The sequence below is a fragment of the Gadus chalcogrammus genome, chromosome 14 (assembly GCF_026213295.1).
Source record: "Gadus chalcogrammus isolate NIFS_2021 chromosome 14, NIFS_Gcha_1.0, whole genome shotgun sequence".
Taxonomy (NCBI): domain Eukaryota; kingdom Metazoa; phylum Chordata; class Actinopteri; order Gadiformes; family Gadidae; genus Gadus; species Gadus chalcogrammus.
This window is the reverse complement of record NC_079425.1, coordinates 23,834,355-23,961,854: the sequence shown is the minus strand read 5'-3', so window position 1 is coordinate 23,961,854 and position 127,500 is coordinate 23,834,355. Positions and strand designations below refer to the sequence as shown.

Genomic DNA, 127,500 nt, shown 5'->3' with positions numbered 1-127,500 from the left:
AAGCCCAGCCTGTGTGGCGCTCCAGAGTGCCCGCCGTCAGGTGTCCGTGATTGGATAACAGCGCTCTCCATGAGATGATTCCTGCTCACCACCACTGCCACAAATTCCCCCCAGCTCACCCCGGCCTGGTACAACCCCCCTGCCTACACACCACACACACACACACACACACACACACACACACACACACACACACACACACACACACACACACACACACACACACACACACACACACACACACACACACACACACACACACACACACACACACCAATCTCTGAAGAGACGGAGGAAGGGAGGGACAAACAGAGACTGGGGTTTCCAGGAAAGGACTGTACCGCACACACTGTAAGTGGGATCAAGCGCTGGGGAAGTGCCGTTGAGCAAGGCACTGAATTCCTGTCAGCTTCAGGGACCCTTTGAGTCGTTGTCAATTTATCACTCAACATATTCTAAATCATGAGTGTCTATGGAGGACCTAGGTCAATTATTACTATACATAAACACATCTCTATCCATACAAAAAAATGATGACTATTTTTTACAACCTTTAACAATAACAATAATCAATCATCCAAACTGGAGAACTTGACAAGCTGTCCATCAGTGCTTCTTGCGGTAGACTACCATCGTCTTGAGGAGGTTCTTGATCATCTGCTCCTTCAATAAACCGCTCTGAGCCCACCGACTCCGACCCAAACAACAGTCCAACTGTCTCCGGAGCCAACATCCTCTCGTCTAAGGTAGCCCGCAAAGGAGAATTCTCCCAGTTTCTTTACCTCTTAACAAGATGAAGGATTGTGATTGTGTTTCCGATGCTTTCATCTCCGATATCTCCAGCATCACCTGGGATGAGACAGCAATTCATGGCCCTATTTAATGATGACCTGTGCTATATTTAGAGCCTTGGGTCTGAGCGTGTGTATGTGTTTGTCTCGAGCAAACACTGCCATCACGGTGAGCAGTGTCAGGAGGGCCCTGACTCCGAACGCACTCTGATTTCGATCAAGGTAAACATCGTAGACGTATATATGATCCTATTCCCTTTGTGACCTCCTGCCATTGGATTGACATTCAGTGAGTTGGATGTAAGTCGTTTTAGATCGACCTGCTCAGCACTTGGAATAGAATAGCTTGACGATGGATTTCATTAATTCATCATCAATCCATTTCTGAATCAATATCGTCCCTGTTTCGAGGGTTTGTTCGTTACGTTATGAGGGTAAGACAAACGCACACACACACACACACACACATTACTTAAAGCACCGGGAAATACACTGTTTCACAAAACAATACTTATTTGTGTAACAATATCAGATTTCGTAATTGAAAAAATCCCATGTCTTAATAATACTAAATAAAATAAGATCATGATCCTCCCTGGTTTGAGGACGGTAGTGACCAAACGCCAAACTCCAAACCAAAGCCATGCGTCAAGGGTACTGAATGAGGAGCGGGGTTAAGGGTTCGACCGCAAAGTGTGACTCACCAGCTGGAGCGAGAAGAAGAGCACCAGAAGGATGGCACAGGACAGCATGGACAGGCCCAGCAGCAGCGCCAGCGGCTGGTACTGGCTGATGCAGGAGAACTTGCGGTACAGCGTCTCATGTTTGAGCTCCAGGTCATTCAACAGGTACTTCCCCTTGGCTGGCATGGCCCCCGTTGCGTCTCACACATAGCAGTCGGCCGCGGCTGGCCCAGAGTACAACAAAACCCTGTAGAGGAAATCAAAACCAGGTTGTCCCACGCAGAGATCCGTCCTCGCTGCCTGATCTGTTGACTGAAACGGGGGTCTGTTGCGGGGCGGTTCGAGGTAGAGATCCACGGTTCAAGTGGTGACGTTAGTCGTCGGCTAGCTCATGGCCTCCTGAGAAAAAACCGGCCATTCTGTTCTCTGCAGTGAGGGCTCTGTTGTATCTCCCCTCCACACCGCTCAGCTCCTATTTCTCTGTTTGATTCCAGGGGCTTTCCTCCCTCTCTCCTGTCTGCTGTCCACTGTCTGTCGCTGGCAGGCAGCGGTGGTTCCTTGTTGGCCGGCTACTGTTCCTTCTTCTCCCCTGAGTTGTATCCCTGAGAGCGGACCGCGCTGAATGGGAGGAGAGGCCCGCTTACAGAAGGGTAGGAGGGTCCGGGATGGGCTGGACTCTTGGGAGGCGTCTGGGGAGTCTCAGGAGGTGATGAGGCCCGGCGTGGATGACCCTGTGGGGTCTGCTGGTGTTTCAGCGTGGACAAAAGGAGAGGCCAACCTGGGGGAGAGACAGAGGGGGAGACAGGGAGGGAGATGTTAAGACAATGTTGTCGACGGTGATGTCATGGTAAGCTCCACACACACACACACACACACACACACACACACGCCCACACACCATCTTATTTTCGATCTAGTGATTCAAAGTATGTGATCAGGTGGTACTGGCAAGGAAGTAATGACATGCCAGACCAACAGCTGTGGCTGGTCAGAGGAAGTGACCGTGTCATCATGGGTGACTGGAGGGCATGTGTGCTTATTGGTCACGTCTTTGCTTTGGGATGCGATTCCAAACTTGGCTTACGCAAGTCCGAAATTCATTACCTTCCCGACGACTCACTGTCTCACTATGTGGGCTGAGGAGAAGAAAGAATAAATATGCACCCATTAACCTACGTGGTATTTAGATGACTAAAGACCGGGGACGGTTTTATCTATTTATTATATTTCTTTATTAAATACAAGAATCTGAGCGTCAGGGAAAGAAGATGTGTTGTCTCTGGAAGCTACGAGGTCACACATTGAGTCCCACAAGCTGTGACTGTGAAATCCATTTAGATAAAAACATAATGCTTTTGTTGGGTTTGAATGCAGTAGACGAGACGGCAGCAGCAAGAAAACAGACTTCTCATGTTGATAGTTCTATCAACAACATAAACACAAAGTCTGTAGGGCAGTCTATTGCTCCCCTGCTGGAGGCCAACAAATCGACTCAGCCTTCTGCTTTCAAGTCATACTTCTGTTGACTATTCATAAACATGGCCTTGAACCTTCGGTTTGCAAATCAATAACCCTGCAGTGCTGTGAACCGATTATAAGCCACATTAAACCAACCCGTACACAATGACCCAACAGAAAGGCACCACTGCAATGAAAACACTGCTGCAACGCGGCCAATTTCTGTTCATTGTTCAACGCAGCCTCTGATGTCTTTGGACGGGGAGCATCACAGAGGCACAGTAGGGGAAAAAACGAATGCCCAGGTGGTTTTTCCCTCCTACATACTGTACATCTTTTACACAGCAAGTCAAAAGTCCAGCGGCTATTGGCCAGACTGCGGACCGAAGAAGCCAATACTAGTAGGATTCCATGTTCAGACGTGGATATTAAATTCTGAAAGCCACTGCTGCGTTGTAGAGACCAGAGGACATACAGGGCTGAGAAAAAAAACAGCAACTTTTCTCTGCGGTCAATAGAAAGCTAATTTCCTCCAGTCGCTGATATGGTTCATCTAGAGTGTAGGAAGTGTTTGCTCGGCGAGCCCTCCCATAGCAACAGCAGCAGATGCCATATAACACTGCTCCGGTTAAGAGGTCAATGGAATAAGGGCAGGGGAAGACTTGATAGAGGTAGTACTTCCCCTGAGACAATGTAGACACACACTTACACACACACACACACACGCGCACGCGCGCACGCACGCACGCACGCACGCACACACGCACACACGCACACACGCACACACACACACACACGCGTGTTCACAGAAACCTCCAGAAATATGGCCATCACCTTCTACAGAAAAGGGTAGTAATCTCCCTGAACTGGTATCTCTCCCATCACTTAAAGCAAGAGCGATAACGAGATGGATGCAACAAAACTAGAACGAGGCAACAGGAAATCATGTTTCGATAGCTAGCTACTGAGAAAAACCCCAAAAAGACGCACACAAAACTATGATCCAAGTACACGCTAAAACAGAATCATAACAGCAGAACATGAACACAGCTAATCAGATATGAGACGATGACCCGAACTGCTCTGCCTCACTGCAGACACCGGGGGGAATCATTGACTCAGGCCCCCCCCTCGTCACACTGCAGTGCATACCACGACTGTGCCTCACCCCCCTCAGAGAATTACTGTACCTCACCCCCCTCGGAGAACGGCTCAGAGACCTCATCCCCCCCCTCCCCCCCTCAGAGAACCACTGTACCTCATCCCCCTCAGAGAACGGCTCAGAGACCTCATCCCCCCCCCCCCCCCCCCCCTCGGAGAACCACTGTACCTCGGCCCCCCCCCGCGAGAGCGAGCGAGGCTCCGGTGTATCCCGCGTACAACCGCAACACCTTCTTTACAGACACCTCCACGCTGCAAACAGCACTCGATCACTGCAGAGGAGGACGGGGGACAACAGGAGCCCCCTGCAGGGAGTCCGGAGCAGAGACCATCAAGAGCAAACAGGGGCGGTGTTATGGCGGCCGGCCCCGGGGGAATGGTTCTTATCACAGCGGTACAGCAGGTCGCATCCCCTCTCAAACCCCTCGTCTTACTCTCCACTCAGGGCCCCTGATTTAAACACAGACACCCGCTATGGGCCCAGGCTGATAGCTCTCCGCCATTAACGGTTGATGTGTGTGTCTTTGATGTTCAGGTTGCCATGGTATATATGCTCATATGAAGCTACAAGAGATGTTGAGCGTTTCCAACCCCCCGTTGTAAAATGATAAGCTTTTGAAATCATTCTGTTCATTTGAGAACGTAAACACACGTTTCCAAAATCGTTTTTCTGTCTGATCATCCACATGATCTGGTGAATGCCTCAGGGCTAGACACCCAGAGAGTGACGGCACCATTCTCAACCTCCCTCATGTCCCTCTCAAAGGAGAAGGATTCCTGGACCGTTCCAGACGGCCAGAGGACTTGTTTACCAGACACTTGTCTTTTAGAACAGTCCCCGGCCTGACAACTCTTTTTATCCTCCAGTTCTTAAGTTGCCATGGCAAACAGAGCCCCCAGCCGGTGGGTTTGTGTCCAGCGAGCGGTGGTCTCACAGCAGAGATCTGATGAATGAATGGCTAGCATCACACACAATTGTCCGGCAGGCCTTTCTCCATGGAGGGCCCGCAGCGGCCTTGCTGAGCGCCGTCACCGACCCGAGAACAGGACTGCGGTGACATCATTTGGCCAGTCGCAGGCGGTCGGTGTGGGGAAGGGTGGAGAACTGAAAGAGGACGGATCCCGGCCTTTGTCTTCCTTTTAGATTTATGGTCAAAAATCGTTAACTGATTGTTAAATAATCGCATGTTGGGATTGATTCATGGTGGATGGGATTCTTAGGGGTTGGAGGTGTTGTTGTAGATAAACGTGGTGCCAAGGACCCAGAATAATTTATTTATTTAAATATATATATTTTCTGGGCTGCCTTAAAATCAAATATCGTCGCTCTTCGTTTATTCATTATACATTTTGTAGAAAAATGTGTTTGTAATGCAGTGTTGTGTTGCACTGATTCGCATTTCAAAACTACTTCCGTTTTTTTTCTGTTTGGTTTGGTTTGCATTATGGTTCCTACATAAAAAATAAAAAAACTCTCACTGAGATGGTTGAACGAACACCACCTTGAATCACCGGGCCCGTCCTATTGTCGATGGTGTATCGGGGGACAGGATATGCGCTGGTAAGAGCCCACACCAGGTGGTTTGGACCAACACCCTCATTAAAGCCCTTTCACGGACAGTCCCCAGCCGGGTCCCACAGTAAATCCTTCTACTTTTACAGCAGTCTTTGTGCGAGCGCTGAATGCCTTTGGCCCAGCCCATGAACAATGGCTGACCTCTGGACGGAACCACAGGTCTCAGCCTCTGCTGCACGTCACGTCAGGTTAGAGGTCAAAGGTCAAGGGTTATCTCACACCACCCAGAGGCCACGGAGCACGAGGATCAGCTCTTGAATCCAGGTAGAAGTCGTGTCCACCATGGGCAAGAAATGCAGGTGTTTATATTCACGTAAATCAAAAGAGGGCAATGTTTAAGCAATAAAGTATACACTAGAAGCATGAAACCTTGTTTATGTCGGCGGGCGGCGGTGTGAAGATGTGTCATCATATCTTTGCATAAGGTTTGTGTAAGGTCCCACGTCTCAGACAATTTGAGGCGAGCAGCGTGGAATATTCAATTCAGTGTTCAGTGTTTGAAAGATGCTGCATGAAAAGGACACTTGACTGTTCCTCCACACTTAGAACCCTTAAATCCCATTTAACCTGTTTGACATTCACACATGACAAGTGGAGCAAACAAAAACCCAAATTAAAATGAAACGGAAACATTCAAATCCATATTGTAAACTACACATTAATGCCATGTTTAAACCTACATTCACAAAAAAAATTGAGACACAAACGACACATTAGGAAATTGATAAGTATCTGCCGACGACCTGCCGGAGGTTTGGCCGCGTGTCCCGTCACCAGCCGATGAAGGACGGATGTACAGCAATGCAGCGCGCCGATTGGATTAGGCCCGGGCCGTCTGCCCCTCTCCCCTCGGCAGCTTCCAGGGCTATTGAATTAGCCGCTGAAGGCTAACCACGTTAGCAGGATGCTATCTGGAGGCCGGGTGAAGTGCAGACCGCGCGTGTTGACAATACACAGGAAGTCCGGGTGGGAACGCAACATGCGTTGAGAAAACCCCCTAACACACACAAGGGAAACACTCTGTCTTGAGTGATGGAGTCGTCTAATTTCGCTGCGAAACACACTCAACCACATCCATCCCGACACTGGTTGGGTGATTCAAAACATATCAGATCCCACAGAGACACATTTCAGAAGGAGTGGAGATAGAAGAGATAGAAGGCTGGACGTTTTCCTTCCTCTTTTGGGTTGATCTGAGATGTTAAAAAATGCACTCTCACCCTGTCACACACACATCCGTCTATAAAAGGGTTACAAGCAACATTTTAACATTTTCAGTTCTCTCTATTTCACACTGAATCAGTTGCGTTTCCTTCTTTTTCCATTATGCAACAGAGACCAATAAAATGCAGGGAAAAGTACCCTCTCTACACAGAAGGGGGGAGGGAGGCATGCGGAGAGGAGAAAGAGACGCTATTCTTTCCAGTTAGCGCAAGGCAACCACATCCCCATTTAAGGTTTCATAACCCCACATTTAGCCGGCCTCAGCTGGCCGGTAGGCCCGCTCTATCCTGCCTAACTATTGGTTCTTGTGTTTGCCCAATGCTTTCTAGCTCCACCTCGGCTAACCAGAGAAAAACCATAATCATACCCTGGGAACCTCCTAGCTACTAGCACTGACCTCTACAGACACTGTACACATGCGCCACAAACAATAACAGCAGTACACGGGGAGGGTAGTGCGCCCGTTCATTCAACATATGGACGCACCGGTCGCGACTTTTCGGGCCGATCCCGAACCCCGATCTTTTTAACGTGCAATCAGCCGATCCAATACTGACCAACTATTTATTTTGAAATATATTTTGAAATATACATTAATAGGATGATTCTCATAATTATAATATGTGCTGATTATACAGGGGTATTTAGTTAGTTAGCATTATCCAAGGGTTGTTCTTAATTGGTTGAGCCGACGTAAATGCGATTGTGTTCCTTTAAGAGAAGACTCGATGGCACGTAAACTCAATGCCTGGAGCCACACGGTTCTCTGAACGGTTCTGTAAGGATAGATGCAAAGGAACGTCAAATAAATTAAACACCACTCACAAAGGAGAAGGAACCAGAGGTATTACCGTTTATTGGGATGGGTCAGGCCGACACACTTTCTCTCCCGACCTAAGGAAAGGAGCTATAGGGGATCACACCAAAGACTGTATGGATAATACAAAACCAACACCGGTTTAATCCAACATATGATCAAATGTCACCGTATCCCCTGTGATACGCTCTGCATGTGTCAATATCCGCAGGCAGTCTAAAGGAGGGCTACCGGGAAGAAGAGGCCGTTTGTATCCTACTAAGCTTTGCAAACAAAAGACAGACGGCAACATTGGCATGTAGGCTACATGAGAGATGCTTATATCCGTAGCCTACGTTTTGCTACCTGTGATGTGGCGCAAGCTTATTATCCAGATATACAACCGCGTTCGCATAGGCATTCACTTTACAGGCTGCAGGTCTCGTATGATGTATGATTTTAGGAAGTCAACCAAGTCGACGATAGCATATGGTGACAGTCTTCATTCAAGGGTATTTATTTAGAGATAATTTCAAGTAGTGGTGCATGATTAATCGAATCGCAATCGCGATATCAGCCTTTGCGATTGTATAACCGCAAAAAGCTGTGATGTAATTTAAAAAAAAGAAATGCAAAAAAAAAAAAGAAAACCTAACCAATTTCTTCACTGCAGAAATGCCTTTATTTTGAAAAATATATATTTTTATTATTTAGTTAATTTTGTAAAATATTGTTATTTTGAAAACAGTACTGTGCAAATTTTTTTGTTTTTGTATTTTTTTATGCTAGTTTCAATTTGTATGTTTGAGTTGAGAAATAAACATTTTAAAATGATCAGCAATCTGCGTGCATTTTCCTTGATAATCCAAGCAAGTAGACTCATGACACCATTTGATTATTATATCGCAATCGCAAAATTGTCCACAATAATCACAATATGAATATATGAATAATACCAAATCGTGCAGCACTTATTTCAAGTTGTTCGGCCGACCAGCGATCATGCGTTAAGGCCGTACAACGTCCGATAATGATCAATACCCGATCTATCGGTGGTCACCGACACCAATTCCAACCCACGAGTCCACACTGATCCTTTGGGGTGGATGGTTTACCGAGGCTCTGAAGAGGTGCTGCATGCCATCCAGGCAGGGGTGCTTGTTAAGTAGCGGTCGCCTTACATTCCTGGGAGTAGAGGCCTGAGCCAACAGCATTCTGGACGGAGCGGAGGGAGTCCGAGCGCCAGCTCCTAGTAAGCCCAGTGACACTCATTTTCTTTCTGCCATAAAAAGCCACTCATCTGTTGACGGGACCATCTGCTGCGTGGTTACTACGTCGTCTGCTCCCAACGCCTGTTGTTCTGAGCAAGGGCTGTGACTCATTCTCTATCTGTGCATCTCGCAGTGACTCCTCGACTGTCACTTTAATTTAAGTGCCGTATTGTAATAGAGGCGGGTAAGTGGCAACATGCTTTCACTTGCGATGCAAATGTGAAATTTTCACACGTTCACTTGTCCGGGTGATTTCCACGGGAAGAAGGCCTCTTTGACGCTGCAGAGATCTGCATTAGGCATTCACAGGTTCCTGCTGAACAGTACTCCGACGCAGTGGATCTCATTAAACACGCTTTACGCTTTCTTTGGAAACAGACAATAGAGGCAATGCTGGAAAACGGCAATGCCTGCTGGAGGTAGCATGGGGAAGGAGATCTCTGTAGAAGCTATCAATGGGGTGGCCTCCTTTGTGTGTGTGTGTGTGTGTGTGTGTGTGTGTGTGTGTGTGTGTGTGTGTGTGTGTGTGTGTGTGTGTGTGTGTGTGTGTGTGTGTGTGTGTGTGTGTGTGTGTGTGTGTGTTTCACACCCTATATTGGCCCATTAGGTCCATCCTGTGTTGGTCAAGCATGGGGGCAACATGTTACTCTGTGAGCTGCTGCACATCGCAGCGCTCTGGGACAACCTTTGAAAGGCTTAAGTGTACTGGAAGCATTGCCAGGAAATGTTTCAATTTTCAGCCAGTAACTAAAATTTTGATTGAAGGATTAGTTTCTTTCTGGATAAAATCCAACACAAAATATCTGTGTTTTAATATCACGTCTCCTTTTCAAATCCCTTGAATGGACGTGCAAGCCGAAAGGCATGCAGAAGAAATTGAATTATAAGCACAAAGAAAAATCCTTGAGAATCCTTCCTTCGTTTTATATGCAAACGCAGCGGCTAAATGAAGCTCAGATAAAACCTTCCTGATGCCCCCATTACAGTGGGACATAGCTGTTTGTACAAAGGGGCGAGGTCTTGTACTCCATCAAAAACAGATTAAAGTGAACAGGCCTTGGCAGCTCGAATTTATGTTCCCGCATTGACAGACGGGAGTGCAAATACAAATAAATCCAGGTCTAAGCGGAGGGGGGGGGGTGGTAACTTGGGGAAAGAGGCTTTTCGACAAAGCCTCTTTCCCCAAGTGATTGGATTGTGGGTGTGCTGAATAGGGGCATCCGTGAGCGCGGTGAACTTCAAAGGTCAAGATCCTCAATCAGGCACCAAGGCAATCAAGGTGACCCAGTGTTGTAATGATCCAATCCGGTAGCACGCCATCTGATGATCACACTGCACTCCTTCCTGCTTCCCTGTCTGGGAATTAGCCCCCACAGCGGGCTACATCACAGGTTTGACTCAAATCAGATAATAATTTTCTGTTGGTTGCTAGGCCATTGTCAGGACTTCTAATCTATGGATTGATTTTCTACTTCGCCAACGCCACAAAATGTATACATATGTTTCTTAACCATGGAAATTCTGATGCAATTCCCATTGAGAAAGGCATCAAGGAGGGTATTTCTAAGCAGTAGCAGTGCTTGGTGCGCTTGACTGGTACTGGTGGCAGGCCGACCACCAACCACCAGTTCCAATAAAACACCCTTTCGACAATAAAACAGCAATGATAGACTCACCAGTCGAATACTCAGCTGCTGTGATGCATTGTGCTAACACTAAGGCCGAAGGGATTACAATTCCCTGAATGTGTCCATTCAAAGTTACACTTATTCTTATATCTTCATTTCGCAGAATGTCACAACATCAGCATTTGAATGGCATTCAAAGCAGTTTCCATGCATCTCCAAAAAGAAGGAATGGAAGACAATCTGAACACGTTCTCTTCCAAAGGAGAGGTTGATTTCCTGCAGAGCGGATGCTTTTAGCCTGTGGAAATCAGGCATACATTCTGACAATTGAACAGAGGCCTTGGTCAATAACTCATTTCAAGCTTCAAGATAACCAATTTAGATGTTGCCAATAACGAGGATTGCAACAGCATGCCACAGGCATCAACTCTCTATAGATAAGGGAGTTAATAGGCAGCCCCAAATTGTATTTCTCTAAAGTAAGATATCATTTCACAGCGGGAGGACAATTCACACCAATGGCACTTTAATAATGTCCCATTTACTGCTAATTGACTCACTCCCATTCATTCTCCTCTGAAAGAATAATCCAATAATGACACTGAGACCCCGAGCAACACTTGGCTGTGTCTACGATCTAGGCTAGGTGTTGTTAGAACCAGTACATCTACAGTCTCTACACTGTTCTGTACTGCGCTGCATGCTCCCCACAGGGTATTGAATGGAAGGGATGATTGGAATTGGCTGCTGATGGTCCATCCATCACTCTGCATGTACCAGGGGACCGGTGAGGGAAAGGTGTGAACAAAGTATTAGTGAATAGGCAGGGAGGGGCCGGTGTGTCTGCAATGGCTGCCAAATAACAGCACAACCCCCCCCCACACACACACACACACAGACAAACGCACTCCCTTCCTCATCTTCTCACACACACACACACACACACACACACACACACACACACACACACACACACACACACACACACACACACACACACACACACACACACACACACACACACACGAGTCTGATGCAACCCTAACAAGCACAGTTAAAAAAAATGAAAATATGAAAAATATTTGTTATGCAATAGTTCTTTCTCAAAGTTCCAACTAAATAATTAGCTCGTTAATAACAGTTAATGACAGATTCCTATCTCAAGGGGGAGCTTCACCCTAAACACGACAACCACAAACTCTCCCACGCTTTGAAGATCGAAGTCCCGCCCCACCACGTTAAAGCAAAGTCCATGCTACACGCCACGTAGGAGGCCGTCACACTCCCCCTCCAAACACAAGGACGCAGGGGGGTGCTTTTGCAGGTTTGAGGATAATGACACATGGTCTGGCCTGGCGCTCCATGTTGTCCTTTGGGAGAACTCTCTCTTGAGTGTGTGTGGAGATGGCTGGTTTAACCTCTGCCCACCGATTACTCAACGTGCAACAGGTGTACAGCCTCCCCCAGCCCCACTGATTGGACCGAGTCCAATCAGTCTTTCTCCGGCCAGGTGAGGCTGCTTGGTACCGGCCATCATCCAAACATACTCGTGTTTTACGCAGTCGCCTCACGAAGGAAGAAAGACATGTGACTTCCGTTGGATAGGCATTTTTATCCAATTCTGGAACGATGGCACAAGCTACAACCGTATTCCTGGCCGTTGGCAGGGCTCTCTGCGAGCGCGACGAGCAGCTTGTTCAGACGGAGACAGACCAGCTGTCTCTTCATATGGGAGCGATAAGCCAGAGAACAACACTTCATTCTCCGGCAACACATCGAACGGCTGAACAACATCCCCTGAAGCTCCAAACCAGTGAACCGCAGACGGCTGGTAGCTCGTTTGTTGCCGACACCGCCTTCTCACAGCACACATCCACTTTCTGACCAGACGACCCAATCAAAAAGGATCCCAGGGTGCCCTGCCTGGGGGGGCTCTTCCACCCCCTGAAAGGACATGTTAACGGGGACAGAACAGGGGGATCGTGCCGGGCGTAAGGGGTACGTTCCACGAGCTCCAGCTTCCAGCTCTGCAGGGGCAATGCTGAGCGGCGTCGTAGGGACTGCGGCAGAACGGATCGCATTACCTCCCAGAGCTCCGAGCAGCCCGGCGTAGCTGTAGTGGTGGCGGGGGGGGGGCTTCCGTTCTAGACTCTCGCCTCGCCCTTTCCTCCCCATCGCCGTGAGGCAGGGGCAAGCCTGCCTTAACCTGCCATTGGGCCCTGGGGCTGAGAGGTTTCGTAGGCCCCCTGAGAGGGGATCTTACAATGAAGATGTGTAACTTTTTTCCGACATTTTGCCGTTGTTTCCGACATTTTGCCGTTGTTGACGGCCCAGGCAAGCCCGTGCATTAAGGCGGCCTTGGGCAGGGGACTCGTTTCTCGGGTCGTTAACGTTGGTTAGCAAGCCAGATGCCACCAAGCTTGCTTCGCTGTGATGGTTGCACATGGGTGAGACCAATGAATTAACCATCAAGGCAGTAAAGCCAGAACAGCTTGAGCCGATCCCCTTAAGTCTGAGAATGGTAATGTTTCAGGTGTGCGTGTTTGTAGCACAGAGCTGGAATAACCAATTTGAAACCTATTTGAAAGTTGAAATGCAATTAATTGCATGGTAGCTGTTGTGGATTGAATGGTGCGTTTGTCTCACAGCTCAGGCTGGTATGACGATTGACAGGACTTATTGAGCATGTAGGAAGTGACGACTTAAGTACATCAGGGAGTCAAATGCCGTGTAACACATTGAGAAGAAACAGAAAATGAAACTGGCAATAAAAAAGTTCTTGCTGAATGGTTTTTCTCCCTGCACGTGCCGGCTCCCCAGCCACACTCGCGGGGCTTCACTTCCTCGTAGTTCACATGCAGGTTCAGAGCAGCTCTTGAAAAGAGCCTTGTTCAGCACCCCTTACGCAGTTACGTCACTCATTTTCAAGTCCCACCGATTGGGTCTCATGTTAGCTGAGCACATGCACAGTACCGTATCATATGGGTATATTTTGAAGTTTACATGGTGTAAAAAAATCAAAACACCAGTGGCCGGCGGTCTTTTTAAATCGAGACAGTATAGACGACTGGGCCGTATGTTCCAGTCGTGGTCTCGCAGTGTTACTCGCAGAGAGAAACCCTTGGTATTTCGTCCAGACGTCACGGCCGTGTTTACACTTGTCTGGGCTCCTCCGGCGCTGCACCCCTCCTGGCTGAATGCAGCCCTTGTGTAACGCAGGACGCGGGACGCAAGCACCGGGCTGAGGGAACGCCGTTCGTGAAAGCTGCCCTGCCCTTGCCACCACACGACCCGTGGCGTGGAAGGTACCCAAACGGCGTCCTCGATGTTGAAACAGGATGTCTGGCACCGGGGTTTTCCCCCAAAGCAAAGCCCGAAGCAGCGGAGGCTTAGCTTTGGAGAGGGTGCGTTGACGTCGAGCTGGAAGATGCTTGACGCGACATGTTTCACACCGGCTCACTTCTCAAACGGGAGACACAGTCATGACTTACAGGTGAAATCGAGGCCTTGAACGGGGTACCACGGAAAGCAGCCCGACCACCGCTGGAAGCGAGTCAGACTTTGCGTGTGCTTAACATAGGCGGTGACTTTAAATTGCCAAAGAGCTTTTATTGAATTGTGAGTCACCTAATGAATGAACTAGTTATATTTTCAACGGGGTTGCTTGGGTTTACACACTTCACTACCGAGCCAATGGTGGATGGCAGACCACAGATTCACACACGCATCGCCCACACACACACACACATGCAAATGACACCATGGTAGCTATGAGATCAAGTTTTTACATTTAGAGGCAGTTAGGAAAAGATATATAGGAAAAGATATATTTGAAATGAATTGTAATTTTGACTCATTTAGATACTGCATGTAAGGCTCCAGCTCGATTGAAAGTCAGTCAGTCAATCAGTCCCTCTCTCGAAAATGAGTCAACTACCGCACACACGGCCTCATTTCCTTGGCAACCGGTTCTCATTTCCCTGACAACGCTGCGAAGAAGGCTTGATAAAAGGGAAGCTGCGGCGGGGTTACCGTGCCGACGAGGGCTGTTGTTGTCATGAGAGCAGCCGTTCACGTAAGGCGGCCTCAGGACACATGAGACGCGAGGGCAGTCGAGGAAACAGAGCGATCGCCATCGATGAACCGTAGTCGCATAAGAGAGACGGCGTCGTCTTCATGAAGTGGTCTCATTTGAACAGACCTTTCATCGGGCCAAATCTGCCATCATCTCATTACAATACAATTTGAATGTAGAAGGGAGAAAAAACTAATTACAATTCACACTTACTTTTACACTTTGATTAATTTCCACATCCTCAACCATATGTAGTTGAAAACAGTCAAAGCAAACTCTAGCAAAGGAGGCAATGGAAAACAATAGCTGTTTTGAGAAGTGCCTGTCCATGTTTCTGTCCGAGAATCTCTGAGTGGGTGGATGTCGCTCTGTGTGTGTGTGTGTGTGTGTGTGTGTGTGTGTGTGTGTGTGTGTGTGTGTGTGTGTGTGTGTGTGTGTGTGTGTGTGTGTGTGTGTGTGTGTGTGTGTGTGTGTGTGCACAAGCAGTACCGAACCATTTACTGAAACTTTAAAGTTGTTGTACCTGTCTCTCCCACTCAGCAGTACGCCTCCTTTGCCGTCTGGCATTTTTAACCTCCAAATGGCCTCAAATTCAAAACATTGCCACACGCAGACTTAGCACATTGGTATATGCTCAAACAGGTGCTAATGAGAATTGCAAATTGCTCAATCAAAATGAAGATTATTTCTAACCGTGATAAACCAGCAGTCACAAAACTACTATTTTTCAACACTAAAACTTTGTTTAATGCAGCTACATTTGACAAGCGGTTTTGTGTCCAACCAAACTTTCCCACTTAAAATTGTAAAAAGGTAAGCAGAGTAAAGAATGTGGCATCCATCAGGACCCTTTCCTCCTCATCTCCATCCTACGGCTCTTCTCTTCAAACTGAGGACCCATCAAAGGTGTCACTCATTAACCAGCCCCCCACAATGAGAGGTCTGTTGAAGCAGCCCGCGAGAAACCAAGCCACACACACACACACACACACTTTCAATTTCCGTTCACGTTTAATCAAACTACTAATCAAGTTTACCCACAGCCGAAATAATTCCAAATCAGTACTTGGCTCATTTCACTGTTGATCCAGCCGTTCTGATATCTCTGATTCTGTTTCCATCCAATTGGTCCGTGCGCAACGCTGCACTGTCTGCGATGGAGAGCACTCACCAGCGTTACATAAAGCACTCCAACATCCAACAGCATGGGGGATGTTCAAATTGAGGTGAGCACAGGGAGTTTGGGGGTGTGGAGAGCGAGACACCCACACACATTCATATGCCCTCAAAGAAGATGGGCCGCACATTCAGCCAGGTAACCTTTACCGACGGAAGACTTTCGCTGGGACTTGTCGCTAATGACAAATTGGGAAGGCTGGCATAAACTTGTTTCGTTTTTTAATCACAAGAATTCAGGCCAGAACCTATTGTTACGGTTATACCCTAGGTATTAAATCCATTTGTCATGTTAGTGCCCGTAAAAGGAGAATTCTTAAACTTCTAACTTTGGGTAGAGACTTCTGTTGAGAATTGTACCAACTGATGTCTTCCGGCTTTACTTGCTATGTTCTACAAGGATTCAAACAAGCAAGGCAAGGTCTACTGCTACGTTTTTAACATCGAGGAAGTAGTGCTTTAGAAAAAGGAAATGAGTCTTCTTTGTATAAGAGGAAAATAAAAGAATATGTTTGAGAACATATTTTACTAAACAGATAATGAAGACTGTGGTGATCTTGAAAGATAAAATCATGGGAAACGGATACAAATCAGATGAATGATAAATGTGTGCGTGCGTGCGTGTGCGTGTGTGTGTGTGTGTGTGTGTGTGTACACGCAGCCTCCTGACAACACATTTGATCTTTCAGCCGCTGACGGTGGATTCTAACGAGCAGCTTCACTCTGGCTCTGTGGGCACAGAAGGTGGCCAGGAAATGGAACAATTAAATACAGGATAAGGTGAAGAGCCGCTCCTCTAATGACGGATGAAGTACTCTAACACAGCCTCTCAGCAACCCCCTCCAAACGGCAGAACCGGCGCTGAATGGGGCCCTTCACTTTGTGGAGAGCCCCGCTTAGCGAGATCCATTAGCGGGCCAGGGGGGGGGGGGGGGGGGGGGCTATCAAAGAGAATTCAGCTCAATATTCTGACATTCTGCTCATACTGGTGTCCAGCGACTCCCTAGTTTGATGGCGTGCATTTCCAGAAACAAAATAAAAAAGGGAACCTTTGTGCAGATTCAGGGAGCTGGGTTATGTCCACATACCATAAAGTTATGTTCTAGTTTGGTTAGTTTGGTCTAGTTTGGTTCATTTCTGAGGAAGTAACAGCAGGATGTATCGATGTGCCGAGTTTATCGGCCGATATTGGCCTTTCAAGGATATAGTGTATCGGCCCCTAAACTCCAGTATCGGTTGGGCTATATCTGGTATGCATAAACAATGATATTTAAGTTTCAGATGCAGCATATGGTACATTTTGTCATTTTCATAAAGGATAAAGTGAATGATCACATCCTGAATAAGGCTGCTAAATGTAATTATTATTGATGGGTTCACAAAATCCATGCGCAACCCATACAGTTAGTCCTGTGTTTCAGCTGCTTATCTAAACCATCTCCGGTCCTTCTGAACTAGGGGGGTAACGATAAATGTATTCGTATTGAACCGAATCGGTACGGACGTCACGGTTCAGTGCATGGATTTACACGGAGAATATAAGGTATACAATTAAATAAAACTGGCGTGCAAATGAATTAATGTTATGCAGAACTATGTTCTGCATAGATGCTATGTTCTGCATCTATGTTAGATGCGCAAGTTCTTCAGGGACAACTAAACTGCAGCCCTGATTGGCGCCTAGGTGGTAGCCGAGCGTGTTATGGCGCATAATACATCGGGTTCTCTGACGTCTCTGGTATTTCCACAACGAGACTCGTAGTGGGGGTTTTCTCAGCCACGGTTGAGAAGGAATTGGGGGGAAGGAACTTTGGCTTCGAATCCCTGAAGTAGGCCTAGATGAACCGCGACATGGAGGAGAAAGGGATTGTTGCCCGCGATTGTCTCCCGCCGGAGCCCGCTGCCCGCTTCCGAGGCACAACCGCCTCGGCGCTGCGGGGCTCCGGCGGGAGACAATCGCTGTCAATAATCACGGGTCAGTCTACTTCAGATTGTTGTGGAAGTGGAAGGACCAGAGACATCGGAGAGCCCGACGCAGTCGTTTTAGATTCATAATATCGTCTTGAAGCGCACACATCTTTTGGCCGTGATAATGTATATTATATGATATAGATATCCATGCATAATATATTATTTAGATATAGAGCTCCAGGACTCCCGCTGGAGCCCCCGGAGTGTTCTAGAATATTTACAGAACACGGCAAAAGGTGTGTGCGCCTTGCCATTGCGGTACATCCACTGTAAACATGAGCGCATGGTACCATGGCCGCAAACTGCTCAGGGCCACATCCCCACCCTCCACCTTGATCCGCCTCCAAAAAACAGCACGTTTGTGGAAAGCTCATTGGGAGACTGGCTCGTAGTGGCTGTTATTCTGTGTACTTTGCACTTTCATAAATAAGACGTGCTGCATTTTCAGTTTTATGACCGATTGCCTTATTTTGTTTACAAGTTCCGAATGGAGTCTGGAGATGATGTGGGGTACTTATTGTTTACTGTTTACATCTTAGATTACACATTTCAGGCTGTTGCAGCTAGCTCAGGGGAGTGTATGACACTCGGTGGTGCAACCTGAGACATGCACAATAAAAAAGAATTGGCTTCTGCATTTTTGCCTGGAGATCCTGTTTTCTGTCAACAGCCACTGTATTCTCTGTTATCGTAAGCATTGAAAGTTTAAAACATTCAAAAAGTGTTAAATTCTGGGTGACATGCAGTACCAGTTAACCACACACACACACACACACACACACACACACACACACACACACACACACACACACACACACCAGTTCAGTTGTGCTGATCCAGAGCCATACCACGCCAAGGTTCAGAGAGGAGGTGTTGGCCTCGTTTCAGACCAGACCACAGGTACATCTCAAACGACAACCTGGGTGCCGACGGGGGTGCGGATGGTTGCTAGGCGACCCCCTCGTACTCTATGTACATCGCAGGTAGAGTACGATGTAAAAAGGGTTGTATACCATATGGATCGGGAACCTTTGCCCGCCAGTGAATTGTTAAACTAGGTTGAGGTGCTTAGAGTGAGGTTACCGAACGAGCGCCTTCGCCCAATAACATCGGTTGTTTACCGTTACCTAATCGACCACTAGGTACACAAAGAAGAGCCGAAATCGAGACGTCTTGCGTTGTCGTGAGACACTTATGTCACCAACAACGGTGCAGCTGTTACAGATGGCAGGTCCATTGAAGTCAGGACACAACCAAACGTCTGACCTCGTGGAACTGGATACAGCGCTGACTCAGAACATAGAGACGTACAGAAGTGAAGCTGAATGGAAAGAGGTGAGGTGGAAGGCAAGGAAGAGAGAGGGAACAGGGGAGCACATGCATCGAACGAGGTGTTTGACGGAGGTCAGGAAATCAGAGGATTAGTAAGGCTGAGGCATGGAGTCTGAGTTAATGAGCCCGATTAGCCCTCTGTGTGTGTTCTGGGATTGGCACAGGATGCTCCCTGGTCCCTCCAGTGAAACGTTCTCTTGATGAACCTGACACCACCGCAGAGAGAGCAGCTTAAACGACCGACGCGTCCGAGTACAGTTGGTGCTGCTGCATCCGAGCAAAACAAAGTAATTCATATTGAAACCTCGTATTCTGGAAAGAATGTGAAAGTCTCTATGCTTTATCCTATGAAGCAAGGGAGTTGATACTTTTGACCAGCATTTCCAAAGTAACAGAGAGTGTAAAAAGACAATGAGAAAAGCACCAGGGTGAACACAGAATACAGGGTGAGGTTAATTTCTTGGCTATTCAATGGAATGGCAATGACCAATACCTTTCAGCATTGAATATTGTGTGCAAGAGAAATCTGAAAAAACCCAGTGTCTCTGAATAATAACATCTGAATTTGAGTGGGCATCCATTTCTGGATATCTACAGTCAGTTAGGAAAGGAACCAATGATGGAGGTGGGAGGTGTCCGTGTTTTGATGTTTACTACATGAGGGCTGCACAATTGATTGCATAGTAATTGGAATTTTTAATTTGGCCCCATTTATTTGCTTACAGTGAAGGGTCACAATTATTTGACTACAACTACAAAAAAAGGAAAGAATGTGATAAAAACAACAATCTGGTACTTATGATTATTTTTCAACACTAAAGGCCACAAAAAATAAATTGAATCCATGAATGTTAATTGCAATGGACACTCAATCATAATATCAGGCAAAATAATCACTTGTCCTTTTTGTCCCAATTGTGAAGCCTTACATGAAACCTGGTGTTGAATGCAGAATCAGGAACTTGCAGCTTTATATTGCAGGCTGGTAGGCTCACTGGGGAGTTCCCCAGAGAGCTTCAGTTACCAGAATAAAAGCCACTGTGATCATTCAGCAGATGTTGTTCACGGCATTCAAAAAAAGTATTTAATTTCAGCCTAATATGTTGTTAGTTTCATTATTAAAAAAAACTCCCTTTCAATTAAAAAACGAATAATATTTGTAATTTAATTTCCCAGTGATAAGAGAATCGGCTGACAATATTGTCCAGGATTTACAGTCAATTTCCCACACCTAACGTTTATAATTTGGTATATAGTTGACGTCATAGGCCTAATCATTATTTGCATGCATCTAAAATACGTTCAAACTCATCCCAGTACATATGTCTTCATGTATGGATGACGTGATGGAAAATTAAAGCTGCACCCTGGAACCGGTTGTTAAGGGATGCAACCCAAAACACCAATGACACTTGTGAAGCACCATGGCATTACTTAAGCTCATGGAGGCTCTCTCTCTCTCTCTCTCTCTCTCTCTCTCTCTCTCTCTCTCTCTCTCTCTCTCTCTCTCTCTCTCTCTCTCTCTCTCTCTCTCTCTCTCTCTCTCTCTCTCTCTCTCTCTCTCTCTCTCTCTCTCTCTCTCTCTCTCTCTCTCTCTCTCAAATCCATAAAACAAATCAACACCTAAGCTGACACAAAGACACAACTGATGATTGCACATCAACAGACCTTTGAAGTGGCTTTAGGATTTGCCCTTTGGGAGTTATTTTGAGGGGTTTGAAGTATGAAATTTGTCAATCATACCAAATATATAATTAGCCAATGAATATAGTTTTCAATTTGTTGGGTTCAGCTGGTTGTTGAACACCGATTTCTGAACGTCGCTTGGCTACATAATACTTAAGTATTTGCTGTATAAGCAGTTCCACTTGAACTTTTGGACTTAAGTAAATTGGACAGTTAAGATGTCGATTTGGAGGAGAGTCTCAGTAAAGACAAAACATAGCATTGCTTTTGGCCCACTTATGAGTTCTCAAAGGGCTTCAGTTTTTGTTTTTTACTATTGATAAATCAGTTAGTTTTAATCATATTCAATCAACAAACAGAGAACAAAACACACTAAATTCGAAAAAAAATAGTTAGGGACTGCCCTACTGGTCAGCTACAAAAGTCTGCCAAACACAAAAACATTGCACAAATCTGCTGATCCATGACCATGGTTTGGCCCCCGATGAAAGCTGCCTCCAACCATGATTCGTTCAACTGACAGTAGGGCCAATGTATTCCAATTGATACACACACACAGATGCACACAAAAACTCGCAATACAAGACAAATCTGACGGTTTGACTCACTTTCATGTTTGCATCTCTGTCACAGTTATAATGTGCCATGACAGTTCGTGTTGACATGCTTTGACCACAGGGTCCGAGGGACGCAAAAACAAATAATTAGATTTGGGATGATTTTCACTGAGGTAGGAATGAAATGGTAAAAGTGATGTAACCAACCGAATGCTGATCACACCCACGCTCACATATGCGATCACCTGTGTAATGCGTGTGTACAGATGGCAAATTCTCAACAATTGATGGAAGCAAAAGCAAAGCTTACGACACCTCGTTGAGACACCGTTTGCAGGCTGCATTCCCTTGAGAAGCACTCACTTGCGCATGCAAATAACGCAGATTAGGGTTTATCCTGCTAAACTTGAACAGAATTACTTCAAATATATATAAAATAGTAGGCCTATAGGTCTTTCCGGCACATTTTACATTTCCCTTGAGCAATTTGCAACTGAAATGTTTGATGGCCAAGGGAATCAACAGGCAATCAGAAGGGAATGCGATGCGCATGTTATGGGATGGAGAAACGGAGCTGTTCTCTGGCATTAGTGAATAAAAACACATTTTAGCTGACAGTCGCGGACTAACGCGAAAGTCAATGTACTCAAAAGTAGGCGACAAAAAAAGCTACTTTAACCAAAAAAGGGTGGAATGGTCTCTCCAAAGCTACAGCTAGAACATGCCAAGTGTCAGTCCATGGAGTAAGGTTATAGCCTCATGCATCACAACGTGGAGCAGTCATTCTGGTCACCAGTCTGCCCGGACCATGGGCAGAAGTTGATCGACGTGAAAGAAAAGGTCTCCTGAGCATCCGGAACATATACCGAAACATGTTTTAATAAAGTGAAGTGAAGAAAGCCCCAAACTTGACACCAGTCGGCCTACCTCGCATTTGCACCGACCGACCCCAGAAACACAGTAGAAAATACACCCTAAAACCCGAACCTCGCCTCGAACGTTTCGTTACGCGGAACTTTAACGTTCCGAATTCTTTAGCCTGCATAGTTCAGCCCGTTTCAAACCCATCCAACAGATATATGATGCTACCTTAACATTTCGGATGGATGAGTTCACTTAATGGACGAAACGACACTTTATAAAAATATCCTAAGTAGAAATAAACGGCAGGGGAGAACTCACCTCATTCGTCGACGTGCATGATTAATAGATGACATTAAAGCAGGATATTCAATAGATCGCTTCCTCTGTCTCAACGCGCCGCTTCACGCGTGGCTACGGCAGTCCTCTCCAGGCGTCACTTCGTGCGCTCTAGCAGCGCGCCTCTCAAAGCGTCGCTTCGTGCGCTCTGGCGGCGCGCCTCTGCGTTACAACGCGGAAAGCGGAAAGCGTGTTAATTCTTCGCCTCGTGGTGTGCGTGAAGAAGTGCCAGCGTGTCCGCCCACCTGTGTAGAGTCGGAAGAGCTCTTTCCCAAACACCAAGAAACCGACACTTCGGACTGTTTAGTTGTACTGTGGTTTTTATTGCATGTACTGTAATAGCTGCAGAGAAATGACGTTTGGGATGAGCAGTTTAGTGAGAAGAACCTGCAGTGAGGAGGGTCGATGGACATTATTCCGATGGCACTACTGACACGTTTACATTCTGTTGTCCGCCGTTTTCAGACAAGCACTTGTATACTGCATTTGGAGAAGGCGTCTGGAAATGCGACGGCTGACATCAATGAATGGTTCAACATCAAACACGTAGATTTATTCACTTGGACAAGAGTCGTCCTATCAAAAAACGCGTAAAATGTTTGGAGTTGTGATTCAAACTGTAGCGGTTGTGTTTCTGCAAGGGCCGTGCTTTTTTAATATCATCATGGGTTGTGGCGGACGTTAAATAGTGTTGAGGGTCAAGTGACTGCAGAAATGTTATTGCTGGTAATCTGTGTGTGGTAGAGAGCTGTTGCGTTTGGTGTTGGGAAAAAAACATCCAAGCGGCTGCCGTGTGCTTATTCGATATTTCCCAATGCAAGCATGTCACTGACCGGGTGTTCTACATGTGGTTTTCAATTGATAGTGGGCTATCCCTTCAAGTCACCCATAGGTGGGGGGCCGTCCAAATGCAGTATACGAGCGCAAACTCTGTAAGGATAAGACTTGAGCGATAGCCCCATCTACAGGTTACTTGCAGAACTGCAAAACATCAGGGGGTCCCCCAAGGCGGGATTAATTTCAATAAACAAAACAAAACAAAAAAATTATAATCAAAACTCCCTTTGAACTAAACACCCCAGCCATGTAACACATTACACTTTCCGACTTGCAAAAATGGTCTCATATAATTTCTAGGTAACTTGGTCACTCAACTATTACCGAAAGAAAAAAAGGCAATGAAATGACATAACCGTGACATTTTAACTGTACCTGATAAATTGTATTTCCCCCCCCAATATCTCTTCCTAGCTAAACATAAGGACACAAAAGATACAGGCTCCAAAGTTAATACACATCTTATCCATACTATGTCCATATAATAAAAAAATAAATAAATTTAAGAAATAAAATGATTTTTGTAGAAGGTAAATCACTAAGCCAACGAATTACCTCCCACAGATTGATTGCTAACAAGAGTGGGTTTTCTTTTCTTCAAGTGTAGGATTTGATTTTTGCCATAAAAACCATCGTCACCCCCTTACTAATTTATACCTATACTCTAGGCTCTTAACTAGCACGGCTGTGCTATCGGTACACAGGATTAATCTCCATCCAGCCATCCGTAGGGACATGTATTCAGTAGATGTTCAGTAGGCTAACCGCTAGAGTCACCGTGCTCGGAGTGAGTAGACTGATGCTGATGATGTATGTTGGCAATGAGTCCCAGAACCCAGCTCCTTGGCCTCCCATAAAGAACAGCTAGGAGGGGAAAGTACACGTCTACACGTCTCAAACTGTTATATCTGGTAAAAAGAGAATAGGAAACAATTTATGATTGTTTTTTTGGTTTTGTCCGTTTTTTTTTGCAATGGCATTTTTAACCTTTTTATGTATTTTTTTTGTAAAAATCTGTATAATCTGTCGAGACATAACAAAAAACAGACCAACCACCAGCAAAAGAGAACTGTCATGCATAAGTTATTTCCTCACTCGTAATGGATTGCATTTTTTAAGGGTCACCATAAAAAAAGGAAATCAGTGTACATTTTTTTTGTTTGGGTTTCCTCCCGTTCTTCAACATTTTTTGTCTTTTCCATCAATTTGTAAATGTATCGTTCTCGCTGAGAAGCGGTGTTGCCTCCAGCCCCAGGAATTGTACTCCATGGCAGACCCTCGACACCTGCCATTTGTCCTCCCGTACACAAGGGGGCAATAAGACAGTTCCAGTGAGCGCCGCCTGCAGGGTAGAAACCCCTCCACGAGAAGCCTGACGACAGCGGCTAACACGCAAATATCCTTCATGATTCAATCCGGGTCCAAGAACCGAAGCCCCATTTCCTATAATTATTTATTTTTTTGTTCTTTTTTTTGTTCCTGCTATAAAACGCTTGCGTGTGCCCGGCAAAAAAATCTTGAGTGTAAGACAGAGATTCTACACCAAGAGCCTCCCAAGGCTGGAGTCTGGCAGCAGAAGTAGGACGAGTCCCGTCCCTGGGGTCCTTAGCAGAGGGGGGAGCACGGGCACGCCGCGGCCACCCACTATCTGCAAGGGTCCTCCTGGGTGGACTCCCTCACATTTTTCCTCTTCTTGCCGTTGCCCTGGTGGTGTGGCTTGTTGCCCTGATGGCTCTTCCCCCCTGAGGACGAGCTCTGCTGGTCGGCCTTATGGGAGCGGGACGGCCGGGTCTGAGGAGGGAACAGACAGAAGGTGCGGTTCAGAACTGGGAACACACACACCTCCCTGCTAGGGCTGCTTGATTATGGGAAAATATCCCTGAATCACAATTATTTTGGTCAATATTGAAGTCACGATTACAACATGCATTTCTTCAGCATTTCTCTCCAAAAAAAACACTTTGTAACAGAACTTGAAAAATCCCCCCTTAAAACACACAAAATGTTAAAATAGAAAATATGAAATTTCATTCAATTCCAATGTATTCAAATTTATAAAAAATAAAATACATTTGAACTTGATTATATTAGTTTGGAGATCGTTTGACCCAAAAATCGGCTCTGCGTTCTTCTACTATGGAGAAACATTGATGAATTGGAATGACATTGCCTCAACCCAACATAGAGATGATGACTGTATATATTGATTAATTGTTGATTATAGATCATATATATTCAACTGGTGCTGCAGTCATAATATAAGCCTGTTTGTGCAGCCTATGAATCTCTATAGGTCAGGATTAGCATGAAAGCTTTCCCGCAAAAGGTCAGTGGGATTACAATGGAATTACATGGAAGCAACTTCACTTTGAGCGGACTTTACTCAGACACCAACCAAGACACAATCATGTCCGTCTGAATAAGATGGACAATTTACTTTGGACTCAAGAGAATGAGCTTGACTAGGGTTTTGGACATTTTCTTTCAGCAAAACAGTATGGGAGAGCATTTTATAATGTGTTTCGTGCCAGGGGCTGCAATGCTCTCTCAAGGTGGAAGCAATGATGTGCAAATATATTCTCCTTATATTCTTGTTTCATAGATAATAAACCCATTAACAAATCCAGCATAAGGCTACTAGGCATGTTGGAGTAATAGACCAGCATTTAATTATGACCTTCAGATCATAAGCTTGCTGTTCATGACTTTTAGTATGCTAGGCCTGTAGACATAAAGGAGTTATTAAATCAGCATTGTACATGGATTAGCATTATATCGCTGGCCTCAGAAAGGGTGATTCTGACTAGCAGTTTCTCCAGGAATTGGAGCCACCAAGCCAGCTCGAGAACAGCCATAGACTTGTATTTATCCGAATTCTACATCTATCCCAATATAATTTTAGAAATAAATTTACCTTGCTTATTACCTGTTTTTTACAGTCACGTAAGAAGCTCTTTAAACCTCTCTTTAATCAATATGTATAGGGCCTCAGTTCTTCGCACATATCGACCATAAAGCCACGAATGTAGGGCTAATTCCAGGGGAAGAATAATCGATCAGGCCTCTTGATAGAGGATTTAAGGTCAATTTAAGCAAAAGGTCCTTCGTTAATCCTGCCTTTAACCTTCAACAAACGCAGCAAGCCTTCAGCAGGTTGTGTGTGTCAAGAACAAATCGAGGTCTCCAACCTCCATCTTACTCTACTCTGATAACTGCAGTCGTACAACAGTTGTTCCCAGTATGACCTCAGTAGTGGCGCCAGCAGCCATGAGAGGGTACCCCTGACCTCAGGCTCATGCCTCGTTCTCAGGCACATCCCACTCCTGGCTGACTGGCTGACCCAAGATCTTATTCATCAGCATCAGATGACCGCAGTGGCCAGTTAGCACAACCCCCAAAAAAACTAAAATGAACAATCGCTTATAACCAGACATATTTTGAGAAGGTATTGATACGGATAAAGTCCTATCTTTATAAAAATGATATACGTTATACGGTTAGATCGCCAGATCTGACCGGGGAGGAGCTCCAGGCGTGCCTACCTTGCCCCCCTTGCCGCCCCCGGTGGGAGTGCAGGCAGAGTGGCCCTGTGTCCGGCTGCTGGCCACGCTGGGCGTTGAGTCCCGGTGGGCTTTGGACCCGCGGCCGGACTGCTGCTGCTGCTGCTTGGCCGTTTTACACGGGGTGCCGTCCGAGTCCTTGAGAAGGACACAAAATAACCTTTAAGGACGTTTTTGGGCAACATGGGAACTCCCGAACTCTTTAACTTCAGTTAAAGGGGACCTATTATGCTTTTTCGACTTTTATGACCTATGAACGTTGTTATAATGATTGATAGTCATGTTTAACCATACTAAAGTGTCAAATAATGACGGACATGCATTTCGACGTATTCCCTGCTGACAGTCTGGGGTGGCTGTGCAGAGCGCTAAACACTCGGGACAACGATTGCGATTCACTTGTTCACATTTCCGGGAAATCATTTACGTAGAGTGAGCCCCCATATGCCTGGTCAAATCTGCCCGCACGCGCGCTTCAAGGAAGGTAACCAATCACACCGGAGTTGGGTTGGCAGGAGGGGGGCGAGGGGGCGGAAAAGGACGAACCCGAGCGTTGACAGAGAAGGCTGAAACCGCCCAGATGAGAGGAAGAGTTTCCCGAAAATCTATCATGGTTAAACATGACTATCAATCATTATAACAACGTTTATAGGTCCCCTTTAAGCATGTTCATGCGTGTATGTTCACGCGTGTGCTTGTATGTCCCTGTGTGTGTATGTGTGCGTGCCCCTGTGTGTGTATGTGTGCGTGTCCCTCTGTGTGCATGTGGACTGACCGCGTCGCTGGACACGGTGGACGAGGACGAGGAGATGCAGAGCGGCGAGGAGCACATGGAGGGCGCCGGGGACGAGGAGCTGGAGGAGCTCTTGCTGCCGGGCGTGTCCGGCAGCTCCACCACCTCCTCCTCCTCCTCCTCTTCCTCCTCTGTGACGTTGTTGTTGCACTCATCCAGCCGCTGGGGCTCCACCAGCAGCATGACATCGTTTCCTACGGCAACGATCACAATCACAACAAAGTCACAATCATAAACAAAGTCACCATCAGAATCACTACCACCATCAGAATCACTACCACCATCAGAATCACTACCACCATCAGAATCACTACCACCATCAGAATCACTACCACCATCAGAATCACTACCACCATCAGAATCACTATCAGCATCAGTCAGTTTACCACGTACAAGGATTTGTCTTGGTGTTTGGTGCACAACAATAATAAACCAAGTAAAGAAATGTATATATATATGTATATAAAAAAAAGGGGATTTAGGTCAACAAACAAATGTAAAACAGAAACATTTACTAATACAAAACAAAGAACTGTATGCATTTTGCAGGAATGTTCCAAATATGTCAGATGGACTGTAACCCTATGTTCCCAGTATGATCGATAACAATATGTGCAACGTCTAAGGCATCGACCAGAGCAATGTGCCAGGGAGACACCGGATGCAGTCAACAGGGACCCTGCTGTGTAATCTAAGCTCTAAACAGGCTCAACTAAACAGCAGCGATCGGTTCCTCCTACCCTCAAAAGCTTTCCCAGCAGAGGGCAGCAGAATAAAAAAGCACTTCTACATGGGCGCTCTCCTATTTTCTAGTAATGACATGAGGGTTGGTGGTTTGATTGGCAGCAGATGTGGGACCTACGGTTGTTGGCGGGTTCACTCTGGGGCGGACGGCCCCACTGTTTACTGATCCAGTCCCTGTAGTCGTCCACCTCCTGGGTCACTCGGATGATCCGTCCCAGGATGCTGGGAGGGGGGGGTCGGAGGGGAGAAGGCATTAGGGTTCAGGCTCCCTTAAACGGACATATCACAAACACAGACTTACCCCCAATATGAAAAACTTTCTATATGGTTTAATGAAGGATGTCCCCGACGACGATTTTGCATGGTGGGATCTTATTGGTCAGGCCGGGTACATTGTCGTCCGATCATCCAATTATGTATCCTATCTTTTTTTAATGTATGCAGCTCAATGTTGCAATATCTTTTTTTGACCTTTGGTTCGTTTTAACACTTGACGATAATGAGCTGATCTATCAGGGTTTCCACAGCTGTCTATAGGCAAGGCCCAGCGCCTCCGCTAAATTACCCCACAAACAAAATGTATTTTTACAACATACATCCGTTCAGATCACCATCTGCATTCAATTTGACAGAAAATATAGTCTACGATTGTCCTTGTATACGCTACTATACAGGCGAATATAATATACCACAAATAATGGAATACATCTCTGAAATCAAACAGTGTCGGGTCTATGTGGAGACAGAATTCCCATCCCATCAGGACAGAAGCCCACGGATAAAGAGAAAGTAGCAGCGTTTGACAGATGAGAAATTAAAATCCCATGTGAACATTGAGTTTCAGCACACAGAACACATGTGGCGCCATTCAATTTAGCAGAGCAGCGTACACCCACAAAGAGGATCATTCTCACCGGGCAAGTGCTGCTGTTGACAGTATGCAGGTTGTTTTTTAATCATCTTTAATGCTTTCAAAATGCTGGCAAACTCTGGACGATTTTTTCCCTGACATTGTGTGACCTTCTAGACCGGCAGCTCAGAATGTGCTCTACTGGGAAAATAAACTGATTGCATCGTGCCAATACTGGTACACAAAGGGGTTATCGAACACACAATAAAGTTATAAATTGAAGGCAAAAAATAACACAGCAAACGCCCACAAAAGAAGCATGGCGTCATTTATAGGCTTTTTCTTCTAGAACCAACCTAGGCTTTACCTCCTAGAACCAAGCTACGCTGTTCCTTCTAGAGCCAAGCAATGCTGTGTCCTCTTACTCAGCGGATTCTCTCCCGCTGTTGCACACTATTTTTGCCGACATGACGATTCAACTGTTAAAGACGACGTTGACTTAATATTGTTCTTGCAATACAGATCTGAAGTCAACCCCAGATCCTTTTCATAACACCAATAACACAGAAATTGGAAACGTAGACACAAAATGACCCTGAAGCCAAATGTATACCTTAAACTCATCTCTCTTAATAATTATTTGACAAAAGAGAAGGAAAAAAGGTTACATTAACTTATATATAACTTATATTTATATAAACCACAGAAAGGTCCAGGAGCATGGATAGCCTGAATCAGTTCACCTCACCAGCCTGGGACTCTGACAGGATTAAACCCCCCCTCCCCGCTCCACCCCACCCCCGCCCCACTGCAGAAGAGGGAGAGAATCCTCACCTTTCCGACTCGTTGTTGGGGTAGTACTTGGCGATGGGCGACATGGCGTGGCTGAGGACCACGTAGGCGTAGTCGAAGGCCTGCTTCACCTGCATGGCGCCGTACGAGCTCCGGCCCACGTCGTTGTCTACGGGACGCAGGGGACACGGTCAGGGGGGGGGGACAACAGGTTCATGTACGGTGAATTCAACCCCACGAATGAACCTCAGATCAGAGGGCTGAGAAGACTGAGGCTGCGTTCCAAATTAAATACTTTTCATTTTTACTTGTACTGAAGCTACCCTTACAATATATGTACTGTTGCACATAGTATGCATACAATTGGGATACTACAGGTGATGTCACTGATCAGCTTCCGTAGTGCCACCATCGACTTTCGCTATACTTCATATTTGCATCTCCCATACTATATATTGTTACATCATAATTATTTTTCTGGCATACTAAATACTATGGTAGCATGGGTGTTGGAACGCAGGGTCAATGAATGAACTCTCTTGACTTTTATTATTCAGTTATATGACCCACTGCAGTACTTGGCATAGCATCTCCCCTCTGTCGAAGATAACACAGTGAAGCAGGGCTGAACAGTTCCCACTCAAGCCCAGAGAGCGAGGGGGGTGTGGAGTCGTCTCCTACCTGGCTGCAGGGGGTCCTCGATGTACAGCATGGAGGGCCGGTAGCTGTCCATCATGTTCTTGTGCACCTCGTCTTTGGCCACGTAGCAGCCGCCGTCTTTGATCCGGATGCCCGTCTTCAGGTAGTTGAAGTTGCGGCCATAGAGCTCGAAGAACTCGATGAGCAGGACCCCGATGTTGGTGTTGGGACTCCGGACGTCCTCGCGGTAGTGGAGCTGGGGGTCAGAGCGACAACAGAAGCACATGTCAGCGAGTGGAGGACCACAGGGGTTAAATGGGAAATGGCGCTTTACGATACTGCCTAACAGTCACCCATTCATGCACATATTCACACACCGACGGCGGAGTCAACCACGCAAGGTGACAGCCAGCTTGTCGGGAGCAGTTAGGGTGAGGTGTAACGGTGCGGCCACACCAAACGCGTTACTCGCGTTAGGGGCGTCAAAATTCGGCATTTTTGCATAGGGAACCATTGGTATAGGCGCGTAGACGCGTTACATGCGATGAAGCGTCAAGTTAGGGGCGTTACGCACGTAATTACGCACGTAAACGCAGTAACACGCCCAACGCGCCAACGCCCGGAGTTCAGAAATCTGAACTTTCAACGCTCCAACGCGTGACGCTTGGCCGCGATAGCCAATCAGCGTTGAGCTTGACCCGACGTCACTGGCAGAGAGTAGTGAGCTTGGACAGAAGCATACGGCCGACATTTTTCTTTATTCTGGGTGGAAATAGTAACATAGTTACGCTATTAAATGCGTTTATGGAAACATTTTTAGCGAGAAATGTGCATTTTACTTTCATAATGTTCGCTCGGTGAATGTGAAGGATGTTTGGTTTGATAGTTATGACGAAGAGGGAACGCTCCGTTCACTTGCATGGACAGAGTCTCTGGATGCCAAGCAACCTCAATGTCTTGGCGGACTATTTCTCTGCTGATCAACACTACGAATGCTGGAAACACACCAGACACACCATGTGAAGTTATTTAAACCGATTATTGTTATTTATATCAGAGATTATTTAATCTAACCCGATCTAAGCTCCATCACCCAAACACGGCAGCGTTTGGGGTTCCTACCTCGGACTCCAGCGCAGCCACGGCCGACAACTATCCTTATTCTGGGTGGAAATAGTAACATAGTTACGCCATTAAATGCGTTTATGGAAACATTTTTAGCGAGAAATGTGCATTTTACTTTCATAATGTTCGCTCGGTGAATGTGAAGGCTGTTTGGTTTGATAGTTATGACGAAGAGGGAACGCTCCGTTCACTTGCATGAACATGGACTCATCTAGCTGCGTTGGCGCGTTGACGCGTTGGAAGCGTTGAACCGAGTAACCACCCCACAATGATCAAGCGTCAGGTTAGGCGCGCGTTTGGTGTGGCCGCACCGTAAGGCTGCCCGATTATGGGAAAAATCCTAATCACGATTATTTTGGGTCAATAATGAAATCACGATTATTCAAACGATTGTTTTTGAGTTTTAAAGCATGTTGTATTCATTCAGCATGTCTCTCCGATTATTATTATTCTAACTGAGGACTTTGAAATTTTGCCTTAAAAAGAGGAAAAATTTAATTTTCCAATCTTAAATAATATACTGGTATGTATCCAAGTGTTCTGCCCTTTCTATAAAACATTTAAAAATAATTAAAAAGGAAAAAACGATTGTGTTAATTTTGTGATCGTTTGACTCTAAAATCGAAATTGCGATCAAAATTTGATTAATTGCCCAGCCCTAGTGTGGTGTCTTGCTCAGGGACACCACGACGCTCGTACTATCAACCTACCTCCTGAGCCACATGCACCCCTGTGATCTTCTCAACGTGTGTGCATTGACGTTAAAATAAAGGTGCTTTCTTACCAAATTCAAACATAGACGCGTGTTTGAGTGGTCATGTGCAAGAGAAGAGAAAGAGGCCACTTATGTAGAACTCTGTTGGTTCTATTGACTCTAAATTCCCTAGCACTGTATTGGAGGTGCATGCAAAGAGACATTCAAATCAAAACTAAGCCTTAAGTACACACAGCATGGAAATAGAGAAGGTGGAGGTTGTGGAAATCATGACATCCCCGCAGAAAAAGGTAGGCCAGGAGTCAACACGCTCATTACCACTTGGCAGCGACCGATGAATTAGAAGGTAATCAAGGCCGGAAAAAACAGGAGCAGGTCAAAGAAAGCGGAATGAGTCACAGGGTAGAGTACGTGCCAGGACCTGCGATGTTTCCAGATAAGCACTGATGGTCCGAATGCAAAATGCAAGCCACCTCCCTTGATTACCCTACTGCCAAAAACGATTTTGATCTTTCATCTAGATACAAAGTTGATCTGCGGTGTGTTTGATTTGAGTGTTTGGATACTGGATGAAACCTTGACTAAACACAGTCAATATGTGGCCGCCCGGACACAATACCCTGGGAGAATTCATCCTCCCCAGTTGTGCATGGACACTACACAAACAACAGAGCATGGAAATGCAAGAATAGGATCAAGCAATTGACTGCCATTGTTAGCAGCTGACAATACTCACCGAAGCTTTGTATTGCTTCCGAAAAGGAAGAATGGTTTGAACTGTAAATAGAAAGTTAATCCTATTTCCCAAACGTCGCCGGAGACGCTCGTAAACCGGTTTATTGCAATGGGGGACGCTTTCTCCCTTGTTATCTCCCACCGTCTGAGTAGTTCAGTGATGCGTCTGCTGGTCTTTAATCCGCCAGTATTTAAACTCCCCACCTTCTTGCAATGCCTTTGCTCGGTGGAGTTAACAGCAGACCGAGGGGTGCATGTCTGACCTGCAGGAAGCTGACCGCCATGAGGAACACGCTGTAGGAGCCGATCCCGCCGGTGAAGACCTCGTTCAGATCCCTCTGCAGCAGGAACTGCTTCAGCACCAGCACCAGGTAAGGCAGGGCAGGGAACTTCTGCAGGAGCAAACACAAGACAGGCACTCGTTCAGTGTGGACAGCGACCTCCGGTGGGCAAAAGCAGGACTGCACGTTTGTGAAAAGATGGGATTCAAAGAGGTATGTTAAAAGGACCCAACCCTCCAGGTGTGAGAGTGGTTCGCAATTACGAGCCCTAGGAGATAAGTCTACCAGTTGGTACAGTGCACTGGGTATGCTGGTAGACTGGTCTGTTCCAGCCTACATCTATGTCGACACTCCCAGGTGTGATGTCACCAAGTCACAGGGAAGGGCAGGTTTTGACATGGCTGATCTGATCACACTCACAACTGCGCCCCTTTTGGAAGCAACCGGAGTGTTGCTTCATAAAAAAAGAGCATAAATCTTGATGCATACCCTTTAGTTCTGACAGCGATTCATGTCATTTTGACATGAACAACTTAATATAAAGGGCAATGCCAACATGTACCGACAAGGCAAAACTCTCCTTTTCCAGGGATCAGTCTTCTGGAGTTTAGTGAGTGACTGATTGTTTGGTTCGATTTCTTTGAGATATTACATCTTCACCAGATGTTCTAAATTCAAATAAGCACACAATAGTTGCAGTAAATGTACCTATTTAATGCATGCACACACCAGTCTCTTCTCTAGCAGAATGCGCCTAGAATACCGTTTCACACAGCCTTTCAACACTTTCAGCCCCTTCGCCGCAATTCAATTGTCCGTACATCATGTGAGGGAAATTTTGACATAAAAGAGTTTCACTCGTGTAGATAAGGTCACTTCTCCCTCGTGACCGGTTTCCAAATGTAAAAGGTGAACCACAAAGGGGAACTGGGTAACACTAGTTAACAGATGAAGTGTCTGGATAGCACAAACTGAAGAAACCAAAGCTTGAATTATTGAAGACTAAATCCCGTGGATTTTCCATCACACTTTTCCCAGAAAAGCTTTCTCACTCAGGTGAGAGTGGGGTGCAGCTTAGGCCAACACGGTATAACCCACCGACGAGGAGTTGTGACATGGCATTCCTTCATCAGGGCACAAGGGCCCCTTACATCCATTCCAAAATGATCACCCGTGCTTTGAATACAAAAAAATTGCAATATTATGTTCCTGTCACACATGCAGCTCTCTGGGCGTACCTCTTTGTATTCCTTTATGAGCTGGGCTGCTTTCACCCCACTGCGCACGTTGAAGCTGATGTCTACCTTGACCTCGGTCAAGGAGTCCGTCAGTTTAATGATGGGGACCTGGGAGGACAGGAGAGGTGGAAGATCAGAGGACACGCCAACACATTCACCGGCAAATCGAATGAGAACAAAAATACACATTCACCTCGGAGAGATTCGTAAAACAAGCTTAGTAGAAAACATACATGACCATTTCCCAGACGGAAGAACCAAAGCAAAGCAACAAAGGCCTTTTGGTTAGGGTTTAATCAGTAATTGGCTAATTGCCGTGACAAATCTTCTGAGAAGCTTCTTCTGACAAAGGGCGCCGCAGATCTACAGAACAATCTAGACTGACGTTTCACTTGCTTGTTCTGCAGGCAATTTTGTTGAGAAATCACCATCCTAATGGGGTCAAGCGGAAGTTGGATATATGTCGAACCGTGTTGTATCGCAGTTTAAGAGCAAATTACAATCTCTCCTAAAACTCCCCTTCCTATCGCGACAATAGAGAAGAACTAAATCCAAAATGGCGGCCATCAGTGCGGCACCGGGTCGGGGGATCGCGGCCAGTCGTACCGTGGCCTTGTCCAGCACTTTGATGGAGTTCTCGTCCGCTACGTTGCACCTGCGCAGGGCGTCCTCCAGGGTCCGCAGGGGCAGGGACCCCCACTTCCCGAAGACAACCAGGTCGATGTCACTGTGAGGGGGCGGAGTCAGAGGAGGCGTCAGTCAAAACGGCCCCGTCTCATGATAACAACCTTTGTTTGTGAGCACAGAATCACACACACTCCCAAAAACCCCCACCCACCCACCCACCCCCACCCCCCCCCCCCACACACACACACACACACACTTTCATGAGGCTCTAGCTTTACTAGGAATCCAGGTTCCGGATTCCTAGAAGGTGGGTTAGTGTGGGGTGTGGGGATCCACCAGCACTTTGACAGTCAGACAGCGTACCTCGTTGGCAGATAGAGACCGGTGCTGAAGCTCCCAAACACTTGGACCTGGAACAGAAGCACAAACACAATTTAGACGTCTAAATCACATTCACGGCCTTGCATTATTTAAAAGTCATTCAAACATTGCCCACTTGAAGTGCAAGAGAAGCCTGCATGCAAGCCGCACACCTAACAAACAAGTCACACGCCTTAAACTAGTGCTGCACGATTAATCGAATCGCAATCGCGATATCAGCCTCTGCGATTGTATAACCGCAAAAGGCTGCGGTTTAATTTTTTAAATATAATGTAAAAAAAAAATATATATATTTTTAAATATATTTTCTTATTTATTCCATTTATTTTATTTAGTTTCACTATTGAGAAAACTACGTTTTTTTTTATTATTCATTTAATCTGGTAAAATATTTTTTTTTATATTTTTAATAATGTACTGTACACATTTTTTAGATTTTGTATTTTTTTTAATGTTAGTTTAATTTTGTATGTTTGAGTTGAGAAATAAACATTTTAAAATGATCAGCAATCTGTGTGCATTTTCCTTGATAACCAAGCAATTAGACTCATGACACCATTTGTTTATTATATCGCAATCGCAATATTGCACTTCCACCTGGTACAAAGAATAAAGATAAGAAGAATGGAACCGAAATGGCATTGGCCCCTCTGCTCCTCGACCACCATGACTAAGACATTTCCTGGGTGAAACACTGTAATAAGTCCCCTTTAAACAAGCCGCACCCCTAACAAACAAGTGGTACCCCTTACAAACAAAGTGTACCCCTGACAAACAAGGTGTACCCCTGACAAACAAGTCGGACCCCTGACAAACAAGGTGTGCCCCTGACAAACAAGGTGTGCCCATGACAAACAAGGTGTGCCCATGACAAACAAGGTGTGCCCCTTACAAACAAGATGTGCCCCTTACAAACAAGGTGTGGCCCTTACAAACAAGTGGTACCCCTTACAAACAAGTGGTACCCCTTACAAACAAGTTGTACCCCTGACAAACAAGTTGTACCCCTGACAATCACGTCGTACCCCTTACAAACACGTGCCATTATTGTATATTTTTATAAACACGTGCATGTTTTCTGTATCTTCCTCCGTCCCCCTAATCACGATGACACATGAGGCAGTGTGCTTGTGTCAGTAAAGGAAAACAGACAATGTGACAGGCGTCTCATCAGAGTGACAGACGGCGTCACGACGCTCTGTGCAGGAAGGCCTAAGCGGCCGCTGACGGTTCGCTGTTCCCACGCAAAGCGGTTGTGCGGCACCAGCTGCTGCCATGCTTGGAACTGGTCGGTTGGCTTGCTGGCGTCTTTGGATCTTTAACAGCTTATACGATGGCCTCGCAGGCACGCACACGACATGCCTCCTGGCAGAGACTCGTCAACAGCCCCGGGAAGAATAATTATAGTAAAAGAATTTAAACAGTCCTGATTTGCTTATGTATTTGCTTATGTAGTGATTGGTAAAGTAATTCAATATCACTGTCGATGACAGCGCCCTGCCCATGTTGCATAATGGAATTGTAATTAAAACAAAAATGTATTGATTAATTTATTTTGAGTTTAAATAAATTATCATTATGAACATCATTCTATTGTCCTTTATAAATGTGATGATATTTTTTTTAATAATTCTTGCGACAACAGGGGTGTACAGTAGGGTTGCCGCGGTATACGGTATTACCGGGGTTACCGGTGTTGAGGCCAACACCGTTTACTCGGTGTTGCACAACGGCAACACAGAGTATTATTATTTTTTTTTTTTAGTAATAAAAAACAAATTCAGTAAAAATGAATAATATAATTATAATTAAGAAAATTAAAATGTGTAAAATAGGCCACAGTTCTGCTCTGTGCGGGAGAATTGTCGCGCCGAGAATTGACGTGCTTCCTTACAAGACCGGTAACCATAGCAACGCCGGTAAACAAACCCTGCGGAGCCAAATCCCTACGTGAGCTCCCCGCGCTACGGCCATCCGGAGTCGCACAGAGCTTTTGGCCGTGATATTATGATATATATTATCCTATTATATATAGAACCTTATAAGACGACGAGAATTGGCGCGCTGCCAGCCGCTGTCACCGAGTGTGAGAGGAGAGTTGACGGAGAAGATGGCGGTTGACCTATAGTTTCAAAGTTAATACCGTTTATACCGGTAATACCGGTGTTGACACGAGCATATTACTCTGTGTGAAAATGTCCACACCACGGCAACTCTAGTGTACAGACAACTGCCATTTCTATCCTCCTGAACCTGACCCATGCTGGCTCTGAGGCCAGCTAGACAAGAAGAGTCTGGCGGCCCAGGAATAGCGCCACCGTGGAAAGCCTATTGGCCTTTAAACTCCTTCTCCTGGGCCTTGCCTTAACCAGCCTTATAAACAACACTGGTCAGCCTAACCGGTCACTTGATCGGCAGCCTGCTAACGAATCAAAAAGCAGCCTGCCTCCAGCCTTCGTGCAAGGCGGACAGCTTTGACTCAGAGCTGTGGAACGCCTACTGTTCAACAGTAACAAGGTATGGTGAGGTGCTGCTGTGCTCCTGGGAACTTAGCAGGAAAACAAGGGATTCTGGGAGTTTGAGTTTTATTTCGTCTGTTGCTTACATCCTCAATGGAAAATGAATAAAAACCAACAATCTCTGTACTCACAAGAATCACCAAACAGAAGATGGATGCCTACATTCTGTGCTACCCTTCCATATAACAACAAGTAGTCAGAGCGGGCTCAACCAAAATGGTTGTATTGCGGCCAACAATATCAAAAGTAAGTGCTGTGTGGGTGAAGTCAGCGGCTTTCGGGTCCATTTTTGGTCAGAGTCTGACTGGGTAAGGACCGGGCTTTGTGTGAAGCGGGTCACACACCGGGCGAGCCAAAGAGCATCACGTGGGGTTGCGTTGCGTAGTAGGAAGGGCAACACACATAGGGGGAAGGTTGGGTTTCAGGTCTACGCGTGTTTAATATGATGGATGGTAGTGGCCGTGCTTAAAACATACTGCCAAAAAAGGTGGTTTAGGCACTGTGCAAAGTTCAGTGGAGTTGAACCAATGCTCCCGTCAAGATAAGAGCGCTCGCAGTATTCTGGATGACAGGAGAAGGGAAACAATAGCTGGAGTATATTACCAGCCTGTCATTATTTTATGTCGAGATTTGGCTTGTGAGGAAAGAGATAGAGTCACAGGCGGTTTAAAATAAAGAAAAGACGAGCTCTGCAATACAATTAATTCATTTTACAGTTTACTGCAAGTGAGTTCATATTTTTTTTTAATCGTACGATGTGCCGTACAGATGGCTGGTCCGTGACAAAAGACATGCCAATACGGCCACAGAGCAGCGAATGATGTGCTGCGACCAGATGAAGAGTTGAAGATGTTAGTCTGGAGCCCTGAAATGTCACATTGCTTATATGGACGAGCGCTCTGAGGCAAAGTATGTGGAGGATGAGGAAGGAGAAGACCCAAGGCTTCACCTACTCTGGCTGACGACAACAGAAATGTGATGACCACCTTTGTTTTGGATTCTCCCTGAAGCGAGTTATGGTGCAGAAATCAATCAATAGGGAGTTAAAGTTCATGGCACGGAAGATACACCTTAAGACAGGTCTTTTATGTTTTGTTTTTGATTATACGCAAGACTGAACTTGAGTAGTAGAAGAAAAAAGAAAGAAAAGCTGCTTTAGTATAGATTTATTTTTAAGTAGATTAAAAGCAGTGGTGATTACGACACGCTGGCCCAACCACCATTAGCACACCACCACTGCACTGGTAAATAAAATGTCTCCATTAAACAAGAAAAACATTACAGGACTCAACGCGGTGGCTGTCATTAACAATCACACCCCTATGCTGCCCAAACATTTCCTGCGTCCGTCTCGCCAAGATCGAAGAAAAACAAACAACCCTGATAAATGTGCGGAGAGAGAGCTCAATGTTCTGGGTCTGACGCATCCTGCAAGAATCCCAGGCAGCCAGCTGTGTGGGTGAGGTCCAAGCAGACCGTGCCAAGGCCTCAAGTAGCTTATCCTAGGATCGCTCCCTCCGTACAATAGGGTTCCTCGCACGGAAAGCCCGGTCTAACACGACCACTACACTTAAAAACACAGCGTCTTCCTTAACACTCGCTCCAGCGATTCATTTAAGCACATTGGTGATGAAGGCAGCCCGTGACACACGTTTTACAACCTCCAACACACTCATCTTTTAGCTGCTCTGCCCATAAAACATGAGTCACAGATTGTTAACTCCAGCTTTTCAGGAGAAAATTTCAGAATCTGAACGTTTGAGCTGAACACGATAGGACATCTCCCACAGCCTCAGCGCGTCCAGCAGACGCTAGGCAGGCTTTCATCTCGACGTCCCCGGGGTTCTTACCTCTGCACTGGGCCACAGGTCGTGGATGACGTCCTTGATGCGGTCCACCACCTCCAGCCTCATCTTCTCTTCCTCCGGTCGTGGGGAGATGTACTCGTAGAAGTCCTTGATCTCCTCGTGGAGCCTGCGGAGCACAAAGCATCCAGAGTCAATTTTACCGCAATCATAGACAAAATATCTCTCTTCATGTGGGGTTGAATGCCAAGATATTCCATAAGGGTGGAAGGACTTTAACCAGCAGGAGAAGTGGGAAGTACAGAAGTGAGGCAGAGGTCATAGAACGATCCCCTGTGCGAGACCATGAATAGAGAGCAAATCAGCATCAAAGCTCCCCTCTGAGCGTGAACTCAACCACGGGGCCTTGAGGTCAGGTTCCTACTTCCATTCCTCCCCCCGACGGCAAACGTTACACCAAGACGACAGGAACCGCAATGGACTTCCACTCAAATCTGTCCAACTGTGTGAATACAGATCAAGGCACCACAAAAAACATATAGCCTGTGTAGATTAAACGGGACTAAGGGCCAAGAGAGTTTATTCTCAAATTATGCTGCACATCCCCCAGCTTCAAAAAAATATGACTTGACCTGTGACATGACCTGTTTTGAGTTTGATTCCTCTACTGCACTCATACATTACATTCATTTAACAATGGATATATATCCCCCAAAAGGTGCAAGAATCATTTGAATACAAAATACGTATCAAATAAGCAACTGTCACAACACAGAAGCAAGAGATACAGAAATATTATATCATATTTTTGAATGATATTGACTGGAATCATTTATATAAAAAATATATAAATCAGCCAGGATTATCAGCAGTCCTACACTTGAATATAAAGGAATTCCCATTGAGGGATGAAAGCAACACTATTGCGTATTGAGTTTGGAAGCAGGTGCCAAGATGACCAGAGTTCAACTACAGAGAGCTGGCAGGGCCGCGAGCCCCGTTGCGTATGCTGGTGCATCTTAGGGTTAGGGTTTCTAGTTATAACTGCCGGATGCACTCCAGGGTAACATGGCGTCAGAGAGTTGTACTGAAATAGCCATGGCATCCCTGAAACCGACGCCACCCTTTGACCCGTGTACACATATAATATACAGCACGCATACACAAGGTGAAAGAATAAACACTTGGCTAGGCCGTATTTCCAGTCACTGGAATTTGCAGTCTGAGTGGTGTGTCAAATGGCTGGAGGATATAGATTTTATGTTAAAAGAGAAGATTGGATGCAGGCTCATTGTTCGAATTCCCCCCTCTAGCAGAAGAGAACAGCATGCTTTTCATCTCGTTTCAAATACCTGTTTCAAATGAACAGACACGTGACCAATTGTCAAGTGTCCATTTGTATTTAGTTTTGCCAGGCAGTTTAATCACCACTAATTGCCGCCATGCTGCTTAATGATGACAGACCAAGCAAGGCCCAACTCATCCTTCTGCCAGCTGTGGAACTAATCAATGAGCCCTGGTATATGCGAAGGCCCTTGGGACAGTTAAGCACGCAAGCAATCACATTTGACACACACACACACACACACACACACACACACACACACACACACACACACACACACACACACACACACACACACACACACACACACACACACACACACACACACACACACACACACACACACACACACACACACACACACACACACACCAAATATTGTTTTGAAGTATCTTGTTTCAGGTGAAACCAAGCATCTCATGACTTAAATTCAGCAGTGCCAGATCCTCCATTAGCCATTAACAGATCAGAAGTAGAATAGGTTGAATTGTTCAAAGGAAATAGTCCTCAATAAATCTCCAACCACCATCTGCTGCCCTGAAGCCAGTGCTCAAACCCAGCTCTTCCAAAGGCCGACAGTGTTGCACAATTCTGGATAGGCCGCCGTGAGATTTTAATGCACGTGTACGACTGAAAGAGAGTGTAGACGGTGCGATGTACCCACCTTGGGCAAACAAAAGAAATGGACTTGGTGGTCCGGCAGATTGAGTGAGCTGCCCATACAGTCCCATTAGCAGGGCCATTGTGTGAATTGCAGGCGAAAGCATGCCCACTGCCAGAGCCATGGGTTAGAAGTGAAACATTGGTTTTCCTGGGCCCCAATAATTCTTAGGCAATCGTATGTTTGCCCTCTCAAGGTACAGGGACATAGTTCAGCAACGGAAAACGCCCCCTCATTCACATTGCTAAATGGACGGTTGTAGCAGATAACCGTAGAAAATATCTACCAGGGGTTAAACAGAATTCAGAACGGTTGTTTATTTTAAAAGTTATAAGAATCTGAACATATCGATTGTAATAAAGGTGCCAGTCCTAACCGCTGGTTTAAACTTTTTCTAACAAAACTTCTTAATAACCTACTGGAAAAAGGAACGACCCCTAGCTGACATGTTAGCCTGGGGCCCGGTGCCGTTTAAGGGCCGGATCAACAGGGCAGCAGTTGGACTTGGAGTAGGTTGTCCTGCCCACATAGGCTGACCCCACACCAGCCAGCTCTTTGTATAAATACAGTGGGAATGGGGACGCGTTTGAGAATGTACAAATAGGCTAGTTCAAACTGGCCAGGCACACACACACACACACACAAACGAAAACAACGTGGGCTACGGTCAGTGACCGGCTGACCAGACTGCTCCAATGGGCAGGCCAGTGAGTACGTCTGTCATGGAAAACAAAAAACAGTAATATCCATGTTCTGCCCCAGATAAGCCCAGTCAGATTTCCTGCCATAGGCGGCAATATTAACTATCCCAATAGTTCGGCAATATGTCTGCACTACCGACTCAGAATCTCATTCATACACCTGCGGGATTGCTCCTGGTAAAACTTATTGTTCTGATTTTCCTCTACCCCTCAGAGGTAGTGAAGAAGCCACACACAGAAATCGCAAACACTGGTATGGATTTTTAGAATGATTCCAATGGGTGGTTTCGGCCATGGCCCGGCCAGGAGAATGCAAGCATTGGTGACAATAGGTCTTGGAATGCAGATTGAATTTGAGATTCACATGAGTGGAAGAATTCTAATGCCTAGTCATGAACAGCCAACATCAACATCAAAAATCGTAGGGGTGTGACGAGATTAATCTCAACGATATTACCCGTCGCGTTAAAAATCTGTCTTGCGAGATTTGTAAGCTATCCAAACTTCTATTTGTGGCCTGTAGGGGCAGTAATGCGCCTTTGCTACGTCTAGCCTGCCAGAACCTAACGAAGGAGAAGGAAAAGAAGAAGAGGAGGAGGAGAAGGAGGGGAAGCAGGGGAAGCAGCCATAGGCAGCCAGAATGACGTCGGAAAATACCCGCATTACTGTCGAAGATGCCCCCGCCACTTTTAAATCATTTGTTTGGCAGCATTTTGGGTACCCGGCGGAAATGATGAATGGCAGTAGAGTGACTGATAAGACACGGACAATACCAAGTTGTCAGTCACATACTTGGTCAGACTCTGTTTGCACTATTTGCACTCTGTATTGAAGGAGTAGAACTTTGATTTGGTTTTGCACATAATATTGTTTGCACTTGGAAAAAAAGAGAATTAGTTAATTTAATTTATTTTACTTCAACTTTTATAAATGTTGGTTTTAGTTTTAATTTCATGCATGTAAAGAGTTATAATAAAACATTTGAAAATGCATGTGCAACTCTGTTAAATAAAAGTCTGTTGGTCCAGTCATATATTTTGTCATTGTAGTTTTCTTAAAATCTCGTCTCGTCTCGTTCTCGGGAACCGAATATCGTGCCTCGTCTCGTGAGCCGAGTGTATCGTGACACCGAACCTCAGACAGTGTAGAGTGGACATTTCTACAATATTACTGTGCGTTCACACCAAAAGCTGTAAAGCGTTTTGAGCGATAAACGCCCATTCACTTTCTATTAGACATGAGCGATAAAGCGATTGGAGCGATAAAACGCTTGAGCGATAGCTTTAAAGCTGTAAATGAGAGTTGAAAACAGCTCAACTCTATGCAAATTAGCTAGTAGCGTTTCGGCTGTAAATGACCGCCAGCCAATCGGAATGTAGATGTCTCTCATCGGCGTGGGTGGTCCAAGTAAACATACGCGAGAAAACGCAAGAGTGATATGAGCTGTAAATATTTTGGACAGCGTTGCGTTTTGAGCTTTTTGGCGATTTTGCATCTTTTACAGCTTTTGGTGTGAACGTACAGTTATATATTTAATTAATAATAATTAATAATAATATATTTCTTTCATCAAAATGCAGAGAACGTAACCGTAAATTGCCTTCAATGACAAACATAAATCTACAAAGAAACTGGTTGAGTGTGATAAATGAATACTGGTATCTTTGGTATACGTAGAATAAATGTCTTCAGTCATGCGCCCAAAGGCAATGAAGTGAATGGCACGCCAACTAGAACGAAAATTATGTAATATATGCTGAAATTACAGCATTAAACAGTAATAATTCAGAATTATGTACCATAAACCACAAATCACTTCTGTCACACCCAGGTTGCAGCAACACCTCTAAAAAGCCGACAGCTACAAATACCTTTTTGCCCCCACGATGAAAAAAGATAACGCAATGATTGTGCACGTCATTATATATCATTAAGCCCTAAAGTCCATACAAACAGTTGTGTTGTTGCTGGTGTCTTATTCCCAGGAGAAATTCATGTACGTTTGCGTTGCTTGGCAACAGTACCAGCTTGGATCTCGACAGCTCCAATCACCAGTTGGCCCCTGGGCCGACCAACCAGGCTCCGTCTCAAGACACACGGCCCTCCTCCTCCTCCTCCTGACATCGGCAGAACCACCTGCTACGACCCGCAGAGCAGACTGGATCACAAACGTCAACCGAACGGTGTGCCAGAGTTGGCAGAGACCTGTCACTATGAACAGATATAAATGAATAATTGTATTATTATTATGTTGAGAGAACACTCATGACATTTAAACTATTCTGGGTGAGGCCGATCATTTTGGGACTTTGGGTGTTCGTTTCATGAATGGTGAAGGCCTTTCATGAATGGTCCATCTGCTGGTGGAGCCTAGGCCTGAGGGACGACCCTGGGAGAATAGCGCACATATAAACCAGGGGCCCTCTTTAGAAGGACCCATTCTCGGTAACTAGTTTTACTGGCTCCGTCAACGCTTAACCACCACTTGCACTCTATGTGCAAGTGTTGGTTAATCGTTGATGGAGCCAGTAAAACTAGTCAAACTAAAACACTTGCACTTTATGTGCAAGTGGTGGTGGGGGGGGGGGCTACTCAACAACACGGTCAATGTCCTGTGTATTGGCGCTCCATAAATAAGTTGATTATTATGATGAAAAAAAAAAAAGAGGTGCCTGACGCTTAAATAACACGGGGAACGGTGCGAGAGGCAGACACCGGATGGCAGTTACCTCAGACCGTCTCCCTAGGAATCAGACGGACGCTGTCTAGGTTTCATTTCTAAATAAATAATGGGCCTGAGTTTCGTTTATGATTCGGCGTGGGGAAGGGAGCGAGCCCGGCGGGTACTACTACTGGAGTGCATCAGCGGTGGTTTGCCACGAGGACTGAGAAGGACTGCCGATGAGAGAGAGAGGGAGAGATGGAGAAAGGAAACCATTTCCTGCTGACACTAAAACAGAAGTGCCAAAGTTTGTTATGGCAATAATAATAAAAGTAATTAACTGATACTGTGTCGCACACACTATCGTGACCACTGATTGGAAACAATGTTGTTGTGGATAAGGTTCTCTCAACAGGACTCAAGTCCAAATGTAAAACAAACTAAAAACTATCAGAGCAGATTGTCTATCACTTAGTTTAACTTCTTTCATGAAGCCTTTTATGACCCACATTAGGTTGGAAATCACAACCCAAGTACACAAAGAGGCAAGGCTAGTCTGACCGGAGGTAACACTCAAAACACAGGGAAATTCTCCCCTGCCTTGGTTTCATTTCAGAGTAAAGAGAACTGCCCAGCCCTGGTTCGTACCATGAGGCTTGACAAGCGAGCGGGGCGGAGCTTGCACCGTGTGACAAGAACAACAACAACGAGCAAGCCCCTCCCCCTGCAGGTCTCATTACAGTTCAGCGCATGCTTAGGGCTGGGAACACAGACTCTTGGAGGCTTTATCAGATAATCCACCTGGCATGCAGCATGCAATTGTTGCATAATCATATGTGACTGTGGATAAAGAGACATCATTTATGTTTATCACCCCAAGGTTAAGCACTTAAACTTCATTCCACTGATGAAAAACCCTATAAGGCCGGAGAGGGGTGTGGTGTGGGTCGATGGAGAGCGAACTGCGATTCCACCTGAAGAGCAGGACAGATGGAGGGAAAAGAGGGTTTGTCTCAGCATGAGAGGTGATAAGGAAGAGGGGCTGGTGGAGGTAGAGGAGCAGAACGGGAGCCTGGCTGGGTGTGGTTACTGCTGGAAGGGCCTTCATGTATACACGGGCCATCTGTCGCCGCTAGCTGAGAACCTACTGCTGCATGGTCATGACACACAAACGGGATCACAACATGCAACAAATGTTTGTGGTTTTCTACACTACAATTGTGCCCCAAAAAAACGTTATGCATGCTTCAGGCGCAAGTAGAACTGATTCAATTAATGTTCGTGCGGAAACACAATAACCCATTTATCACCTCGCTACACTAGCAAACTGGTACGCATAAAAATATGACATGCTGTCTGTTTAGCGTTCAGTGAATTAGGAGACAGGATGCAACAGCTCTGCAAACAGCAACACAGAATGCCATAGTTATTGTGTGCCGTCATTTGATATCAGTTGTACACAGCGCTCTAGACAATATGAAGACACACACACACACACACACACACACACACACACACACAGGTGTTGATGTCTGATTCATCAATGTTTAATGAATGATCTGATCTGTGGTTGACCCAAAGGCTCCGGTTACATGGACACTCCGGTACCGATTGCCAGCGACTAGCCTAACCTAGTTCTTCAACAACTAACCGCTGCGACCGGGCCAGAACAACGCGCCCGTCTACTTAAAAAAATACACAAAACTGATGAGGTGTGTTGACCAATGAGTAAGTAAAGTACACAACGTTCCGACAATATGCCATAAAATAGAGAGGGCCATGATCTCTTACCAGTCAGTTTGTGTTTATGGGTTCTATGGTCACTTCCGTTTCATCTACTACAGGCTGGTACGGTTTCTTTCCTTTTTTATGTCATTATGTTAAGGAAACGATAATCCATAATATGAGGATTACCTGTCAATCCCAGAGGGGAGGTTTTACTATAAGCCTTGCATGCCATCATTAAGCTCTGCCATAATTATTTTTATATCTACACTTTGGTTTGTCACTTTTGTTTGCCAATAAATATATATAGAATTAACGATCCCTCAAGAATTCCTGAAAGAGATGAAACACCTATTGTGAAAGCGCTGGGCATAATGAACATTAGCACCCTATTCAAATCAGAAAGGACCCCATTATGGTGACATGTACCGATACAGATCCCTCTTCTTGACAACCCGAGACTTGTTCTTATTAACGACATTAGATGAAGATATCGAGTCGACGATGTCCGAAACGAACTTAACAATTACAAAGCAAACGCCATCCCAGGTCACAACCGATTGGGCGGACATCTGTTCCCCCCCTGTATTATTGTGAGAGGGAAAGGGAAACCATTAAGGCTGACCTCCTGAGAAACAGCTGGGGGACCTCTCAGAGAGGTGTAGAACAAACTGAGGAAACATCTGAGTGCTGTATGATAACTGGTGTGTGAATGTAGCGTGTGGCTTGCTGACCACATCAGAAGGGAGCTCTAGAAGGATTTCCATTGGACAGGAAGAGGAGGAGGGGAGAGGGAGAGCCAACACACATTCCTAACTACACATGGGAAGGCAGATTAGGCAGCTTGCCCACAAGTGCCTTTACAAAAGGGCCCATTTTCACCTACACCACAAAGCCCCGTTCTCAACACCAGCCCTGGGTTCACCACAGAGCCATCCTGAAAAATAGACAAGAGGAACCACAATGAAATAGACCTATCTGATGAGTTAAAAGGGGGATGGGGGGGATGGTAGAAGTGTCAGGGGCATAGTGGATGACAAGAGTGGAGCGGTGGTCCCAGGCATACACCGCACTACATGCTGGGAACAGCGATCGTAACTCAGCAAGAGCTGTGTGAGCCAACGGCACTTAGCAAGAGGGCGGGTAGCCGCGCGTTTCCAGAGCCCACATGTCCCGGTGCTTCCCTGGATGAGGATTGATGCAGCCAGTGACACCGGCTTTTAATAATTCACACCAGGCAGATTGGACCAGTCATGCATACTGCTTGAGAACAGGGAGGTGGAAACGACAGGCAGACACTTGGAAGTCAAAGAGAATGTATGTCAATAAAGAATGCAACCAAACTGGGAGACAGATTTTTTGCCGTGATGGTTAGGAAAGGTCAGACAGCACATAGTTGAAATTTGCAAAGAATTTACTTTCTTGACCTTTTCCGTGAATGAGATACTAACGTCATAGCCTCAACCTTGATTTTGAAAGGAAGGGTTCTTTAATAAAAAATAAGAGAAAGTTTCTTGGATATTCTTGACACTTTCCTCAGAAAATGGCTTGGCCAGCGGATGAAACACATGGCAGTAGGAAATGCTCGGGATTCTCTCGCTCAGTCAGAATGCTGCGTTTGTTTGGCCGGCTTGGCGAAGGGTTGGGCCTAATGGGTGTACTCAGCATGTAACATGTAAACACTACGCCCTTTTCCAGAGAGGGACATCTCTAAACCCTTGCAGAATGTTCCAACACTCTCCAAAGAGTAGGCCGGCCCCATCACAAAAAACAGAGCCCACACCTCGTCAGAGACCCTCAGCATCACCGAGGCAACTTCCAAATACAGAGTTCGCTGAAAACGCGTGTCCTCTCCCACTCCCACCCCTCACTCCACTGGCTGCTATCTTCTAAAATATGTGTCACAGTGACGGTACAAGTTAACAAAACTGACACCATCGCTACGTACGAGTGTGTGGGTTAAGGTCCTCTGCCGTTACACACACACACACACACACACACACACACACACACACACACACACACACACACACACACACACACACACACACACACACACACACACACACACACACACACACACACACACACACACACACACACACACAGAGAGAGAAAAAAGACGGATACATTAGGATGCTAATCACTTTCCACTTTGGCCCAGACCCCGCTGGCTCCGAGCGAACCAAACTCTTGATTCTCCTGTACACGAGAGAGACTGGGACAAAGGAGCAAAAGAGAGGTCGGACTTTGACCGCAGCATGTATGGGGGGACGTTTAGGCATCGGACCATTACGAAACACCGGTACTTTTAAAGCCACATGTTACAGGCATGGCAAAGTTCAGTTTGAGGTTGAACAGTGGAGGAAAGAGCATAGCGAATGTTACAGGAGTAGCGACGAGACATCCAGGCCAATTGGTGTTCAGGTTCTGGAATAAGAAGGACCTAATCACTGAGGAATGTCCTTTTACAAACACTGCCTCCATATTAGTATAAATGAGGATAAGCACAGGACGCCTCAGCTCTGGGCTGGGATTCTTGCCTACACATGTCAGGCAAACACAAACTACACACACCTCAAATACCAAAATAGGTTTTTTTTAAATCCCGCCCCACCCACCTGAGGCCTCCTGCAGCACATATCGGATGCCTATTCATCAGGAAGAGTCTTAGGTCGTCTCAACTTTTGCTTGCAACTAAATCGTTCAGAAAAGGGGACATTGTTGAGATTGTCAATCATTTGCCATGGAGCTCTGCAATAACCCTCCCGAAAAAACGGTCCACTTTCATAGATTTCGTCTAGGAAAGAATTAATCTTAGGTCTATGAGCAATTAACAACATGAAAGGAACATCCTCTACAATATTAACGTTTTTGAACAGGGAATGTAGGGCAGAGTGAGTCATTCTTACAGAGTTTGCTCGATAAGAATGACACTTCACTAGAATGACTTCTCAAACTCTTCAATGTCGTGAGACATTGAAGAGTTTACTTGAGTAATATACCCGTGGCAGTACGTGTTGGAACATTATATGCCCATATTCTCGACCTTAGTATAGCGATGACCGAGGGATCGCGGTTCATTGAATGGTCATTGTGTGAAGGGTTTTCTAGTATGTCGAGTATGGCTTTCTGACTTTGACAGGGCGATGCCCTGAATCCATGGCCAGGAAGTCATGGTGCACCTGCTGCTGTCGCTCATGGTCCAGGTACGACTAAACTTCGGCCTGGCTCATCCAGACCTACATGTCTTAAACATTTAGACACTTTAATACAAAAATGTGGCTTACATGCATAACCTAATAAAGTAAATCCAACATTTTAGTGTCCTGCAAAAAGAATCGCATTAATTTCCAAGTCTCGTACGAATATGTGCCTATCGTCAGGGTAATTTCAATACAGGAACCTGAAAGCGAGGGTGGTGAACTGAAATACTGACTAATTGCCCAGACCTCGGGGTATGAAGGTCAATAAGTTGACAATGTGGTGACACTACTGCGGGACAGAAACAACCCACTACTCTCCTCCATTGACAGAAGACATGGGACGTTGCCCCCCATTATATCCTCAACTCAACAGTGGTGGTTACACGGTCCTAACCACCAGAATAACCGGCTCACACATGTCTTACCCGATGATTCCTTCAGAGTAGTTCCTGTCTTTCCAGGGAGTCCCGGTGTATGCGGTGGACACCGGGGGTGACACCTCCGGGCCGTCCGCGTGCAAAAGGCTGCTATTGAATCCATACGTGCTGGCCTTATTGTCCCTTTTCCTTTTGTTGGTGTGTCCTGCACCCAGAGCGACCCCCCCGGTGCCCGGTTGGCCCGCTCCCCCGACGACACCTGCCCTCCCCGATGCGCGATTATTCTGGTTGTTGTTGGACTCCAGCGGAATAAAGTCCCGCTGTTTCAAGATGTCCCCGTCCTTCATCGGGTGAGACATCCTCGCCTGACTCCCGACCTCCCGGCCGCTGCTGATGCTGCTGCTGGAGGTGACAGTCCCGTGTCTGCCGGTGATGAGCGCGTCGCCCGGCGTCGCCGCCGCCGCGTTAATGTTCGCCTTCAGGCTCGGCGTGGCAGGGGGAGCCGCGGTGTAGTTGCTGTTCACATGCAGGTAGCCCAGGCCTTGTGTTGTCTCCCAGATCTGCATCCACAGGTTGTTGGCGGGTCCACGTTGTTCTGGCTGCAACCAGGCGATCCGCGGATCCATCAAACGGCACTGCGGGCGCACAGCACCCCGAGCGAAGGCTCAGCTCGTGTGAAGCTAGCCAGGTAGCCGGCTAGCCTAGCCTAGCCTAGCTTCGGTCTGATAGCTGAAGGGCTGTGCAGGTCCGTTACGTTACGGAACGCGGTATAACGCGCTCCCTCGGACCTTACGCGGGTCGCCGTGAATTGAGACCGTCCACAGAGAGATGTGACTGAAGGCTGAGCTGTGTGTTTAAAAAAACGAGCTCACGCTTAAACTTCAAATTGTCAGACCGAAGATAGCGTTGCCTACCGAAGCGCTTCTGACCCTTTCCACCGATCACGGGTCCCTTCAATGGCGGAGCACGGAGCCTCAGTACGCAAGCGCGGACCTGGGGTATGAAAGGGGCGGAGACAATGATGTTACGTAAGATAGAAAAAATAAAAAGTGGGGGGGGTTACGTAAGAGCTAGTCATTTCATATTTTCAGAGGCAATCCTACAGGTTGGTAAAGGGTTGACTTCTGATGTAGAGCTTATGATTAGCATCCATTAAAATGTCAAAATGTCAAAATGCCTAACCCATCATCTTATTATGATGCTCAAACTAATCTCAAGTGTGCGATACTTCTGCACTTGCAAAATGTATAAAACAGTGAAGTTCCTGTTATATAAAAGTCACATAATTCGACTCAATGTGTATTTAATATACAGTAGTTTGCCAGCTTTAGGAAAGATAAGTTGAATGGCTTTCTTGCCTTTTGCTGTGTATTAGTGACATCACAAATGGGAGTGTCCACCTTGATGTATGCTGGATTTAATGTATCAGTCTAGCAAGATATCAAATGGACTGTAGCAAATGTTGCTTATTTATACATTATACGTCTAGGTGGATACTCCCACTTGTGATTTCCCTAAAGCACAGGAAATAAAATATAGAGATTTTCAAAGGGTTAGGTGTGTAATGGCTAATCACACCCACACCTGTTGGCATAATATGGGCTCTTTAATGTATGTAGTGTCTTAAAACAGTTTATTCAAGGACTGATTTGATTTTGAAGTGTTACTTTAAATGGTCTACAATTTAAGTGCACATAATATGATTGTAATGGGGGCGATTTTGTCTTACAGGAATTTTGGTTAATCGAATCAGCTTGACATGTCAATTAAATCGTAGGCATTTGCTTAGTGAACAGAGTTCATGTTTTTGCATTTAAATCAATATATCTTATTGCATAGCCTTAATCATATCAAAATCATGATACAAATTCGGATTAGAAGCACTTTTATGTATCTCAAGAAGACCATGTTTTTATTACCTTTGTATATTTTCAAAAACATACTCCCTTAAATGAAAAACAGTAAAACATTAAAATAAATTGTCAAATATTGGGAGAAAATGGAAGAAAATCGTTCCTACAAATATAATAAATAGATCAATTCATCTCTTTGAAATCATCTCTATCTTCTTTATAGATCACATGACTGCTCGTTGATCTCGCCCACATACAGCCAGTCATTCACATGTGCCGGGGTCCAACAGCATATGCCGGGGTCCTGGATCGCTCACTTCTTCATCACCGTCTCCAGGTAGCCGATGAAGCGCCTCAGATTGACTTTGATGTTGTCGAGAACACACAGCTGCTCAGGGCTGTACTTCCCCCGCCCCTCCTTGCGAATCTTTCGGAGGAGAAGCGCAGAGCGTCATCAGATAGCATCACGCATGAAATCAAAACGAAAGCACTTAATGTACGCACTTATTTTATGTTGTACGTCCTTGCACTTAATGTACACATTTAGTGTACGTCCTTACACTTAAATGTAGTATACATAGTTTTGTAGCGTCTTATCCTAGCTATCTTTGTTGCATACAGGGGATAGGTTAACCTAGTGATTTTTAGTGCCTGGCACTGGTTTATATGAACATCCTTACTGTACCGACAGCGATACAATGTTTTCCTTTCTTCTGATAAATATACTGTAAGTCACGTTTGGATAAAAGCATCTGCTAAATTGCCCTTAAACCTAAATGTTACACCCGGCTGAGGGACACCGCGGTGAGAGAACCACCCCACACCTTGGACTTGAAGACAGGCTGCAGAGTCTTCAGAGCCGTCAGCAGCTGGATGTTCCTGGCCGCCTTCTCCGCCTCGTCTCCGTCCGCGAACACGTCGAGGAGGGCGTCCAGGGCCTCGCCGTTCACCACTAGGTTGGCGTCCTTGGAGGCCACTTGCAGCAGGGCGTTCCCGATCATCTGCAACGCGGATCATCACAGTGCTTAAAGGTTGTATCAGCGATGTTGATGTGACGTCACTTCTGTTGGTATTTGAAGCGAGATCACAAACAAACAGAGCCAACTTGCCCCTCCCTTCCGTGTATCCAGTAAAAACTATCATGAACGCAGCGCAGAACCCCATAGTACCCACCCCTTGTCGGTGAAATTGTTTCGGCCTAGAATCGCTGACACCTCGTTTAACGGCGGAAGGGCGGGCGTTTTGACTACGTCTGTTTTTAAGAGCGAGGCGCGGCTGCAGTAGACTGGTACCTGGAGAGTGTCTGCCGTTCCCTTCTCCTTGGCCAGCGTGCTGCCCGTGATGCCCAGGATGGCCAGGGCATTGACCCGCACGCTGACCACGTCGCAGCGCGTAGCCGCCTCGCTCAGGCTCATCAGCTGCTGAGGGCTCATGCACTGGGGAGCAGGGTTGGAAAACATGTCAGCTCAGCTCAGGCAGGCGTGGCAGTGGACATGTCCATACAGGTGACAAGCAATCAGCTCATATTGCAGCTCAACAAACACTGGCTGAATTAAATATGACGGTGGTCGGAGGTTCAACGGCTGCATAATACATGAGACACTTGAGAGGGGAAGCCCCCTGCAATACCTGAGGGATGTTTTTAGATGCAATCGTCTGCAGGAGGGAGCGCATGGCGCTGGTGACAGCCTCCAGGAACTCCTCCTCCTTGGGGATCTCTGGAATAACAAAAACAGAGCAGCGATGGAATGAAGCCTGTATGGGATGCTGTTATAGTACCGGAAAATACAGACCACAATGGGCTTCCAAAATATTCAGGCAGTTGAATTATTGAGTTTTGTTGCCAACTATTTCTAGCCTGCTAAAATTCTCTGTCCATGGCTCTTTTGGGTTTTGATATAAAAATAACACCTTAACTAATAATGCCACTATACTTTGGCATTATTAAATAGTCGCAGTGATTCTGGACAGTGGCACTGCTGCTGCTGGCTTGTATGGCAGAATACTCATGACCATTCAAGACCGACTCGTTCCCCGATGTCATGCAGCGTGTCCCAGCAAGTCCAGGTCCCGAGGTTCTTATGGCCGATTGTAAAGAAGGGCTCACCTGGCGGGCTGAAGACCAGCGAGGACAGGTGCTGGGCCACGCCCTGCAGGGCCTCCGCCCCGCCCAGCGACTCCACGTCCATGGTGGAGAGGACGTTGTGGAGACAGGTCAGCGCCCGGTACTGTACCCGCTGCATCCTGCAGGGAAACACGGCCTCCGTCAGGTCCGCACACATGGGGAATGTAGCGGCTAGGCATTCCAACTTAGACTCAACGTGGGAGATTACACTTGTGATGCACGTAGTTAAAATGATTCAGTTCCACTTCTTGTATATGTCTGATCCTTAATTCTCCCTCTTCGTAAAGACGTTATAATACAAATTGGTACCAGTGACCGGATCTTTAATATCAAAAAGAATCCCTTCCAAGCTCACTCTCTCCCTCTCAGTAACTCTGTGTCAATGCCAAAAACAAACAAACAAACAGACAGGTGAATGCAATCAGACATGACCACCAATATCAGGCACAACCCCCGGTGAACAACGCCAACCACCCAAAGTTCGAGCGCCAAGAGCGGAACACAGGAGACCCACCTAGATGGCTCCCAAAGGGAGGTCATTCACATAGCGCTCCAGAAGGTGGACTGGTCAGTCGGCACACTTTTGCCAAAGCGACTGATTGTGAATTTGGAGTGGAGCTTAAAGATCCCATGGCATGCTCCTTTAATATAGGTATGTAGGGCAGCGGGCAGCGGTGGTGGTGCCTCGCGGCAGCGGGCAGCAGCTGGGGCCCCCCAGCGTTTTCTTTTTAAGGCGGAGCAGAATGCCTAGTGCTTGTTTTAGACCCAACACACTTGCTCGCTACTTGGAGAACATAGGTAGGCTAAGGGAACTCATATTAATGTTAGATAACCTCAGAAAGTGACATTTTCATGCCATGGGACCTTTAAAACAGGCCCGACCCTACCCGAGGATATGGAGAATAGAGAGCCCAGAAGTTGGTGTGTTTGGCGGTGAGCCAAACACACCAACCTCTGCACTGTCCTTGTGGCCATGACCAGCATGCACAGTGAAGTCTGAAACATACACGACTATATTACAGAGTTGCTACTTCTACAATTACTTTTTGATCAGGCATTTCCACGATGGATTCTGCTGGCACACATCCATGGCCTCTTTGCAAGGAAACTGGGTCTTCTTGAGCACCTGGAACATTGAATAAAACCCTCTATTAGAACGTAGCTTAGGCATGTAATGGCCCGTCCCATCGCAATGCCTGCACATTAGCATAACTTTTATTATTATCAATTGGGACTTGTTTATGTAGTCCATAAATCAGATTAGGACATCTTGGAGCATCTTAAACCACGCCTAAACCGTGTCTAATACGCGGTTTGTATTTCAGCGGGCTGTGGTGCAGTGATGGGCGGGTGGTGGACATGCCTTCTCGGGGATGCGGTGGTGTACGAGGGCCGCGTGGACCTCGGCCGACAGGCAGAGCGGGGACATGAGCCCCGACAGCCCGTCACAGAGGGCGTCCGGCCCCGCCTCGCTCTCGTCGCTGCTGGACGCCTCCTCCCACTCGTCGTCCGACGGGTCTGGACACGGACAACAGGGCCCCCATGGGAACACACAACATACCATCAACGCACGTACATCACAGACAACCAGGAACATACCCACAAGACAACATTGCACACACACACACACACACACACACACACACACACACACACACACACACACACACACACACACACACACACACACACACACACACACACACACACACACACACACACACACACACACACACCCCTCAGCCCCAACGCAGACAGGGCAGGGGTCACCAGCGGCGTCGGCACTCACCGTCCGAGCAGCACATGTTGACGATGATCTCCAAAGACGTCTGCTGGGCGGACAGCAGAGCCACTGCATCCCTCAGCTCTCCCTTATCCCTCTGGAGCCCGGAGACAAAAGGGGCCGCGGTTCAGAACCAGCCCGGGAACCACCACTCATCACAAACACCACCGCCCTGATCTCCAGGGGCCACGGTGCTACGTTTCAATAAACTGTTACAATAGAGAGAACCTTGACGAAAGATAAAAGCGACAAGAGGTCATGGAGAGGTTGATGAAGTGTGGGCAATTGTCTTATATTTATCTATATTAGATATATCTATCTATAGATTTATAAAGATCTATATCTACACAAATACACGTCTGTATAGCGTGAGGCAAACAGCGACAGGGTTTTTTTGAACACCACAAGTGTCATCCCTGATGACAGTGCAGTGCCTGACAGGCCTGAGAGCGACAGCTCTGTCTGGCTGAGGTCTGGTCTACTCTGGGAGGGTTGGAGCTGGGGGAGGTTCGCTGGTCTGGATCCCCATGTGAACTCCACCGCTGTGTTCACGCCAAAAGTGGCGTCTTTATTCGACTCGCGTTACTTGGGCGAGGTCGTTCGCACGAGTGATTAAGCATCAAGCGAAATTCACGGGAGAGTTCAAATATTTCCACTCCAGCCAATGACAAATTTGCATCGTTCGCACGAGTAGAATCAAGCAGAAATCGCTTTTAGTGTGAACGCACAGGCAGACCTCCAGCTAAATCAGAGCAAACCCTGCTGATGGGAGTCCGGATGTCACTAGGCGACGAGCCCCATATCACTCCCACAACAAAAGTGCTTCTTCCTGGCATGCATCAAAAGGTCAATCCCCATCCCCCCCCCCCCATCCATGACGTAAGCGCTTACTGTGGGTCAAGGTAAAAGCCCTTTGCTGTTTAAAATTAGACACAGCTTGAAGACACAGCGTGAAACGGTATTCACAGTTGATGCCACTGTGAGTGTCCCATGACTAGGCACGGGCTCGATTCCCCACAGCCTACGACGTTTTATTCCCGACAAATTGTCCTTGCGGCGGCATCTGCCCCCGCGGGCGCGGGTCGTTACCCCGGTCGGCCCCGCGGCACGGCGCCAGGTGTTGAGAGGCGACGCCCCACTCACCGGCAAGAGGTCAGAGAAGTCGGTGTCTTTCACCGCCTTCTTCCCGTTCTTCTTGGGGGGCGCCGCCTCTTCCTCTTCCTCCATCTCCTCCATCTCCAGCAATTTGGAAGCCCCTCCCGCCTGGTCGGCCGACGCCGTTTCCGCGGCGGCGCCGGCAAAGCGGGCCTCCTCCGCCGCCCTCAGCTGGGGCAGCAGCACGCCGGCGTCCAGCGCCAGGCACTGGGCCAGGGTGGCGGCCACGGCGCTGAGCGTCTGGGCCTGGCGGGCGGCCGGCAGGCTGCTCTTCAGGTTCCACATCACCCCTGTGTGGGTCGAGGGGAGAGGGACGGACGGTCACACTCCACTGACCTTCACTAAACACTAACACTAAACAGCTCGCGAGGATGATGGCGAGAAGCGTTTTTGGATTGCGGTTTAAACTTTAAAAAGGTCCAATATTATACACCCTCATGTGGTGTGATTAGTCGCTACAAGCCGTTTAGAAAATCTGCCACTTCTGACATCACAAGTGGGCGTTTCCGCCTAGATGTGTGCTGGAAAGATCAAGTCAACGTCTAGGTGGACATGCCCACTTGTGAAGTCAGAAGAGGCCGATTTTCAAAACGGCTTGTAACTGCTAATCACACTCACACCTGGTGGTATAATAGGTCACCTTTAAAGAAACGCAAGTGGCTTATTCACCTGCGGCCAGCGTCCTCAGGTGGTTGTGGGCCATGCCGGGGGAGGTTGACCCCAGCACCATCTCCAGGCTCGTCAGCACGGCTACGTTCATGCTACACAGCAGCTCCGGATTGTCCTCCGTCACGGTGTGTAAACAGTGGGCTGCGTACACCACAAACAGCGGCGTGCATTAATGCACGACCAATCGCACTGAGGGGAGTGTTTGCCATTAGCACACACATACACACATACACGTCAGTGAGACCTACCGGCAGATATGGCCAGCTCCACATTGTGCGTGTGTGTCTCCAGACACTGGATAATGACGTCCAGAAGGCCGGCCTTGTTGAACACAGACAGCGCCTGGCTGCTGCTCTCGCTGACAACACAATGAACACAGGTCACATGAAAAACACAAGGTGACGATCTCACACCAGACGACGATCTCACACATGGTGAGACTGCTGTTATTTCTCCGTACATCATGAGTGAGGATCAGGGTTACAAACGATGTCAGTTAAAACAACAGCTCAATGAACCAAGGTGCTAACGGCTGCCAATGAATCAGACAATAATTAATGCAGATACCAATGGGGTGATTTTATTGCCCATGCAAACATTTGTCTTACCATAGATTCCACAGTAGATTCACTGACTCGTAGGCCACATCTTGGACTGTGTTTTTCTGATCCGTCATGGACAGCGTGCTGGCCTCGAAACCGGCACAACACTAAAAACCAGAAACAGATCAACCAGTGGAAGCATTCACAAAACCAGTACACGTGTTCACCTGCAAAGTGGCTATATGTGAGGTGTGTTGGTACTAATTGTATCTTGGGTATACATCCAAGTACTGCATAGTCTGGGCTATCAAAAGAAAAACTAAAATCAAGGAGACACATCTTGGAGAACTAACCTTGGAAATGCATTACACAGTATTACACTTAAATTATGACTTGTTGTTTTGCAGTGTTGGTCAAGCCTCACCTCTCTGAGCAGAGATGTCAGGGGCGTCAGAATGTCCTGCTTCACCATGTCCTCGCAGACCTCATGACCGCCACATGCACTGAGATTCCTGCCCCGAGAAGAGACACACACAATGACACATTACTTGAGTAAACAAAACAGTGAGTAAGTGAGAGAGTGAGTATGTGGGTGTGTACAGCATCAGAGGCCTGTGGCTACTGCTTTCTCATTTGTCATCTGTTTTTGTTTTCTAATGCAACAGCTGTTTGATAAATAATAAAATTCTAATGTATGAAATGCCTATTACCGATTTGTCTATTTTATAACAACATTATGGTCAGAGAAAAAAAAAAACACAATGTTCCAATTGAAGAACGATTAAAAAAAAGCAGATTTTTATTTGTTACCATTCAGCTGTTGATATGATAAGAACAAATCCAATATAAGGCTTGATGAAAAAGCTTGCACATTATTGCTCAGATTGACTTGTCAAACCCTATGTTTAAAAATAAACAAACCATATTAATCATGTAATGTATAATAGAGGGCGCTAGGGCGCCACCCCTCCGTGAAATATTCACTTGAATATATCTGCCAACTATCAATCAACTATTATCAATACGAAATAAATCAACGGAAATACATAGTGTTTATCCTAGTTTAATTGTGACACATACTTGTCACTGCCAGCAACCATTTAAATGCGTCTGAACATCAATGATTTGGGGTTGGCTAGTTATTGGTCATTCGAAATGAAGCCCTCCTCCAAGTCAGGGGCGCCGGCCACGTTGAAGTCAATGCAAGCTCGCTAACTTTTTGCTGTCCATCAAGCAGAGACTTTCACGGGAGAGTTCAAAGACGCTTTTCTTTTTTGTTATCATCACATGATTGGACAATTCAGTGAATCAATCAAATAGGCTACCTCCCTCAGCAGCATTCGCGCAACACAACTACATGAAGAGAAGAGGTAGATCGCTAGCAGAGCCCTTTCCACCCTTTTCAGTGGAGGAATTGGACTCCCCAAGCAATGTTATACTTAAAAGGAGCAAGTAAGTTACATATTAATTTAGCCTTCGGCCTGTGGCATATAAACAAAATGAAGCAACTGTCCCATATTTCTAACTGCATTTGAAGTAGACATTGAGACTCACAAAAAACAGACACTATAGGACAGGAACCCCAGACCCCCTATCTATTACTGTGCCCGCCAACATTTTTGATCACCAGCCGCCACTGGGATACACTAGTTCAAGGTCCACCACGATCGAATCAGACTTCACTTCTTCTGTCTGTGTCAAGTCCAAAAAGGGCTGGAGTTTAAGTGCATCAAGCACGGATCCATTATGGTATATTACACAAACCACGGTTGACCATCAGAGGAACTTTTAAGTCCACCTTTCGCTGATTCTACAATCAAAAGGGTATGTCTACTCCGTGTCGTCTGTTATCATCTTATCGAATGAGTGTCTGCATACTGCGTGATGCATTACGACGGCGCTGACCTGAGGGCCCCGGCGGCCGTCTCCCTGACCGCCAGGCTGCAGTCCAGCAGCATGGGCCCCAGGCGCTTCACCACATCCCTCTGGAGGAAGCTGGGGATGGTCTGGCTCTGTTGCACCACCCGGGATATGCTGGCGCAGGCAAATTCACGCACATCGGCACTAGGACTCTGCAGCTTTAATGGAAGATGAAGTATTTGTAAAGAATGTTAATAAAAATGTGAAGGGGAATACTTGCCAAGAGTCAGCATACATTGTGTAGGAGAACATGTATAAAACCAGTTGTGTGAGTGAAACTAAAGTGTGTGTTTATATCTGTGTCTGTGTGTCGTCTGTCTCCGAGTGTGTGTCTGTCTCTGTCTGTGTGGTTAAGTCTGTCTGTCTTTGTGTAAAGCACACAACTGGTAGACATGATCGATAATGACTAATAAATGGTGACAATAACAGCATCCGTAGCTTTGCAACGATCAAAAGTTTGCAAAAGGTGAGCCAACATATAAGCTATGTTAGTTTATGACAACTCATGTCATAGATTTTATGAAAAACAGTGGCAAGATGTCATTGAGCAGAACTAAATCATGGCAGTATAACAGAAACAGGCCTGCATGGGGGTTTATAACGTTGATATTCCTACTTTCTCCAGCAGCTCTGCAGCCGGGCATTCGGCATCAACGTGGTCCTCCTCTTCGTGCTCTTCCTCCACATCCTTCACAGCCCCTACAGGCAGACCTGCAGAGTTGAACTGCGGACGCTTGAATTTGTTATTTTTACTTTTACCCATGTTCGATCGCTGTCAATCACCAGCAGTTCATTCGATGTGGTTCCTTACTAATGGATGTAGTGTCAAAACATCACAGAGGGGTCCGTGGCCATGTGGAAGTCCTCTGCCGGAAACGGGAGGCCGGATTTCGAAACGTCAGTGCGTCGCAAAACCGTCGTGAAAATTAAATGGTTCAGACTCAGAGCATGGTCCCACATCGCCATGGGCTCACGGTGGGTCGGGTCCATGATTTGTGTAGGATGTGTCCTCTTTGCGTAGGGAACTAATGCAAAGTTTTCGAGGCTTTGTTTTTAAGTAAATGATTCAACGTGTGCAACATGTCAGACATGTAGATCGATACCTAGTGATAATGTATTGATTGCATGTTTATAATAATTGCCTTATTTATACCAGGGCCATTTAGAGAGCCAATCTTCTAAACAGCTCCGATATACGTAACTAACAAGTTAGAAAGTAAATTCAAGTGGACTCCACACACCAAATATCAGTCCCCGGTTGGTTTTCGACCTCACAGCGACCTCTTGTGGATGGTTATCCCGATCAAACTTCTCCAGTGGTCACCTTGCACGGCAGGCGTCAAAATGCATCATCTGTGGGGGCTACTCCGCCATTTTGAGAGGACTCAATGGTTATATTATTGAACAATCTTCATCATAAATATACCATAACTAGGTAAATGAAATCGTTTTGTTTGGACTTCCATGAGGGCAGTTTCCTACATCCATTATTAATGACAACTCATTCCACATTAATAACTAAAGAATGACCAAAAAAACATGCCCATTACAGTTCATTAGGGTTAGGGTTACATAATGACAACTAAGACAATAATGACAAGAGAAATATCACTTTTTTTAGGTATTTATTTGTAAATACATTTTAAAATAATTATTTATCTAAAATACATTACATCATGAACAATCAATACATTTGAAATGAATTAATAAAATATATCAACAGGGCACATGAGCAGATACCCGACCTTTGATACCTTTATGATATCTACACACACCGAAGGCAGGTTTGTTTAAAGGCATTTCTGCTGTATAGAAACCTATGTCTCTGTTTCATTATCCTTTCCATGTAAGCCTATTTAATAGGTAGTTTAAAGAATTTGAGAAGCAGATCCACAAGCCATTCAGACGCTCATGCAAATGTCTTGCTATGTGGGTTAGGCCGTGGTTTGAGAATAAGTTTTCCTGTCTGCAAGAAAAACACAAAAACAAATTGGTTACAACAGGGAAAACAGGCTAGAGTCAGGGGAATACTTAACGTTCAGAGTACTTACATCATCACAGGACATGTTGTATTCAGCTAAAACCGTCCGACAACGAGCAGCAATACTGATGGATAGGGAGTTAAAGAAGTGAGCAGTGAACTGTATCGTATCCATGCATTACAGAGTGCATTATCTGTATTCATGTACTAGTGCATTATCAAAACCACATGTGAGTCTTGTTTTGGACCTTTTGAACTGTAACAATCAAATCTACCCATGTGAATAAAATAAACACCTACAAGAGCCGACTAATAAATAAAGAGCACAGAGATGAAAGCTAATTGCACAGAAGGATACATTGACGGTGCGACAACCCGCTTGTGTATTCCAGCGAAGAATAGCGCTATGAGTGTGATACAACTGATGGTGAAGAAAGGATGATTCCAAAGAGATGAAAAAAAGGAAACCTGTGAAGGAACAAAAAATAAAACATTACAAAATGAAGATGCACAGTTTTCATTCATTTAACAAAAGCATTATTAAAACAATGTTGCTGACCCATATTTTTACAATCTATAAACAAAAAGATCCAGAATTAAAATAAAAGCCATAAAAGCCTTACCTTCTGCGTGTCTGGGTCTATTAACCAGTTCCATGCCCCCGTAGCCGTACAAACAGAGACTACTATCAAAATCACTGGAAACAAGAACAACAATGACTATTACATCATATTTGATCATATGACATTAAGTTTACAATCTGACAGGCCATGGTTGCCCAGTGTGCCTACAGAGAGATCTACAGGATATATAAATCAGAGTTGCGAGGTAACTGAGATAACTTAACCGAGATAATTTCCATACAGCAGTAATAATACCACACATTAGGATGTTTAGATGCCATTTGAAACCATTTGGTTGGAGGAGGACTCACTTCGCCACCGGCCCGTTGCAGGCTGCAGACAGGAGACATATTCCGTCAGTCTTCTCTCAAAGGCCTTCAAGTCTGGACACAGAAAACAGACAGGAATATTAAACAGGTGAATATGGCATCTTCGTTCAGATGCTGAATTAATGTTCAGGCCTACCCCTGAGATGATTTGTTGGAACATAAATTAACAATCTGCTTCAGGAAAAAAAAAAAAAAAAGCCCAAGAGCTTGGGTCCATGCGTGGAGATTGAGCTCATGTAAATAAACCCTCGGGTCATCGATATTGACAAAGTGCATGGTTAGAAAAGGACACTCCTGCCCGCAGCTTTATTATGGAATTAGATTACAGTAAATGACAGCGTCTCAAACAATCCAAGACTATATGTCGGTAGACACAAGGACGGAAGTCGAGAGATGATATCATGTAGCGGCTAGCGAGCTAGCGTTAGCCGCACCGGTTCTAGCCGACACACAGGCAGCCATGGATTTTAAGATCCATATATTTAGAGTAGGCCTATTCCGTTTTACCCGAAGTTGTGCACTTGAAGACTACTTCATTTTAGGTTTATGTAAGATAAATAGTTCGCTTGCCATGGTTGTTACCTTCGGCCTGCTCCAAGGAGTTCATCGCTATTTCGTCCACAACCTGGTGCAGCCTTTCCCCAGGGCCAGTACAGCGCATGCGCAATATTACCAACAACGGATTGGAGATTTCACAACTTCAGTGGGCAAAGTAAAAGTGGATTAGGGAACGGAAATGCAACTGCATATATCACAAAATATCTGTATATTAGAAGGCAGTAAGTATAATAACAATTACAATTAAAAATATAGCTGCGAGCAGCAATGTGGGGGTGAAGCAGAATTGGACTCAATAAACAAATTTTGCTCGACAGACGAAATCGGTTAGGTGGCTACATGATGATATTGGCAAATGGTTATATCCAGTGGTGTAGTCTACGTGATACGCAGGTATACGCCGTATACCCACTAGGAACGCACCAGGATTTGCGTATACCCACTTAAAAATGTGCACGGATACGTATCAATCGTCTTGTGACAGATCTTTCACTTCTGTGTTTATTTTTCGGAAATATCGGTTGGGTATAACTGCAATAAAATACTTTAAGCAGGGGAAGTTATCTCCTACATTCACCATTCATAAAATTCCCGCTGCGCGCTCGCGCTCTGCCCTGTCTCTGTTACGAAGCGCGAAGCAGCCCCTGCATCTCTGCACGTTAGTTGGCGGGCCAAGCCCCTCCTTCTCGCGTGTGTGTGCGTGTGTGTGTGCGTGCGTGGGCGTGCGTGTGTGTGTGTGTGTGTGTGTGTGTGTCCAGTCCTCCCGTATGAATGTGTAAACCACATAATAAGTAGTCAACAGAAGACAATGTTTTAATCCCACTTTATATCTCCTTGTTACTTTTAGATGAGAACCCCTGGCCAGCCTTTCAGACTGGGTGTCAGGCTAGGGAATTTAAAAACAGGCATCCTTGGTTAGAGTGGAGGGGAAAAAAGTTATAGGTAAATGTCAGCCAACATACAGTTGGTATACACAATTGAAATTCATAATGTTAATCACTATGCAAATGAGAGTATAGCTAATTCATGGTCATTTTTAAGGTGCAGTAATTTCACACTTTTACACAATTCAATTACTGAATGGTATGTTAGATAACAACAGTAAGAGCTCAAATTAGAGCAATTGAAAGAGTGAAACATTAGTCTCCTGTCATCTCCTTCTCATGCACTGGTTAGCCATGGATTTAAACAGTTCATTCAATTATTTTGAGTAGATTTTGTCCTTGTTTAGCATGTGGTATTGCTACTATAGATATACAAAGGACAACTTGTAATTTTTGTGTTCTATTTTTTCATACTGTTATTAAAACTGGTTCTTTCCATGATATTTGATAATCGTTATACTCTTAAATCAGCGGGTTGTAGACCCCTGCGTTGGTGAGTGTGGTGCGACACCCCATAAAGCGCCACACACGTACACGTACACGTACCGGTCGGACGGGTTTGTACGAGGCTGGGAGGGAATCATCACAGTATACCCACTACAATAAAATAGACTACACCACTGGTTATATCATCACAATGAAAATACATTGAAGTTGCTCTCTAAGGGCCCGAATATCAACGCCCCCCTAGGCGTTGATGATGCCCAATTATTTGGGCATCATCAGGATAGTATCATAAGACTGAGCCAAGTTTGGTTTTGGATACATGAAGGCCTTGCAGATAAATGAACTCACTTCAGTTTGACGTCCCCCTGAGGTCAAAGGTCACCGAATTGTTTGGATGTCCCCGGAATGATGTTGGCTATGATATGGAGATGCTGAGAACAGGCTTACTTCCTGTTTCGCGGCTTTGCCGTCAAGTTTAATTGGATTTCCCGGCCAAACGGTTTTGAATTTGAAAAAGCTGTCTAATACATTTGTTCAGCTTGGTCTGAAGATCATATATGGCAAGTTTCATGATGATTGGACATAATCTGTGGACTGTGGATATGTACTATTGATTTTGACAACTTTCAACATGGCGGCCAAATTCTGATGTTGCCATGAGAAATAATTCATTAGCTACATGGGGAGGTCTGACAGTATCACCAGACATTGAAAGTAAATTTAAATATAATCATGTGAAGGGAGAGGAGTTAAAACACATCTTCATTAAAGGTCCCATGACATGAAAATCTCACTTTATGAGGTTTTCTAACATAAATATGAGTTCCCCTAGCCTGCTTATGGTCCCCCAGTGGCTAAAACTTGCGTTTGGTGTAAAACGAGCACTAGCTGTTCTGCTCGCCTTTGAAAAAACGGAGGCTCAAGCGCGCTGATTTGGAATGTCTTTATTTATGTCGTCATAAAGCATCTAAGCTCCTCCCCTTACTCTGCCTTTTGATGTGAAAGTGGAAGAACCAGAGACGTCGCAGAACCCGACAGTCGTTTGTGATTCATAATATCGTCTGGAGGCGCACACAGCTTTTCGCCGTGATAATCTGTATTATATGATATAGATATCTATGTATTATATGATATTATTTAGATATAGAGCTCCAGGACTGTAACGCCCCGTGCCCACTACCTCCGTCAGTTGTCCGTTGCCCATTGACTTTGAATGGGGACGGTCGCGCAATGCATTGTGGATCCGTCCGTTGACTTGGAGCGTTCGCCACCGTCAGAAAGTTGAAAAATGTTCAACTTTTTCGGCAGCGACGGTTCCGTCATCCAATCAGATCGCGTATGCAAATTTAAGCACTGTGACGCGACTCGGGCTCTGACGATACTGGAAAGGGGGAAAGCGGGTCTTCTTGCCTCGCAACAAGCAGGAAGAAGCGGGAAGAACCCGGCGAAGCGATTTGATTGGCTGACGGTTGCCTCTGCAAAGACTACTCCCCCATCCGTCAGCCACGCCTTCCCACGTCCGTTGACTGACGGTGCAGTGGGCACGAGGCGTAACGCAAGTGTTGTACACTTCCTTGTTATTTGGATAACCGTTCTGCTTTTGGTGTTATGGTGCATAACACGTCGGACTCTCGTCTCTGGTATTTCTACAACGAGACTCGTAGTGGGGGTTGTCTCAGCCAGGGTTGAGAATGAATTGGGGGGAAGGAACTTTGGCTTTGACTCCCTCAAGAACATGAACCACGACATGGAGGAGAAAGGGATTGTTGGCGGCGAATGTCTCCTGCTTGAGCCCCGCTGAGGGACCACCGCCGGAGGCGGAGGTGCCTAACGCCTCGTGCCCACTGCCTCCGTCCGTTGACTGATCCCCATTGACTTTGAATGTGGACGGACGCGCAATGCATTGTGGATCCGTGCACTGAAGGCTCCGTCAAAAAGTTGAAAAATTTTCAACTTTTTCGGCAGTGACGGATCCGTCATCCAATCAGAACACGTATGCAAATTTAAGCACTGTGACACTACTCGGGCTCTGACGACCCTGGAAACCACCCCCATCCGTCAGCCACGCCTTCACGCCTCGTGCCCACTGCACCGTCAGTCAACGGACGTCAGAAGGCGTGGCTGACGGATGGGGGAGTAGTCTTTGCAGATGCATCCGTCAGCCAATCAAATCGGTTCGCCGGGTTCTTCCCGCTTCTTCCTGCTTGTTGCGAGGCAAGATTACCCGCTTTCCCACTTTCCAGTATCGTCAGAGCCCGAGTCGCGTCACAGTGCTTAAATTTGCATACGCGATCTGATTGGATGACGGATCCGTCGCTGCCGAAAAACGCCCCGTGCCCACTACCTCCGTCAGTTGTCCGTTGCCCATTGACTTTCAATGGGGACGGTCGCGCAATGCATTGTGGATCCGTCAGTTGACTTGGAGCGTTCGCCACCGTCAAAAAGTTGAAAAATGTTCAACTTTTGACGGTGGCGACGGCAGCGACGGATCCGTCATCCAATCAGATCGCGTATGCAAATGTAAGCACTGTGACGCGACTCGGGCTCTGACGATACTGGAAAGGGGGATAGCGGGTCTTCTTGCCTCGCAACAAGCAGGAAGAAGCGGGAAGAACCCGGCGAAGCGATTTGATTGGGTGACGGTTGCCTCTGCAAAGACTACTCCCCCATCCGTCAGCCACGCCTTCCCACGTCCGTTGACTGACGGTGCAGTGGGCACGAGGCGAAAGTTGAACATTTTTCAACTTTTTGACGGTGGCGAACGCTCCAAGTCAACTGACGGATCCACAATGCATTGCGCGACCGTCCCCATTCAAAGTCAATGGGCAACGGACAACTGACGGAGGTAGTGGGCACGGGGCGTAGTCCTTTGACTGACGGTGCAGTGGGCACGAGGCGTAAGCGCTGCCCGGCAACAATCCCTTTCTCCTCCTTGTCGCGGTTCAGTCTAACTTCACATTGATGTGGACGTGGAAGAACCAGGAACGTCGGAGAACCCAACGCGGTCATTTGAGATTCATAATATCGGCTCACACAGCTTTTGGCCGTGATAATATATATTATATGATATAGATATCTATGTAGGCTATATGATAATATTTAGATATAGAGCTCCAGGACTCCTGTGTGTTCTAGAATATTTACAGAACACGGCTAAAGGTAGTGGTGCCGAGATGATGCCTCATGAAACGTCAAAGCCTCAAAGCCAGATGAACCACCAAAGTGGTTCGTGCTCGAAGCTTCAAATGAGTACGCTAGGGACATCTAGGGGTGAATGAAATTATGACAACCCAACCCAAAATGTGATTTTTGCTTCGTGTGCCGATACAACATTAAATCATTTGAGAATTGAAGTCATTTCAATGATACATGTGTGTGAGTGTGACATTCATAAAATGGCACAGAGCTCATGCTAGAAAATAAATAATTTGGCAAAAGTGTGTCTTAACAGACGCTTTTATCCAAAGCGCCTTCGGTAAATACGGTAAATACACACCGACGGCAGAGTCACCCATGCAAGGCGACAGTCAGCTGTCAGGAGCAAAGTGACAGGGTCACAACAACACTGAGCTAGGAGGAACTGGGGATAGAACTGGCAACCTACTGGTTACAAGTTAACTGCTCTACCTCCTGAGCTAAGCCGACCCACACTGCATGATAACTGAGAAGGACTGATTAATTGAATGTCCATTAAAGTGTTCTGGACAGTGGTTATTGAAACCTTATTGGGAGCAACTAGATGAAAATGCTCCCAAACAGGGGAAAACCTTCTCTTCTTGGCAAACTCCATGATGAATAATGAACGTGATGTTTCGATTGATACTACAGAAAATGCAATGCTCAAACTACTACGATCACAGACTAGTGGTATATTGAATATACCACAAGGTTGTGATCGTATACGGGACATCTTTATAGTCGAAATCTCCCGCCAATACTGAACCCATATTTCGAAGCAGAAGTCCGAGGCGAAGCCTCGAACTTCACACCCTACGTCATTTCGCCAACGTGAATCCTACTCGAAGCGGAGCTTCGCTGGGGGAGGAGCCGAGATACTCGACACACGCCTCGATTCCTCGACGCAAAACGTAACATCACTAGCTAAAGGCTGTGTGCGCCTCGCCATTGCGATACATCCACTGTAAACAGAGTGCACGGTACCGTGGCTGCAAGCTGCTCAGGGCCACACCCCCACCCTCCTCCTTGACCCGCCTTGCTCCTCCTCATTTGCATTATAGCTACAGACGCCAAAACAGCGCATTTGGGGGAAGCTCAATGTGCGACTTGCTCGGAGTGGCTGTAAATCTGCACCACAGCTGAATTTCGGGAACGACTTTCAATACTTTTTTAGTTGCCCACTAATACCTATATTAAAGAATACATAAAATAGCATGTCATGGGACCTTTAAAGGTTGGGTATGGAATTCTCTTTTTTGACCATTTTTGCAAAATAACTTGACATCCTTATCTTAACCCACTTGGAGCCACTGAGTTGGAAGTACTGACATGAAAATTAAACAAGTCAATCATCTGTGGAACGGGCAGGGCTCGAAAAACTCCAGCCAATGATTTCCAGAACCACCGAGTGGCATTGGACAGTAAGTACGTCAATCAAACGGTCGTACTGCACTCCCCCTTCCCCGCTCCCCGCGCGTGACCCCTTCGTGCACGTACTCAAAGCTCGTGACCCAGAGCAAGCTTTTGTTTGTTGTTATCCTGCGGTAGCTACTGGAGCTAGCTAACTAGCTAATCCACATTTGGACCTAGCACTAGAAGACAACCCGAAACTCCAAGCTAGCCTGGCTAGCTCTCGCGCATCTGTGTTCGCTCTGGTGCATGATTGCGCGTCAATGTACTTGGAATGGGTGGAGTCAGAGTCAGCGTTGAAGGAGAGGGGGTAGGACCATTTGAGTTGTGTATTTTTAAATCTGCTGGCTTTCGCAAATCCCATACCCAACCTTTAATTATAGCGCCCCCTAGAGGTCAATGTTCACCAAATTCATGTGAAATTTGTGACAGGAGATGCATTTTGACGTTTTTTGACATAAACCAAGATGGCGGAAAATCCATCTTGGCGACATAGGGTGCGTTGAAATCGGCTTGGATCAAGGAATCCAATGATACCTTGTTTGTGAATATTGGATGAATGGGTCGAAAGTTATAAACATGAATGCATGTCCAACTTTGACCTGTTGGTGGCGCTAGAAGGCGTCACCAAGGCGTTCTATTGGCTGCCATAGACTCCCATTGAAGGATAATAATAAGAAAACATACGAAAACAATAGGTTGTCTCTCAGCTTCGCTGCTTGACCCCCAATCACAATGTAATAAAACGCATGGCACTCGATGACATGGGGCAGAAATCCAGAGACTGATGCATTGGGCCCCGTGTGTATGGGCTTCCTACCACATCCTTCTATCCCGGTTCTACCTTGCATTCCTTTGCTTCATTCTGATCCACGTGACCTTGTCCATCCAATCCCACAGGGTCAGGGGTTTGGGGCAGACTTTAAGGATCCATTGAAAGAACCACATTTACACTTTTTTATTTAATATTGGTTTTTATTCACACAAATCACTATTTTTGGAGATGCACACAACTAAAAGCACAAAATGGACAAATAAATCCAATTTACACACCGTAGCCTATTTTGTTGTTTTTGGGTGACAACTTGTTCTTCAATTTTATATTGAACTTTTCCCTGAGAATGGTCTCCACCTCCTCATCTGATAGGTCTCTTGTGTCTACGAGATCTACACCTTCGTCCGGCCTAAAAGTGACCTCCGTGTAGGTCCAGCCGAGCAGGATTCGAAACCCTGTTGGGGTTTGCAGAGAGGTGATCGACTTTGTGGTGAAAAGTTGGTTCGGCTCGGTCTGTCGTTTGTGGTTAATATCGGTGAAGTGGTCCTTTTCACGGGGGACCAGAGTGAAGCAATAGATCTGCTCCGTTGGTTTTTTCTCCTTCTCACCTGATTTAGCCAAGTCTGGATTCAGGATCTTCTGCTTCCGGCTGGTCTTCTCGAAGAACCAGAGCCCATCCTGGTCTATAAGACGGAATACCCCGGCGGCTTCGGTGTGATCCTTTCCAGACACAAGCTCTATGGGCTCCCAGATTTGAAAGGACAGTCCAAAGCTCACATCTGCGATGTACCTCCTGCCGTCGATGGTCACCATGTTGATGAGATGGCTCTCTGGGGCGGAGGGATCATTGGCATGGCCGAAGGTAACTCGGGCCCCCAGCATGACCGAGTCATAGCCCAGCTCTCTCAGCACCCATGCCAGGAGGTAGTTGCCCTCCATGCACCAGCCCCCACGCTGCTCTCTCACAATCTTATTAAAGATGGCTTCGTGGTCCATGCCGATCTTCTCACCACAGTGGATGCTCAGGTTTTCAAAAGGGACCGTCATCACAATGCGTTTGTGGATAGCGTTGAGGGTCGCCTGGTCTGGCTTCTCGAATGGGCCGCTGAATCCAATCCTTTTGAAGAACTCATACAAATTCATCTTGTCCTGAAATATTAGACACAAATCATATATAAAGGTTATTTTATTTTCTTATATAATTGCAAAGTGTCATCATCTTGTAGCCCTTGTGATCGAATAAAACATACAGAATGAATCAAGACCAAATCCCTGGTCAATCGAACAAAGAAAATAGCAGTTGGCTAAGTTAAGGTGTTCTTGGGTAGCCTGGAAAGCAGACGAATCTCGCAAGCTCATGTTTCATTTCATTGCTATCTCCGCTTTCAGAACTGTATTCAACCAACTGGAAGGTATATGAGAGGTTCCAGACTTGCAGTGTTCAATTTGTCTGTTGATGCCAGGCCACTTTAATACTGTCTCGGTAGTGGAATCTACGGACCGTTCTACATCAGCGGCAAATTGAAAATGCCTCAACACTCTTCTGCAATGTCATCGTATCCTTCCTATCCTTCTTTATTTGCTCCATAGTGTGCCGTGTTACCCTTTGGTTTCCTGATGTTGACCTCTCTGTGCATGGTCAAGGTTGATATCTTGTTTAGCAGCTCCACAGATAAAGGTCAACTCGCCCTTGCTTCAGGGGCAAATTTCCAAGGTATTATCCTCATATAAGACTGTGCTGCTGGTACATTTCCATTCTGCTGTGTGAATGTCTTTTTTGCTTCACCCTTATCCGTTAGCCCTGAGATGTCTTGAAGGTTCACCCTTAGTGCCATTCCCGAACTGTGGAAGATAACTGTCTAGAGACTCTTCTCAAGCCAGGGGCGTGGTCTTCCCTTGCACATAATGTAGATATGCTCAATATATCTGAATAAACTTAAAAAAGTTCTTGGTAAACACAACCTTGTGTCAGTGATTCCCGGAACGCTTTGCTTGCACAGAAGATACTGAACCAGAGAACCACTCAGATGACAGATAGAAAGCGTGGATAACAGGTATGAAATTAACACAAACTACCTCTCTAAATTCCTTTTGGGGATTCCATGTTATTAAGAATTATGAAGACAGACGAATGTGGTTCAATATCTTACTAACCATTGTGTCTTGGATCCACGGAGGAGGATTCAGGAGTAGGAGAGAGAGATCCGTAGTGCCGCAAGTCTTGTTGGTAGGACGTCTTCCCCGTCTTATAAAGACAAGGCAGATAAAACATGACTTATTAACCATCAAGACCAAGGGAGTGTAAAAGACAGGAATCACATTCGAAACACAGCCACAAATATAATTGTTTGATAGAGGAAACATCCTGAGAACAATCAAAACAGTGTTTAGGATATCTTATCACTTAAAGTAGGTATTAACATCTGAATTGGATTGGGGTCGTAATAAACTTTTGGCACAGCTATGATGTTGCTGTAACATAACAGAGTTCAGGGAGCATCTCTGCTCTCTGAAATATTGTGCAAAATTTTCAGCTGGCCAGCTGATAAATTGCCAACTAGGTAGCTCATTGCAAACTAGCAGCTTGCAAGACAAAATAAGGGTTTGATGAACAAAAAATGTTCATTGTTTGATATACATGTTGTGTAATTAAAATATGTAATTTGTTATTTCTTTGTTATTACACAGAATTTAGCCTACCCTGATTCTATATCCTCAAAGATTAATAATAATAAACGCACGAATACTATCTTTTTCTTCTCTTGGTGGCGTGAAAACCTGAAAAAGCTAACTTTCGACTGCCCAGGAAGTAGAGTAGTGTTATGCAGGGGGTAGTCTCTCAAAGCCAGACCAAACAACAGCAAGTAGAATGGGTAATGATGACTGACCAATGTGTTGACTTTGACCTGGAGTACACATATTTCAATAAACACCATGGGGGGGGGGAGGGGGCTTGTGTAACTATATGCATAAACTTGTGTAACTATAGGCAGATAACTTTGTGTTTTTTTGGACTTCGGTATTAGTGATGCGAAGTTTGGATCTTTTTTCGGATTCGGATCTTCGGACGTCGTTCATTCAAATTAAGGAATCTTTTTCGAGTCGAATCGTTCATTTGCGCATAGAAATAATGCGTGTCATATACGGCAGTCTAATAAGCTTGCGCATATAGGCTACTGAGTGATTTACCTCAACACATTAGGGGGGGCTTCATTCAAAGGAGTTTTTAAGCAGTACACGATATTACGACGGAGTATTAGGGCCAAACGTGAAGAATATTTTTTTTTTTTCGTAATGTCGAGAATATAGTTGAAATGTCATGTCGACTTTAATCTCGACGTGTCGACTTTAAACGCGAAATGTCGACTTTAAACTCGAAATGTCGAGAATGAAGTTGAAACATCATATGGACTTTAATCTCGATGTGTCCATTTTCCGTTCCTCTGTCAGCACGCAGACGCTCCGGGCATCCTCCCAAGCGTGCAGCGGATGACACAAAGTAGTCGGCAATAACCCTGGGGTCATTGTTTGTGGTGTAGGCCTCCATCCAAACAATATAGCGACTAAAACCGTCAATGCAACCACTGATGGCAATGCCGTATGGCTTTAGTTTATCGTACCCATCCATATGCTAGAGTGCATTCGGACCTTTACTGTGATATTGCCTGCGCCTCAGACGCCGGCCACGCCTTTGCTCGATCAGGATCAAGCAACTTGATTTACATTTACATTTACATTCAGGGCATTTAGCAGACGCTTTTATCCAAAGCGACTTACAATAAGTACATTTGTCATAAGAAGTGCATCAATATATCGCTGTCGGTACAGAAAGGATGTTGTTACAGCCATGATAGCAGCTACTACAGTTGCCACACAGTTAAGTACTACAATACAATACAATACAATACAGTGTACAATGGTGGTCAGAAGTGGGAAGGTGGCTATGCAGAGTCGAGGTGGACTCTGAACAGGTGAGTCTTGAGTCTTTTTCGGAAGATAGTGAGCGACTCTGCAGTCCTGAGGGCGGCAGGGAGCTCGTTCCACCACTGAGGTCCCAAAACCGAGAAAAGTTGTGACTTTGCTGAACGGCCTTTGCTAGCTCTTAGCGATGGCGGTTCCAGACGTCCAGCTGAGGTAGTTGAGCGGAGGGATCGAGCTGGGGTGTGTGGCTTTAGCAATGCTTGGAGGTAGGCAGGGGCAGTTCCATTGACTGCCTTGTATGCCAGTACCATCGTCTTAAATTTGATGCGAGCTACTACAGGGAGCCAGTGGAGGTCCCGGAAGAGGGGGGTCACATGGGAGAACTTCGGTAGGTTGAACACGAGGCGCGCTGCCGCATTCTGGATGCGCTGCAAAGGTTTAATCGCAGAGGCAGGAAGTCCAGCCAGGCGTGAGTTGCAGTAGTCGAGGCGGGAGATGACCAGTGATTGGACAAGAAGCTGAGCTGCTTCCCTTGTGAGGAAGGGCCGGATTCTGCGGATGTTGTAAAGTGCAAATCTGCAGGATCGGGCGACCGCAGTGATGTTTGCAGTGCAGGATAATTGATTGTCCAGTACCACCCCAAGGTTTCTGGCAGTTGGAGAGGGAGATACAGTGATGTTGTCGACGGTGACCAGTAAGTCCATGTGTGGGCAGTCTTTCCCTGGGATAATGAGGAGCTCGGTTTTGTTGAGGTTAAGCCTCAGGTGATGGGCAGTTGTCCAGGTGCTGACGTCCGCCAGACATTCCGAGATGATCAAGAGAAAAAAGCGAGTCTGCAAATCCGTGCCCCAATCCGTCCTTCATGGAATCCATGATTTAGAAAACGGCGGGAGTGCCATACTGGCAGACAAAACCAACTCGTCAATCGGCGAGCCAATAGGAACCCCTCTACTATCCAGCCTAACTGTTGTGTGGAGCGGAACGCGGCCGAGCGTTTCACATACATAGCCAGTGCCCGCATCGGGCACAGGAGATGCAACTCCGCCTCCGCCTCACTAGAATGAGGCGGGGGGGGGGAAAAGCCTTAAGCACAATATCGCTTGACCGGAAAGAACTATTCATGTTCTTAGGGAGGAACGCAGGATTAGGTCCAAGCAGCGCGAAGGAGCTGTCCTCGTTTAGCAACAAGCAGCTCGGGCTGACAGACAGAGCCGTCAGCTCACAGGCCCGCTTGGCAGAAACCAAAGCCAATAAGAGCGCAGTTTTAAAGGACAGGGCATCCAAAGGGGCCTGAGACAGAGGCTCGAAAGGGTTAGAGCTCGACCGCTGTTTGGTGGAGAGCAGAGGAGCGCACTCCCCGTTTGTTTATGTACGCTACCGCCGACACACTGTCTGTCCTGATCAGAACTTGGCGGCCACGTACCAGGTGAAAGAAATGCCTCAGCACTTTCCTCACAGCGACGAGTTCCAGCACATTTATGTGGACTGTAGGGGGAGTGCGCTAGACCCCGAAGCCGCCGCCATTTGCGCCATTTCAAATTTCAGCCGCCGCCAGCCAATAATTGTATAAGCCAAAATAAGCCGCCATCTGATAAACTTTGGCTGAGCCAGCTAGAATTATTTGCATCAAGTAATAATTCCATCACATAGTAGGGCTTTGACTCCGAAAGTGAATGAAGTATTGACTAGACAGCGATTTATTAGAAACCTAATAAACCGTTGGATCACGTAAGACCGGTAACCATAGCAACGCCGGTAAACAAACCTCGCAAGGCCCAATCCAGGTCTTATTGAAGGCATTTAATGGTCAAAATATTATAATAAATATTTGAATATGTTCGAATATTAATATTAATAAACAAACTAACTTCAAATATGATTTTTGGGCAAAAGTCAAAGCCCTATCACATAGAGACATACACACGAAAAATGTCAGCCATTTGTAGCCATGAAAAATTTGGCGGCTGCAGCAGCCATTTAGGTTTTGGCTGAGCCGGCTAGCCAGCCAATAACTTCATCAGCCAGCCATTATTCTCAAAACAAATGGCTTCGGGGTCTAGCGTGCACCACTCGCGGCCCACCGAGTGAGAGAGGCACGTTCCTCCCCAACCCGTCAACGAGGTGTCCATGAAGACCACTACGTAAGACGTCACTCTGCCCAGGGGGACACCCCTGAGAAGGGCGGGGGGGGTTCCCCAATATTCCAGGTCTGGTGACACCGAACGGGGTAGGAGGAGCACCCTGAGCTTGTGTCGCACGGGGTCCAACCATTGGCGAGCAAACCACCGCTGGAGTCTGCGCATAAAGAGCAGACCCAGGGGAACCACGGGATGGGCGGCTGCCATCAGCCCTAACAGGCGCATGGTGGACAGCGCGGTCACGTTTCCGAGAACGCGAAAGCGGGAGAGTGCCAACAGGATGGTGTCTCGCCGAGGAGGCAAGAGCATCGCTGTCATGGCGCTCTGATAGTGAGCATTCCGAATTTCCTCGCGGCAACGAATCTGTTGAACACGCGAAGATCGAGAATAGGTCTCTTCTCGGGAGTAAAACGGGAGTAGTAGCGGGAGTAAAACCCTAGGTGTGACTCGTGGGGGGGAACGACAGTGATGGCCCCCTTCTCCAAGAGACGGGCCACCTCTGCTGCCAGAGCCGTGCTTGCCGCTGGGTCCAGTAGCCTGGTCTCCACCAACCCCATAAAGGGTGGGGGGACGGCGCTTCAACTGTATGGGATGACCCCATCTCAACGTGTTGTCCAACCACGATGGTAGAACGCACCGCTCTAGCAAACACGCATAGCAATCTGAGAGAGGGCGAGCTGACAGCTGAGGAACGCTGTCCAGGAATAACCGTATTCGTCGGCCCCTACCGCCTCCACACAGTGTGTGGACCAAGGGGGGCATCCCATGAAAGGCAGGAGGCTCAGCGAGCGTGGTTGACGTTACAGAGCTAGTCGCTGTGCAAACAGCGAGCTGTCTAGACGCCGCACTCGTGTCCGCTGAACAGGCAGCGAGCCGTCTAGCCGTAGCACTCGTGCCCGCGCGTTGTCCGCTGGCTGTAACCACAGCGCGCAGACCCGTCTTCTCACCTTCCACAGACTGTAGAAGGGAGGTAGAGGGGATAATGTGGGAAACTAGGAGACTAGTACAAGCGTCCGCATCCGCGGGCTTGTGTAATGAGTCTCCAGTCCGCCCAAGAAGCTCAAAGGGACACCGCTTCTTAGAAGCAGGTGAACCAGAGGTTATGTAAACACGCCGTCCGGCCGCCCCCCTACAGCCATCTGGCTGAGGGGGGGAAAGAGGTAATCTAAAGGAATATCGCTCTTTAGGGAGTATGTACTGCCGTTCGGTCGAATAGTCTTTTTTTTCTTTATTAGGGTAAGAAAAAGTGGGAGCAAGCTTGCGGAACCTCTGGCCCCGCCATGCTGCTCTCCCCGGCTGCGGCAGCGGCTGCTGTTGATGCTGCTGCTGCTGCTGCTGCTGCTGCTGCTGCTGCTGAGGTATCGGCAGTGGCGAACTTAGCCCTTTGGGGGCTCAAGGCGAACAGTCATTTGGGGGCCCCTGCATATACCGGTCTAATGTACCTTATATCGCATAATGAGATACTCCATACAAGGGATGAACAAAAGTCGCTATCCTTCTTTCATGCAAATGTTAATTATCTATTTACAAATTGAGAATAACATACAAAACAATAAGATTAGTTATATTGACACATTACACTGACTGTTAACCTTATGTCATCATTTACCTGAGGGTTTACAGTAGGTCACAGCAGCTATCTGCTGTGACCTACTGGAAACCACTACTGGAAACCTACTGATAGCTGCTTCCAGCTATCAGTATTTTTCCTGTGCTCTTCAGACCTTTCATGGTTGATTAGCATTGCAAGGTTTTTCGGGTCATTAAATCCTTCCTCACTCAGTTATTGTTTTTGTTTTCTAAAAAGGCAACAACAAAAAGAAAAAAAACACGGTCTGCACTATCACTGTAGACTAACCAAGACCTGTTCACCCTCTCACCATTTTTCATTACTATGTAATAGTATGCTTTTGTGAATCTGCGGCCCTTTTCATTTTGCGGAAAATCTTTATCTTTGACCTTGACTGGCCCCAATTTGACTATCGAGCAGCGCTCTCTATCAGTGAGCAGCTTGGGCCAGAGTGCTGGGTCATCCACAAGAATATGTGTCTCGCAGTCATAGTTATCGTTATTGTCATCATTTTCAATAACCGAAGTGGATGAAGGAGAGTCAGAAATATTCACTACCAGTTGTGCATCATCTCCGTCAGTTTGTTGACACACGTCATTAGCATCGCTGCTGGCTGAGCCAGAGCCACTTGGAATGAAAGGAGCAGTAACGTTATTGACAATAAACAACGTTGACGGCTGCTCTTGATCCGCCGACGGTCCCGCTGCCACTGCGGTGGCTGTAAAAAAAAAAGCTGGATAGCTTTGGCAGCTTTGAAAGAAAGTCCTGCCTTTTTTTTTTCCTTCTTTTTATGTGACCAGCTTTCGTACGATCGCTTCATGTTTTACTCGATTTATGTCTCACTCGATTTCTCTCTACTCTTACTTACTCTACTGTTTTGAATTTGTCATCATTCGAGGCACAGACGAACACCCTGTCCGTCAGGCCAGTAACCTGCTTCTGGAGGCGGTTGGGGGGCAGCGGCTTCTCGTTAGGACGCCATCCGGCGCCCGGACAGAGAAGCGCTGCTAGGGAAGGCTCCAGGCGAGGGATCCCCCTTGCCTGAGTATCAGCCCACCCCTCCACGTTGGTGAAGTCAGTGAAGGCCCTCACCAGGGCCTTCAGAGTAGAAGGGTCCCCACCCGCAGCGGTGAAAAGGTGCTGAACCGGTGGGAACAGGGGGCACTGGGAGGAACTGTCTCCCAGTTCCTCCCAGTGCCCCCACCCGCAGCGTGGGGGCACTCGCCCTGCATGCGAAAGCACTCGCCCTGCATGTCATCCGACATGGGGGCGAGAGGCGGGGCTGGCATAGGGATGCCCTTGATGGCCGCCGCCTCACCCATGATCTCGCCGAAAAGATGGGCCATCCGGCGTGGTTTCTCCTTCGGGACGACAGTGGCTTTGGTGGAAGCCCCGGAGCGGGAGAACCCGGACGCAGAGTCAGCAAAGACGTCGTCCACCTCGATGTGCTCGTCGTCGGCGTCCTCGGTGTCCGGAACTCCGGCCCTGAAGATGTCGATGGCCTCAGCGAGGTGCACCAACGGGGAGACGGCGGAGGAGGCGGGAGCCCCACGGCAGCCGCGGCGTGTTCAGCGCCTAGGCACCTGAAACACGCCAGGTGCCCGTCACCCTGCGCCAGGGAAGCGGGACAGGAGGCACACTAAGGTCCTGAAAAGGGCCCCTAGCTCTTATAGGAGCGCACTCCAGTGGCCCTGAAAAGGGCAGTTGGTCCGTAGCCTCGCACACGCCGCTGCCACCAGTCATCAAAGTCTTCATATCTTCTTTTTCCGTAGATCAGTACAAGTGCTGAAAGAAAAGGGAGGATGAGCGGCGCATACCGCCGCCTTATATACACAGTACCGTGGGAAATGTGGGCGGTGCCCACGTTGATTGGTGCATAGTTGACATTTTTCAGTGCTTGCGTCCGTGCGAGCGCGCACGGGACAAGCCCATAAGGCGAAGCCTAGACGGCGTAGCCTATATGAAATAACCTTTATGTATTGCACGGAGGTGCAAGCTGCAACCATCTGTATCCTTGCATCTGCCCATTTCCAGACAGTTCAAGTTTGCAAGAACGCGACCACTTCTTCCAGGTTTGTATGATTCCTCCTCCTGAACAGACAAAGTTTTCCGCACAACCTTTTCAGCGTCCTTACACTAATCACACACTGTGGTTCTGCTCTAAAACAGCGAGGATCTCCTTATTGTTAAACCCGATTCTGAAATACAATTTTACCAAATAATCTACACAAGCCATTGGATTCAGTGCAGGCCCTGTGGAGCGGTTGCTATCTCTCCCAACTAATTGCCACTGTATTCAATGTCATATCGAGATTAAAGTCGATATGACATTTCAACTTTATTCTCGACATTTCGAGTTTAATGTCGACATGTTGACTTAAAAGTTGACGTGTCGACTTTAATCTCGTCACGGCAGAAATATATTTTTTCTTCATGTGTGGCCTTAATAGAGCTCGTAAATCGCCATTGCTCATGGGACCTATGAGACCGAAAAAAATTAATGGGAGTCAATGGAGAGAAAGTAATTATTTTCCGATCCCAGTCTTTATATGCCCCGGATTACACATATGTTGTTTGTGGATTTAAATGATAATTTTTCAAGCAAAGAAAACTATAATTTAGCGGGTAGGAGTTTGATATTGGTTAGTTTTTGTGTGGGGCGCTTTGTGGACAACTCCCGCTGCTCTCGACGCGTATGATATACGTCACCACCACTAGCAAACAGATCGAATAGATCCCGCAGTCGGAACATGGCTGTGTCTTTGGTGCACTTTACCACCTTCTTTCAAGGAGAGCACAAAAGCCTTGATCGAGGTGAAAGAAGGTGGTAAAGTGCACCAAAGACACAGCCATGTTCCGACTGCGGGATCTGTTTGCGAGGTCCTCCTCCTGTTCAGGAGGAGAACCTGAACAGACGCGTTAATTTACTAGTCGACGTGTCGACTTTAATCTCGTCACGGCAAAAATATTTTTTTTCTTCATGCGTGGCCCTAATACTCCGTTGTAAATACTCCGACGTAACTTTAGGACACACATTTAAACATCACATAGACAAATTGCGTTTAAGTAGTGGAAATCCAAATCTTACTTATTTTATAGCTTAAGGTTTATGGTTTCAAGTTGATATATGTCATGCATGGTGAAATGAAGAGTCCACTATACCCGTGTTCAATCAGGTCATATGTTAAAAGCCTGTGCGAAATATCCGAAGGAAACAAGAGAACGTCAAATCGAAACAAATAATGCTCAACAAACAATTGTCAATAAAGATTTGAACGTGAACTGTCTCGTTAAACTCCGCCCAGGGAAGTGGTATCCTGGCTGAGCAGCATTACCTAACATCCACATGTTTTCAGGCTCTACGGTTGGTACCAAACCACAGACTGATGAATGATGACGACCATCCTCATGAATCCCATCCGCCTGCACTATAAACAGTAACACAGTGGCGTGCTTCAGTTTCCTCATTCATACCCATTCCTTATTTGTTTTTCAGATGACAACCATGAGAAGCACAAAAAAAGACACATGTTTGATCACAGGAGGAAGTGGTTATTTCGGTTATCGGTAAGCACTGAGGATCATTGAATACAGGCCTAAATATATATTCGTGAATGCATAATACAACAACCCTGCAAATTGTTATGTAGTGGCGTTCACTGCTGTATCTATTATCGCCACTAGAGGGAGCCATCACACCATTTAATATGCCTAAATCTTTTGGCAGACCGATAACAGCTGTGTCCTCCAAAAATAGTTAAATTCGTCCATAAAAGCAAAGTCATTCCTTTACTAATTTAGTCATTTCCTCCATTGTGATTAAGAGTTCGGTTTGGATTCTTGTGTTAACTGTGGCTGTATTCCAGGCTTACTGATCGCTCTGATAAAACAACTGTTCTTTATAATATTGTCGTACAGGGGAGGGGAACTATTACACAGGGAGGCCAATATGTTTAGGATTACGTTACATGTCGAATATAAATAACGCTGAACCACCACAATAAAGAAGGAGGCCTTTACTCAGATCCCTCCCATTGCACAGATATTAATTGATCAAATAGATGTCACCAGCATATCCATTATTAAAGTTCTGTCATATATCTGGTATCAGTTGGTTTCCATACTGGAGTCACCCCTAACCCTCCTCTCTGCAGCCTGGCCTGCTCGCTCCAGTCCAAGGGGTCCACCGTCATTCTGTTTGATGTGATTCCGCCCGTGACCGGACCGCTCCCAGAAGGCATCACGTTCCTCCAGGGAGACATCCGGGAATACCCTCAGGTGCGGCGCGCCCTCTCCGGGGTTGACTGCGTCTTCCACTCGGCCTCCTACGGCATGTCGGGCCGCGAGCAGCTGAACCGCCGCCGCATCCAGGAGGTGAACGTCGGGGGCACCCAGAACGTCCTGGAGGCCTGCGTGGAGACGGGGGTCCACCGGCTGGTCTACACCAGCACCTTCAACGTGGTGTTCGGGGGTCAGGTGATCGAGAACGGCGACGAGAGCCTCCACTACCTGCCCCTGCACCTCCACCCCGACCACTACTCCCGGACCAAGTCCCTGGCCGAGATGGCGGTGTTGGGGGCCAACGGCGCCGCACTCAAGTCCGGCGGCGGCTCGCTGCGCACCTGCGCCCTCCGTGCCGCCGGTATCTACGGGCCCGGGGAGCAGCGGCACCTGCCCCGGGTGGTGGGCTACATCGAGAGGGGCGTGTTCCGCTTCGTCTACGGCGACCCCGCCAGCAGGGTGGAGTTCGTCCACGTCGACAACCTGGTGTCGGCCCACGTGCTGGCGGCCGGAGCCCTGAGCTCCGGGAGGGAGCCCAGCGCGGCGGGAGAGGCCTACTTCATCTCAGACGGCCGGCCCGTCAACAACTTTGAGTTCTTCCGGCCGCTGGTGGAGGGGCTGGGCTACCCGTTCCCCACGCTGCGCCTGCCCTTGTCCCTGGTGTACTTTGTGGCCTTCCTCACGGAGATGCTCCACCGCCTGGTCGGGCCGCTCTACAACTTCCAGCCCCTGCTGACGCGCACGGAGGTGTACAAGACGGGGGTGACCCACTACTTCAGCCTGGCCAAGGCCCGGGCCCAGCTGGGGTACGAGCCCCGGGAGTACGACCTGGCGGAGGTGGTGCAGTGGTTCAGGAGCCGGGGCCACGGCAGGAAGCCCGGAGGCTCGGCCCTGGGGAGGCTGCTGCTGAACGCGCTGCTGGTCTGTGTGATGGTGGCGCTGGCTCTGTCGTACCTCCCGGGCGTCGGTGGCTGAGGTGGCTGAGGCGACCGATTCTTGACAGGCTGGGTACTTTATTCCATGGGCGAAATTTGGTCTCAGCTTTGGTAGGGACCCTTCACAGACATAACCCAAAATCACTACGTAGACTGCATCATGCTGGACAATAAATACTTTAATAAAATACAATCTAGATTTACATGTGCACTTATTCACATTTAAACTAGCCTACTGCAAAAAATGGTCAGGTGAGTAGAAGTTAGGAACTTCTTAAGCGAATAACGTGGAGGCAGGTCAGAAGTGCGCGTGTGCTCCAGAGGTCACGTGAATATTCAATCGGTGCTCGTGCCCATTCCGCGACACACACTAACATTGATATGTGTACGATACTTCCTCGTGCGCACCAAATACTTTCCCGTGCGCACCAAATACTTTCCCGTGCGCACCAGATTTTTTCTCGTGAGCACCAGATACTTTCTCGTGCTCACGAGAAACGTTTAATTTTTCTTTTACCCCATGTCCCGTACTATCAAAATACTAGGCTGGAAATACATTTACCATGAGATCATGTTTTCACTTGCTTTGTATGTTTGTGTATGTGTTTCCTTGTGTCTGTTCTAGTGCTACCAGTTTGTACAGCTGACAACAGCTTACAATAAATAATATTATCTTTAAGAATAAATGTGCCTCCTGCATGAGCTGTGCGTAGCTGGATAGGGCCGCAGGCCTACTACTGTATTTTGTTTCATGTGGGAGATGAAATTTCTATAGTTTACTATAGTAAATAAACTATAGTATACCCTATATATACTATAGTAAATATTGTAGTGTTTTTTAACCTTACTATAGTACTTTTACTACAGTAAACTATAGTATACTACAGAAAATTATATAGTTTACTATAGTAAATAAACTAGTATACCCTATATATACTATAGTAGATATTGTAGTGTTTTTTAACCTTACTATAGTAGTTTTACTACAGTAAACTATAGTATACTACAGAAAATTCTATAGTTTACTATAGTAAATAAACTACAGTACACCCTATATATACTATAGTAAATATTGTAGTGTTTTTGAACCTTACTATAGTAGTTTTACTACAGTAAACTATAGTATACTACAGAAAACTGCAGTTTTATTACTACAGTATACCACATATATACTACTACAGTAAACTATAGTATACTACAGAAAACGGCAGTTTTATTACTACAGTATACTACATTATATACTACTACAGTTTACTACATAAACTACAATCTACTGAAGAACAGAACTTTTATTATACTTTTATTTTGCTGTAGAATACTACAATTACGATACCATAGTACTATATATACTGCATTACAATAACTGCAGTATGCAGTATTTTGTTGTTCTTTTAACTATGTCATTGTGCTTTACCTAATGGATATTTTCAACTGTATCACTTTTTGTTGTTGCCATTTTTAACCATAGTGCTGTAACAATAATTCACTGCACATAAATTAGGCTTACAACCACCATTAACACAGTGTTTTCTACAGACTGCTAAAATACAAAAAAAATAGAACAAAAGTTTAACTTTCTTTAAACAGTTGATAGTTTATAGTTTCTGAAATTTGGCAGCATTGTTCAGCTTTTGTCGTATAAATGCTTTTATGTTCGTATCAGTTACGTAGGAGTAATTCAACTTTGCAGCATCTGTGGGAATACACACACACACACACACACACACAAACACATACACGAAAGATGAGCATGAGAATGAGGGTATCACTCAACCAATATCTTTTCTCATTTCTATATACCTACTTGTTATTTCAACAAGGTCCTGTTTGGCTAGGCCAGGTTTTCCTTCTGTGCAGCTGCTGGATGAATGGCCTGCCATATATTCCCTGGTATACATCCCATGTAGTAGATAATTTATGAACTTCTGGGGGCTTTGGAAGGAGCAGCGCTCCACAAGTCCTTTTGGAATGACCTTTAATGCAAGTAGATAACATTACCACAAATCTACTTCAACAAACATCAGACTAGCGTTTTACCTCAATGATATATATATGCGTTTAGATTAACCGAGTGTATGGCTGATGCATTTAGAAAAACAGTGCAACTGAAACTAAGTAACTTAACCTATACAAATAAAGTCAAACAGATTCTTACAGAGTGGCCCAGGGCCTCTGTTGCTGATGCTGATGATGGACCTGGAGCTGGTGATGGGTCTTCTGTTGCTGGTGCTGGAACTGCTGTTGGTGCTGGTGATAGTGTTGGTTCTGGTCTTGGTCTTGGTCTTGGTCTTGGTGTTGGTGTTGGTATTGGTGTTGTCGTTGGTCTTGGTGCTGAGCAGAGAAACTCCTCCATCTTCTGCAAAACGTCTGGCAGCACTGAGCAAAGGATTCATAATAGCCTTTTAGCTAACATGTAAAACAGAAAAACCCTTGCGTAAAAAAAAACAAAGTTTTCAACAATAGCATTACATTTCAATGTTGCTATTTTTGCCTTGAGAGAATCATTTTCCCTCTGCAGCCTGTGGTTGTTCTCCCTCAACAGCTCACAAGATGGGTGATGGCACTGAAAATAAAAATTCCATTAAAAAAACAAAACTGACTCACATACACCTGGGCAAATACCTACAGAAGCCAGTTAGAGGGTACAAAGCTTACAGCTGATAAATTACAGGAATATATTGCTGTATCTATCCCTATACTATAGAGTTAGGAAATAAAAACTTTAATTGTGGGTAGAACATTAAGTGCAGACAGTTTATTGCTTTAGTGGATCTTACTTCATTCCTGGTTTCTTTAATTGAGTTCAGCTGACATGATCCGATGACAAACAGAAGATGTACATAGAGTTAAGGGTTACATCAAGACTGTACAACAGAGGTCAGCAGGGGGGATGAGCCTGAGCGAGTAGACAAGGCAGGCGGAACAGGAGATGAATACTCAAATCTAACTTGTTAATGTGTACACCTCAAAACGTAAAACCTTTGTTGATACCCTTGACAACATTTCACTTTCATTTAATATTGATGGGGCTTCAGTTTTTAAATCATCCAATTACTCAATTTGGCCAATTATCTGCACAGTCAATGAACTTCCATCTACTATCCATGGAAAGTATGCTCTTCTACATTCCCTTTGGTTTAGTTCTAAACCCGAAATGCCAACACTGTTAAGGCCATTTGTCAAGGAATTACAAGATCTATTCACAGAAGGGTTTTCTTGGCATGACAACACTGGTCATAAACACACCACAAAAGTTGCCCCAGGTGTCTGCATATGTGATGCGCCAGCCCGTGCCATGTTACAGGACATGAAACAATTTAACGGCAGATATGGGTGTGGGTTTTGTCTGCATATGGGAGAAATAGAACCAAAGGGAAAAGGGTTTACACGTGTATATCCTCACTCTACTGAGTATCCTCAACTAAGAACACATGATCAGACTACCCATCAGGCATCTGCTGCAATACAATCAGACACAGATGTTAATGGGGTTAAGGGACCTAGTCAACTGCTGCTACTTCCTAATTTCGACATTATCAAACATTTTGTCCCAGAATATATGCATAGTGTTTACCTTGGTGTAACAAAACAATTTGTCAGTATTTGGTGTGGTTCAAAAAACTCTGCTTTGCCATTCTATTTACAACCGAAAATAATCCAACAGATTGACAGTTCTCTCCTCACCATACACCCACCACATGAAGTCAAAAGATATCCAAGGTCATTGTCCGAGAGACACTATTGGAAGGCATCTGAATGGAGGGCCTTTCTTTTCTTTTATTCCCCCATTATTTTGAAAACAGTTTTACCCCCGGTTTATTATAATCACTGGCTATTACTTGTCTTCTCCATCTACACACTCCTCCAGGATCATATCCAAAAAGCTGATCTTTTGCATGCTTCCTCTTGTCTTACGTGTTTCGTTGTCGAGGTACAAGAGCTTTATGGAAAATGTTATGTATCTTATAATGTTCACTGCTTAACCCATCTTAGCAACGCAGTTGACATGTTGGGTCCGCTGTGGGCCAACTCTTAATTTGTTTATGAAGACACAATTGGCACTCTTCTTGAAATGTTCAATGGTACACAGGCAGTCCCTGAACACATTTTTAAGAGATTTTTTAACACAAAAACACTAATGCACCACACTGAATTATTCAACAATGCCAGTGATGATGTCTGTGATCTTTTCAACAAACTTGTTAACAAAGACAATACAGTGTTAAAATAATACAAAGTAGGTAGTGGTGCTCGGGTTGTCGGGAATTACACAACAAGAGTAATTACAGTGGGGGAGTCCATTCTCTTTGGAAATTATATAGAGGCCAGTGTCAAAGAATTCAAGAGATGTTTCATCCACCACACTTTATACACCACGGAAATGTATGCAGCAAATTTTAAACGCAATAATTCTTGTGTGGCTCTAAAAAACGGAGAGCATGGTAGCATTAAATCCATACTACTTTGTAAGCTCAATTGTGGTTGCTTATCAGCATGCAAGTGTGAAGAGGTGTACCTACAAATTTTTAGATTCAAAAAGGATTCCAGACAATTAAGAATCTATGATGATTTTGCTAAGGTGAATACTGCTAAGCAAATTGTGAAGTTCAGAAAGACCCATGAAATACTTCTTTGCAAACCTGACTGACTGACTGACTGACTGACTGACTGACTGACTGACTGACTGACTGACTGACTGACTGACTGACTGACTGACTGACTGACTGACTGACTGACTGACTGACTGACTGACTGACTGACTGACAGACAGACAGACAGACAGACAGACAGACAGACAGACAGACAGACAGACAGACAGACAGACAGACAGACAGACAGACAGACAGACAGACAGACAGACAGACAGACAGACAGACAGACAGACAGACAGACAGATAGATAAATAGATAAATAGATAAATATGTTATATAAAACGGATAGCAAGCAAAAGCTAAACCAGACTGTCAATCACATACTTTGGGTCCATTCTAACTTATGGTAAGAGGCTAGTCTTTAAATCTTTGCAGTGACTGAATGTTGATGATTGTTTTGAATTAGATGAGTGTGTGCGACTGTGCGTGTGTCCTTTCCGGCTTCGGCATACTGTATGGTTATTAAGGCCTTGTGGTTAGTTGTGGTCTTAGTGAAGCAGCCTAGCCTTGGAGTTGGATAAGTTTGAGTGATTGTGTACAGGCGTGTGAGAGTGAGAGAGAGAGCACACCCGCAGTGGTGGCTTGTTGTGGGCTGTCTGTCAGCATCCGCCGGGTTGGACGATGTGCTTTGTGTATGTGTTCAATCTGTCTGGTCGTATTAGCGGCAGATTGATGGTTAAATAATGTCCCACCACGATCGGTTATACTTGCAGGCATTCATTTGCAAGTGCCCTGATTGTGTGTCCGATAGGCTAAGTTAGCCCTATCGGACTAACTAGTCCGATAGGGCTAACTACCACTATGTCCAAGTCATATTTAACAAAAACAACCTTTTATTATTAGGCCTATTAATTATGGACTGTTCTATGAAGAGAGTGAATGGTACTGTAGGGACAAATTATTTTTTTGTAAAGAACATTATTTTCATTATAATTAAACGAAATATCCAAGTAAATTCTCATTACCGAAATGCGTCCGGGTCCATTTTTCTAATGATCTTTTTAATTTTCTAAAAAGTCCTAAACAAAAGTATGTAATATTATGTAGAAGTGTCTATATTTAAGATAACTATGCATATTTATGGTATTTAACACACATATTTTCTTATTTAATTGAAAATAGTTGTGTCTGCACTGAATGGTCCTCATTACCGCAACGCAACTTCTGCCTTTAAAAACTACACTGTCAGTTTAAATTTACAAGCGTTCCCATGATGCATCACTTCATACAGAAGCTTCAAAATGTACAGAAGGTCAGTTATTTTATCTTCACTCACATTATGAAATGTTTGTAAATGTTGTTGAATCTTCCTCCTGTTTCACTGTCGATTATCATTAGGCTACCGATATGGGGTGATTATCTATACTTTAAATAAAAAATAAATTATTTGTTTGTGTTGGTAATGACAATATAAGACTTTAACATGAAGCAAAGTCATGTTAGCATTTCATGTTATTTGCTAACTTAGCTAATAGCACCTCATTACCGTAACTCATTTTTCTCATTGCCGCGCACTTTAAAAGTGCATATCGGTAATGATAAGCTGTGTTGCGGTAATGAGATCTTGATATAAAATTCATAAATAAACATTCAGCAGCTTTTTTCATTAATATTTTATGACGTTCTAACAATTATTAATATTTTATTAATTTGATCATTATTAACTATTTAATTACCATGTTATTACTATGTAATTACTCCCTTATTGTGTACCCTTATTGTAAAGTGTTGCCGAATTGTTTCAGACAGTTAATCAGAGGACAAACATATGAGGCCATGTTTCAATGATCATGTGGAATGTTTTTTGTGATTGTTACCAAGACTGACAGAAAACCAGCGCAAGAAGGCTGCAGCCAAAGGTTCATAAAGCACAGGGAGAAATTATATGCAAATCCTCAGCTGCTGGAAGAGTACAGGAGAAAGGAGAGAGAGAGAGGTACATGTTAGTTACTGAGATAGGGGAATGCGTCATCACTTTAATTATATTTCCACTCTTGTATTATGCCTACATTTACATTTTCTTCATTAAAGGAGTCAGTGATTCTGGAAAAGGCCTGTTGGCAGAAATGTTTTGTCTATCAGTGAATATCTCCTCATGTTCCACTGCTACTGTGTGTCCGCTGAAAATGAAAAAAAATCCAGTGTTAAAACATAGCCCAGGCTCTGTTAACTCCATGTTGCTAGATATGGTGGGCCCCCTTTGTTTACAGAGCCTAGGCTGTGTGTTAACACCAGATTGGTTTTAGAACACACACAATTCTGAAAGGTATTTGGATTTGACAAAAAGTGATTTTGTCATCAATTGTTCACCAGAATTGATGACTCCACCTTTAATAACTAACATAATGTATTATTGTTGTTTTGTTTACTGTTGAATAATGCTTGGCCAAGAGAATTTTTTTGGTGACTTATAGCACAAATTATGAGGACATTAAAAATCTGTTTATTGGCATCTGACTCATTGATATTTCCTTTTTTATAGATATATAAAGTGTAAATCTGAGGGTTTGCTCAAATCTGTCAGTGACCTGGATGCAAAAGCAGTAAAAAAGCAACAAAAGAAATGGAGAGAAAATTCCGCAAAACATTACAGAAAGAATAAGATCCTGAAAGATGTTTTGGATCTCACGCCACCCTCTGATGAGACAGATGTACAGCCTGGACCATCACGAAGGGTCTTGCATCCTATTGCAGAGAATGTTGGAAATCACTGCTCATGAAGCTCCATCACCATCAGACTACCCAAGAACATCAACATCAAAAAAAAGAAAACAAAAGCCTACCACTGTGTCGAAGCTAAGAGTGAAACTAAAAAAAAATATGAAATCACTGGAAAATAAAGACAGAGTAATAGAAAGGCTGAGAAAGCAAATTAAACGAATGGAAATGAGAAGGGAAGAAAGAGGAAAATGCAATCTGCCTACAAAAGAAGTCTGTTCATCAATGAATAGGAGACAGCTGATCGGAAGTGTGGTAAGAACCTTCTTTCACCTTCACAAGCGATTCCTTACAGAAAACCCAACAAAAAGGATTTCTCTGGCTCAGTTTTTTAAACTGCATCCATTTTGGATCTCTAGTCCAACACTATTGGACAGAGAAACATGCGCATGCAAAATACACGAGAATTTCCAAAGCAAAATAAGTTGCACCAACTTGGGATTCTAGGCACCTCTTCTCTTGCTTAGAGGTTGTTGACTGTGGTGTGTGAGAGAGTTGATTGAGTGCATGTACAGGCGATGTAGCGATTGCCAAAACAAGAAATTTTCCCCAATGTTAGACCCAAACATAAAAGACAACATTGTCCAGTGGAAGGAGTGGGTGAGCAAGTCCACTCCCTACAGTAAGAAGGGCCAAAATGGATCCACATTTGAGACAGAGGTCAAAACAACCTCCCGAGAAAAAAGCTCTGCCTCCATTGAGAAGCTTGTGAGTATGACTCAAGATGGCCTTGGTCGTTTATGCAAACACATTTACAATATCAAGCATCAATTTCAGTCAATTCAGTGCTTGCAGGCAAACCTACAGGAAAATGAAGCTGTAGTTCACGTAGATTACAGTGAAAATTATAACCGCAAATGGAGCAGGGAGATAAAAGAAGTCCATTTTGGAGGCTCACATAGACAAGTGACACTCCACCCAGGGGTGCTCTATGTGAGTGGAGGAATTTGCTTCTGTGTCAGACTGTCTGAGGCATGATGCTGCAGCACCATGGGCACACCTGAGCCCAGTTTTAGAGCACCTCCGCGTTCAATACCCTGCGGTCACCAAGGTCCACTTCCTGTCTGATGGGCCTACATCACAGCACAGGAATAAAACAGCTTTTTACCTGGCTTCAACTGTGCCATTCCTAAAAGGTTTCAATTATGTCACATGGAACTTTACTCATGGCAAAGGAGCACCTGATGGTGTTGGAGGTGCTCTGAAGAACTTAGCAGATCGGATTGTGGCACGTGGGACGGATATACCCGACATGAGAGCTCTCATTACAACTCTAAAGGAGCACTCCTCAGTAAAGATATTTGAAGTCAAAGAGGAGGAGATACTCAAAAGTGCGGAACTCCCACGCTCAAACCTGTGCCTGGCACAATGACTGTGCACCAGGTAAGTCCTCTCTATGCTTTAAATTATTTTTGTTTTCTAAACCTGAAAGATTATCAAGATTTGTAATTATTTTTTTTCTCCTCTATTCAAAGCTCATTGCAAAGAAGGCGGGCTGCATCAGGGTCAGAGAAGTCTCCTGCTTCTGCAAAAACTGGTGCGACTGCAACACTCCAAAAGATTTTACATTTTCATGTAATAACAGTGAAGCAGAGAATGAGGGAGGAGCAGAAGGAAAATCGATTGAAGTTGGGACATGGGTGCTTGTGAACTCCGATGGAGACCTTTTTCCAGGCATTGTTACACAGGTATGTAAGTCCAATGACAAAGCTTGCATACAGTATAAAAGTAATTCATAAATTCAAATCGGAAGATAAATAAATCTTTACTAAATAGAATGATATTTCTGTTAAGTGTAAATGAATTGTTATGTTTAAGATCACTCTGACCCTGCAGCCACCACCATTGTCCAACTGATACTTTTTCCATTTATTCCTACATCAATTAACAAAATTGTAAATCTTTGAAATGTTGTGCTTCATATAAAGGCTGTTGCGGGGCAGTATGAGATGGACACGATGTACAGGGCTGGTACAAACAGGTTCTTCATCCCAGGAGTCGAGATACCTGGGGACAAAATGTGGTACTTGCCGGATGACATCAGGGCATTCATCCCCGAGCCAATGCCTGCATCGTCTTCTGGTCGACATTTTTGTGTCTTACCAGAAATTTGGGCAAAGTACTCGAAAAAAAACGGATTTTTGTAAATACAAAAAAGTGTCAACAAAATTACAAAATCAAAACATAAATAATATAAGCGCAAAAGCAAATAGAACACTGTTGGGGGAAAAAAGAGTTGCTATTGAAAAAAAAGAAGGAAGGGGAGGGATATTGAATTATTTCATAAAGAGTCTGAATCTTATTAAATGATCATTTCAATCAGTTGTTTGTTATTTTTGTCTTATAACCTACACATTTTAATCAGTTTTGTCAGGTTCTAATGACCTTTCTCATTACCGCAACATGAATTCTCATCCTCCACAATGGACTTTTCATTACCGTCATGCATAACATTAAACAGTTTAATGTTTTAGAGAAATGTGTTTGTTCATTTATTACAATATGTTCCTGAGCTGTTTTGCACATGTGTTTTCTGTAAACAATTTCTTGTTTACCAAGAAATTATTGAAAAAAGTGTGCTATAAAATGCCTTCAGTGTTTCGGTAATGAGAGTTACTTGATTTTAAATGTAAGTAAAAATATATAAATCATTACTTTTGATGCACTGTGCTGTTTCATTTAATTTGTGTAACTGTGAAAAAATTGAACAATAATGATTTGTACTTAATGGTTTCCTTTTTTCATTCAACGTATCGATAATGAGAGTTATTCTGTATCACGCTGCTATGATATTGAAATAAAATGGAATTCATTAGTTTTCCTGTTTAACTTTGATCAAAAAATAAAAGTCCACATTCTAATTTAGTCACTTAAGTAAAAAATCTGTCAAATTAGGTTGATTATATTTTGATGTTACTTTGATACAGTTTGTGAGAATCACCCAGATAGCATTATGCCTTCTATTTCTAGAGCTTCTGACTAAGTTTACCGGTACTTACGACATAATCGCTGTCGCTAGATATAAAGAAAACTTTGACTTTCACTCTGTGCTATTCACTGACATTAAAAATAAATAAAAGTGTCGTTATTGTATGCACTGCTGTTCATTGACTAGCTCCAGCGCTCGTTGCTGCGTTGCTAATGAGCAACTCTCCACTCATTCTCCTCTGACCATGCATTTAATTGACTTTGATCAGTTCTCGGCAATTCCTCATTCGCCCTCTCACGTCTGACAGGTTCGAAATGATACTGCTGTGGGCCATCATACATGTTATTTGTGGTTCTTGTCACCTCTTAGACGCCATAGTTCTAGTACTAGGCTGAGGCTACCTTCCACCACGTCTCCCCAACGTGACGTCATCGCCGAATGGCGTTAGAAAACTCCCGTTACTGCCAAAAACGACAAATACTGGACTATAACACTATTTTGGAGACATTTTATAAATTTTGAGTGCTGTATGTAACCATTAATCAAAACTTCCGGTTAACCCGCACGTAGGCCTTTAAGGATCCATTGAAAGAACCACATTTACACTTTTTTAATATTGGATTTTATTCACACAAATCAGTATTTTTGGAGATGCACACAACTAAAAGCACAAATTGGACAAATAAATCCAATCATATATATATATTTCATCATATATAAAAAAAATTGATCTAATAAGCTAACCAAAATTTACAGGCCGTGGCCTATTTTGTTGTTTTTGGGTGACAACTTGTTCTTCAATTTTATATTGAACTTCTCCCTGAGAATGGTCTCCACCTCCTCATCTGATAGGTCTCTTGTGTGTACGAGATCTACACCTTCGTCCGGCCTAAAGGTGACCTCTGTGTAGGTCCAGCCGAGCAGGATTCGAAACCCTGTTGGGGTTTGCAGAGAGGTGATCGACTTTGTGGTGAAAAGTTGGTTAGGATCGGTCTGTAGTTTGTGGTTAATATCGGTGAAGTGGTCCTTTTCACGGGGGACCAGAGTGAAGCAATATATCTGCTCCGTTGGTTTTTTCTCCTTCTCACCTGATTTAGCCAAGTCTGGATTCAGGATCTTCTGCTTCCGGCTGGTCTTCTCGAAGAACCAGAGCCCATCCTGGTCTATAAGACGGAAGACCCCGGCGGCTTCGGTGTGATCCTTTCCAGGCACAAGCTCTATGGGCTCCCAGATTTGAAAGGACAGTCCAAAGCTCACATCTGCGATGTACCTCCTGCCGTCGATGGTCACCATGTTGATGAGATGGCTCTCTGGGGCGGAGGGATCATTGGCATGGCCGAAGATAACTCGGGCCCCCAGCATGACCGAGTCATAGCCCAGCTCTCTCAGCACCCATGCCAGGAGGTAGTTGCCCTCCATGCACCAGCCTCCACGCTGATCTCTCACAATCTTATTAAAGATGGCTTCGTGGTCCATGTCGATCTTCTCGCCACAGTGGATGCTCAGGTTTTCAAAAGGGACCGTCATCACAATGCGTTTGTGGATAGCGTTGAGGGTCACCTGGTCTGGCTTCTCGAATGGGCCGCTGAATCCAATCCTTTTAAAGAACTCATCCAAATTCATCTTGTCCTGAAATATTAGACACAAATCATGTATAAAGGTTATTTTATTTTTTTATATAATTGCAAAGTGCCATCATCGTGTGGCCCTGGTGATAGAATAAAACATACAGAATGAATCACGGGCAAATCCCCGGTCAATCGAACAAAGAAAATAGCAGTTGGCTAAGTTAAGGTGTTCTTGGGTAGCCTGGAAAGCAGACGAATCTCGCAAGCTCATGTTTCATTTCATTGCTATCTCCGCTTTCAGGACCGTATTCAACCAACTGGAAGGTATATGAGAGGTTCCAGACTTGCAGTTTTCAATTTGTCTGTTGATGCCAGGAAGGCTACTTTAATACTGTCTCGGTAGTGGAATCTATGGACCGTTCAACAATCAGCGGCAAATTGAAAATGCCTCAACAGACTCTTCTGTAATGTCATTGATCCTTCCTATCCTTCTTCTTTATTTGCTCCATATTGTGCCGTGTTACCCTTTGGTTTGGTGACCTCTCTGTTCATGGTCAAGGTTGATATCTTGTTTAGCAGCTCCACAGATAAAGGTCAACTCGCCCTTGCTTCAGGGACACTTCCTACTCTTGTCTTGTTTGGAGCCCTTGTGAGCGTTGGGAGAGATGTCGCGTATTTCCAAGGTATTATCCTCATATAACCTTGTGTTCTGCTGGTATATTTCCATTCTGCTGTGTGAATGTCTTTTTTGCTTCACCCTTATCCGTTAGCCCTGAGATGTCTTGAAGGTTCACCCTTAGTGCCATTCTCGAACTGTGGAAGATAACTAGACTCTTCTCAAGCCAGGGGCATGATATACCCTTGCACAAAATGTATATATGCTCAATATATCTGAATGAACTTAAAAAAGTTCTTGGTAAACACAACCTTGTGTCAGGTATTCCCGGGACGCTTCGCTTGCACAGAAGATACTCAACCAGAGAACCACTCCGATGAAAGATAGAAAGCGTGGATAACAGGTATGAAATTAACACAATCTACCTCTCTAAATTCCTTTTGGGGATTCCATGTTATTAAGGATTAAGAAGACAGACGAATGTGGTTCAATACCTTACTGACCATTGCGTCTTGGATCCACGGAGGAGGATTCAGGAGTAGGCGAGCGAGATCCGTAGTGCCGCAAGTCTTGTTGGTAGGACGTCTTCCCTGGCTTATGAAGACAAGGCAGTTAAAACATATCACTTATTAACCACCAAGGCCAAGGGAGTGTAAAAGACAGGAATCACATTTGAAACACAGCCACAAATATAATTGTTTTATAGAGGAAACATCCTGAGAACAATCAAAACAGCGTTTAGGATGTTATCACTTGATTAAAGTGGGTACTATTAGCATGTGAATTGGATTGGGGTCGTTATAAACTTTTGGCACAGCTATGATGTTGCTGTAACATAACAGAGTTCAGGGAGCATCTCTGCTCTGAAGTATTGTGCAACATTTTTCAGCTGGCCAGCTGATAAATTGCCAACTAGGTAGCTCATTGCAAACTAGCAGCTGACAAGACAAAATAAAGGTTTGATGAACAAAAAATTGTCATTGTTTGATATACATGTTGTGTTATAAAAATATGTAATTTTTTATTTCTTACACAGAATTTAGCCTACCCCGATTCTATATCCTCAAAGATTAATAATAATAAACTCACAAATACTATCGTTTTCTTCTCTTGGTGGCGAGAAAACCTGAAAACCTGAAAGAGCTTACTTTCGACTGCCCAGGAAGTAGAGTAGTGTTATGCAGGGGGCAGTCTCTCAAAGCCAGACCAAACTACGGCAAGTAGAATGGGTGATGAATGACCAATGTGTTGACTTTGACCTGGATTAAACATATTTAAATAAACACGATGGGGGGGGGCGCTTGTGTAGCTATATGCATAGACTTGTGTAACTATAGGCATATAACTTTGTGTTTTTTTTGGTCTACGGTATTAGTGTTGCGAAGTTCGGAACTTTTTTTCGGATCAGGATCTTCGGACGTCGTTCATTAAAATGAAGGAATCTTTTTCGAGTCGGATTGTTCATTTGCGCATAGAAATAATGCGTGTCATATACGGTAGTTTAATAAGCTTGCGCATGTACTGGGTGATTTACCTCAACACATTAGGGTGGGGCTTCGTTCAAATGAGTTTTTAAGCAGTACACGATATGGCCAAAATTCTCATTTTCATATCAATCACCATGTTTATTTTGGCACATGAAGAAACGATGTGAATGAGGATCTACTTTAGGATACACATTTAAACATCACATAGACAAATTGCGTTTAAATAGTTAGTAGTAGCCTACTTATTTTATAAGTGTCAATATAATTACGCCATATGTATGCCAATACATTTAAAGTTTATGGTTTCAAGTTTATATATTAGGCTGTCATGCATGGTGAAATTATATGAAGACCCACTATACCGGTGTCCAATCAGGTCATATGTTAAAAGCCTGTGCGAAATATCCGAGGGAAACAAGAGAAACAAACGAAACAAATTATGCTCAACAAACTATTGTCAATAAAGATTTGAACGTGAACTGTCTCGTTATATTCCGCCAAGGGAAGTGGTATCCTGGCTGAGCAGCATTACCTAACATCCACATGTTTTCAGGCTCTACGGTCGGTACCAAACCACAGACTGATGAATGATGTTGACCATCCTCATGAATCCCATCCGCTTGCACTATAAACACGTTGGCATGCTTCCGATTCCTCATTCATACCCATTCCTTATTTGTTTTTCAGATGACAACCATGAGAAGCACACACAAATACACATGTTTGATCACAGGAGGAGTGGTTATTTCGGTTATCGGTAAGCACTGAGGATCATTGAATACAGGCCTAAATATATATTCGTGAATGCATAATACAACGACTCTGCAAATTGTTATGTAGTGGTGTTCACTGCTGTAACTATTATCGCCACTAGAGGGAGCCATCACACCAGTTAATATGCCTAAAGCTTTTGGCAGACCGATAACAGTGTCCTCCAAATATAGTTAAATTCGTCCATAAAAGCAAAGTCATTCCTTTACTAATTTAGTCATTTCCTCCATTGTGATTAAGTTTGGATTATTGTGTTAACTGTGGCTGTATTCCAGGATTCCTGATCGCTCTGACTAGACGACTGTTCTTTATAATATTGTCGTACAGGGGAGGGGAACTATTACACAGGGAGGCCAATATGTTTAGGATTACATTACATGTCGAATATAAATAACGCTGAACCACCACAATAAAGAAGGAGGCCTTTACTCAGATCCCTCCATTGCGCAAATAAAAATTGATCATATAGTTGTCACCAGCATATCCATTATTAAAGTTCTGTCATATATCTGATATCAGTTGGTTTCCATACTGGAGTCACCCCTAACCCTCCTCTCTGCAGCCTGGCCTGCTCGCTCCAGTCCAAGGGGTCCACCGTCATTCTGTTTGATGTGATTCCGCCCGTGACCGGACCGCTCCCAGAAGGCATCACGTTCCTCCAGGGAGACATTCGGGAATACCCTCAGGTGCGGCGCGCCCTCTCCGGGGTGGACTGCGTCTTCCACTCGGCCTCCTACGGCATGTCGGGCCGCGAGCAGCTGAACCGCCGCCGCATCCAGGAGATGAACGTCGGGGGCACCCAGGACGTCCTGGAGGCCTGCGTGGAGACGGGGGTCCCCCGGCTGGTCTACACCAGCACCTTCAACGTGGTGTTCGGGGGTCAGGTGATCGAGAACGGCGACGAGAGCCTCCACTACCTGCCCCTGCACCTCCACCCCGACCAATACTCCCGGACCAAGTCCCTGGCCGAGATGGCGGTGTTGGGGGCCAACGGCGCCGCACTCAAGTCCGGCGGCGGCTCGCTGCGCACCTGCGCCCTCCGTGCTGCCGGTATCTACGGGCCCGGGGAGCAGCGGCACCTGCCCCGGGTGGTGGGCTACATCGAGAGGGGCGTGTTCCGCTTCGTCTACGGCGACCCCGCCAGCAGGGTGGAGTTCGTCCACGTCGACAACCTGGTGTCGGCCCACGTGCTGGCGGCCGGAGCCCTGAGCTCCGGGAGGGAGCCCAGCGCGGCGGGAGAGGCCTACTTCATCTCAGACGGCCGGCCCGTCAACAACTTTGAGTTCTTCCGGCCGCTGGTGGAGGGGCTGGGCTACCCGTTCCCCACGCTGCGCCTGCCCTTGTCCCTGGTGTACTTTGTGGCCTTCCTCACGGAGATGCTCCACCGCCTGGTCGGGCCGCTCTACAACTTCCAGCCCCTGCTGACGCGCACGGAGGTGTACAAGACGGGGGTGACCCACTACTTCAGCCTGGCCAAGGCCCGGGCCCAGCTGGGGTACGAGCCCCGGGAGTACGACCTGGCGGAGGTGGTGCAGTGGTTCAGGAGCCGGGGCCACGGCAGGAAGCCCGGAGGCTCGGCCCTGGGGAGGCTGCTGCTGAACGCGCTGCTGGTCTGTGTGATGGTGGCGCTGGCTCTGTCGTACCTCCCGGGCGTCGGTGGCTGAGGGCGGGGGACACCCGGTCCGGACGCCTCATGCGTGGACGGAGGCTTCAGGGTTTACGGAGACGTTGGTTTAAACTTTAGGTTACCTTAAGAGGCTGTTTACCGCCCGAATGTTTTCTGTTTGGTTTGTTTTTAACAGCGACTGGTCCGGTCCCGACCCGAGTTTACATGCTTTTCCTGATTACCTCTTCCAGTGTACATCTTAAAACGGTTTAATTAATTATTCATGATTACTTGAGATCCCGTGTTAAAGTACCTTACGGTTCCATTATTTGATTGGCCTGTGATGTTTATGAAGACGTTGATGATGTGTGTTTCTTGTTTTGCGACGACTACACAAAACCTGCCAAAATTGTAATAAATATATTTTCAAGGAATATGTATGCCACACTCTGAGTTCTTCATAGTTTAGGTATCTTAATGTGACTGGATTCACAAATTGCTGCTCCCATCACATCCGGTTTATAAATTAGCACTATAATCCATTACATGGATACATGATTTAATTTGCCAGAATATACTTTTTATATAGGGCGATTTGAACTTAGATAGCATGGACTATTTAAATATTTTAAACGAGGGTAAGGAAAAAATCACCAAATATTCAGCCTCTGGAATATCAATGACTTGACTTCATAGCGTTCCTCACTTCACCACCGTGTCAGTCTATAATGTATTCTATCTGTATCACCACTTTACTTGGGCTTCTTTTTGCAGCCATTAGTGTAAAGGAACTCGGGCCAGGTGAGCTGTGCTTTGTCCACTTTCAGGCTGCCTCCCTGATACGAATGCAGACGTCCCCTCCCGGGACCATTCTTCTCCGGGCCCGGCCTGCTTCACCCCCTTGCTGAGTTGGTCGCAATCATTGTTCCGCTCCAGCATTAACCACATTCCACAGGGCGCAGCGCACCCCGTATACATCCTCGCATTCTTTCTCCGCAAACGAGTTCCCATGCGCAAATGCGTATTTAATTGCATTCTGAAGCCTCATGTACAGCTTAAACTTGCATGGGAGTAGTATATAGATGTAAGTGAATTATACAAGCCGCGAAAGATTATCCGAAACTCAATTTTAAGAAATATAAAGAAAAAAGGAGCACAGGGAAATTCCTCCGCCGCAGCGCGCCATTGACTGTAAAGACCTTTCAACTTAACAAAAACTCAAGTTGACAAACGCATCCTGTGGCTGAAACCGGGAGAAAGAGTTTATTTTTTTGCGGGGGAGAGGGGGAAAGAGGACCATGCCACACGTTGAGATCTCCGAGGAGCACCACACCGGCGGTGTGACCGACGAGCGACGGCTGTGACCCGGCTGCACCGCGGTGTTTGGATCTCCATGTGAGACGCGAGCAGGACTACTGGCTCTCTGGTAGTCGGACCCCGGACCCTAACCCTACCACCATGGAGCACTACGAGAACGATCGGGGACTCCGAGCCGCTCAACTGATGGATAACCTCTCCTTATACGAAGCTTATAATAAGGAAGGGATGTACAACGCGAGGAGAGACTTGGTGATCAACCCGGATTTGGATTTCTCGGCTCCGGCGGTCGCGGAACATAAAAGTAAGCCGATGAATGGCACCTCTGTGCCGCTGCACCAGCAGCATCACACCGTGGAGAATTACACGTCCGCCAACAAAGTGTACTGCGCGGCTTCCGCGCGTCCCGTCAACGGGAACAACCGACCGGTGCCGGTGGATTTCTGCGCACCTCAGAGGGAAGCGGTCTACAACGAGGATAGCTGTTGCACCAAATCCGAAGTGGCTCTGCCGTGTTACAGCGGCGTCTCGGAGAGGCCCAGGCGATACTCTCTGGAGGTGCAGGGGCACAGGTACAGCACGGGGAGCAGCGCCTTTGACGGCGTGACTTTGAACAACAAACCCGCCGCCCTACCCGGCAACAGGTGCAACAGCGTCTGCATCACCACCAGCAGCGCCGGTCACGACGGGCGATTCAACGCCACCAGCCCGCGGTCCAGCTACGCTTCCTCCCTCTCCTCGCAGGAGCAGAGCAAGCACGCCAGCCCCAGGTCAAGCATCAGCAGCCCCCGCACGAGTTTGGTGGTCCCCGGGCTGCAGGACAAGTACACCAGTCCCCGGTCCAGCCTGGTCCACTGCGACGGGAGCAATGTCCTCAGTCCCCGGTCCAGCTATGCAAGCACAGCCAGCGACACCAGCAAGCACTCCAGTCCCCGGGCCAGCCTCAACAGCTACGACTGCTGTAGTAAGCCGAGTAGTAACCGCACGAGTGGGATAAGCATGGGGTACGACCAGAGACACGCCAGCCCCCGGTCGAGCACGGCAAGTCAGTACTCCTTCACTACCAGCCCCAGATCCAGCTACTCTGACTCTCGGTATGGGCCCATCCTCGGCAACCACGACCTCGAGGGGGTGCTTTTGCACGGGCTGTCCGTGGCCAGTCCCCGCTCGAGCATCTGCAGCCAGGAGGGCGGCAGTGCACGGCCCGGGACGGCGGCGAACTGTGTGGTCAGCCCGCGGTCCAGCATCTCGAGTCACAGCTCCAGAAGTTCCCGCAGCTCCAGGGGGTCTATGAGCACCTACCCGGAGCTCCAGCTGCCCTCGCCGCGGTCCTCCATGCTCTCCTCCAGCCTGCACGAGGACACGCTGCTGCAGGAGTTTGGAGACTCGCGGGGAGACGGGACTAATGGGATTCAAACTCGCATACATCTCCAGGCGCTCTCGGCGATGCCCGAGTCGCAACAACAGCAGCAGCAGCAGCAGCAGTCGGCCCAGACGGGGGGGAGTGCAGACTTGACCGCGGGGTCTCCATCGTCATTTACATTTGGGTTGTCGTCGAAAACACCTGCCTCTGGGCAAAGGTTTAAACTGCCCTACCAGGTAACCCCGTGCCGGGAGAGCGGCCCGAGCCTGGCGGAGAAGAGGCTGGAGGCGCTCACCTTGGAGCTGGAGAAGGAATTGGAGATGCACATGAAAAAAGAATACTTTGGTAAGTGAAAGCAAAGCATGGAGATCTTTGAGTGGTGAAGACTGAATTGAAAGCAATGTCTAATCACGCATGGTCTGTTGTTTACACGCCCTCAAAATGTAACCATTACCTCTTAAATATAAGCGGTAGGCCTATGCTTCAATTAGGTATACAAGTCGTTCTCCATAAAGACCCTGAAACCATATCTAATGATTGCTATCATTTTGCTTGTCAGTTTGTTAGTGGATGTCTTCTTTTTGGAGTTTTATACAGAGGCACCCACACACACCGTTCTCATCTCGGTTTGTGTAGCATCACTCTCATCATGTTTTTACCACACCACCCTCAAACCCACCCAGCCCCCTCTGAGTGACCAGAGCCGCTAGCAGAGCAGCGCTGCCTGCCTCAGCCAGGCTGCCGTTGAGACAGCGCAGCACCCACTGAATGGGCCTCTATGTTCCTGGGGCAGATACCCTCCACTGCCTCTGTGAGGGACCTGGCTTTGTTGGAATGAGCGCCGTATTCAACCGCTGGAAGAGCTGCCGAGTGACCCACCGAGTCTGGTGGGCTTTTACCATTTTGACCTCGGGTCTTTTAGTGAGGCATTCAGGGTGGGAGACCTCCTCCCCCCTCGACCGTCTCTCCTCTCCCCCTTTTGAGAGAGAGAGAGAGAGAGAGAGAGAGAGACCCCCCCCCTCTCATGCGGGCCCCGCCGAGGGTCCCACACTGTGTGGCACAGAGCCGCCTCGCTGGGGCCATGTGTGGCCCTCTTGTTTGTTGTGGTGGGCCGGCGGTGCTGTGAATCAACAGCTGGCCCCGCCGGAGTCCCGCCACAAGAGGCCGTTGAGCCCCCACCGCCCCGCCCAGAACCCCCCCACCACACCTCCCACCCCCGCGAAGCCCTTCATTAACCAACCAGTGGGGAGTCCCAGCAGCCCCAGACACTTGGCACACGGTCCGGGCTGGAGGGCCAGACACACAGGGTGGGTGGGGGGGGTTTGTAAGCTCTTTCACCTGCCCAGAATCCTAATGACAGCAGTGATGCACATATTGACGCAGGCAGGCGCACGCACACGTTGGTACGCAATCACATGCCTGCACAAAAGCACATGCTCACTCACTCACACGTACACACCCACACACAATCACATGTAAAAACGCACTCATGCGTGCACACACTCATGCGTCCACACACAGTTATTCACTCACATGTAATGCACCAACATAAACCAAGACACACACACACGCAAGCGCGTGCGCATTTAGTCACACACACATACAAGCACACACACGCGCGCATTTACTCACACACACATACAAGCATGTGCACGGGAACACGTGTGTACACACAGATGCTGAGGTAAGCTGAACACAAACCCCCGTCCGTAAAGCCATAACCTCTCCCTGGGCGCGTTGCATCACATAAACAAAACAATCAGAGAGTACTAGCGATAGGATGCTCGAATTTTCAGTAAAAAAACATTTCTTTGCATTTCCTTAACAAAGCTGTTTAAATAATTTTGCACAAATAGTTCTTCCCGCCTCCAGTGGCAGACATAACTCCACCCGTCCCTCAACACTTCCCATCAATCCCTTGGACTGTCCTTCCATCGCTGTCAGCTGTTTCATTTATACAGAGGGGGATTATGGGACGGACAGCATCATGTCAGCACTCCACCTATTGAACTTAACTGTTCAGCAAAGACCGCTGGACATCCGTACTAAGACAGAGCAGTGTCCTCATAGTAATAACATGAAGCCATCAAATAAGATGATGTTAATCTTGTAGACTGTGGTGGTACGCGATATGCTATTTAGTGGTACGCAGAGGAATTTCCAAAAAAGAACAATAATGGATGTATTGATTAATGTGGTCACATAGTGTGTGTGTCAGTTCTAGGGCTACCACTTAGTACGGCTGACAACAATTAATAATATTATTTTGAAGAGTAAATGTGCCTCCTGCGTGAGCTTTGCATAGCTGAACAGGGCCGCAGGCCTACGCTACTGTATTTTGTTATATTTAATAAGCGCTGTCATAATGGTGGTACTTGGGGGAAAAAAAGTTTGAGAACCAATGTTGTAGACGGTATGAATAACAGCAACAACACTGAGTCTAGCAAAGCTCACTGCACCATCTTACAGAATGGATATGATCAACTATTAACCGATACACGATTGACACTGATTTACCTCAAGACGTACTAGAGAGTAAATAGTCTGTGGCCTTGCCGCTGTTCCCTGAAGTGTGTTCACATATCATTACACAGCGCTGAATGGAGGGAACTGGGATGGCTGTGTGGACTTCAGTCATCCCAGCCCGACACAATAGGGCCAGTGTTCTGGGGTTATAATGATAGGGCACACTGATAATATGCCGTCAATGCACAAAGATAGTTTTTGAGACTGACATGAAGAAACGTTTTTATAACGCGCCTATTAGATGAAAAACAGGGCCTTCGTCTGTCCAAACAGAAATGTACTTTGTGCCGCAAAGACAAGATTACGGCCTCCTTTCAAATGGTGACAAAGGCGTCCAGTATGAAACTGCGTGTTCCCCTTTCGCCTCTGAGAACTCCCGTCTTGTTTTTAAAAAGACAGCAGAGGAGGGGTGGTTCTCGTTCTTGTCCTTGTTGTGTTTTTCCAGATGACCCCACTGAGCAGTTCAATATGAGTGTTACTACCATCAGCTGATTAGAGGTTATGAAAGTGTGTCTCACACCGCACTTTCATTCTCAATCTGCCACCGTTCAAAATGACGTACACCAAGGGTTTAGTCTAACCGTTACCATGCTGAAGAATCTGTGCCGAACCTGACCAGAAAATGGTGGACTTTGTTTCTCTCGGAAGGCCGGTCGGACAGCCGGCATTTATTTGCGTTGGCCAAGCTCAAAACTTAATTACATCGAATTTCAACGGAATTGTGCGACCTTAAAGTTTTATCAGATAAAAATCCTCGGACCTCATTCTGTTATCAGTGCTAAGTGTGAGATTCAGGTCACAAGTTCAGCTTGGTTAGGAAATGCTAATATTTGACTGATTCGGTGGCACTGGAACGCAGAAATGTCTTGAGAAAAGGAAACAAGCTAATCTGTGATTAGTTATCATTTACCCATGCCCCTTATCTTCTTCTACTTTGTGATTACAATCGTATTTCAGCATTTGTGCACAGGAAACCAATTACGCAAGTCTAACGATACTGAATCATGAAGGAATCAAACAGCTAGGCGCCCAAACGGCCCTAGCTTCCTCTGAATCCCAGCGCTTTTGAATCCGATGGTCGGTCATGTTCAGAACATCAGATGAGGGGGGGGGGGGGGGTGACGAGGTGCGCCGTCTCCCCTGATGGGATGTTGTGTCCTGTCGTCGTGGTGACCCTGGAGTCACCCCAGCCCAGGCGTTGACCCTGTCCTCTCTACGGAATGTGACCCAAGCAGGGGCCGTCCTGCCTCTGAAAGCCTGGAGATCATTACTCTGTTCCTGCGGAGGCCAAGCAGCCTCACAAGTCTTTGCTCGCTGATCCCATCTCCCTCACCAGAGCTCCCAGAATTCTGGTCCCATTGACCAGGAGGGCCCATCCAGTATATATAAGAAGCATCCTCGATCCCAGGGTGACTTTTATGTTCTAACGGCGGCATTCAGCTGCACGGCTGTATTGTCTTTGGCGTCTGTTGGCACAGCCGACCTCATGAAGCTGGACTGTCACCAAGAGGTCACCGGTTCAAATCCCCAGTTCAGCTTGGACTGTTAGGTGGAAATGATGAAAAGTGAGTCATGTTAGTGGGTCCATCAGCCAAACTAAAAGAAAATACAAAAGATGCGATTTCAGTAGGATGGTTGGGTTAGATCGAGCCTGGACAGGTTTAATTAGGATCTGTTATTTTCTAGACGTCATGATGCATAACCTGTGGATATAAATATAACTTGTAGGCCTAGGCGGAAATCTATTTAGAGATGGAGATGGTACACGATTGTTCAGCCCTCAAACCTGAGGGATACAAGGTCAATCCAGAAAACGTTGTGATAATGTGTTTCACTGGCAGCATCTGAAAACCAAGCTAGCGAAACACAATTTTATTCTGGAGATCCTTGGTGAATGTTTGACTGAAAGCATCGATATAACTACCTGTAATTCCTTACCAAAAACTACAAAAGCGTATTTTATTCTTACAGTTACCACTGTTCATGCTTAGTTCAAGGCACTGTTGAAATCCAAATGTTTTTGACTTGTGACTGACCCGAATCTAGGCCCAAATAACTTAACATCTATGTCTCCAACAGGCATATGTATCAAATGCGGAAAAGGAGTATATGGAGCCAGCCAGGCATGCCAAGCGATGGGAAACCTTTACCACACAAACTGCTTCACCTGCTGTTCCTGTGGTGAGTACGACCCCTTCCACTACCTTCCCACCCTGGCTGGCTGAGATACGGGGCTGCCTGTGTGAGGCCCAGAGTGTACACTGTCAAAGTTCAATGCTTCACCAAACCTTTTTTGCAATGAAGGCAATGTCCAGGAGACTGCCTGGTTCCTCATGTATGGCTGGCTTATTTAGACCAGACAATATCGGAAGTAGACAGAGTTGGAATTTGCTTGATCAGGGATAATTGTAAGAAAAACCGCAGAGTATATGTTTGTTTGAAATTAAGCAAGGAGGACATTTGTTGTGTTCAGCAGCAGTCAAAGCAGTCAGCAGTAGTCACGAGTATTCCTCCTTTGTACAAAGCCGTTGGACCATTTGAAGACTTCTGAATAAGGTTGTTTCTGTCCAGTCTCTGGCCACAGCTGCACACTCTCCTCTTCCTCTTTCTTCAGCGATTATCACTGGTTATTTTGAGATGGTTTGTTTGCTTTGAGCTCAGGGTTTGTCAGTGAGACATGTGGTGAGTTGATTACCAGTAGTTGTTAGTTTAGTTTTTTCGCCGCTAATGACAACAAAACAATGAAGCTGTCATTTAATCACCAACCGCAACACTATTGTTGATCATCTGAAGTGTTCACACTTTGTGTGTGTGTGTGTGTGTGTGTGTGTGTGTGTGTGTGTGTGTGTGTGTGTGTGTGTGTGTGTGTGTGTGTGTGTGTGTGTGTGTGTGTGTGTGTGTGTGTGTGTGTGTGTGTGTGTGTGTGTGTGTGTGTGTGTCAGCGAGGCCCACTGTTACCAAATACCACTCTCCATCTCCTGTTTCTATTGGAAACAAGAGGAAGATTTCGAAAGAAAAGTTCCTTCTTTTTTTTTTTTCTTTCTTTCTTCCCAGCAAGGTTTCCTCCATTTCTGTGTGTGCTATTCATGGCCACCGATCCCCCTGGCTCGGGAAGAGCTACATATAATTTACATGTAACTATATCCACATTCCTGCCCATTTGATTGTGCAGCTGAAGAATGGAGGCCAGTGTCTAGTTTCTGAAGTTCTGCGTTCACCGGGAAAAGACACCTTTGACCTTGATACTATATCAAGATTCCAAAGTGTGTGTCACAAGGCGGTTTGGTTATTTCTCCTGGGGGTGGTAATTGCATGTTTACGGTACCTTCAGTTGGGTTTATTTTTGTGCTTTGGTATTGTGACAGCTCGGGTCGTCCTCTTTATTCTTAAGGGCTCGCAAGTTGTGTTTACAAATGTTTTTATTTTTTAACTACTTGATGGTATCGAAAAGCAAATAAAACACCCCTTCTACAAGCACACCAAAACAAATCCTATTTTCCTTTTTTCTTTTTGTAAGTGAACACAGTGCATACACCAATCCCGTGACAAGTGATGAATATTAAGAGATTAACTGTGTGCTTTTTTGGGGTGGGGGGCCACTCAGGTCTCAGATCAGTGACCCGGTCTCGTTGCTTCGGGTCCAGGCCAGCCCTGTGATGAATTAGCCGGCCCGCTCCTCTCTCGAGACGGTTTATCGCTAACGTAAACCGAGCGATGTATCATCTGACCCCGAGAGAATGGGAATGTTTTCTTTTTAACCGGTGTTTTGAAAGCTCCTGAGAAGTTTCGTTACACAGTGCCTCCACTTGTCATAACACCGTCCAGTGATAAATCACGGACGGCCTCCATTTTGTTTGTTTGTTTGTTTTTCATGCTTTCCCTCCGGAATAAGTCCCACGTACGGAGGCGCTGGGGCTAGAGCAAGGCCAGACTGTGGCCCCGGAGCCCCGGACCCAGGGCTAGTTCAGCAACCATGGGCTTTGTTTAACCATGCATAATTGAGCCCTCCTCTTGGCTTACTCCCATGGTTGCACCCTTTTTCATGAAATGGCCAGGAATGCGAACTACCCCCCCCCCCCCCCCCCCCCCCCTCGCTCTCCTCTTCAGCCGGCCTTCCCCGGAGGACCTCAATCAGACAGTCACAAAGTGTACCAAGGCCTGCTTATCAGCTCGGGGCCAGCGCGCTGACGGGCTCCGGACAGACGGGGAGAGGAACGCATGCACATGATGTGCCGGCCCCCTACTGCTCACATGGCCCGCATTCCTCCTGCGTTCGCCGCAGGCCGCCGCAGCATGTGTCTGGTCCGTCGGTAAAGCCCGTCCCTGGACTGGAAGAAGAGAAGACGGGAACTTTGGAGAGCCTTGTTAGCTTCCTCTGTCCTGTATGCGTACATACGGTTACATGACGCTTTTTTGTTCTTTGTTTTTTTATGGAAGCATTCCAATGCTATAACTGTCTGATCTGCTGTGGAAGAAAGCAGTAGGCACTTCTGCTTTTAACAGCCCTGTAGCTCTGCCCCAGTGCTAACCCCTAGCACCCTGTTTGCTGCCCTTATTTGAGGCAGTGGGTCCTCTGAATGGAGAGAGAGAGGGGTGGAAAAAACACTTTATTTTACCAGGCAAGAGACGAATAAATGACAGAAATTCCTTGTTCCTTGTTGTGATTGACTTTTTGATAAGATATCACGACATTTGTGTTCTTCACGTAGGCAGCCTTTGTTCAACTGAAAATCGAAATGCATTCTGGGTAAAGTTGTCTCACCCTACCTCGTAGAGCCATCATATGTGTAGGGCTTGTGGGATGTGGGATCCTTCCTACACCTTCACACAGGTTGGGAGTGGTAGGGTGTGGGGACACTACTAAATGATCAAACAACGTTCCTTGTATAATTCAACATTATTCCACATCCCTTCAATGCGTTGCAGGGCAGAAGATAGAAAGGTTCTGAGAACCCATTTCATGTTATTATGTATGACATTACACACTTTGGTTTCCTGGAGTTCCGGTTCCTGGTAACAACGTGTGATTCATAGAATACCTTTTTTCAATTTGTGTCCGTTTTTAGACATCCCCGCCCCTGCTGTACTCTTTCTGCGGTAATTGCGAGTGACGTCTACAATCTTGTAAAGTGTAACTGAAAAGAGTGCTTAGATTTCATAAAAGATGGACCTTGATTCAGTGGCACCTGTTCATCCAAAGGGCTAATTATACGCATTTACACCGAGTGTGAAGCGGCTCCTGGTAGAATTCTCCCAGTGGACAATATGCCCACTTATTCAAATCCAACTATATCAGGCAGGTAGCAAGGAAAGGGAGGTGTATCTGTAATACGATGAAAGTCCTCCCTAATAGACCCAATAACCTGTTTTTAGAGCCACACTGCCAAAGTGATAGGGTCATAATTCTAACCTACGTGCCTCGTTGGATCCTGAAATCGATTACGGTCAACTGCTACCGTCGGTTGGATTTTGCCGTTTGGAAAACGGTTTAATAGCATGTGACCTAAGGACCCAAGGTGGATTCGATTAACCCTCTGGTGTTCATGGAGGTACACACTTCATGAAACCGAAACGTGAATAAAGACAGAGTAACTGAAACGGGAAAGGTTTTTGCGACAGCCAAACTGTTGGCCATTCGCCTGTGAACGCAGATATTCCTCCACAGGTAACCAGCGCCAATGGAGTTGTTCACCTTCCTGCCCCTCTAGTCCTGAATGCACCGCTCACAGCTGAGGGATGAACAGAAAAACATATTTTTTGTTGTTGCTAGGCAACCTCACGACTCCACTGTCAATCAAACCGGACACAACCCTGTATCTTGCGGCCCGTCTTTGGCAAGTTTTAACCGTTTTTTGGGTTTCTAACGCATGGTAATGAACGGACACAGAACACCTGTATCCAAGACGTATCTTTCCACAGAATCGACTATGTTGAATGATTTCCACTGGGATACGTTCAGCTGCTCTTTAAGCAGATGCGCCCCAAGCAGAGAAGGGGGCCCTGGGAGAAACCAGAGTCTGCAGGAACACAGAAGCTGCTCACATGTCTGATGGGCCTATAGTGGGGCCCGGATGAGTCATCAGTGTCTGCTCTGACTGGCACTGAGACACCAGGCAGTGGCTGGATGTGTAGTGTAACACACAGTTTGACACAGTTAAGGACCTTCCAGCTTCAGAATAGCTTTTATACACGTGAAATTTGTTTTTAAAAAGTCATGGAGCTTTTAATTCTCTTATCAGTGGTATGCCAGTTTTTTTGGTCCTGAAATGTTTGTGTGCTCGACAGTTGGAGAACAGAATAGCTAGAAAATGATCAACATGGACTTTGAGTATGTTGTGAACTCTGTGTCAGCATGTGTGGCTGAACTAAGGGAGATGTTGTACGTCCAGCTTTTACTCTTGAAAGAGACACACCAAATGCACACGAATACCCAGTGTGTATGAATCACAGTTGGATTGGCATCCTGGTTCCAGAGCAAAAATATGTGGGGAAAATGTATTTTTTGGAATCCATTTACTCCTTTGCATTGATTTTAGCATAAAAGTAATCAGGAGGTTGTCTCCCCCACATGAGTGACTTGTGTTGCTCTGGGAGACTCAGCGTACATTCTGTACAGTCTGTTGTTTCGTTATGCAGGAATATGTATGAATAGGGAACCAGTGACTGGCGGCCGCTGCTTAACGTGGAGATCTGTGTGATTCACCACTATCGGTTTACCTACACTTCTCCACCCAGCTCAATCCTGCGCTCTCTGTCTCTGTCTCTTTCTCTTTCTCTCCGTCTCCCGCTGTCTTTCTATCTCTGTCCCTATATCTCTCTCTGTCTCTTTCTCTGTCTCTCTGTCTCTGTGTCCCTATGTCTGTCTAGCTCTGTCCCTATCTCTCTCTCTGTTTATCTCTTTCCCTCTCCCTCTCTATCTATCTCTTTCCCTCTGACTGTTTGGCTGGCTCACACTCTCTCGCTCTCGCTCTCCAGCTCCCCTTCCTCACGGCCCCTCTCTTCCTCCCACCAATACCCAGGCTGCAGGTGATAAAAGCCCACTTGTCTGGGGGGATGAGAGAGGGGGGGGGGGGGAGTGGAGGACAGGGAAAGGTTACAAGTGGAGGGATGACGCTTGTTTGTGTCACGGCCGTGCATTGATTTGAGCAGAGGTCGACCACCTTATGTTTGGGAGAGTAGGGTTTGTTGTTTGAGCTTTTCCACAATGAATGATGAAAATCATTTGTATTTTGAGATTATAGTATTATTTGAAAACACCCATCCAAATTGAACGGACAATTTATGAATGCAGTGTGTGATGTGAAAGAGTACATTGAATGTCAGAGGCTGACAACAATCACAGCATACATTCAGAAATGGAGTGCTATAAATGCTACAGGGCTGTATGTCTTGGTTGACTCCATGGAGACTAAACAGGATATGGATCTATGCTTTTCATGCTCCATGTGTGAAGCTTGCAGTCCATGCATCACTCGAGGCATGGGGAACTCGGAGCCCTGAGAAAGAAAGCGAAAAACCTCAAAGTATTTCAAGTGTAAAATCCCCAGCCAGCAGCTATTTGCTCCAAAGTCCCATGCAAGTCGCACAACTACACTGGGATTCAAAAAGCCTAGGGATAGCCCTACAGAAGCAGCAGAGATCATAAAAAGGAACGTCCCAATGTGGGTCATGCTATACACGTAAACAATTCCTTGGCATGCATTCCCCGAAAAGCCAAATTTGTCGTGGAAACAGGCCGAAATGAGAGGATTTCATGTGGGAACAGTGGGCTAGGCTGAGAGAGCTGGAATGTTCAGTCCCAACTGCCAGTGGAATGTTCCACCATTGATGTCTTCGCCATGGTAACGCATCACACACTTTGAGGGATCCCGCATCTAAAGCGCTGCGGCTCACTGCGGCGGCGGCCGCGATCAAACCAGCGGCGGTATTATCTCCCTCTCTGTCCGCTGACCAAAGGGACAGATTATCGACCGGTGGAAAGGTTAAACGTCTGCTCTATCGATTCTGCTGTGATAAAAGAGATCCAGCGCACTGTGGGCCCTCTCCGGGGACAAAGGGCTGGAAGAGAGGGGAGAACGGAGCCCTCCCCCTCCGCCGCTCCTCAGGGGAACCAGTGGGGGGGTGGCGGGTGGGAGTGGGGGGCTGGACGGTTGGGGGGTGTCATAGGGGTGCAGGGGGAGGTTGAATGGGACCAGCTAGTGACCTCAGGCAGAAGGAATGTCTCCCCCCCCCCCTGCCTGCCCGCCCGTTTGCTCAGCGGTCCCTCTCCCCTCGTCATCAGTGGACGGGGGCCTTTGTGTGCCTCCGGACCCCTCCGTGGAGCCCCCGCAGCGGGCCGGAGGAGCAGAGGAGCACGGCCCTCCCGGAGGAAAACCACGGTCCTGCCGCTAGCAGCCCTGTAGCCCTGCCCCAGTGCTAACCCACAGCGCCCTGTTTGCTGCCCTCCCTGCTGCCCTCCCTGGAGGCAGTGGGGCCTCTGAACCAGCTCTGAACCAAGAGAGCGGTGGAAAAAACACTTTATTTGACCAGGCAAGGGGCGGCTAAACAATCGACTTTTCGATAAGATATCGCGACATTTGTGCTCATGGCAGCATTTGTTGAAAATGGAAATGCCTTCTGGGGTAACGTTGTCTCACCCTACCTCATAGAGCCAACATCTGCATGTGACCCTCCTCGGTACTCCTCTCCAGGGCCGGCTCCCCCACGTCCCTGGGAAGGGGGTTTAGGGTTTGTCCCCCCCCACATTCGCTGCCAAACCACCCAAATGCAAATCGGGCCTCCAGTCTTAAAAGTCTCACCTATTGTGCGGCCCGGCATTCCTTGGCTGCTGCGGCCGTTTATGTGGGTGCTAATGTATCGCCGTGGGCCAGTGTCGTGACAGCCCGTGCATGAGAAATATACATAAATTGTCGTGCGGGGGGCGAAGCGTTGGGGGGGGGGGGGGGGGCTTTCCCATGCCAGGACCCCTATAAAAAAAAATCAATGGTCGCTCGGGACGGCAATTAAATCCCACTAATCGGCTGAATTTATGAGCCCCGCGTCGTGGCTCTGATGGGGTGAGGTCATCGCCGCCCCCCCCCCCCTCCTAGAGAAGCCCGGCTGAGACCCAGAACCCGGGCCGGGCCGGGGGCCGCTTCATTAGAACCAGCCCGGAGACAATGGGTCAGTGTGGTCAGTTTGGTGATCAGTGAGCAGGGAGATGAAAGATGGGCCCGCATAAAGGCCCACCCCGTGGGGTTCCTGTGGGTCTGAGGGTGGTTTATGAGGGGGAATATGCATGGTGGGTATTGTGTGTGTGTGTGTGTGTGTGTGTGTGGATATCAAGTTGTGTGTGTGTGTGTGTGTGTGTGTGTGTGTGTGTGTGTGTGTGTGTGTGTGTGTGTGTGTGTGTGTGTGTGTGTGTGTGTGTGTGTGTGTGTGTGTGTGTGTGTGTGTGTGTGTGTGTGTGTGTGTGTGTGTGTGTGTGTGTTAAGTTCATGCTCCATGGGTGTAGCCCCCTCAGATAAGGTATCCGGGCGGGGGGGGGGAGACATGGGCAGAGCAATGACAGCTTGAGGTTCCCTGGATTGATTGTTGGCCGTTCAGGGAGTGTAATCCTGTAAAGAGCAATTACGTCCGATTGGGTCTGAGACGGAAGAACCAGCGGTTTGACACCTTCTCCAGCCAACCAGCTGTCTCCGTCCGCCTGGCTCCTGTCCTAGTGGGCCAATCGCAGACAGATGGTTCGAATCCATTTAATGACTGACCAAAAAATGAATTCACGTACAAGGGTCGCATGTTATGGAGACGATATCATACAAGATGAGAGGAAATACTGTCAGTTGAATGGTAGTGGAGGTCTTATCTCTGGTTATACAGTTGGTAGCAGGTTATCTTACCGGAGATCCTCACCGAATCTCCTGTTCTGGTTCATTTTGTTAGTGATTTAGTTCAACAAAAGTATGCATATACACTACCGTTCAAAAGTTTGGGGTCAACCAGACAATTCCATGTTTACCATGAAAACTCACACTTTTATTCAACAGTGTTCAGCTGGGCTAACATAATTGCAGAAGGGTTTTCTAATGATCAATTAGCCTTTTAACACGATTAGCTAAACAATTTATGTGAGTGATGGTTGCCGGAAATTAGACTCTGTACACCTATGATGATATTCCATTAAAAACCAGCCGTTTCCAACTACAATAGTCATTTAATAATAATAATATATTTAATTTGTAGAGCACTTTACATTCAGAAATCTCAAAGTGCTACAGAGTTTAATAGACAGGAAAAAAAATAAAACGGGTTGTTTAAACATATAATGCATAAACAGTAAAAGGGAAATTAGCAAAAGGCTGTTTTAAAAAGATAAGTCTTAAGTTTTTTTTTAAAAACAGCTGTAGTCTGAGGGGCCTTCAGGTGGTCAGGTGGTCCATTTACCACATTAACAATGTCTAGACTGTATCTCTGATACAATTAATATTTAATCAAGGGTTTCTCTTCAAAAGATTAGGATATTTCTAAGTGACCCCAAACTGTAGTGTATGTGGAATCATTTAAAATGGTAATGATGATGTATTTATATAATATACACAGTTACAGTTTGAGGATCGTCTGTTTGTTGTTTATCTTCATCCCAGTTGTTGTGGTCATTAGTCTTGTTTGTTCTGGATTCCCGCCCAGTCGCTGCGGGCCATTCCTGGCCTTTCCTCCCTGACCTTGGATTCTGTACAGCAGGATTCCTGGAAGCGCTGAGGGGTGAGGGGGCCAACGTTCCTGACGTTCATCTGCCTTTTATCTTCACAGGGCGGAGGCTGAGAGGGAAGGCCTTCTACAACGTCAACGGGAAGGTCTACTGTGAGGAAGACTTCCTGGTGAGCAGCGCTTCATTAATCTCGACAAACAAAACGCACATGCATGAGCACACACACGCACACGCATGCATGGAGACACACAGACGCACGCGCACGCGTACGCAACTACCACACACAAACACACAGTGTCTTCCTGTCCGTCTCACTCATCCTGTGTGTGTATATCATTGTGTAATCATTAATTTTGTTGTGCGACAAGTGTGTCAGCTGAGTGCTCCACTAACCCACCTCAAGGCTAGAGAGAATAAGTGGGGCCGGGGGGGGGGGACTCTAGGGTGTATGTGTGTGTGTGTGTGTGTGTGTCCGTCGGGTTGGGAGGGGGGTGTTGAGGCAGAAGGGTTCAGAGGTCACCAAAAGCCACATTCTCCAACCCTCTAGAGGCAACATGCTGCGGTCACTGCTGCTCCAATCAGAGCCCAGGATCTCCCCTCCCAGCTCATTTCCCCCCCCCCCCGTCTCCCCTGAGGGGGTCCGAAGACGCCGCGAGTCGCCAGCAGCACTTAACAATTACGGCTGACTGCGTGGGAGGGGCCTGGGGGGGCCGTCCCAGCTGTTGCTCTCCAGGCCCCTGGGTTCGTTCCCCCTGACGCTCGGCTAGGCTGTGTTGTTATGGTGGGACCGGGCGTCTGAGAGAACAACAAGAGACCACCAGCAGCCCTCCATGTTACCGGGCAGACTACTGGGAACCTCGAAAATGAAGACGGGAAAAAAGTCAACTATTGGAACGAGGGTTGAGGAACAAGTTGGGAGGAATGGCCCAGTACCCCCCCCCCCCCCCCCGACCGTCGCGGTTTTGAGTGCGTTTCACCTGCTGGTGGTCGGGCTTATGGGGGGGTACCCACCTGCTCCCAGAAGTACACTAATCCTGGAGCTTGGGTTGAGGGGATGAGGTGACCAGACTAAGCTCCTTCTATCCTTATCCGTGGTGTGGCACAGAGCCTTCTGTCCCGCCCCCCTGTAGAGAGGGCCGTGGGGGGTGTGGCTGTGAGGGACGGGGGGGGTTGGGTGGGGAGGACTTTGGTTGGCAGATGGCTGTCTTTGAAGAGGAGGTCTCAAAATGTCTCCGCACGGCAGCTCCCTCCTCCCACAGGTAGTGGGGGGCACTCTGTGTGTGTGTCCCCACCCCGGGCCTACTGACCTACCCGGCCCAGCAGCTCACGACCTCCCGGGTGTTCCCCAGGGGGTCCTTCGGGACAGGCCTGTGTCTGGGGGTCCACGTTAGGACCGCCCACGCCGAGCTGCTGACGGGCCGGGGGGCTGTTTGCTCCTAGGGATTAGGTGTGTGTGTGTGTGTGTGTGTGTGTGTGTGTGTGTGTGTGTGTGTGTGTGTGTGTGTGTGTGTGTGTGTGTGTGTGTGTGTGTGTGTGTGTGTGTGTGTGTGTGTGTGTGTGTGTGTGTGTGTGTGTTCCTGTGTGTGACTCTTTTTGGGTGTGAGTGTGTCTCTCCACACACGCACGCTTCACCATCCAGGAGTAGCTGAATGCAGTGGTTGTACGGGGCAGCTCCCAGTTGCTGCTGGTTGAATGCTATGATTGTACTGGTCAGCTCCCAGTTGTTACCAGTGGAATGCGCTGGTGGTGGTGGTGGTGGTGGTGGTGGGCAGATGCTAGTGGCTGCCAGGCGAGGACTTTGCCCTGGCCACCGTCCAGCAGTGAATACCTCCGAATAGAAAAAGGAAAAACCCCTGCCGAGTCCGCGGGGGGGAAAGATAACGGCCCAGTAAATGTGTGACCAGTAAATGTATTCCGGAAGTAGTATTTGAGGGATTAAATAAAGGCTTTGGGTAGAAAATGTTTTATAATTTGAACCTGAAAGGGCTATTCACTATTCAGTTATTGTCAGAAAAGATTTTTCAAAGCCGTCTAATACCTAGGAACCGCTTCAGTCTCAAGGTATTAAAACAATACTCTTTCTTTGTGAAAACCACCGCGTTGTAGTGGGAAGGCAGGTGTTAGATTCCACCCCACAAACAATATTGATTACACCCTCCCTCCTAGTCACGCAAATCAATAGCTAACCCGATCCGGAACCATCCACATCGGACCGGTTCTCATGAGACATTGTGTCCTTCTGTCCTGCTTGAACGTGAGTCATGATCAGCCACAGGACGCCGCCCCCCCTCTCCCTTCTCATCCTATGTAGGGGGGGGGGGGGGATAGGACACAGGGTTAATGGGTATAAAGAGACCAGCAGCGCCCCCTATGGACACACACCCAGCTGGGCAGCCGGCGTGCAGACGCAGAGCTCCGCGCTCGTCACAACAACACAGCTCCGGCCAGCGCTGACGTTGATAACGGAGGACATCCTCTGAATTCCTCGGATGTTTCACCGTTTCTGATTAAAAACTGTTGTCTTCTATCCACCCCCCCCCCCCCCCCCCTCCTTCCCCTCTCCCCTACAGTACTCTGGATTCCAGCAAACGGCGGAGAAGTGCTTTGTGTGCGGTCACCTTATCATGGAGATGGTAAGAGAGCCTTATCAGAGAGGATCCCTGATGTGGGACAGAGAGCAGGCATGTCAAGGCTGGGCAGTGTGTTTGTGGACGTTGCTACAAAGTGAACCCGCCAGCGTGCTTGTCTAAACTCTGGAATGTTCTCTTTTTGTGTATCTTCTAGCTTTTGATCTTTGATGACATTTTTTCCATGTTGAGGTTTCACAACCCCCAACAGGCTCTTGGGTTTGTGTAATGATTATTCATTCACATGGTTGTAACCGGGGAATTAGAGTCTGCAGCCGTCCCTGTAGTGGCACACATTTTTAAGCTTGAAAATGTGTGTTATCTTTCCAAAGTCTTATAGTGTGTGTGTGGGTGTGGGTGTGGGTGTGTGTGTGTGTGTCCCTTTCTGTGTGTGTGGGTGTGTGTGTGTCCCTTTCTGTGTGTGTGGGTGTGTGTGTGTGTGGGTGTGTGGGTGTGTGTGTGTGGGCGTGTGTAGATTCTTCAGGCTCTGGGTAAGTCGTACCACCCGGGCTGTTTCCGCTGTGTGGTGTGTAAGGAGGGGCTGGACGGGGTTCCCTTCACCGTCGACGTGGAGAACAACATCTACTGTGTCAAGGACTACCACACGTAAGGAGCTCTGCCGCCTGGGTAGCTTCCTCTCAGGGTTCCGCCCAACCACACCGCTAATGTCGGCCCAAATCTATTTTGCTATTGAACACAAAAAAGGTGTATCATTTCTTTCTCGTCCAATGGATTTGAAACTGTAGCAGACTTAAAGAAGAAGAATTAAACGTAACAAATCATCTCTTATAAAACGGCAAGGAACAACGGGAGTCAGAATGTTGATGGAGGCCTTTTAAAATCGTTTGTTACCTAGTAACGTGTGTCTATGTAAAAACATAAGTATTATAATAAAGTTAAATCATGGTCATTCAAGTTAAATCAATAATTGGCTTCATGGCCATGATGCCATGAAGCCATTGATGCTAATTATTTTTTAATTGCCTGTGCAACGGTTGTTTTTCACCGACCAAACAATGAAAGTCTGGGCTTGTTTTTTTTACACCGCAACACAAGTAGTCGGATCAGCCTCACTCCAGCAGATGTTGGCCTCCAGTGGCTCCCGTCTGATCTCTGTCGTACCATTGCTCTCCTCCACAGGGTGTTCGCCCCGAAATGTGCCTCTTGCAATCAGCCCATCCTCCCTGCTCAGGTAAGCACCCCCCCAACACTACCACCCTCATCAGAACCGGCCCCACCACCACCACCACCACCATGCAGGCTATTCAGATCTCTCCTTGTGTCCCATTAGCGCTGCATAATCAGCCTTCTATCTGGGCAGACATCATGTTGCTTACTACCTTTTACACAGCTCTAAAGCTCGTCGGAGCCCACTGCCCCTCTAACACCACGTTAGGCTCCAAAGAATCCAGATCTAACGGATGATTGACACGTTTTCCCATCCGCGTCTTTAAATAACTCTCAAACTTGACGATTCGAGGCAACCCACGCGGCCTTAATTAGCCGCAGCAGCTAATGTAGAAATATATTCCCGCAGTCCCCCGTCTGTTTTGAACTGAGATTATCGTTTAAACAAATCGGCTCTCCAGCTGCAGTTAACCCACAAAACAAAAGAAATGAAGATGGTTCTAGATGGCGTGGTGTTCATGATGATTACAGGTGTTGTGCATATATCTGAGATTAAGGGCCTTTAATCTTGTATTCAAACACCCTAGCCACCATTACATTAACCTGCCCCTGTAGTCTGTCATATCAGCTACAACGCTTCAATATTCCAGACAAATGAATGTACAGAGAAAGGCTTCATCCAGAGGGTTTTGAGGATTCACCCTGTGTTTGTCGTGGTTATGGAAAGCGTCTGGACCCCACATAGTCAGATGACGTGGATGTGTGTGCTCTCCCCCCCCAGGGCTCTGAGGAAACCATCAGAGTGGTGTCCATGGACAGAGACTACCATGTAGCATGCTACCACTGTGAGGTAAGCGGATGCGGTTGTCATGGAGTTTTTGTTTGCTTTCTAAGGCGCAGTTGGTAAGCTTCTGAAGCACGAGGTAAAGATTATAATATTTAACATTTTCTTTGATAGATGAATGTGTGACTCATGTCTCTCAGTCACGACTTTGTTTGAGCTTTAAACAAAAATAATAACTTGCCATTCATTACAATACGATTATCATACAAAGGATTAATTATCTAAATATGCATTTTTTATTATTGAAGTGCGATGAATCGAAAGGTAATGACCTGTACCTGGCGTACGGTTTTGATACAATACTTTTCAGTTTGAAAGCGGATGAGCTGAGATATAACAAGATCCAGCCAGCCTTAATGATTCACAACGGCGGTCTCATGGGCACTGGCTGGAGACACGTTGAAACCGCAATTATTAACACTACCACACGCACGCAAGCACACACACGCACACAGACACACAGTTAAGTGGGGGTAAGAGTCGTGGAAGCAGACGAGACATCTAAGAAAAAAACGGTGATTCACCATCTCAGTCTCTTGGGGAATGAGAAACCAAATGAAAAAACACACACACACACACACACACACACACACACACACACACACACACACACACACACACACACACACACACACACACACACACACACACACACACACACACACACACACACACTAACACAAAGAAACATTTGTGTTTAGCAGACATATGCTGTTCTCACAGCGGGTGGTGGAATTAAATCTTCACTGAACAAACACACACAGACACAACGTCACGCACACAATCTCACACACACACACCGAGCGACAACATGGGTGACTCATTGACGAGAAACATTCCGGGGTTTGACTCGGAGGGTTGATGAAATTTCTCTAATCTGGTCACTCAGGTGCCATCTCGTCCCAGCCAGCCGTCGCTACACCTGCAGATGATTCACTCTCTAACTAGACTCAGTCTCGCACTGCCACGACCCGTGAGCAAGGCTACTGTGATCCATCCGGAATGTGGTTGTGTGTGTGTTCATTGGCGAGACACTTAATATACAGCAATAAACAGCAAGATGGTTAAAATATAAGGAGTTTCTCTAAAAAGCTGTGTGTGTGTGTGTGTGTGTGTGTGTGTGTGTGTGTGTGTGTGTGTGTGTGTGTGTGTGTGTGTGTGTGTGTGTGTGTGTGTGTGTGTGTGTGTGTGTGTGTGTGTGTGTGTGTGTGTGTGTGTGTGTGTGTCTGCTTATGCGTGTGTGTCAGAGACGGCCCCTGTCCCTGACATGGGGGCGTGTTGTATGATGACAGACGTGGGTGCCATTTAATTGCACATTATGAGTTTCCGTATATGACAAAACAAAGGACAAATCTCTCGTACCGCCGAGCTTCGATGGGCAATCAAGGCCCGCTTCTCAGCGCGATGTGGGGCGTGGCGGAATGTCTCCGACGTCGTCCTCAGGGGAATTCTGTCCCTTAATCGTCCATCATGGTGTCTGAATCTGGCCTCCGTGTCGCGGCGATAACAGCATTCCCCTTCTTGATTCCACACATTCCAACCCCACGTGGAAGCCCATCAAAGAATTCCCTAAACAAAGATCCATCATTCCACAGTGCTGCGTGAGGGAGGGAGAGAGGGAGAGACGGATGAGTGGAGGGAGGGAGGGAGAGAGGGAGAGACGGAAGGAGGAAGAGAGAGAGAGAGAGAGAGAGAGAGAGAGAGACGGAGAAGGAGGAAGAGAGAGACAAACGGAGAGGGAGGAAGGGAGAGACAGGGGGAGGGAGAGAGATCAAGGGAGAGAGGGAAGGAGATTGAGAGACAGAGGGAGGGAGAGAGAGACGGCTTAATCAACCTGGCGAGGACAGAATGATTGCATATTTGGCTGTATCACATATTAAAATCACCCGGTTGGTTGGAGATACCTGAACTGTGCTGCTCAGCGTCAGACCCAGCTAACGGTCTAGCCACCGGGGGTGTGCACCTCGTAGCGACCTAAGTACGACTCCCGTGGGCGGTGCCATGCTACAGATCCTTCCCCCCCTGTCTTCCAGCCCACTTACCTGTTCCTGCCCATAAACGCCTCATAAAGCCTCGGAAAATATCAAAAATAAAAAATTAATTGTAAAAAAAAAACTGACGTGATGGAAAGACAATCATTCATAAGTAAGCCGAGCTCCATACAGGTGACACACAGCCAGTGCCGCGCCCCGTTTACCACTCACCTGTGCAGGCAGGTGAGGGGTCCTGGGCGTTGTGTCATTGGTCCGGTCTGACCCCGCCCCCTGCCCTGTGGCTCCTCCCCCCTGCAGGACTGCGGCCTGCAGCTCAACGACGAGGAGGGCCACCGCTGCTACCCCCTGGAGGGCCACCTGCTGTGCCACGCCTGCCACATCCACAGGCTGCAGACGGGGTCGGGGGGCCCCGGCCACGGCCCCCACGGCTACCCGCTGCACGTCACCGAGCTGTGAGGGGGCCGCCGCCCGGACCACCGCCCGGACGGACCACCGCCCGGACGGACCACCGGGACAGACGACGTGGGCTGACCCCACCCCCCCCCCCCCTCCCCCCCCCCCAAGACGGACCAAGACTAGCAGGCATCGAGCCAAGAGACCCTCACAAACACAGTCGCAGACACACACACAAACACATGACGATGAAAACACACACATACGAACACACACATGCACACACGAACACGCACACACTCGATCACACACGCACTCAAACACACACACACACACACACACACACACACACACACACACACACACACACACACACACACACACACACACACACACACACACACACACACACACACACACACACACACACACACACACACACACACACGAATAAGGCCTTGGTAGTACTAAGACGCTCGGGGGGAAAGTCCTTATTTCCCTTTGATGCTTCGATGTCCAGAGGGCAGTGCGGCGCTACTCATCCCTGGGGGGGGGGGGGGGGGGTTATAGTGGGGGAGAGGGGGGGGTTGGTCTAGAGAGCCCAGGACAGTGGACAGCTGGAGACCCCCCGGCCCACACAACGCTGGGAAAAAGGGTCCGACAACACCCACTCTATCTGCGGTTCACATATCCCCTCCTCCCTCTCTGATCTGATCACCCCCCCCCTTCCCCAGGCTCCCCCCAGAGGCCCCGGGTGACGTCACACCCCCTGGCCCCTCGCACGTTTATCACGCGGAGGTCGTAAAAGGGAAGAAGAAGAAGAAGACGACGACGACGACGAGGAAGAAGACCACTTCCTTCAGTTCTCTCTCGCGCCTCTAAAGCATTCCTTCAGTGGTCTTAATTCCTCTGCGTTGGGACCAAAGCGGGGGGGGGGCGGGGGGGACATGAGTGTCCCAGGTCCTTTCTAGGAGGGGGGGTTGATTCCAGGACAGGTGGGGCTGGACATCCCCCCTCCCCACTAGCCTGTTCCCCACCCCGTCCACCCCTTACCCCCCCCCCCAAAGGGTGGGCTTGGCGTTTGCTCTGCTATGCAAGGTCTATGAAGGGGCATCCAAGCATGACACGTGACTCAGACAAACACTGGTAAAACTGACACACACACACACACACACACACACACACACACACACACACACACACACACACACACACACACACACACACACACACACACACACACAGGTGCCATCACTGGACCAGAGGAGCCTGTTTCGTTCCACCGGGCTGAACCATGTGACCATGAGAGATTCACAAAGCGTGTCTTAATGAATGACTTTATTCTGTGAGGAAGGTAATACCTTAGATGCACATAGATTGTCTTTTTTTTTATATATGAATATATATTTTGCAGATGTTTTCCACATAAACCCCCCCTAGGAGTCGTTGTCTTGTCCCTCTGGCGCTGCGATTCTCAGTAGAGACCGAGGCGAAGCCCCGGCCACTCGCAGTGTGTAGTGTTGTGTGTACACACGAAGGAGCGTTTGTGCGTTTGTTTTGATGGAACACACTGCTGTGTGTGTGTAAGGCAGTCGATGTAACACATTACATCAGGACACAGTTTATGTAATCCACTGTCATACGGTTTATTTTTATTTTACAAACTGTGTGAAACGTTAAACATTGTTGTAGTGTATGCATAACACTGGTTATAAGACACTGTCACACTGTATATAGCACTATAACATACACTTTATATTTAAATATAGTGGATGTTATAGTGCTGTATAGTACATATACACACACATATATTTTAATTCATGCATGCATGCGTACATACATACATGTATATATGTATATATATATGGATGGATGTGTATACATGCATCCATATACATGTATATGTATATGTGTGTGTATGTGATTTTATATATGCATTTGTGAGTATGTGTCTCTCTGTGAATCTTAACCAAACACGATTAAACGCTTTCCTGGGTGTTTGATATGGAAGCAAAGCACGTTGCCATGGATACAACCAACCTAGCTGGCATGGAGAGCGTTGCTCTTTTAGCTAATTGAATTGGTAGTTGAGTAAAAGACACAAAACACCGGTTCTGATAGCCCACACCTCTACAAAACACCACCCCTAACCCGAAGGTGGTGTTCTGGGAAGGTGGTGTGGCAGCGAGCATGGGCCCGTCCTGGTGTGAGTGTTTGGGGCGTGTTTGGTTAAGAGGGGCAGTGGCCATGGGTGGGACTGGGAGACACACGCTGCTGGTGTGCCGTGCGCGGCCCCTGGTTCACTGGTCTCCGTCGTTTCACTCCTCCTCGGACCGCTCCGACTGACTGGTTCACACTGAACCGATCCCCTGACTCTCCGTCACGTCTCCCCTCAAAGTGCGCCAGCATCACTGCTGCTGACGTTCCCTCCCTGGGGACCCCGGTAAGGGGGGTCCCAGAGCGAGGGATGATGGGTTGGGGGACCTGGTCTCTATAGCAGCACTTAAAGTACACGGAAAGCCTCTGGTGTGTGTGTGTGTGTGTGTGTGTGTGTGTGTGTGTGTGTGTGTGTGTGTGTGTGTGTGTGTGTGTGTGTGTGTGTGTGTGTGTGTGTGTGTGTGTGTGTGTGTGTGTGTGTGTGTGTGTGTGTGTGTGTGTGTGTGTGTGTCAGGTGGAGATTCCTGGAAACGCAGAGTTGCTGGTCCCACCCGTGTCTCTTGGGAGTCTTCCTCGTTAATTGCGGTCTTCTCCTTTGTGTGTGTGTATAAAAGTGCATGTGTATGAGTATGTATAAATGAAGTTCATGAATGTGATTATTGCTTGCTTGTGTATGGCTCTACATGCATGCCACTGTTTGTACGTGTGTGCGGGTGTCTGTGTGTTGTGTGTGTGTGTGCGCCAGTGGCAGGGCCATTGAGAGCCACGCAGCGTCCAGCAACATGAAGGCTTTCTCGTCACGCTCTCTCACTGTTTTCAGCCTAATCAACACGTTGCATTCCCACCAACTTGTTTGTGTAACATAACATCACGTTCAGCCCTGCATAAATCACAAGTCTTTGCCCTCTCTGAGAATCTGAGTTCCTCATATAGACATTTCAGAAGCTGGCCCGGCTTCGACATTCTTGACTGTCATTGTTACAAAAGAGAACACAATTAAAATGAAACCGGAAACAGCACTCTCTCTGCCAAAACACACGCGATGGCGAATCCTACTTCCTTATTGGCTCAAATTGATGCCATGTGATAACCCACCTGTAGCGTCGATCACCTGTGTTTACCAGAGAGGGTGCTGTTTCTGTTTGCTGTTGTTGGGTGACTATTTACAGTTCCATGGTACCCAATGTGTGACACACCCTGTACCCGCTTCTAGGATGCCTAGAGATGTCTCTGTAGGCCCCACTGGACCAAAGCTGGCTTCCTGATACACATAGTTCACCAAGTACTACTGAGGATGTTGTTTTGAGAACGAGGCTGAGCGAGAGAGAGAGAGAGCGAGAGAGAGAGAGAGCGAGCGAGAGAGAGAGAGTGAGAGTCCAACCACAGAAGTCTCGCTGGACTGAAACGTTTTGAATGTAAAGATAATTATTGTATGGTGACTCAATGTGGTTCTGCTCTGTTCCTGGATTCAGATCAAGCATTTAATTTTAATGAGGAAACTTAAAAAAAAAATCTGGATCTTTCCTTTGCTGGGTCTCAGTGCGGCGATGTGTGTTACCATGAAGTGGGCCAACTGAATCTTTCTTAATACGTGTCCTATATGTCTTCTGCATCGCATCGTGATTCCAACTTCAAATTTTTTACTTTTGTTTCAGAAGAAGAAAAATAATGTGTTGTTTCCCCGAATTTTGTATCTTTTAAAGATCTCTTAATTTCCCCCTTTGAAAAAAGTACTATATTATGTCTGTATTCCATAGCCCCCGGCTAGTTTCCTTGTACATACAGAGCTAGGATTTGTTTTGTATTGTCCTCTGTAACAGTGTGTTCATCTGTTGGAGAGGCCATGTATCAGTAGTTTCATTAAGCACATCTTTACTGTCTTTTGCATCGTTCCATGTTTTGATTACCTAGATGGTTCATGAAAAAGGAAAGTAGATCTATTTATCTAAACCTGAAAAAAGTCTAAAGTTATTTAATGTATTAAAATTTGGGAAGTATCATTTAACTGTAGATGATATAATCTGCTTTTTAAATAAAGTGGTTTTGTAGCTAACTTCAAGTTTTGTCTTTGTTTGTTTTTCTTGGTAAACTTTGCGTTTAAAATTAGATATGAATTTTACCTGTGGATAAATTAAGCC

The 127,500-nt window shown here is 46.5% G+C and overlaps 9 protein-coding genes and 1 long non-coding RNA gene across 18 annotated transcripts in view; 3 read left to right on the top strand and 7 right to left on the bottom strand.

Annotated features, from left to right (window-relative positions):
• Positions 1-1,674, bottom strand: part of adcy7 (adenylate cyclase 7) — a 43,564-nt gene extending 41,890 nt beyond the window's left edge. For both annotated transcript variants that reach the window (XM_056608069.1, XM_056608068.1), the window contains exon 1: positions 1,496-1,674. In XM_056608069.1, the coding sequence (XP_056464044.1) occupies positions 1,496-1,660 (165 nt within the window). In that variant the 5' untranslated portion in view covers positions 1,661-1,674. The remainder of the gene's footprint in view (positions 1-1,495) is intronic.
• A 21,194-nt stretch (positions 1,675-22,868) lies between these two features.
• tent4b (terminal nucleotidyltransferase 4B) lies at positions 22,869-51,881 on the bottom strand. Its single transcript, XM_056608070.1, has 12 exons — positions 50,952-51,881; positions 40,272-40,395; positions 35,885-35,931; positions 35,501-35,621; positions 34,895-35,002; positions 33,639-33,767; positions 30,843-31,056; positions 30,204-30,330; positions 28,638-28,741; positions 27,758-27,969; positions 26,965-27,120; positions 22,869-25,213 (listed from the first exon to the last, which is right to left on the bottom strand). The coding sequence occupies exons 1-12, from the start codon at positions 51,527-51,529 to the stop codon at positions 25,067-25,069; spliced, it is 2,067 nt and encodes a 688-aa protein (XP_056464045.1). The 5' UTR covers positions 51,530-51,881; the 3' UTR covers positions 22,869-25,066.
• A 449-nt stretch (positions 51,882-52,330) lies between these two features.
• Positions 52,331-62,039, bottom strand: heatr3 (HEAT repeat containing 3). Its single transcript, XM_056607928.1, has 15 exons — positions 61,567-62,039; positions 60,936-61,108; positions 59,455-59,542; positions 59,097-59,197; positions 58,737-58,846; positions 58,489-58,629; positions 57,808-58,109; positions 56,671-56,761; positions 56,245-56,399; positions 55,925-56,007; positions 54,864-55,000; positions 54,386-54,474; positions 54,049-54,192; positions 53,581-53,757; positions 52,331-53,183 (listed from the first exon to the last, which is right to left on the bottom strand). Exons 1-15 carry the CDS (start codon positions 61,711-61,713, stop codon positions 53,070-53,072), a joined length of 2,052 nt encoding a protein of 683 aa, XP_056463903.1. The 5' UTR covers positions 61,714-62,039; the 3' UTR covers positions 52,331-53,069.
• A 508-nt stretch (positions 62,040-62,547) lies between these two features.
• On the bottom strand, positions 62,548-66,189 carry cnep1r1 (CTD nuclear envelope phosphatase 1 regulatory subunit 1). Of its 3 annotated transcripts, XM_056607930.1 has the most exons (7): positions 66,121-66,189; positions 64,454-64,581; positions 63,866-63,937; positions 63,555-63,628; positions 63,290-63,399; positions 63,002-63,056; positions 62,548-62,916 (listed from the first exon to the last, which is right to left on the bottom strand). In XM_056607930.1, the coding sequence occupies exons 2-7, from the start codon at positions 64,542-64,544 to the stop codon at positions 62,860-62,862; spliced, it is 459 nt and encodes a 152-aa protein (XP_056463905.1). In that variant the 5' UTR covers positions 64,545-64,581; positions 66,121-66,189; the 3' UTR covers positions 62,548-62,859. The 3 variants fall into 3 exon arrangements, with proteins under 3 accessions (XP_056463905.1, XP_056463904.1, XP_056463906.1); XM_056607929.1 differs by lacking the exon at positions 66,121-66,189 and having other exon boundaries at positions 64,454-64,631; XM_056607931.1 differs by lacking the exon at positions 66,121-66,189 and having other exon boundaries at positions 62,550-62,916; positions 64,466-64,627.
• Positions 66,190-70,908: 4,719 nt separating this feature from the next.
• Positions 70,909-82,045, bottom strand: LOC130403731 (arylamine N-acetyltransferase, pineal gland isozyme NAT-10-like). Of its 2 annotated transcripts, none has more exons than XM_056608156.1 (3): positions 81,852-82,045; positions 73,289-73,379; positions 70,909-72,283 (listed from the first exon to the last, which is right to left on the bottom strand). In XM_056608156.1, the coding sequence occupies exons 2-3, from the start codon at positions 73,289-73,291 to the stop codon at positions 71,405-71,407; spliced, it is 882 nt and encodes a 293-aa protein (XP_056464131.1). In that variant the 5' UTR covers positions 73,292-73,379; positions 81,852-82,045; the 3' UTR covers positions 70,909-71,404. The 2 variants fall into 2 exon arrangements, with proteins under 2 accessions (XP_056464131.1, XP_056464130.1); XM_056608155.1 differs by having other exon boundaries at positions 81,926-82,045.
• Positions 81,612-84,748, top strand: LOC130403730 (short-chain dehydrogenase/reductase family 42E member 1-like). Its single transcript, XM_056608154.1, has 3 exons — positions 81,612-82,127; positions 82,260-82,330; positions 82,918-84,748. Exons 1-3 carry the CDS (start codon positions 82,110-82,112, stop codon positions 84,017-84,019), a joined length of 1,191 nt encoding a protein of 396 aa, XP_056464129.1. The 5' UTR covers positions 81,612-82,109; the 3' UTR covers positions 84,020-84,748.
• A 1,061-nt stretch (positions 84,749-85,809) lies between these two features.
• On the bottom strand, positions 85,810-86,700 carry LOC130403732 (uncharacterized). Its single transcript, XR_008904123.1, has 3 exons — positions 86,449-86,700; positions 86,135-86,355; positions 85,810-85,952 (listed from the first exon to the last, which is right to left on the bottom strand). It is a non-coding gene; the product is annotated as an uncharacterized LOC130403732 (long non-coding RNA).
• A 7,780-nt stretch (positions 86,701-94,480) lies between these two features.
• LOC130404003 (arylamine N-acetyltransferase, pineal gland isozyme NAT-10-like) lies at positions 94,481-97,699 on the bottom strand. 5 transcript variants are annotated; one of them, XM_056608580.1, is made up of 3 exons: positions 97,611-97,699; positions 96,957-97,056; positions 94,481-95,907 (listed from the first exon to the last, which is right to left on the bottom strand). In XM_056608580.1, exons 2-3 carry the CDS (start codon positions 96,966-96,968, stop codon positions 95,029-95,031), a joined length of 891 nt encoding a protein of 296 aa, XP_056464555.1. In that variant the 5' UTR covers positions 96,969-97,056; positions 97,611-97,699; the 3' UTR covers positions 94,481-95,028. The 5 variants fall into 5 exon arrangements, with proteins under 5 accessions (XP_056464555.1, XP_056464556.1, XP_056464557.1 ...); XM_056608581.1 differs by having other exon boundaries at positions 96,957-97,052; positions 97,552-97,683; XM_056608582.1 differs by having other exon boundaries at positions 96,957-97,052; positions 97,611-97,633.
• Positions 97,700-98,410: 711 nt separating this feature from the next.
• LOC130404002 (short-chain dehydrogenase/reductase family 42E member 1-like) lies at positions 98,411-100,786 on the top strand. The gene is made up of 3 exons (XM_056608578.1): positions 98,411-98,510; positions 98,637-98,706; positions 99,283-100,786. The coding sequence occupies exons 2-3, from the start codon at positions 98,669-98,671 to the stop codon at positions 100,382-100,384; spliced, it is 1,140 nt and encodes a 379-aa protein (XP_056464553.1). The 5' UTR covers positions 98,411-98,510; positions 98,637-98,668; the 3' UTR covers positions 100,385-100,786.
• A 505-nt stretch (positions 100,787-101,291) lies between these two features.
• Positions 101,292-123,328, top strand: wtip (WT1 interacting protein). Its single transcript, XM_056607609.1, has 8 exons — positions 101,292-103,351; positions 107,612-107,713; positions 116,321-116,388; positions 118,790-118,852; positions 119,322-119,452; positions 119,987-120,038; positions 120,756-120,824; positions 123,110-123,328. The coding sequence occupies exons 1-8, from the start codon at positions 101,785-101,787 to the stop codon at positions 123,266-123,268; spliced, it is 2,211 nt and encodes a 736-aa protein (XP_056463584.1). The 5' UTR covers positions 101,292-101,784; the 3' UTR covers positions 123,269-123,328.
• Positions 123,329-127,500: the final 4,172 nt, after the last annotated feature.

Coding starts and splice junctions, on each gene's coding strand:
- LOC130403730 (XM_056608154.1), top strand. Junction 82,331..82,917: donor AGTGGTTATTTCGGTTATCG/GTAAGCACTGAG, acceptor TCCTCTCTGCAG/CCTGGCCTGCTCGCTCCAGT.
- heatr3 (XM_056607928.1), bottom strand. CDS start 61,713: ATGGGTAAAAGTAAAAATAACAAATTCAAGCGTCCGCAGTTCAACTCT. Junction 59,543..60,935: donor ACGGCCGCCGGGGCCCTCAG/GTCAGCGCCGTC, acceptor TTCTCGGGGCAG/GAATCTCAGTGCATGTGGCG. Junction 58,110..58,488: donor CCTGAGGACGCTGGCCGCAG/GTGAATAAGCCA, acceptor CGACCCACACAG/GGGTGATGTGGAACCTGAAG.
- wtip (XM_056607609.1), top strand. CDS start 101,785: ATGGAGCACTACGAGAACGATCGGGGACTCCGAGCCGCTCAACTGATG. Junction 107,714..116,320: donor CTTCACCTGCTGTTCCTGTG/GTGAGTACGACC, acceptor TTATCTTCACAG/GGCGGAGGCTGAGAGGGAAG. Junction 120,825..123,109: donor TAGCATGCTACCACTGTGAG/GTAAGCGGATGC, acceptor TCCCCCCTGCAG/GACTGCGGCCTGCAGCTCAA.
- cnep1r1 (XM_056607930.1), bottom strand. CDS start 64,544: ATGCGCTGTACTGGCCCTGGGGAAAGGCTGCACCAGGTTGTGGACGAA. Junction 63,938..64,453: donor GGCCGAAGGTAACAACCATG/GCAAGCGAACTA, acceptor TTCTGTGTCCAG/ACTTGAAGGCCTTTGAGAGA. Junction 63,057..63,289: donor CGGGTTGTCGCACCGTCAAT/GTATCCTTCTGT, acceptor CCTATCCATCAG/TATTGCTGCTCGTTGTCGGA.
- tent4b (XM_056608070.1), bottom strand. CDS start 51,529: ATGGATCCGCGGATCGCCTGGTTGCAGCCAGAACAACGTGGACCCGCC. Junction 35,932..40,271: donor ACCTGTGGCCCAGTGCAGAG/GTAAGAACCCCG, acceptor CTTCTGTTCCAG/GTCCAAGTGTTTGGGAGCTT. Junction 28,742..30,203: donor CCCAACAACGAGTCGGAAAG/GTGAGGATTCTC, acceptor CCCCCCTCCCAG/CATCCTGGGACGGATCATCC.
- LOC130404002 (XM_056608578.1), top strand. CDS start 98,669: ATGTTTGATCACAGGAGGAGTGGTTATTTCGGTTATCG. Junction 98,707..99,282: donor AGTGGTTATTTCGGTTATCG/GTAAGCACTGAG, acceptor TCCTCTCTGCAG/CCTGGCCTGCTCGCTCCAGT.